This window comes from Kogia breviceps, chromosome 3, assembly GCF_026419965.1.
Source record: "Kogia breviceps isolate mKogBre1 chromosome 3, mKogBre1 haplotype 1, whole genome shotgun sequence".
Lineage (NCBI taxonomy): Eukaryota > Metazoa > Chordata > Mammalia > Artiodactyla > Physeteridae > Kogia > Kogia breviceps.
Window position 1 is genome coordinate 1,552,990 of NC_081312.1, and position 113,709 is coordinate 1,666,698.

The 113,709-nt window shown below is 63.7% G+C and overlaps 1 protein-coding gene across 4 annotated transcripts; it reads right to left on the reverse strand.

Annotated features, from left to right (window-relative positions):
- Nucleotides 1-49,718: 49,718 nt before the first annotated feature.
- On the reverse strand, nucleotides 49,719-92,223 carry KIF26A (kinesin family member 26A). 4 transcript variants are annotated; one of them, XM_067027651.1, is made up of 16 exons: nucleotides 92,082-92,223; nucleotides 89,312-89,557; nucleotides 76,460-76,894; nucleotides 69,723-69,913; nucleotides 63,157-63,346; nucleotides 58,765-58,977; nucleotides 58,108-58,201; nucleotides 57,560-57,822; nucleotides 57,260-57,443; nucleotides 56,962-57,124; nucleotides 56,480-56,642; nucleotides 52,981-55,849; nucleotides 51,814-52,019; nucleotides 51,682-51,702; nucleotides 51,162-51,312; nucleotides 49,719-50,966 (listed from the first exon to the last, which is right to left on the reverse strand). In XM_067027651.1, the coding sequence occupies exons 1-16, from the start codon at nucleotides 92,217-92,219 to the stop codon at nucleotides 50,785-50,787; spliced, it is 5,709 nt and encodes a 1,902-aa protein (XP_066883752.1). In that variant the 5' UTR covers nucleotides 92,220-92,223; the 3' UTR covers nucleotides 49,719-50,784. The 4 variants fall into 4 exon arrangements, with proteins under 4 accessions (XP_066883752.1, XP_066883753.1, XP_066883754.1 ...); XM_067027652.1 differs by lacking the exon at nucleotides 92,082-92,223 and adding an exon at nucleotides 89,876-90,091; XM_067027653.1 differs by lacking the exons at nucleotides 89,312-89,557; nucleotides 92,082-92,223 and adding an exon at nucleotides 78,847-78,932.
- Between the last annotated feature and the right edge of the window lie 21,486 nt (nucleotides 92,224-113,709).

Genomic DNA, 113,709 nt, shown 5'->3' on the forward strand with positions numbered 1-113,709 from the left:
ATCTGATTAGAAGTCAAGAAAACACACAATAGAACCACAATAACAAGATCCACTACCCATCCAGCAAACGCGCAGAAACTGTAAATTCTGATGATACCAAGTACGGCACATCGACGCTGGTCACTTTGAGAAACGGATTGGGTGGAGCACGGCATCTCTGGGCCATGAAAGGAGGCTGGATGATGCTGCAGTGATAGATTTATGACCTTATACATCTGCCCAGACCCACAGAATGTACAACACGGCGTGAATCCTAATGTAAACTGCGGACTTCGTTAGTAACGATGTACCGGTGTTGGTTCATCGTGTGTAACAAGTGCACGTACCAGTGCAGGATGCTGCATGTGGGTGAGGACGCTCTGTACGTTCCGCTCAATTTTTCCGCAAACCTAAAACCACCCAGAAAAAGTCTATTAAGTAAAAGGGAGAAAAAAAAACAGACGGGTGCTCTCTAGAAGGGTTGAAGATGGACTCATCCTATGACCCGGCAGTTCCGCTCCCTAGAAAACCCGGCCCCGGCGGACAAGTGCAAGAATGTTCTTAGCAGTACTGCTCCGGGCAGACAAACTGGAGAGCGACCCAATTTCCCATCAGCAGGGGGATGAACGAGTAGACTGTGATGTGTTCGGGCAAGGAAGCTACACAGAGCCACACACGCTGGCGGATCCCGGCTAGACCGTCGGAGAGCACCCAAGCTGAGCTGGGAGAAGGGATATTGTAAAAACGGGCTGGATGTCACCACAAAACGTCAGGTGAAAGAAACAAAGGGAAAGTCCCGTTTCATTGCATTTACATAAAATTCGCCACGAGGGACAGCTCCACGAGCTCGCGGAGGGCTGCTTACTCAGGTAGGGACCGGAGACGGAGGACGCAGAGTGCCGGCCACGCGGTCGGCAAGGGGTCAGCTCGCAGCGGGGGGGGCGGGGCCGGGGGCGGGGCGAGGAGGCGGAATTACAGGACCCCGTGATGCTCGCACAGACTCACAGTTGCTCATTATGTCGGATGTTTCTGATTGACGCGCTTTTCTGCATGAGTGTTGTATCTGACAGTAAAATAAGAATAAAAAAAACAAGAAGCACGTACTTTGTCCTGTGATTTGGTTTATCCTGCCTCTTGACTCATGGTGCAAATCTCCAGCCGCTGTTGTCGCTCCGGGTCTAGCCTTGGGCACCCTGGGGCGTTTCTGGGCGCAGGGCCCGTGCTGAGGCTCCCACCCCGCAGTGCCAGGCCAGCGTGCCGGGTGCTGTCTGGGGGCAGCTGCAGTGCCTTCCAGGGGACCTGCCATCCCCAGTGCAGAAAAAACCCTGGCGTCGGGCGCCCTCACTGCATGTCTGGGCTTCCCTCCCAAATACACAGACAGAAGGTGACCGATGAGGTGTCGCTGCCCCCCCGGGGGTCCCGCCACGCGGCCGGCGCCCACAATGAGGACCCCGAGTTGGCCGACAGGCAGCGGCGATCAGGCACGTGCCGTGCTGGTCAATAATTAATCTGAACGTTAAAAAGCGTTTTCTTTGTCTGACAGGGAGCTGATTGCTGCCGTTGCCCTGAGAGCCCCGTGTCCTTCTCCAGCCTCCTCCTGGGGGAGGGGAGGCCTCGCCTGCCAGCCTGGGGGGAAGGGAGGTCCTGGCTGCCGTTCCCGCTGGCGCTGAGGGCTGCACCGTGAGCCCCCAGCCTAGTGGAGGCTGCCCCGCCCGTGACCCCATCCGCCCCCGGCCTTCAGGACTGGCTCCGAGGCCCCCTGCACAGGGCCCGCCCCCTCAGGGAACCTGTGGGGCAGCTTCATGCCTCGTGTACCCGGTGCCACGGGCCCCGCTGTCCCCCAAGCCCGGCTCCTGCCCGACCTCCCGCCGGACACATCTCCCCGTGAGGGTGGTGTGGCTGCACCATCTTCAGATGGGCCTCCTGAGGTCAGAATAGCCCAGTGACGGCCTGGCCTCCACGTCTAAGGCTCTTTGAAGGGCACTTACAATGTCCAGTTTGTAGTAAAAAAAATTGATAGGCGAGCAAAGAGAAAAATGACATTAAACACAGGTATTATAACTATGTCCAAGGTTTAAATAAAACTATTATGCAATTTGTTATAGAACCTCAGTGGAAAAACAGAAATGATAAACAAGAACGAGAGAGAAATTCAGAACTGAAAAATATAACGCTGAATTTTTTTAAAAAAAAAATCACTAGAAAAGTTTAACAGCAGGTTGGAGACTGTAGAAGACTCAGGAAGATTAAAAGTGGATCAGTAGGGCTTCCCTGGTGGCGCAGTGGTTGAGAATCCGCCTGCCGATGCGGGGCACACGGGTTCGTGCCCTAGTCCGGGAAGATCCCACATGCCGCGGAGCGGCTGGGCCCGTGAGCCATGGCCGCTGAGCCTGCGTGTCCGGAGCCTGTGCTCCGCAACGGGAGAGGCCACAGCAGTGAGAGGCCCGCGTACCGCAAAAACCAAAAAAAAAAAAAAAAAAAAAAAAAAAAAGTGGATCAGTAGAAATTCTTCAACCGGAAGAGCAAAGAGATGGAAGAATTTTAGAACATGAAGAGTATCTGTGTTAAGCATATGCCTTTTTATTCTGATGCTTTGACGTCTGGGGCCTTGCTGACCCTGGAGTGACCTCCCTTCCCGGGGCAGCCAATTCCAAGAGATTAGTACATGACGCAGGTGCATCTTTCATAGTCCCGAACCCACACCCCAGTCACCTCCTTCAGTGGGTACCCACTCTCTCACCTATTCTTCCCCTGCCCTGGTCCCCCCTGAGGCCGGGGACCAGACAGCAAGGGACAGCCCTGTGCCCGCAGCCCCTGAAACCATTCAAACGAGCCGTCCCGCAGCCTGCTCACCAGGCCTCGCCCTGACCATGGAAAGTCATGGAAAGTTCTCCCCTCTCTCTCTGCTCCTGACTGACCCTGGGGCTTCCCCATGTGGCCCTACACGGTGCAGCTTGACCCCGCCTCCTGGGGTCTGTGAGCAACAAACTCTCTTCGATGGTGCCTCGCGATCTGGTGGCCTCACCATACCTGAATGATAATAAAACCTACATTTTATAACAGTGCCCCAATGGCCTGAGGTGGCCTGAGATGGCCGGAGAGATATGCGTAACTGGAACTAAGAAAGAAAGGAGGGGGGAATTCCCTGGTGGTCCAGTGGTTAGGGCTCCATGCTTCCACTGCAGGGGGCACGGGTTTGATCCCTGGTCGGGGAACTAAGATCCCACAAGCCATGCAGTGCGGCCAAAATAAAATAAAAGATCTCACAAATTTTTTTTAAAAGGGCAGGAAAGATATTTGAAGATAGGATGGCCAAATACCCTGAAAAGTATTACAAAAGTATTGAAGAAAATGTCAATTACAGATTTGAGAATTTCAGCAAACCCCCAGCAGGGTGAACACGCACACACAGACACACGCACCCCCAAGCACATCATAGTGAAACTACTGAAAACCAGTGATAAAGAGACAATCTTGAGAAAAAACAGAGAGGAAAAATGCAGGTGTATTTCTCCTGCAACCAGCACTCTCTCTCCTGCACTATCAATTTCTCCCTCCCTCTCTCCTTGTTCACTCCTTTGACGTAAAGTTATTTCTTAATATTATCCTTCTTCTGTCACGTCTCTTCTGTGTGGCCCTATTTCTCCACCCTCTTTTCCTGAAAGGCGTTATCTTCCAAGATGATGACAACAATGAAGATGATGACTGTGATGACAAAGACGGTGACCACAGCAATGACCACGGTGACGACGGTGATGGTGATGATGGTGGTGATGGTGGTGATGGTGATGGTGGTGATGATAGTGGTGGTGGTGATGGTGGTGGTGGTGGTTATGGTGGTGGTGATGGTGGTGATGGTGGTGGTGATGGTAGTGGTGATGGTGGTGATGGTGATGGTGGTGATAATAGTGGTGGTGGTGATGGTGGTGGTGGTGGTTATGGTGGTGGTGATGGTGGTGATGATAGTGGTGGTGGTGATGGTGGTGGTGGTGGTTATGGTGATGGCGATGGTGGTGATAGTGGTCATGGTGACGACAGTGGTGATGGTGACGGTGACGATGGTGGTGACGATGGTAGTGGTGATGATGGTGATGATGGTGGTAATGATGGTTGTGATGATAGTGGTGGTGGTGTCGGTGGTGATGATAGTGATGGTGGTGATGGTGATGGTGATGGTGGTGGTGATGGTGATGATGGTGGTGAGGGTGATGATGTGGTGGCAGAGGTGGTGGTGATGATGGTGGTAATGGTGACGAGGGTGGTGATGATGGTGATGGTGGTGATGGTGATGGTGGTGGTGGTGGTTATGGTGATGGCAATGGTGGTGATGGTAGTGATGATGGTGGTGATGGCGATGGTGGTGATAGTGGTCATGGTGACGACAGTGGTGATGGTGATGGTGACGGTGACGATGGTGGTGGTGATGATGGTTGTGATGATAGTGGTGGTGGTGTCGGTGGTGATGATAGTGATGGAGGTGATGGTGGTGGTGATGGTGGTGACAGTGGTGGTCACGGTGACGAGGGTGGTGGTGATGGTGGTGGTGATGGTGATGGTGGTGATGGTGATGGTGATGGTGATGGTGGTGATGGTGGTGGTGATGGTGGTGACGATGGTGGTCATGGTGACGATGGTGGTGGTGATGGTGGTGGTGATGGTGTGATAATGATGATGATGGTGAGGATGATGATGTGGTGGCAGAGGTGGTGGCGATGATGGTGGTGATGGTGAAGATGATGTTGACAATGACGATAACGATAGTCGTCTCTTATTAGGCACCAACTTCATGCTAGGTACTTCCGGGCATCAACTCATTTGGTTCTCACAACCATTCAGAAAAGTGCATGGCATTTCTTCCCTCCATGGAGGAACAAACAGACTTCTCAACATGAAATGTTCACCAAAGTGGACAGACGCAGAGCTGGAGCCACTTTGAGACTCAGGCCAGGCCTTGTGGTAGAGGCTGGGGTGTACAGAACACCCGTCCCTGTTCTCTGAATTTTCTCAGCCCATCTGTCATGACTCCCATTTTACAGATGAGGAGAGGGGCGTCAGGGGGGCTAAGTGACCCAACAAAAGTCAGCGCTCCATCAGGGCCTGGCAGGAGTGAGAGGCAGCGTCGTTCTGGGGACGAGAGGCTGGCAGAGGCCCAGCCACTTGACGGTGGGGAGCTTCAGAATTACGGAGTCATCATTACCCATCTCACAGGCGGCAGGGGAGATGCACTGGGCGCCGGGCACCCACTGAGTGCTTGGTCAACCTAGTTGGGTCTGACTCTGGCCCATCAGCACGAGGTTCCTGGCCCAGTGCCCTGCCCTATTTGGCCAGAACTCCAGGACCTTGGACGGGCTCGGGCCATGGCCCAGTCCAGGCAGAGTATCAGCTACAGACCTGCTGCGGGGTACCTGAGGCCGGGCACCCTCCAGCACCCACCTGGGACAGCCCAGCAAGCCGTGAAATGGTTAAGATCCCCCAGCCCCGCAGAATTGGCTCATTATCATTTCTAATACCCATCAATACTCACCAGGCGTCAGACAAAGCAGCAGCTCTCAGCTCCCTTCCCCACCCTCCGCAACATAAAAGACCCTCTAAGCCTCCTCTGGCCCCGCTCGGGCCAACGCCCCTTCCGCAGGCCTCATCTCCATACTGCTGTGCACCAAATCAAGGGGAAAGATGCAAATCGATCGACCATCATTGATCAACTCTTCTCCCCTCCGTCCTACTGACAGTTTGTCACCCCTCCCCCACAGTAGCTGGGCTAATAGGGTCCCTGCCTCCCATGCAGGTGGGGGCCTCTTGAAAGGCCCTGATCGCTCTGAGGCCGTGAGCCTCCGTTGCACTGAGGGGCTGCCAACACAACATACGCTGCCCGCCCGCCAGCTTCGTCTGCAATAATAAAAACAGGGTTTCTCTTCCATTTCGGCCCTGAGTCCCATTCATCAAGCCTGGCACTGATAATCTGCTGCCCGGGGCCGGCCAGGCTCGGGGGATAAATAGAGGCGAGTGAATGCGGAATTACAGTGATCAGATCTCTCCAGGCCAGAACAAAAAGCGCATTAGCTCCTCACAGGCAGCGTCTCCATCAGCGCAGACACACAAAGGGGCAGGAAAGGGAGGCGCGGGCCCCAGAGAGTCAGACCGTGGTCCTCTCACCGGAAGAGACAGAGGAAGGTGCAGCCTGAGTCGCAGGCCAGGCTCCCTTGGGCAGGTCTGCTGCCACCCTGAGCCTCAGCTTCCCACCGGGGACACCAGCCTCGGGCTGCTGGACGCACTCAACGAGAGTCTGTACTCGAGCCTGGTACATAACAGCTGCTCAGTGAGTGTCTGCTGGTGCAGCTGCCTTTAACACTGCAGCTGTCCACGTGAAGCCATCACACATCCTGGCATACTGCACATGTCACATCCACGCAGGGCACTCGCAGCCCAGCCGGCAGGTGTACGCCCCATGGCGGCATCAGCGATGCGGCACCATTTGCCCGTCCAAGGCCACCACACCGAGAGATGCTCCCTGCAAGCCCGGTGCAGGGGTCCTGTGGGGCGGGGGGGGCGAGCTGCCGCGGGAGCAACTCCATGTCGGGAGTTGCCGGGGGCTCCACGGAACTTCTCAACAAACGCTCCCAGACAGGCGAGCTGGAAGTCGATCAAACACCATAAATACCACGCAGCCAAGGCCACGACTACATCACTGCATAGCTAATCAATAACAGCCCCACCAGGACCACGGCGGTCCAGTAATTTATGCCGCCTGCCCCATAAAACTCGGTTAGATCCCCGCTCGGTAATGCTTGGGATTAGCAGGTCGCTTTCGCAGGGAAGCCGGGCTAGTAAGCGGGAATCGCAGCGCGCGGGGGCCGGGGGCCCATGGGGAGGTGGCCTCCCCCCAACAAGGGACAGGATGGACGTCCCCATTTCAGCGGGCGGCGGGGGGGCCCCCCGACAGCCCCTCGGAGTGACAGAGGATGCGCCGCTGGGCACATCGCAATCTAAATGGAGATGTGGGTCCGGCAGGAGCCGCCGTCCACACCTTCTTGAGCAGGAGGCCCAGCAGGGAGGAGGGGGCCCGGGGCCCGGGGCCGGGGCAGCTCCAGCCCAGGGAGGGTGAGGGCGGCCGGGCCCATCCTCGTGGCAGCTGCAGTAGCGGTGTCCGTGGGCAGCGCAGCAGGGCGGCAGCAGGCCAGGCACCTGGGAGGGGCGCCCGCCGCCCTCCGCCCCTGCCTCACAGCCGCTGTACCTGTGGCTGCAGCCCCGCGAAAGAGGCCCTCGCGGTCGCCCCCCCCCACGGCCGACCCTCCGTGGCCACTGCTCCCGGGCTCTCCCTGTGGGCCTCACTTCACGCTCAAACTCCTGGAACAAGAAGCCAGCAGCTTGCCGGCGGCCAGGCATCCGGGACACCCTGATGGGCAGATCTGGGGCCAGCACATGGTCAGAGCACAGGCTCAGGAGGCAGATCTGGTGGAACTGAGTGACTTGCTTGAGGAGCACAGCCCTCTGCCTCCATCTACTCATCTGTAAAGGGACAAACAGCAGCTCCTGCCCAGAGGGCGGGGGGTTCAAGTGAGCTACAGCACCCAGCACCCGCCCACACACAGGAGCGCCAACGGTGGTCACCATTGGCCGGCCAGACCTCTGGTCCTGGCACTGCCAGCAGCCTGAGGAGGGAGAGCCAGGCTTTGGGAGCACGGGGAGTCCCTTGTGGCCACTGGCCTGGGTGGGGGAGGGACTCAGAGATCACTACTCGGGGGGACGATGGCTGCACCAGAGCCCAGGCATGCTGGTATCCCCTCCAGCTAGCATGCCACTGGGGGCAAGGCCCTCCTCCTCTCTGAGCCTCCAGTCACCACCCGCCCGTCGCCACAGTGCCACGAGAAGGATCTGATCTTGTCACCCTGTTAAAGTCCTCCTGTAACTCTCCATCATCTCCAGACTGAAGTCCAAGGCCACTCCATCCAGAGCCCAGCTACTCCCCCAGGCTCTCCACCCTTCCCGCCATCATTGTGGCTCTGGATCCAGGCTCCATCTTGTGGAACAATTTGTTCTTCCTGAGCAAGTCCAGATCTCCATGCCACTCCCTCAGGTGTCTTCACTCTCCAGCTCTGCCTAGTGAACTCTTATTGATACTGCAAAACCCTACCCACATGTCCCCTCCTCTGTGAAACTGCCCATTATTCTTTCTTTTTTTTTAATTTTTTTTTTTTTTGTCTGCATTAGGTCTTCATTGTTGCACATGGGCTTTCTCTAGTTGTAGTGACTGGGGGCTACTCTTATTTGCGGTGTGAGGGTTTCTCATTGCAGTGGCTTCTCTTGTTGCGGAGCACGGGCTCTAGGCACGCGGGCTTCAGTAGTTGCAGCACGCGGGCTCAGTAGTTGCAGCATGTGGGCCCTAAAGCACACAGGCTTCGGTAGTTGCGGTGCGTGGGCTCTAGAGCGCAGGTTCAGTAGTTGTGGCGCACGGGCTTAGTTGCTCCGCAGCATGTGGGATCTTCCCGGACCAGGGATTGAACCCATGTCCCCTGCATTGGCAGGTGGATTCTTAACCACGGCGCCACCAGGGAAGTCCCTCATTATTCTTAGAAGTAAAGCTAAGTCACACCACCCTCTGAGCTTAGTGAAAGTGGAGACCAATGTTACCCTTAGCCCAATACTCTAGGAACTACTCCAAGCTCTCCACACCCACAGCTATTACAAGAGCCGCTGTGTTAGTAGATGTGGCCCTACCACCCTAGCCCCAGCTGATTAATCCTGAGAGAGCCACCTGATTCAAGCTGGGCCAATCAGAGCACTTTGCTGGGATTACTGGAACTGGAACTGGGAAAGAAAAGTCCATCTCTCTGGTAGCCAAATGTGTAAGGTATAAAATTCAAGAGCCTCCAGCCACATGTTTGCCACAATATGGAACAAACCAGGAAGAGACTAGAAGCCCAGCATGGGAAGAAAGAGGCCGAGAGTTTCCTGCAGACCTCTGGGCTCAGGTCTCAGTGGCCCCTGAAGCCCAGCCCCTCCCGCCCTTCTCATTCCAGGGGGTCCAGCCATCCTTGGATTCCATACGATGCCCGGGTCTGGTCCAGGAAAACCCTCAGCCCCACTTACTGTGAGCATTTCTGTTCCTGCCGACCAGAGGCCTCATCCCTGGGAATGGCAAAGGTCCTTCCCCACCTCACAGCCCCTCAAGAAGGCTCAGTGCAGGCCTTTCACTCACACGGGGTCTTGCAAGGCCCAGGAAATCATGTGATATTTTTATTTTTAGGTTTTCTTTCTTAAAGAATACTCCCCCCCGCGACCCCCGAATTGCATAAGCTTCAGGACCCACGGGATCCTCCCCCAGCGCCCAAGGTCCCCCAGGGACTCAGGACTGTGTCTTGTGACCCTCTCTTGGCCTGGTGCCCAGCACACAGAAGACACACAGGCAGCGTGGACATGTCCCTGGGGTCCTGTGGATCATGACTAATTTCGGGCTTCCTGACCAGGCCCCCTTAATAACTCAGGCACGTGAGCGAGTGCAGATGCAGAGCTGGTGGCACCTGCAGGGCTCTTTTACGGCCTTGTCGTAACGGAAGCGTGCCCTTAGCAAGGAGCCGGGGACATGCTCTCACATGGCCAGCCCGTTCCTTATGGCACTGTCGTGCCCGCCCAGGCCCTACAGGTGGCCATCTCGGCAGATCACTGTCCCCGGCGGCCAGGGAGGCCTGCCCGTGCTAGTGCCCCTCCCCTGGTCCTCCCAGGACGCCCGACCCCCGGAGCCCCACATACATGCACGAAAACATGCTCACCGGGGTTCCTGCCAGTAAATCAAACACTAATAAGCTACCCCTAATTTCTCTAAGACAATATTAGCCGCACAAAATGCAACGTAAATGTTAATAAGACACGGCTGTCAGGAGGCCCGGGGCAGGCGGCCTGGGAAGTGGTAATTTATCGTGTGTTTGCCGAGGCAAGTCAGGAGCACACACCAGGGACAAGTTGGTGTCTTTAACTTAACTGGCTTCCTCTTAAAGGCACAGTGGCCTCTCCCCAGAAAGCGGCCTCCTCGGCCGCGATGCGATAGGTGCACCGGGGCCCGTGCAGCTGGAGAGACACAGTCACGCTGGGAGCAAGTGCGTGGGTCAGGGAGCATCCTTGTGGGAGCTCCCTCGTTATTTCCGCAAATAGCTCAGATCCTAGAGGCAGAGGCAGACGGATGCCGCGCCTCACCCAAGGCAAGAGCAGCCGTGAGGCATGCGGAGTTACGCCGTGATCACGTCTGCTCCCATCAGCACCCTGTGTCATGGGTCGTATTAACCCATTCTGCAGCTGAGAAAACTGAGGCTCCAGAGAGTATGAGGGTCAGAGGTAGGACCTGAAGCAAGCCTGCCCGCCGGCCACACCACCCACAGAGCCCTGGTCCCAGGAGGACACATGGCCAGGGTGATGGCGGGCCGACTCCCACCCTTAGTCCTACTTGGTCCGGGAAGGTTGGGAGCCTCGCCCAAGGTCATGCAGCAAGGTCAGACCAACCTTGACCTCAAGCCCAGTGCCCTCTCCTCAACCCCCGGCTGGGGTGGGCGTGGAGGTGGAGGAAGGGTGATTTCAGGCAGGCAGCCCCTCCGCCCTCTGCAGGGCCCTCCAGCGTCCTGGAGCTCCCTTCCGCCGTGTGTCAACAGCTCTACGGGGCTCAGCCCACCCCCGATGTCCCCCCACCGGGGTCCCCAGCTGGTCCCCGTGGCAGAGGGCTGGCCAGGACTGCCGGGCCCAGGGAGCCTACCTGGACCTGCTCCTGCCTCCAGCCTGGCTCGCACCCTCAGCGTCTCCAGGTGAAACCCACACCCGGCAGGGCAGGGCCAGGTCACTCAGTGACCAGGGTGGCCACCACGGAAGCACTTCTGCTGCCCACAGCTCTGGCTTCCCCAGCCCACGGGGACCACAGCGTCCTCTCCAGCCCGGAGTCCACACGCCCCGTTGGTCACAGCTGCCCTGTCTCCTGCCAGGGAAACAGGGCTGAAGCCTCACGGGCAAGGCCATCTGAGGCAGTGGACTGAGCCTGGCATCCCCAGACCCTGGAGAACCTGGGTCAGGTCTGGAGACCCCAGACCCAAGGCCAACTATCACGGTGTGACTGGGTGGGTCTGAGACAGGGCAGCCCTCACCCACGAGACGCGGTTAAGAAGACCGCCTTGCCGGCAGGGAGGACTCAGCTGAGGGTGCGTGCGCCAGTCAAGCGGCCGTGTCCGTGGACAGAACCTGGGCCCAGCCTGGCCATCTGCGGAGCCCCAGCCACGCATCTCCCTCTCCCTGGGTCACCTTGGGCCACGTGCACCGTTAGCCAGTAATGTCTCGCCATCCAAAGCTGACATCCGGTCTCCGGGCTGCAGTCCCCAGCCCAGACCTCCGTCCTCCAAGCTCCAGGACCAAATCAGATCTAACAGCCCCGCCAACCCGAGCTGCCTGCTAAGGGTGAGGGAGGGGCCCGGGAGGGGGAAGCTCCATAAATCTCTTTGGAGACATTCCCCAGACACCAGACCCCAAAGTCTCCCGAGCAGGCTCGTCACGGGAAGGAGATGGAAGATGAGAATTCACAGAAACGGGCTGAGAACCAAAGACGAACAGACAGGACTCATCCACCAGACAACACGCACCCGGTAAGAGTGGCTGCACGGAGGTGGGGGGTTGTGTGTTGTTCTGACTACAGTTCAGCTGCAAAGGGAACACCAGCGAGGGTCCTTTACTCATCTGAGGAGGAGGAAGGGCCACGGGGTGGGGGACAGCGGGCCACGCGGCCTCCCAGGAGGCGAGGGGCAGGTGCGGGGCCGTAGCTGCGGGCCGGCCCCCTGCTCTGCAGCCCGCAGCACAGGTAGCTCCCTCTAGCCAGTGGAAATCCTTCTGGGTTTAGTGGAAACGTTAACCTCAGCTTCACCCGATGTCCCCTCTGTGCTGCCAAGGTCTGAGAACACCGAGGACCGTCCCCGCAGCCCCCAGCCGCGCACAGACACATCCCCGGGCCGGCCAGCCACGGTGCGGCTCCACTGGGGCCGAAACAGGCCCCGCCGACGTCCCCTCCTCCCTCCCCGGTCCCAAGCTCCCTAACACCCAACAGACGCCCCACGCACATGGGTGCTCACCCGGGCGTAGCCCTCAACGCAGGCCACCTCCCAAGGTGGGGCAAGCTGCAGGCCGAGGCCTGAGGGTGGGTCTGTAACCTACGCACCGAGGCCAGCAGGAAGGGCTTTTTCCAATCACCTCAGACACGGGAGTCTGGGTCTCCGTGTCAGAGAACACACATCTCATCATTTTTATCTGCTCTGTCGGGGCCCAGAGCCGGGCGCCCTGGAGGCAGCAGCCTCCCAGGGTCAGGTGGCCGCAGCCTGCGGTGGGTGGTCCGGGTGGAGGGGGTGTAGGCTGGGGTGGGGCCTGCCCACCTCTGGGGAAGGCAGATTCCTAGCAGAGCCGACCCGAGCGTCCAGGTGCAGGGGGCAGAGGGCCTCGCGGGCGCCAGGGCTGCCAAGGCCCCAGACCTTTTGAAACGGTCACTCCTCTGCCTGAGGCCGTCCAGACCGCCCTCCCCACCTGCAGGACGGGGTCCACCTCTTCACCTGGCGTCCAGCCCCGGACATCCCTCGACGCCTACTCGCTCAGCGCCGGCAGCAAAGCTCTTCCATCCTCTGGGTTTGCCCACAAGGTGCCAGCCCCCAGCACTGAGAGCTCCCCTGCACTGAGAACCCCCTGCACTGAGAGCTCCCCTGTACTGAGAGCCCCCAGCACTGAGAGCTCCCCTGTACTGAGAGTCCCCTGCACTGAGAGCTCCCCTGTACTGAGAGCCCCCAGCACTGAGAGCTCCCCTGTACTGAGAGCCCCCAGCACTGAGAGCTCCCCTGTACTGAGAGCCCCCTGCACTGAGAACCGCCCTGCTCTTCCCTCCTGGACACCAATCTCTGACCCTAGGACTTGGCCCAGGCTCCTCTGGTGCCATCTCCTCCCTCCCCGTCCAGGGCTCTCCAGCCCCTGGACCCTCCCAAACCCTGGTCCCCTCGCCTGCTGGGTTGTGAGCTCCCAGAGGACAGACCCGGCTCTGATGTCTTTCAGGAGCCTGGGGCCCAGCCCCGGGCCTGGCACACAGTAGGTGCTCAGGGAACACGAGCTCTGCCGAGCAGAGAAGCAGAGAGAAAGGCTCTTTGGATCCTCGACCGGCCTCCTCCACAGGGCAGCCGCCAATGCCCACCCAGGGGCCCGGGAGCTGCCTGTGTGTAGAGCCGGGAGGGGGAGGGTCCGGGGGCTCTGGGAGCTGCTCGATGTTCCTGACTCTCCCCAAGCACCCTGAGAAGCTGCTACCTTGACCCCCATATACAGATAGGAACACTGAGGCAAGGAGCGCCACGTGGGCACCAAGGCGAGCCCCTGACCTCACTGTCTATCGGCCCTTGGATTTGAACCTGCTTCAAAGTGTGGTAAACCCCCTGACCGACACCCTCTCCTTCCCCCCTCCATCTGGAGGACCCGCCACAGAGATACCCTCCCTCTGCCCTCCCTGGGAAGAGCGTGTGGCCCACAGAGGGGTGGGGAGGGACTGGGAGCCCCAGGCGCCGCCCCGCTGGGCGCAGGCCCCTGCCACAGAACGTCCCACAGGGGTCCCCGCTGGCCTGAGCCGATGAGCGCGAAATGGACTTTGTGTCCTCAGCCCCGGGCAGCATCTCCCGACGCAGACAGCCAGCCCGGAGCAGGCCCCTGGGGGCCTCAGACCCGCCCACCTGCGGGGGGAACGCTCCTTCCCAAGGCCAGGCCTCTCCAACCACTGACCCCAGCGCCAAACACCACGTGCGGCTGAGCCCATAGCGCCCTCCCACCGCCTTCCCAAAGGGCCCTGATCCGTGGCTAGAATAACCCCTGAGCCGGGAGCCTCCGTTATGTCAGAGGAACAGGCTGCCAGCCACGTGGTAGCAGCCTCCTCCTGGCCAGCTCCCGCCCCATACACTGGGCTCCGGGTTCCCCATCTGCAGAGGGGGCCGAGTTATTTACGGACGTGGAAACCAGGCCCAGAGCCTCACGGCAGCCCCAGCTGACTCCCCCTGGATGCGCGCCTTGTCACCCCCCAATCATCCAGGACAAGGTGGGAAGCTGGCACTGGATGCTCAGCTGCAGGCCCCGTGCTGCCTTATTTACCGAGAGCCCGGGGTTTCCGGCCACCGCGAGCTCCTGGTCCGTCGCGGGCACTTCACGGACACAGACGGGACCAGCTTCTCTCTTGGAGGCTAGAATGCAGAAGGGGATGGGAGGGGGCAGTCACCGTGTTATTGTTGCTGAGGGGGTGGTGGCAGCGTGGTCCCCTCTCGGCGACACCTGCAGAGGAACGCTGTGCCTAGCCCTGGTGTGAGCAGGGTTTCTGAGAGCTGCTGAAGCAAATGCAACGCTCCTTCTTGCCGAGTCTGTCCAAGAGACGACGCACCACCATCGCACGCCACGCCCTCACCTGGACCTCCGCACGGGGAGCCGGTCTCCCCCAGCTCACCACCCAGCCCCACGCAGAAAGGAGGCCCAGCCCCGCCTCCCATCTGGAGCCCACCCAGACATCCGCAGGCCCTGACCGCGAGGCCACCGGACACTTTGTTAAAATCCATCACCACGTTCCAGGCCCCCCAACCGCCGGCCACCGCAGTGAGGAGGTGACCTGTGAGCTCGGACACCTGCCAAGACCTCTGTCGCTGTCACATTAGAAGGGGCCGCAGAAGGATGTGCCACCAATCGCATCCCGCGGCTCGTCATTAAATATTGATGAAAGGCGAGAGGGGACAGCTATGCAAATTAGAGATCGATCTTCCCGGGCAGGGCTGAGCTAATGAGGGGACCAAGTAGGGCCGGGGTGCTGGGATGAGACCCCCCCCATGCCAGCCTGCCGTGGACGGGGCCTTGGGCCCAGCAGGCCCTGGGGTCCCTGAACCAAAAGAAGGAGTGGGCGGGGAGGGCCTGGGGCAGGCCGTCCAGCTGCCCAGCCTCTGCTCGTTGGCTAAGAGAAGCCCCTGCTTCCGTGGGCCACCCCGCAGGAGGGGGCCTCAGCCCCAGGTGTGAGATACAGTCCCCCCCACACAGATCTGCATTCTGGCTTTGCTGCCTGCATGGGTTTTGTTTTTTTAAAGAAGGATTTGACTTTTTTATCCTAAAAGAATTTGCATAGTAAATTTCTAAAAATTAGTGACAATTGTACTAGTGACAATTGTATATTCTTGAAAATTCCCTTTGTAAAAAACCTCAAAGAACTGAATTATATATCTGTTTTAAAGAACGGTGATGCTTAAAATTTCAAGAAGAAATAAAAATGTCTTCCATTGTTTGAAAGGGCGGCGGCTCTAGCAGCATTCCCCTCTCCTTCTAAAGGTAAGACTAAAATCATCACAGCGGGCAGGTGAGGAGCTTGGTACGTGAGGATGGAAGCTTCTAAAAGATTCCCCCCCTTTCTAGAAAAAGGACCATTCTCCTGGAACATTCTGACCATCCAGTGGCATTGCCTCGTCTCCTTTAATCCTCAGAGAGCCCTGCATCTGTGCCAGGCCCCACCACCCCCGATTCCCGGATTGTCTGAAACAGGGCCAGTTTGTAAACGCACATCAGCTGGACCCCAGGGGCCCCTAACCGGGCACTGTGCCTTCTGCTTAAGAAATGAGTGGGTCCATCCTTCACTCTAGAGAGATTCTGATGCAAAATGTTCCTTCCCAAAGTGGTTTCTTTAAGAAGTGGCTGTTCAGCTATCCAGAAACCTCTGCTTTCCAGAAACAGACCTCCTGGTGGGGATTTCCTGGCCTAGCGCCATCCCCGTGCTGGTGGTGGTCGTGACGGTGGTGGTGGTGGTCGTGGCGGTGGTGGTGGTGGTGGTGGTCGTGGCGGTGGTGGTTTTGGTAGTGGTGGTGGTGGTGGTAGTGTTCATGGCGGTGGCCATGGTCGTGGCGGTGGTGGCGGTGGTCGTGGTGGTTTTGGTCGTGGTGGTGGTGGTCTTGGTGGTGGTGGTGGTGTTCATGGCGGTGGCCATGGTGGTGGTGGTGGTGGTGTTTGTGGTAGTGGTCGTGGTGGTCCTGGCCAGCCTGGGAGATAAGCCAGGGAAGGCAACTGTCATGTTTCCTCATCCAACCTTTCCCAACACCTCCCCTGCTTTAGTCAGGTCCGCCACCTCTGTTTCCTCTTATTAGTTTTCTGTCCACTGACCCACCTGCTCCTTGGCTGTGCGCCCCACTGGCCCGTGCTGTTTTCGGACCTGAGCCCAATCCCCCCCCCCCCGCAAAAATGCCATCGCCGTGGTCGTGGTCCCCGTGCCTACCCTGTGGCCCCTTAAATTAAGCCTGCCTTCCCCTGTTTGACAAGTGCCATGAAGATTTTCTTTCACAGGGGCGAGAGTCCAGGCCAGCGGACCTCACCGCCAGCTGCGCCCCTGGACCCGTGGAGGCGACGCCCCCCCATCCCACCTCTTCACATCTGGCCTAGCCTCCGTCCCCGCCTTCCTCCCCCCTCCCCATCATTCAATGTCGAAGTCACGAGCTGGGGGGCAGGCCAGCAGCAGACTCAGTTTCCCCTACCCAGGTGCCTGTGCTGGGTTAGCTGGGCAGACCCGCTTCCTTGTGTGTCCCCCTCCCAGCACACATCTGGGCAGAGGCCGAGCGGGCAGCATCCTCCCCCCCACCCCCCATCCATACTTCCAGGACTTTCTCCTGCCTGGAAGAGAGAGAAAAGGATTTTCCTGTCCCCCCACCAAACCTGACAAGGAAGGGCGTTTTGTTGCTGGGAGGACTGAATTGCTGGGGTCTCCCCGGCCCCTCCACACCCGACGGAAGGGGCATCTGGGGCTACGTGTGACCCTCCCGCCTGCCTGGTGCTGCGCACAGTTGGAAACCCAATCGGCGGCCGTCCTGCCCGCAGCAGGGGCTCAGCGCCTCCATGCACCCCGACGGGGCAGGTGCCCCTCAGCAGAGAGCCCTTTGCTCCGAGGCGGGGGCAGCAGCCCCGGGGGAACCAGCACACCGCTTCTCACCCCCTCCTGGCCTGTGGGCGCTGTGACCCCAGCTGACCCAGCAGGTCCTAACACCCAGGCTCAGGCCCTTCCTGCCTCCCTCCGTGTCCCACATTCAGAGGGCTCTGCTCGTGGGGAGGCTTCAGGGGAGGAGCTGGGGGAGCCCGTGCCCACACCCTCCTCCGGGAGGGCGAGCCTGGGGGGCTGTGGGCAGCCCAGCCCCCGTCCCTGAGGGAGGGGTCCGCTGCCCGCTGGCCTCTCCAGCCACTCCTTCCAGTCCATTCCAAGGTGTTAAGAGGCAGCCCAGCAGGACAGGGTGTGAAAGGCTGAGAAGCGGCGTTTCCCATTAACCCTCTCCGCCCCTCCCGTGCTGGAAACCAGACCTCACTCCAAGCCTTTGTCCCGTTCACAGTGACGTTCACTGGAAGGAATAATTAACACAAAATAAAACTGGCACCAGCCAGACTCTCCTGGAAAATGCTGTGCTTGCAGAAATCTTGGCAGAAGTGTGCCCCCCCCCGCTGGGGCTCCCGGGTGAGGAGCCAGGATGGGAAGGCACGAGCGCAGATCAACCGTGCAGTGCAGGATGTGCCCGGAAAACCACGGGCACAGGAGGCTTCAGGGAGATGGAGATGTTTACAGAGACAACTAGAAATGTGAATCCACGCCTCTGCAGAGAACATCGATCGGGGAATTCGATTGTCTTTGAGGCTGAACGTGGCCCCAAAGACAGGAGAGCCCAACCCCAGAACCTGGGAGTGTGACCTAATTTAGTGACAGAGCCTTGGCAAATGTGATTAATCAAGGTGCTTGAGATGGGGAGGTTCCCCTGGATTATCCTGGATTTTCTGGCAGTGGGGGCGGGGCGGGGGCGGCCCGAGTGCATCCTGTGTATTTTATCTGAGGGAGGCAGAGGGCGATTGGATAACACCCAGAGGAGGCCCTGTGAAGGTGGCAGCAGACACTGGAGGGAGGTGGCCGCAAGCCAAGGGATGCGGCAGCCACCAGGAGCTGGAGGAGGCTGGAAGCGTCCTTCCCTAAAGCCTCTGGGGGGAGCTCGGTACGGCCTATACCTCGATTTCAGCCTGGTCATGCTGATTTTGGACTTCTGGCCCCCAGAAGCTTGAGAGGATGCTTTTCTGTTCTAAGCCTCCCAGTCTGTGGTCATTTGTTATGGCAGCCACAGGAAGCTAATAGGAGGCACCTCTCCAGAAAAATACCCCATCGGGTGGTGTGTTAGTTTCTGGTGCTGTGTGACAGATCACCGCAAACTTGGCGCCCTGAGACAACACCCACTGAGGATGCGCAGCGTGGCTGTCAGACGCCCGGGGCGGCGTGGCCTGGTTCTGCGCTCGGGCTGGGCTGAGTTCTCATCTGAAAGCCCTGGGGAAGGCTCCCAGCCAGGCCCCTTGTTTCCACAGAATTCAGTTCCTGGAGGCCGAGGACAGAGGCTCTCGCTCTGGCTCTCGGCCGGGGCTGGGGGATCTCAGCGAAGCAGAGGCCGCCTGTGGTGCGGCCTCCCCACCCTGAGTGGTAGTGGCGTGTGGAACCCTTGTGCTTCCAGAGCCCCTGACCCCGCCTCCGCCACGGGCCAGGGAAAACCTTCTGCACGTAAAGGCCATGTGACTAGGTCAGGCCCATCCAGAGAATCTCCCTGTGTCGAGGTCAGCGGATTCATAAACTTCATTATGAAGTCCCTGGTGTCATGTAACAGAACACAAGGGCGGATCGGGCCATGGGACCATCCCGGAAACCTGCCCACCGCAGGCAGCCTTGTGCTGATGGAGATATTCATAGAAATAAGGTCAAATAGCTCAGGGTCAAATATCTTCAGGTCGGAACCACAGGGTAACGGAACCTGGCTCCAACCTGACCTCCCACTGTCCCCAGTCAGCTCCTCTGGGCCCCACCTGGTCCACCCTGGGCCCAAGCTGACCTTCCTCCAGTCCTTGAAGGGGCCTGGAAGCCGAGGGCCTGGCTTCCTGTCCCAGCTGTGCTGAGGCCCGTGCGGGTTTACGGAGCACCCGCCACGTCAGAGGCTGTGTGCTCAGTACCCCAGGGGTGCAAGTGAGGACCCTGCACGCTCCGGGTCTAGTCAGTCCCTGAGTGTAGACACCGTGGGTGCCCCGGCCACGAGCCCTCGGCCCTCAAGAGCCACCGTCCAGCCACACGTGCCTGTGACCCTCCACCTGAGGGCATCTCCGGCCACGCCCCCAGGATCAGCCCGGCCAGCTCAGGCGGGCCGACTCTGGTAGGTGTTGTATCAGCACCCGAAGCCCCCAGAGGGCCTGCGCTCCGCCCCCCATCGCCAGCCCCCTGTGTTGGCTTTTGCTCCATCCACGTCTTGTCCCCGCTTATCTGCTGGTGACCCCAGCACCCTTCTCCTAGTTCACCACTTGCCCTGAGTCTCAAGGCTCACTTCTGGGGGAACCTCAACCAAACACGGGGAGCTGAGATCCAGAGGCTGCATCCCCTTTCACTGATGAAGAAAAGGAGGCAGAGACATGAAATAACCCGCCCACAGTGGCAAAACTGGTAATTTGCAAGAGTGGGGACCGACCCCATCTGTCCGCAGGGCCACCCTCCTAACCTCCAGTTCTTCTGTGTTGCTGCCAAGGCCTCCTCCTCCCTGGCCCTGCGCCCTCCCCAGTGAGTCAGGGGCCAACCGAATGTCCATTCCCTCAGGAGCAGCCTTGGATGGCTCGGGCCCTGCTGGCCAGCGAGAGCGAGACCCCGGCAGACCCGAGACACAGGGCGCGGGCTCACTGCCCCCCGAGCACCCCAGACGTCATCCACGGGTCCCCACACACCCCAACACCACTCAGTCTGTCGCTGGTGCATCCCTTCCGACAGATGGGCCGGGCTTATCTGCCAGGTGGGAGCCGTAGGATTTATGTACTGAGAAGTCTGTTTCTAAAGCCGACAGTAGCTGAGGAGCCATCTCTCCACCATAAATTCTGCCTTCAGCGTCTGGGGTCTTCCTTCCGCTGATTTGTCACATTCTGAGTTGCTCCCAGGGATCAGAAACCCACCATGTGCCTGAGAGGCAGGTTCCGGCCTGGGGCGGAGGGCGTGGTGGGGGGGATGGGGAAGTGACACACAGGCATGGGGCGGGGGCCGGGGGGTGGGTGGCGAGATGTGCACACCACCTGCTCAGAAGGGACCAGCGCTGTGAACTGCGGGGCTGGAGTCAGTTCCTCGAGTGATGCCCCAGAGGTCCCAGGTCTCTTTCCAGGAAGGAAGGAAAGCCAGCCGAGTTCATAGACCCCTAACTGCTCAAGGCCTCACCCGGCTCCCTGGACCTGGACCTACCAGTGCAGGCTCAGCCTCCTTCCTGGGCACCTGGCTCTGAGCAGGTAACCCAGACCCACCCCGACAGGGACTCCCCAGCCCCTTGGCTCTGGCCTGCTCTGCTGGGCCCTGCCCACCAACCCCTCCTGCCCAGGCTGGCTGGCTCTCTTGATCCGGCCCAGCCCCCATCACTGGCCCCCTGCCCACTGGCCGGTCCCGCTTCCTGGAATTCCGGACTCGCTGCCCTCCGGGCCCAGGGCCCCCATCCCTGCTCCCCGAGCTCCGGATGCCGCTGCCCCTCTGGGCGGGGATGGGCCCTCCCCGGGCACTTCTGAGGCCCTGCTGGATCCGGGCATCAAGCGGCACCAAGGGCGTACTGACTGTTGGAAACAAGAGGCGCTGATTCGGATCATGCACGTGGCAACTGAATCCTCAGTTGGGCGTCTATTTTGGCAGAGCTGTCATTAAAATGCATTCCCGAAGCACTTACTTGTGTCTAATTAGAACTTGTGGGTTTCTACGGAGATCCCTTCCGCTGTAACAGGAGGACCACCACTCCTGCCCTCTCTGGCGGCCGTGGATGGACAGGAGTCTCGGGGACAGAGCTGGCCACCGCTAGCTGCTCTGTTCCCGTTCCCGCCACTGGCCGCCCAGCTAACGGACTCTCGTGCGGGAGACCCAGCTGGGTGCGTTGGCCGAACGGCTCCTGGGGCTGCTGGGTCCCCCGCAGAGGATCCACCTTCACTGCTCCCCAGGCCCCCACCCACCCACAGAGGGGGTGGCCCCGGGCTGCAGAAGGGCTGGACCTCAGAGACCCCCACCCCAGCCTGGCAGGAGCTCCTGGCCTCTTCCGGAATAGTTCAGCTGCCTGCAGCCTCCCGTCCTGCCCCCTGCAGAGTGGCTGGGTCACCGTACGCTGGCCAGCCCCCCGACCCAGACGGACAGGTGGACAGAGGGTGAAAGGCTGTAGAGACAGGACTCTCCAAAGGGAGCAAAGACGGGCCTTTGGGGTCAATGTCGTGCGACAGTTCAGCCCCCCTGTGGTGCCCTGTGGTGGACCCCACGAGGCCGGCCCTCCAGCGTGGCTGTGTGACCCACACACGTGCTTTACAATGCGTTCAAGGGCCACGTGGGGATGCGGGGAGACAAGCAGAGACCGCCAGCGCCAAGAGGGGTCACGTCAGGGGGGTCACCCATTTTGATGAGGAGGAAACTGAGGCAGAACCACTCAGCCCAGAGGAGGGAGGGGCCTCCCTCCTGGATCTCAGGCCGGTTAGTCTCCTGAGCCCCCGCTGTCCCAGGCCCAGCGGGTCTGATGGTCGGGTGGAAGGCAGGAAGGAAGGAAGGCAGTGTCCCCCTGACCTGCGGGGGCTCGGCACTAGGGCGGGTGCAGCCCGGGGGCCCCCAGAACATGCCCAGGGCAGAGCTCCCCCCAGGCCGTGCCCCTCCCCTCCAGGCTGACACCACATCCAAGGCCCCCCACAGAGGGAGGCCCCCACGGCCCAGGAAGCCCTGCCCACCCTGCCCCTGGGCCTGAGCCCGCAGCTCAGCCTCATGAGCTGGGCAGCGAGGGGGTCGCTCCCAGCTCTGAGCTTCTCATCTGTGGAAGGACCCGGGCCCGCCCACCCCCCACTCCCTTTTGGTCTGGGTTGGCCGGCCCAAAGCTGGGCGCGTCAAGTTCAAGTGCGGGGCCCCATCACTGTGCTTGTCATCTTTCGGGAGCTCAGTTGCCTTCGCCTGACACCCACGGGAGCGGGCGTCCTGCAGGCTCTCCTCATAAAGAGCGGTGCGCCCTCACCCTGACAGGCACGCGCTTGCGCGTACACGCTTGCACACACATGCGTGCACACGCGCGGGCACACGAGCGTGCGTGCACACGCGGGCTTGTACGGACGCGCACAGGCACACACGTGCACACACGCACAGCAGGAGCCGGGGGACAGGTCTAACCCCTGAATTTACAGGACACCGCCCCGGTTAGCCTCAGATTGGACCCGCTGCTGCGGAACGACCAGGCAAGTGGCATTCGCCCCTCGGGCTGGGAGGCGTGCTTCCTGGGGAGTGGGCGTGGCTGTAATTGGCACCTCCTCCCTTGCACCTGGGGCCTCTGCCGCTCTGCCTTCCCCTGGGGGCGGGCGGGGCTGCGCTCTCATCATCCCTCCCAGCGCCCCCCCAGCAAGGAAGAGCAGAGCCCTTGCCTTCTCTGCACCCACCTGCGCCTGCCTGGTCTCCGCGGGGCTCGGTCGGCTGAGTGGACACTGTTCGTGGCCCCCGTCACTGATGGCCCTCGCCATGGGACCGGGCCGGGTCTGCCGGGTCACGGCCACTTCCCCCGGGGCCCGGAAGGACACCTGTATTTGCCAAATGAAAGATCACCATTGCTTAGAAGGGGAAACCGAGGCCCAGAGAGAAGAGCCAGCCTCAAAGGCTACGGGCAGCAGGGTCAGCAAGCGGGACGGGCCACGCAGGGACCCCGCTGGGACAAGACAGCACTGGCTTCCAGCCACCCCGGTCCAGCTTTTTGTGGCCCGAGACAGTGTCCCAGCCCAGCCAGGTGTCTGGCCGGACGCCCCCGGGCTCTGCCCCCCGAGAACCGAACTGGCAACTGCACCAGTGTGGCCCTCGCTGCCCCTTCAGTCCAGGACACAGAGCTCGGGTGGTCGCACGCCGGCCCCGGCTCCCCACAGAGCCTCGCTCCACGCCGGGCAGGGCCACGGGGCCCAGCGCCACGGGGCTGGAGCCGAGAAGTGGCCCAGGAACCACCTGGAGAGCCAGGCCTGCCCCCCCGCTGGCCCACCGCCTCTCGTCCCAGCTGCACCGCACCCCACGCCGGGAGCCCTTGACACACGCAGGGCCGGCGCGGGAGGGGGCGGCTGTCTCTCCCCGCCCCCGCCCCAGCCTGGCAGCAGTGCCCCACCAGCCCTAAGTCCTCATCCGCTCCTCCTCCTCCTGTCGGTATGGACAGGGTGCTTATAAAACACCTGCAGGGAGCCGTGCCTGCCTGCCTCGGGCTCCAGCCCTCCTGGACAGCAGCAAGGTGTCCACCATCTGTCCCCTAAAGACGAATATGTGACAGGACTAGAGACAGAGAGAGAGGGACAAGTGGGTAGACCGGGCGGAGGGCACCGGCTTCTGTGAGACCCTCCCTGGAAACGTCCCAGCAGGAGGGGAGGGTCCCCGGGCCCCAGAGGCTGCAGGGACAGGCTTGCTGACATCCACACGGGTCAGAGCCCCTTCAGCTTTCCAGTGACACCCAGCTCAGGACATCAACCGTCGCCCAGCTGGGCCCCAGGGCAGGTTTCAGAGCCGCTGCCACCACCAGGAGGCTGCAAGAGGCATGTGCCCAGAGCCGGCTTCCTCACCCACAGAACGCACAGAATCACCCCATAAAATGGGCTGCGCGGACCACTGAGAAGCTTCACCGCAGAGCGCAGAGCTCCACACACACAGGACCGGAGCGCCCGCCATCCCCTCCCGCTCCGCGAGGATGTGGGTGCCACGGTGAGCCACGGGGCCCGGGACCTTCCAGCCCCACCCCGAGGGGAAGCACACGTGGCCTGCCTTCCCCCCACGAGGGGGACGTCCCAGCTCAGGGACACTCCAGGTTGCCCCACAATGGCCTGTCCTGGTTCACTGCCCCAACACACTGGGTCCAGGCACTACGGTGTCCTCCCAGGAGCCCCGACCGGGCCCTCGGCTGAGCTGGGATCGTCTCTGGGTCGTCCGGCCTCTGGCTTTCCTCTCTTTGGGCCACAGCACCGGACCATAATGGCCAGTGCGACCTCACAGCCCAGGGCCAAACTGGGCACGATTGTGTAGGAAGAGATAATGGTCAGCAGGAAGGATGGGTGAAAGGGATGGGGGAGGGATAGACGGTCGGAGGACCGGTGGATGGGTCAGTGGACACACGGGAGGAAAGGTAGGCTGTGGACGGGTGGACGAGGGCAGGAAGGAAGGATGGAACCAAAGAAGGAAGGATGTCCAGGCGGGAGGGACAGGCGGACACACTAACCCAAGGAGTCCCTCCCAGTGACAGCATGACAGGGAGGCCTCTGCTTCACAGGCGGCTTGCTGCTCCGGCCCCCGGGAGACACGGCTGCAAAGTGACCCCACAATACCCGCCGTCCTAAGCCGTCCTCTGAGGCCAGCTTCAGGGTCCCTCTCCTCCTGTCCACGGCCCCGTGGGCTGGAGCAAACGGCACCAGGGGGAACTGCACCGCCCCCCCAGTGTACCATGTCCCGGGGCCATCGCCCTGACCCACTGTGGGCAGTGCAGGCCCAGGGGACCCCAGAACAGCGGAGCCGCCTGCAGCCTCAGCTCCTCTGATTCGCTTTGGCCTGAGCGTAAATGGGAAACGCTCAGCGGGCTGAACGAGCACGGTGGACAGACACGGGGGCCTGGCGAGCTGGAGCCAGGGCGTGAGGCGTGGGGAGCCCCCCACGGGATAGAGAAGCCCGCAGCCTCCACCGGGAGGCCAGTGAGGGAACCGAGGGCGGGGAGACTAGGCACGCGGCCGCCTCCGGCACCTTCCCTGATTCGCCTAGCTGAGAGTAGCCGCTCCCTCCTCTTTCTAGAACTTTCTCTGACCCCTTGATCATGCCTCACTCTCCCCCTCTGCCAGCATCCTCTGTGCCTGCATCTTGTACCCCTGGAGCCGAAGCACCCCGGCTTCCTTGCCTCACAACCACCCCGGGGTCCAGCCGTAGGACATCTTGCCCATCGCCTGTCTGCAGGGGGGACAGTGCCAGTGTGTCCCGACCTGGGAGGTGTCCCTGTGCACCGTCGGAGCATCACCTGCCCGTCTGTGCTTTCACTCAGCGCACGTGCACACTCCAGGCACAAATGCACCCTCATCCGGGTATTAGCCAGACTCGAAGCTACCTCCTAAAGACTCCAACAGGCTGGTCTGACGGACCCAGGAGCAGCCGAGACCCTGGCGGTCTGCCTCCTTGGGGCGGGGGGGGGGCACCAGGCGTCCCCAGATGGCCATCAGGAAGGGCCAGGCCGGCCCTGGGCTGGAGGCAAACGAGGCCCCCTCGGTCGGGCGGGGCCCCCCAGCTGCCGTCGGTCACCTGGCTCACTAGCAGCGGCCGGCGGGGGCCCAGCAGGAGGGGCCCCCCCATAAGTCCCGCAGCTGCCCAGCTGCTGTGGCCGCCGCACCTGCCGCCCTCCCGGAAGGAGCTGTGCCAACGAGGCGGCGGGCGGGCGGGGCAGGCACACGTCTCAGCCTCAGGGGTCCTGCGGAGGCCGCCACGTGACGGTCCACGCAGGCCGTCTCCTGCCAGCCCGCTGGCCGCTCAGAGCTCCCAGAGAACATTCTGCATCAGCGGGCAGCCACCGGCGGGGGCTGCAGCGGAGGAAGCCGGCTTCGAGGACAAAGCCCAGCCACCGCTGGCTTATGGCTCTTCCTGGCGAAGCAGGCAGGGGTGACTCAGGCACCTTCAGGGCGGAGGGGGCTGGAGGCCGAGGCGGCCGGGGCCAGCGGTGAGGCCGGGCATGTGCTCCAGTGGGGACCTGTGTCCGCCGAGGAGGCCACCAACACCGGCGAGCAGCGCCGGGCCCGCTCCCCCTCGCTTTGTCCCTCCACAGCGCACCCCCCGCCTTCCTCAGCATTCCCGTCCGGGGGGCCCACAGCGCCCAGCCGCCCAGGTGAAGGGGCTCAGGCCGCCACCGGCTTCTCTGAGCGTGGCCCCTCTCCAGAGGGTCAGTGTTTCCAGGCCCTCCCAGAAACACCGTGCGTTTGGGGTGCAGCGGCTGAGGCACAGGGAGGGGGCTCCTGAGACGTATCTCCGTGGCTCATGGGCAGCGGGGTGCAGGGTCCCATGGCCAGAGGGGCGCCCTCCCGCCACACCCGCCCAGCTTCCCAGCCCTCGGTGCCCGTCTGCGTAGCACAGGTTGGCGGCGGGGACGGGCCCGGACCCACCTCTGGGGTCCGCAGGGGAGGGGCCGGGCCAGGACTCGGAGGGCCCCTCCTGCCTTTAGCACCTATAGCCGCAGCCTCGGCAGCCCCCCGCTGGACCAGTCAGGTTCCCAAACGTCGTGGGAGAAACCGCAGCACTGGCACATCCCGTTGGAGTCCGTGGTCCCTCGAGTACCCAGCTCAGCAGAGGTGCCAGCCCGGCTTCTGCGCAGGCCTCCTGGCACCTCAGGGACCCCTGGCCACCAGGACAGGCCCCAAGCCCTGGCCACGCCTACGCTGCACGGTGGTGGTTTTGTGGCTGCCCAGGGCGGGGCTTGGGCTCAGGCTCCGGCCGGAGGCGTAGCCAAGGAGCTTGGGGGACTCTTCCGAGGGCAAAGGCCCAGGAACCCCACACAGCCCGCTGCAGCCTTCCCGAGGGGGGCTGTAATTGGAGGCTCCAGGGACAGACAGGCCCTGCTGCCGGGACACGAAGCAGCCACCGGCTGATCCCCCGGCAAAGGACAGGCTGGGCCTGGGCCCCCTAATCCTCGTCCCTGTCCCCGGGGGGGGCCCAGCTGCCCGGGCCAGGCCAGGCCCCCGCTAAGAGGCTCTAATTGGTAGGCCCAGCCCGGGGCCCGTCTTCAGGGACGCTCACACGGGCGCAGGTGGACGGGGGAGTGGGAGTCAGGGACCGGGGCTCCCCGACCCCTGCTCTGGAGCGGGAGCGTCGGCCGTGGGCCCCGGGCTAGGGGAGCTCGGGGCCCTGCGAGTCCACCTGTGCGTTCAGACCCGACGGCCTCATCCACGGTTCCAGAGTGGGGGCCAGTCAGCAACCCATGGGCCCCATGGGGGGTTCATGAGTCTCCTGTCTCCCCGGGGCAGGTGTGGGTGTCGGCGGCTCAGCAGACGTCCTGAGCACTGAGCATCCATCCAGCGTCCCACCACCTGTGGGGAGCCCGAGGCCCCCTCCTGACCTGTGGCACATCAGACGCTGACACCTGCCGCGGGGTTGCTGCACAGACAGCAGAAGGGTCTTTGTCCCAGACTCCATTGGGGGGAACCAGGAGAGGACGAGGCACCCAAAAAGAGGGGCCCCAGCCCAGGCTCCAAGGAGCCCCTGCCCCCTGCTCCTCCCGCCCCAGTCTCCCCAAGGGGCACCCGGCCCTCAGTTTCCCAGGCAGAAGCCCAGGACGCCCAGAGGCCCTCTTCCCACGGGGCCCAGCCATCTTGATAAGGGTCCCCGGCCTGTCCCTCAGCCTTATGCTCCGTCTAGGGCCCCGGCCATGCGTCCCTGCTGCCTCCACGCACACTGTGACCCCCAAGCCCTTTCTCCTAGAGCCTGTAGTTCATATTCTTTTGTGTGTGTGGGTGTGTGCGGTACGCGGGCCTCTCACTGCTGTGGCCTCTCCCGTTGCGGAGCACAGGCTCTGGACACGCAGGCTCAGCGGCCACGGCTCACGGGCCCAGCCGCCCCGCGGCACGTGGGATCCTCCCGGACCAGGGCACGAACCCGCGTCCCCTGCATCGGCAGGCGGACTCTCAACCACCGCGCCACCAGGGAAGCCCTGTAGTTCATATTCTTGAAGGTGATCTGAGCCGTTCCCCGAATCTCCATCCTCACCACGGCCCCGTTCGGTTCTCCCACTTGGATCCACTGCTGCCGCACTGGAGCCGCCGGCCTCCTCCTCTGTCCCGGGGGACACCCCACACCCCCTCACGGCATCAGCACCAGCGGCCACGCTGCGGGCCCCAGCAGGGCCACCCAGCCAGCTCAACAGCGGGCAGAGCCTCTCGTGGCACACGTGGCTGCACCCCCGGCTCAGGTAGCCTGCTTGCCAGGGTACACCAGGGCCAGAGCCCTGGATGGACGCTCAGGGCCGGCCCTGACCCCAGCCCTTGGTGTGGCCCGCACGAGTCCCTCACTCGAGGGTCTCAACACGGGACGGGGGCTGATGGCTAAGCCCCCCCACGCGCCCACGGGCTCCTCCCGGTACGGCGTCCCCAGAGGTAATTGATGAGCCTGGCGCAGACGGAGGGGGCCGGGCAGAGCGTGAGATAGTTCGCCATTCATCACGCCCCTCGCTAACCCCAGACAGCCCCCGACTCGGCCAGACAAAGGCGACACGTTCCCCTCCACACGCGTAATTTATCCTCCATTAATGCTCGCGACAACCTGACAAATTAAATCTCTTTTAAATGTAATCTGTCTCTAATAGTTAGCAGAAGGGGGAAAGCGCTACCTGGTTTTGAATATTTAAACCTCCATATAAAACTTTTAAACCCCAGGAGCGCGAGTGCATCGAGGAACCTAATATTATCTTCAGGGAGGAGGGCGGCCCGCCCCACACACTCCGCGATGCAAATGTCCCATTTTTATCTGTGGCTTACAGGCATGTCACACATAGGATTAGAAAACCATTTTGTGAAATGGAAGCGAACGGGCTTTAATGGAAAAACCAAAAGATGGTCCAAGACCCATTTTTCCTTAATGTTATTTCTGGCCAGGAGATTGCCCTAAATCACCTCCCAGGTTGCACCCCCAGGACACCCAGTAGAACAAAAGTCAGACAGAGCTAAAGGAGCCCGTAAGAGGGGGCTCGGAGAGAAGAAAGGGCAGGCCGCCAGGCAGCCCGGAAGCCATCACAGGAGGGATCCCCCAGCAAAATTCACTCACCGGCTTCGCTGCGGCTTGATTGCCTTAAACGAGTTAATCCTCGCCCTGGAAGCCCATCCTGGGGTCGTCTGGGGACCGTCCTCCGAGCCCCAGGCCCAGAGATGACCCAGCTGGGCATATGCTGACCTGCAGGCTGGCCACACGCCCAGCGGGGCTTCTGGCACGGGGGCCGCCCTGTCTGCCCGGCCCTCGCCGGTCACACCCGACAGATGGTGCGGTCGGCCCGCTGGTCCCTCGGCCCCTTCCTCCTAAAGGAGACAGGAGTTCCGGAGTCTCTGCTGTGGCTTCACGGGAAGCCACGGCCTGGCTCGCCCAGGCCCACGACCCCAGGCCCACGCCCCTCGCCCACCCTCGTTCCGACCCCCAGACCCTTGCTGCACAGGCCTGCTGCCTGGGGCCGTCCACCGCCCCAAAGGGTGAAGGCGGAGCTGGGAAGGAAGGGGCTAGAGCATAAGACGGGTAGGGTGGGGCTGTGTCACACGCTTCCAGGGGCTGCTTCACCCAATCTGGCCGGATCCAAGCCTTGCGGGCTGAACCATGTCCCCCAGGATCTGCACGTTGAAGGTCTAACCCCAGCCCCCCAGAATGGCTCAGGCTGAGACGAGGCGTGCCTTCCGTTTAAGCCCCGCAGGCCGTGGTACCGTGTGCCACGTAGCAGCCAAGCAAAGTCCACGGTCGGGGAAGGAGGCGGAATGATGGGAGACTAGGCTGGGTGGCAGAAGCGGTGGGGAGCTTTGGAAGCTGTGCGAGCAGGGCAGGGCCACGATCAGAGCCGTGCCTGTGGGAGCTCACTGTGAAGGAGCAAAGCAGACAGAGAGCTGGGGGGGCCAGCCCCTGCTCTGCCTGCCCCCCGCATACCCGGCGCGCCAGCCCGCGGGCGTTCAGCTTCTGCTGATGGCCCAAGGCCATGCCCCGGGAGCAAGCGGCCACTCCCCAGCATGTCCCCCGCCCCCCCACCCACAGCCAAAGGGGCGGGGCCAGCTGAGCCCCTCTGGGCGGCCTGGGAGGCAGGATGCTTCCGAGCCCGGGGGGCCTTTGCACACCTAACATGAACTCTTCCTCAAGTACCAGTGTTTGCCGCCCACCCAACAACGGACGGAGGCAGAGGGTGGGACCCTTGGAGGGTTCCGCCCTCCCCGATCCCAGACCATCGCTAGGCAGCCTGAGCCCTGTCCCCCTGCCACCTCCCTTCATGGGGGGAGACAGGACATTCTTGCCCTTAGGACAAGGCAGGCGCATGCTGAACCCCAACCCACGTGGGCTGTTGTCCGCTGAGTGATTGAATTAGCGGAGGAAAGCTGGAGATGTGGAGAACACACCCTCCTCCCCTCCCTCTGGCAACCTCGCACAGATGCTCTCCAAATGCAAATGTTCCGGTTAGGTGCCAGGGCTTAGCTGTAAGGTTTCAAGTCTCTTGGTTGGAAATAAGGACTCTGTGTGCCCACCGTTCAGCTTAAACACAGCGAGGGACACACCTTTTGTGCAATGTCCTTGCAGTGACCTTGAGCATTCCGGGGGGGGCCTGGGATACCCTGATGAGCGGATGTGCCGGGCTCCTGCCAGCTGGCCCCCCCAACCCGGTCACCACACCTGACCCTAGCAGCGCCGCTGCCATGCACCGTGTGCCCACCTGCTGCATCAGGGCGTTGTCGGAACTGGGTTTAAACTACGGGTCTGAGGGCTGCGCGGGTCGGGCTTCTCTGCTCAGGCCTGGGATAAGTGAAAATGTTACTGGCATATGAGAAAGGAAACCTTAGTCTTCAAATCAGACGTTTAGGTGCAATTCCTTAACTTTCTTACATGTTTTTCATCTGTTTCCAAACAGCTCAAGGTGATCGTAGAAAATCCAAACCACACAGAAAAGGCCAGATGCACTGTCCCGGGATGAATCTGCAGGTCTATCGCCCAGTGTCACCACGTCCAGCCAGCCCCCGCGGCCTTTGCTCCCCTGGGACTCAGAGTTTGGGGCACTCAGAGCCCCCTCTCCTGGCACCTTCTGTCACTGTTCTGCCCATGAACAGCTCCTAAAGGGTACTTGCCAGGGCACCTTAAACGCGGACGGGACACGAGTTCCCTACAGCGGCTGTGCGGGCCGGAGGGCTGGGCCCGGCTCTGTCCCGGGCTGACTCCGCGGGGTGCCCCTGCCCTGGGTCCGCACACCGCCAGCCCCGAAGCCGGAGGCCACAGAGATCGCTCGCCCGGCGTGGAGGCTGGCGACACAGAGGGCAGTGGGGGACCCCCCTGTGTCCCCACCACACCAGGCCACCAGGCCAGGGCCTCACCCGGGGGGGGTGGGGGCTGAGGCAGAGGTGGAGGAAGGCCACGCACACGCCCCGTCGCAGCACATCCCCACAGCCCCCCGCACACCTCCCCTCGGTCGGCGCCACCGGTGGCCAGCGTGTCCCCACCCAGAGCTGACTCTGCCCGGGAATGAAGCTGGTCTGAGCTCCCCGCATCTGCCGTGGTGCGCAGACAGCCAGGAGACCACACTCCCCCCGCCAACCACGGGGCTCCACTCCAGCCCCCGCCCCGCAGTTGCTCATCTGGAAAAGCGTGGCTCCAGCGGGCCCAATGTTTATATACTTAGCGCTTCACACACAGTTCTCAGCCTGGGCAGCTTATGGCGCTCACGGGACCCCCAGGACGCCCCCCCGCCCCCCGGACCCCCGGACCCACAGAGGCCCGAGCTCCCCGCGCACCCTGCAGGAGGAGTGGCCCCTTCCTCCACATCCAGCAGCTTCCGCAGCCCGAGTATCCCAGACCCCTGGCCTCCACCGTGAGTTCAGGGTCTGGCGTTGGCGCTGGCCCTGCCCTTGACGTGAGTTCCGGGCAAAACGCAGGGACTGGAGAAGTGTGGGCCCTTCCTCTGCCCCAGGGCTCCGCGGACCTTCCCCACAGCTCAGGCCACGTCACTCGCTCGCTCACCCATCCACTCACGCACCCCACGGCAGCAACCGGGAGCCCCTCCCGAGGATGCTCCTCCCCACGAGGGCTCTGGGGGGCAGGGTGAGCCCAAGCCTCCCCCCGGCCCCCCCCACCGAGGGCCTGCTCGTCAGGCTCTCTCCAGCGAGGGCCCCCGCCTGTGCGGGAGGGTGCAGGCGAGGGCTCCCCAGGAAAGCCCGCAGCCTAAGCGCCCTGCCAACTGAAGCTCATTATCGATTTGATGAGTGCTAACAGCTTTCCCGGGCAGCCTCTGCAGGGCCGGTTCCAGGAGCAATTAACTGTAATTATCCCCGGTCCCCGCGCCCCCAGCCCCCCCCCACGCCCGTGAAGGAGAAGTCGAGGCTGGGCTGCATGAGGTCCCCCAGGTGGCAGCAGGGGCCTGGTCCGCAGCCTGGCTCCTGCAGGTCCCTGCCCTCTGGCGCCCCGGACAGCCTGTCTGTGGGGGGGGAAAGGGGTGGGGGAGCTGGGTTCCAGAAGGTTCAGGCTAGATCCCCCCCCCCTGCCCTTCGCACACCCCCCAGCCGGCTCCACCCAGCACTCCCCCCACGGACCACATGCGGTGCCAGGTCCTGCCCCACGCCCACCAGTGCCTTCTGTGTCTCAGGGCCCTTCCACGCCCTCCCTGACCTTGCACTCCCTGGAGGGAGGGGACCTGTTCCCATCTCAAGGAGAATCTGAGGTTGAGGGGCAGCTCCAGGGTGAGATGGAGCTGGGGAGCCAAGCCCTGGCCAAGGGGGCATCACCCGAGCCAGGGCCGACCTAGAGGTGGGTCTCGGGCTCCCACCCTGCCCCGACCCAAAGTGAGAGCTTCCGCCACCCTGGCACCACTCGGGGGCCATGGGGGTGGAGGGGTGTCAAGAAGCGAGGCGCCCGGTGACCCCGGCTTCCCGGCCTGGAGCACGGGAAAACGGTGACCACTCCGCTTGCACCAGGATCCCAGGCGAAGGGTGGGGCGGGCCGGGGGGAGCAGTGGTCCTCTGGGTTGTGTCGAAGCAGAGGGGTGTCCAGGGGACACAGGCAAAGGGCAGCTGGACACCTGATCTGGAGTTTAAACAGCAGGACCAGCTGGAGGTGGAGGTGTGGACGGAGGGCACGGGTGAGGCTGTCCCGGCCACGGCGGGCCACGGAGCTGTGTGGGGCCGCACAGGTGGGCGAGGGCAGCAGGAGGGACAGCCGAGGGGACAGTCCGGGGCTGGCCTCACGGGGCTGCGGAAGCTGCTTCCCAGGAAGCCCGGGGCCCGCCCACCTGTGCTGTCGGCAGAGTGCCCAGCGGTGTGGGGAGACGCCCCCACGTGTCCTGCTTCCCCTCAGACCGCGGGCCCAGGGCAGGGACGCAGGAGACACTGGGGTGGGGCACAGGCTGAGTGAGTGGTGGGGTGGGCAGCCAGGCCCCTGGGGACGGGGTGGCACCCTCCCCTCGGTCTCCTCTGCAGAAGCAGCTGAGGAGGCTGGGGGCTGGGAGAAGCCAGCTGGACCCAGACACCAAGGCCGGTCAGAGGACCAAGCTGGCCCAAGGATACCGACCTGAGCTGAACTGTGACCCCCAAGTTCCCATGTCAAAGCTGGACCCCCGGCACCTCAGAATGTGACTGCATTTGGAGACGGGGCCTTGAAAGGGGGATTAGGTGACAATGAGGCCCTTAGGGCAGGTCCTAAACTAGTCTGACTGGTTATAAGAGGAGATTTGGACGCACAGGGAAACACCAGGGGTTCGAAGGCACACGGCAAAGCCACGTGAGGACAAAGGAGGAAGACAGCCACCTGCCAGCCACGGAGAGAGGCCTCGGGAGAAACCAGCCCTGCCGACACCCTGATCTCAGACTTCCAGCCTCCAGGACCGCGAGACGATAAATGTCTGGATAAAGGTCTGTTATCTGAGTCGCCCAGGCTGGGTACTTGGTTCCGGCGGCCCTGAGAAGGCGAACACAGACGTTTTATAATGAGAAACAAAGCCAAGGCCAAGGCGGGGCAGAGGGCAGACAGGTGACAGCTCTCAGCCCCTATCCAGGGCTGCCGGGACCGCAGCCCCAGGCCCTGAGCCTGAACTGCCCCCTCCCTTCCCTCACCTCCTGAAAGCCACGCAGGTCCAGCCCTCCTCCTCAGAGCCTCCCCAAGGACCTCACTGTCACTGCTCTGTGTTCCACCCACCCCACAGCCCAAGAGCCCCTTGGGGAGGAGAATGTAACCCCTGGAGCCCCCAGCCCAGAGCGGCCTCCACAAGCCGGGAACAAAATCCCCTCCGTCCCCTGACCCACCCCAAACCAGACTTTTGCCAAACACAGCCAATAAATTATTCAGTTTGCAAAATGCCATTATGTGTGAGTTTACTTAATTGAATAGAATAATTTATGGTAAAACCTGGGGAAAGAAAGATCGATGAGGAATGGCCCAGAAGAATGATTGAGTTTCAGTGAAGGCAATTTGATTTTTATCCCTCATTATAATAATGTTAAGGGGAAAACATCAACTTGGGTCAGAATCAATATTTGCCCGTGGCCGGACCATGAATTTTAACTGGAGGTGGCGCGGAGGTGGGCTGGGGCGTCAATAATTAATGCCTCCTCATCTGCCGCCACAAACAACGGCGGGCTTTGGGTCCAGACGCCCGCTGCCCGCAGATTCGCCGGCGATCATAAAAGACAATTTAGGAACCAGTCTGTTCGCGATACGTGTGTAACAGCCGCCGACATGATTCGGGACGCAGCTCCTCGCCGGCTTCACGGCAAATCACCCGGAGACGGACGGCGCGAAGTTTCAGCGCTTTTTCCTCGGTGCCCCGCCCTGGTCGTCACGATGTCCTCAGCCAGGGCCAGGCCGGTCTCCGCCTGCATCTGGGCCACGACCGCCCGACCGCCCTGCAGCCCTGGACTAGGCCAGCCCGTCCTGGAGGGCAGCTCAGGGGGACGCTCGTGCCGGCCACGAGAGGCACAGGCCAGAGGCTCTGCCACCTGCCACCTGCGGGGACCCCAAGCGCATCACCTCCACTAGGAACCTCAGTGCCCTCTCCTGGAAAGCAGAAACGGGGATCCCCAGGTCTGCACAGATGATTGTTGCTGACGCTGCTTTCCCCCGCACCGAAAAGAGGTTCCTGATCTGACGTATTCAACCCAGACACCTGCCCCATCCCTGTCCACGGGCGCATGTGTCGACGCACCCACGGCCCACACCCTCTGCAGGAGACCTCCGGCTTCAGTCCTGCAGGTCCAGGGAGCAGCAGAGTTGCGAGGCCCACGGGAGGGGTTCCCTGAGCCACAGACCCCAGGGCTTCCTGCCTCTTGGCTCTGGAGCCCCCCGAGCCCCCAGTGGCCCTTCTGTGTCGCCGCAACCACACACACCCATGCGGTCAGCTCCAGGGAGCCCGGGCCCGTGCGCGCAGAGGTCCTGGGTTGCTGTTCCCAGTTTATAGAGGAGAAAACTGAAGCTCAGGGAGGTCGAGGGACTTGCCAGGGGCCACACACCCGGGTGGCAGAGCGTCTGACCACTTCTAGGGGCTGGCCTCGCGCAAGACTGTGCAGTGGGGACAGGGTAAGACAGACCCGGCGCCTCGGCCCAGCATAACGACATATCTGCTTCACAAATGGCTCACGAAAGCCCTGAAAACTTAGCAGCTCTTGCTGGCCAAGAGGAGCCGGCTCCCAGCATGGTCCTTGCCTCCATAATTGCCTGACATGAATGAATGAATGACTGAATGAACGGACGAATTCTGTGTCTCAGCCCAAAGTTTCCTTCTGGAGCTGCCTGTGGCTCTCCTGGACTGTCTAAAGCATTTCAGACTAAACAGATTCCCAAAGCAATGTTGGCAATCCTGTAGTCCCGGGGATCCCACCTCACCAGCCTCCTAAACCCGAAGGGCTGTGGGTGAGGCTGTGGCCAGAGGCCCAGCACGCCAAACGCCAGCAGTGTGCTGGGTCCAGCTCCCCACCCACTGGTGGAGGGTCTATGGAGAGACCTGGAGCTGCAGGGCAGGGATGCTGCGAAGGCTGAACGAGGTCTCGGGTGCTCAGTGGACCACAAGGGAGGTGGCCAGCACTCTGCTTTCCCCCCCGAGCCCCCATCTCAGCCTGACCACCCCAGATGGGCCTCCCCTGCCCCAGCAGCCAAGACAGCAGTGGAACTGAACTGCCCTCCTCGCCATGCACATTCTCTGCAATTACACCTAGCATCCTTTCTGCCAGGAGGACACTCACCCCTGCCTGTCTAGTCCTCTCTACCTTCCAGGATCTCACTAAGTGTCTCCTCTTCCAGGAAGCCTTCCCTGACTACCCCTGCCCCAGGACCTCCCTTCCTCCGAGCCCCCCCACATACGTTCTCTGACTTCTCTGCTGGCCTAGATCACCTCCCAGACTGCAGGTCACTTGCTGGACCGTATGTCCTGCTTCTGGGACCTACGGGAGCTCAGCCCGAGCAGCGGTGGGGCAGGCTCCTCTCCCCGAAGGCACAGCATCACTCCCGTGTTGATTGGGTTTGTGGGGTGGAAGCTGGGTCTCTGTGGAAGGCGCCCCCACCACCCTAGCCTTAGCCCAAACTTGACCGCTCACCATACAGGGTATGGCGTCCCCCTCGGCCACAGAGCTCCCTGGGGCTGAGCTGAGCAACAGAGGATTCCATGCAAATATTTGTTTCAAGAACGAGCAGGAGACCCTCAGGTGCGTCCATGAGGAATGCATCAGACGGACCGCAAATCCACTGCGGGGTCGCTCGGCTCGAACATGTCGGGAAGCAACTCCGCAAACAAAGCAATGACCACAAGCAGACTAAAAAGAGCAGACCAGACCTCACGGGAAATACGTGTTGTCTTTTTGAGTGAAATGCTGAGTTGTGAGTACAGAGTACCTTCCGGCCTGTCACTGAGAGACGCCCCCCCCCCCACTTCCTCCCTCCCCAGGATGGAGACACCTGGGTCTCTTCCGGTCGTGCCTGAGAGCCGAGGGTCAGGACTGGTGTGGCCATGGCCATGGGGTTGGGTTGGAGGCCTCAGGGGGCAGTGGGGAGCCCAGGTCACCCCAGGTTCTGGGAGGAGGATGGAGTTCCCACAGTGGGGCAGAGGGCAGGGTGAGGGGTGGGTTTGAGGGAAGAGAAAGCACTGGTTTTGATCCTGCGGGTCTGGGGAGCCCAAGGGACACAGGGCAGAGGCCAGCAGTTGGGGGTAGGGGTGACAGAATCACAGATCTGGGGACATGAAGTCACGGGGCGGGGCAAGGTGGTCCTGGGGGAGAGGAGAGAGGGAGGAGGGCCACCCAAAGGACAGAGCAAGGACACCCGCGGGGGGGAGTGGCTGAGGAGCATCCAGGGAGGAGGCGCAGCACGGAGGGGAGGGGCCCGGATGCCAGGAGGGGTGGCACCGCGTGGCACCTTCCTCTGCAGCCTGTCTGTGACCTCGGTGTGGGGGAGGGGAGGCTGGCCGGCCCTGAGCACGGGCCCCCAACCCCTCCTCAGTCTCCCCCGCCTGCCTTGAACTGGGGTGACGTCTGCTAGCAGGGCTGGGTCTCACCCTAGGCCCCACTCCTGGGCTGTGGGTCCATTTGCAAGTGTAACTGCCCTGCTCCCTCTCTGCCTTTCATACTCCATATATTGGCACCGGCTGGAGCCAAGATGCCAGCCTGGGTTAGCTGTGTCTATAAGCTCACAAGTGTGGGGGCCCCCTCCTCACCCGACTTACAGCACAGGAGCCAGGAGGGAGAGCCCCCAGGGGGCAGGCAGGAAGATGTGGGCAGAGGGCCTAGGCCAGGCTGGGGCCCGGGGGCCTTCCTGGAGGAGGGGGCTGGGAACACGCAAGGACAGGGCTCTCTCCCCACTCTACTCCCCCACCTCCCGCAGCTCACACTGGGACCACCCTCCACCCTGCCACCCCCCTGCCCCATCACGGCGCCCCCACGGGCTCCTTCCTGCAGCACCGGCTGGGGAGCAGGGAGAAGAGTCAGAACGGAGGGACTGGGGTTCGGGCAGGGAGCGGGGAGCAGGTGGGGCCTCACTCCCCCAGGGCTGGGAATTGAGAACTTCAAGGTGGCCACAGCTGAGCATGAGTGCAGTGGGGACCCCGAGAGTGGCTCTGGGACTGCACAGGTCTCAGCCCTGCCCCCTCCCCTCCATCCCACCCGCTCCACGCTGACTCCAGCCCTAGAAGCTTCCCTGCCCCTCCCTCGCTGCCCCCTCCTGAGCCCCACACCTGCTGCCTCCATGGGGACCACTGGCCCACCGCCTTTGGGGACGCCCTTGGGGTCTGGGTCAGTCTGCCCAGGACTCTAGACTGGGAGGCCCACCTGCCCCTTGCATGGCCAGCTGGGGCCAACAGAAGCTTCGAACAGAAAATCCTTGCACCGAACTCCAGCTTCCTTCAAGGGAAACTCCAAAGCAGCCCACAGACCTGAGCTAGAGCCTCAGATCGATTCCTAAAACCTCTCACCCTCAAATCACGGACCCTGAGACACCTAGAGCCTCATTGCCGCAGAGCCCCAGACCCTGAGGCCCCCAGGCCCCCAGGACCCATACCTGTGGGCCCTGAGACCCCCAGACCCTTAGACCACAGACTCCAGACCCTCAGGCCCCCAGGCCCCCATACCTATGGGCCCTGAGATCCTCAGACCCTCAAGCCCCCAGACCCCCAGACCCTCAGGCCCCCAGGCCCACATACCTGCAGGCCCTGAGACCCCAGACCCCAGACCCCCAGACTCTCAGGCCCCCAGGCCCCCAGGCCCCCAATCTCCCATACCTGCGGGCCCTGAGACCCCCAGACCCTCAGACCGAAGACCTCAGACCCTCAGGCCCCCAGGCCCCCATACCTATGGGCCCTGAGATCCTCAGATCCTCAAGCCCCCAGGCCCCCAGACCCTCAGGCCCCCAGGCCCCCAGGCCCCCAATCTCCCATACCTGCGGGCCCTGAGATCTCCAGACCCTCAGACCACAGAGCACAGACCCTCAGACCCCCAGACACTCAGAACCCCAGACCTCCAGACCCCCAGGCCCCCAGACCCTCAGACCCCCAGACCCTCAGACCCCAGACATCCTGACCCTCAGGCCCCCAGGCCCCCAGGCCCCCATACCTGCGGGCCCTGAGACCCTCAGACCCCAGACCCCAGACCACCACAGGCACAGAGCGCCCCCACGCCCAGAAGCAGGAAGGGCTCACTACCCCAGGCGCCACCGAGGGGCAGCTGGTAGGGGAGTCGGCGGTTTGAGCAGAGCTCACGGTGAAGGCCTGGAGTAGATGAAAAACTTCAGGAAGTTGCCATCAGCCACCCAGAGGAACGGCCGCCTCACCTGTGCCTCACTCAGACCTCACCTACACCTTCCTCCCTGCAAGGCGGGCTGTCCCGACCCCAGCACTGGGCGAGGGGACACAGGGCGCCCGCCAGTTGGGGGACAGGAGACACTGCCCTGCTGCCCGAGGCCCCGTTGCAGGAGGGGTGCTGATGGGGGCCGAGGGGGAGGCGTGGAAGCCAGAGCCTCTCCGAGAGTATGGCAGGCGGAGGCTGGCTCTGGGTGGGGGAGGGAGGCAGCCTGAGCCAGAGCAGCCCCCCGACCCCTTCCCTTCCTCCCCCGCCCCATTCCTGGTGCCTGGGGACAGAAAGGGGGCCTCCTGGGAGAAACCACCTTGTGATCTAAGTGCCAGGACCAGGCCTGGAAGCCAGACGCATGGGTCCTGGCTCACGGCACCCAGGGAGGGCCGGCCAGGGAGGACTGGGGCCGGTGACCATGGCTTGTGAGGACACTAAACGGGCCGGGGACAGAGCCCATCGTGAGGGACAAAGAGAGAGGTCAAGGGGAAGCAGACAAGGGCAGGGGGACAGACAGGACCGGAAAGGGAGGTGATGGAGACCTTCGGACCCCGGCCCAGTCCTGACCCCTCTCACTGCCTGGGAGACCTGGGCACGACCGCGCGCCCCTTGCCTCGGTTGCCCTCCCCTTGCTGAATGAGGCTGTGCAGACTCTGCCGCTCGGAGCTGACAGCTGGCCCCCGCCTCCACCAGACCCCGGGAAAGGGGTCGGAGCTACGGGAACTGCGGGCAGCCCTCTCTGGGGCCGGGCCCCTCCCTGCCATGGGGCCGCAGGGGCTCCGGAGAGGAACATTTCTGGAGAAACAAACCCAGAGAAAGGGTGAGGAAAGAATCATTTCTTACAGGTGCGTGGCCCACAAACAGCATCCACCCAGCCCGCCAGACGGCTGCCCTCACCCTGGACGGTCCTGGGGCCCGAGCACCACCGCCCACACCCATCTCCTGCAGCGCCCTTGACCCCTGCTCCTCCCAGCCCCGGGCCCCCAGCCCCTGGGGGGCTCCAAAAAGGAGGGGTTTCCCTGCAGAGCTTCATCACCTCAGCTTTGACTGTCAGGCGCCTGGACCCCCGCCTGCCCCCACGGGAGACGGAAGGAGAGCTTCTCATCCCACCTGGCCCAGGACCAGCTCAGCTGCTGTCAGCCAGTGTGGCTAACTGGGGGGGATTCTTAAATTACACTTAAAGACCCCTATGCAAGCCAGCGGGGAGGCTGCTGAGGGGGCAGCTGGTCCGCTGGCCTCCACAGACCAAGGTGCCCACTGGGCCCTGCTCTCTCGACGCCAGCGTCAGCCAAGGGCACCCGCCCAGCCCGGCTGCAGCACAGAGCCCCACCCTCTCCCCGGCAGCAGCTCCGGGGCCCTCCTGCTGCCCTGCTGGTCCAGAGTCGGGACGCTTCATTCTGACAGCCCCAGGCATCCAGCCGTGCCAAGTTTGGGACACCCCGCCCGCCCATCCTCTGCTCCGGTGTCACATGCTCCCTGCTTGGAAGGTCACCACCCCTGCCACGGAGCCCCTGAGCCGGCCGGCCGGCTGTCCCTCCAGGACCAGGCAAGGTGGGGAAAGAGGCCGAGAGCAGGGCTCCTGGTGGGAAACACTCACCCGACACGGGATTCCAAGCACTTTCACACGACAAGCAGAGCGTCGGGGCCAAAGCCCCACGCGTGTGCGCGCACCTGCATGTGTGCCCGTGCACGCCAGGTAATGAATCTGTCCTTCTGGGGGAGGCGTGCTTCCCACCAAGCTCATTATCTTCCTCAGCTTATTAACAGATCGCATGGCCTGACACGCGTTTCCCCGGGACTAAATCTCCCCATGCGATCAGCATAATGTGAAATGAGTAGACACTGCGGTGCTCCAGCCGCGCTCGGCCAGCGGCCACCTCCCCGCCTGCCACCCACCCTCCCCAGCCCTGGGCCCTGCCCGGGACCGGCTGAGTCTGGACCTTCCCCCGAGGACTCAGAGCCGTGCCAGATTCCCAGCCCTCGCGGCCTGTCATGGCCCGTGGAGGGGCCTAGGGTCCCCGGGACTGGCCCCAGGACCTCCTGGTTCCCCTCACACACCTGCCAGCCCTGGGAAGCTGCCCCCACCCGACCCCTGCGTGGAGCTAACTGGGGGTCTTCAGGGCAGGGCCTCGGGGTCACCGTGGTGTTTACAGGGAAACAGTGAACTGTGGGTAGAGGGGCCCACCCTCGGCTCACGTGGGGCTGAAACATGAGGCCAGCCTTGCCCCCCCCGGCCAGGCAGGGGCAGCAGCCCCCTTGTCCCACTGCCACTGCTCCCCAGATCCCCGATTCCCTTCTGGCTGATGGAGGAGAAGACGCTGTTCTCTCCAAGGACAGAGAAAAGAGCACAGCAGGGGGGCCAGCAGGGAGATGGGACCGGGAGATGCACCCCCCGCCCCGGTTCCTGGGTCTTGGAGGAGGGGTCACCTACCGGGCCGCCCAGCACACAGCCATCTGCTTTGCTGCTCTGAGACAACCCCACCCCAGTCCTGGGGACCAGGAGGTGTGATTTCGGGGCCTCCCTCAGGCTGGGGTTTCCAGGCCCAAAGGGCTCGAGAACGGGAGTCCCCAGCTGGAGCTCACCAGGCCCTGGGGGCACCTCAGCCTCCCCCCAGCACGACACAGCCCAGAACAATCCATCCTTGGGAGATCCCAGGCCTCCCACTGTCCGGTGCACCCCTCTGAGTAGACCAGTGCAGGGTCCAGAGGCTTGAGAGACACATGAACATCTAGGCTCACGTCCCTGAAAGGGTCGGTCCCACCCGGCCTCCAGAAAAGCCGGGAAACCCCCAGAAGGCCCCAGAAACCCGAGCCCAGAAGCGGATGCAGGGAGCAGAGATGCCAGCCCACAGCTGCCTGAGTGTGGCCCTGAAGCCCAGGCAGGCAGGGCCAGGAGGTGCCTGACCCCCAAGGATAGGCTCTGGGTCACTGAGTGCTCCCTCAATCCCCCTCACCGCCACCCTGAGGGACGGCCTGCTTATCCTCTTCACTTTCCCAGTGAGGGGACTGAGGCTCAGAGAGGTGAGGTCACACCCTCGCCCAGCATCACACAACAGGAAGTGCAGGAACTAGGCCACAGGCCTGGCTCTGTCCTGCTCCAGAAACGGAATTGGGGCAACGCCGTGCTTCCTGGCTGTGGGAGGGACGCCCGCCGGCATGTGCATGAGACCAGCCTTTTGTGACAGGCGCAGCCGCTGAGTGTGTTGGCTGAGCCTGGATCCCCCCCGAGGAAGGTCTCAGGCTCAGCCAGCAAGAGCCACCGGCAGACTGTCACTAAGAGAGGCGAGAGCAGGGTCCCCCGTCTGCAGGGCGGTTTAGGGATCAGGACCGCAGAAATGGACCACACGTGTAGGCGGCGGGTGGTCCTGAAGTCAGGAGCGGCCAGCAGGCCTTGGCGCACAGCGGGCCCCGGTCAGCTCTCTTCCCTGCGGCCCATCCAGGCAACGGCCACCCAGGTACCCAAAGGGGCTGAGGTTCTTGTCGGGGTTGGAGGCCGGGGGCTTGATGGGAGCTCAAGGAGGGGTTGGTGAGACAGGCATGGAGGCTCAGCGGATTCCAAATGTGTCCTGCCAGGACAGTCACCGATGCGAGGTGACCAGCAGGGACCGGCAGGTGACATCACAGCTAAGCGGGCCCCCAGGCAGGTCAGCTTCCCAGCCCACGGCTGCCACTGAGCACCCCCTCGGGAGACCTGCAGGGCCCTCGTCAGAGGCCGACCCTTACGCTGGACCCAGCACCCTGCTTCGAGCGCGGCCCCGCCCCCCCCTCCATGGGCCGCCCCTCCCCCTTGGCTCCGCTCATCCCTGCAGGAGCCCCGGAGCTCGGCACGTCGTTAGCACTGTGTCCACTTCTGGGCAAATCCAATCACCCAAAGATGAGCAGCGAGAAATGGAGCCGGGCCCTCTGCTCCTGGGGAGGAGACAGCAGGCCCCCCGGGGGCTGGAGCGACAGGGAAAGGCCCCGGGGGGAGCCTGGCTTTCGGGGTGTGCCGCGCACCCTAGGTGGGTGGGGCCGAGACCGTGAGTCAGCCCCGCCCCGACGTTAGAACAACAGAGGCGGGCGCTTGCCGACACAGGTGAAGAATTGTGCGCTCGGAGCCCCTGTCACCCTCGCTATGGCCTTCTTGCCCTGTTTTGGAGGTGGTGCAACCCCAGGTGCAGAGCTGGGCTTCGCACCCAGGCTTGGTGCCAGAGCCCACCTGTAACCCTGACGCTCTGCGGGGAGCTTTGGGAAGCACAGCACAGGACGCCCTCCTCACATCTCCAGGCTCCAGGCCACACCCACGGATCCCTCCTGCCCCCGCGCCCAGAAAGCCCCGGCTCCCTGCTGCAGGACCTGCGTCTCCATCTTCTGTCCCCCTTGGCTCAACCCAGCCCGGGCTGGGCACACAGGGCTTGGGAAGCCCCCACCACTGACTGTGTCCCACGAGAATTCCTTCCTGAAGCCAAACCGCAAGGACGTGGAGGAAGCACCAGCCTCTGCTCGACCTCAGTCTGGGGCCCAGATGGCGGCCGATCCGGGCCCGGCTCAGGGGACACACTGTGGCTGGTGGGTGGGCGGGCGGGGCCGGCTCAGGCTGTAGACAATCCCCGTCCAGTCCCGAGTTCCCGGCCGAGGCTCATCCTGCCGCGTAAAGATGCCCTCCAGCCCTGGGACGGCACAGGCAGGCCCACAAAACAGCACCAGGCACAGCATTTAGAGCATCACGCCTCCGCCACGCGGATCAGCCTCCCCAGGCCACCGAGGCTGCAAGAAATACGGCCCCACGTCTCAGCTGCTGGAGAAACCGGAGAGATTTATTCCAGACCAAAGAGGTCTGTGTCCGCTGTCTGGGCGTCTCAGACGCAGCCCCGCAGTGGCTCCTTCCGCTGGAGGGGAGATCAAGGCACAGGAGGGGGACCTGCCCGGGACCCACAGTGTCGCTTCTGCCTCAGGCCCCATACCCAGGGGTCCGTTCTGGGGGTGCTCGGGTCACCAGTTGCTCCCAGGTTGGGAGTTTTCTCTCGGCGGAGCACCTAGGCCGTCTTCAGAGGACATTTGAAACCATTTATTAACCTGGACCGCGTTTTCCCAAATAGCCGAGAAAAGCAGGAGCCAGTGCGGGGAGAGGCTGCCTTCCTCCTGATTGGGGGTGTGGGCAAATGGCGGTCCCTGGAGACGGCTGGAGGCGGTGGGCAGGCCCGATGACCGATAGGAGGAGGCCTGGCCGCCCAGGGGGTGGGCGGCTTGTCCCAGCTGACCTCACAGTCCCCAAGTGATGAGAGCGTGAAGGCGGGTACGGGGTGACCTCGCTCTGGAGCCGCCCTATGGGTTCTCAGGGGGCGTCGCTACCCCTTCTCCAGCCCCGGGGCCGGGCCGGGTGGCGAGGTCACACCAGCTACTAGACCTGCATTGTCGGCACTGAGGCTGCAGCCCCAAGCCCTCCAGCCAGCAGGCCGCCTCCTGGGTCAGCCACTGAGTCCACTGGGAGGCCCAGAGCCCGGCACCCGGCCTTGGAGGAGACGGACCCAGCCTCGGGCAACCCCCAAGGACGCCATGACCACTCCCAGATCTCCAGGGCTGCTCAGAGGTGGGGCCTGGGTGCCTCCCCGGCACAGTCCCTGTCCCCCGGAGCGCCCCTCCACTCAGGGAGCCCCAGGAGGGGACCTAGGCTGACTGCTCCCCCCACCTGGGCACTCAGAGACTGCAGCGCCCCCAGGGCCTCAGCCCTCACAGCTGTCATTTCAGGGGCTCAGGGCCTCCCAGGGCTGCAGACCCAGGCCCACGGGCACAGGACGTCCAGTGGGAGGCTGCTGAGGACGCTGTGGCCACCGACACAGAGTCAGCAGAAAGTCCAGGCCAGGCGGGCCGGGGCGGGGCGGGGGCCCCAAATCTGCCACCGGATGGCTGGTGGGCCGCCCATTCCAGACCGGGCCACCTGGGGAGGGCACAAGGGCCTCCATGCAACCGTCGAGGACTTTAAAAATGACTCCGGCCAAATGCAAGGGCTGCCAGTGGCCAAAGCTGGAGGGATTTTAGTAACAAAATTAAGTAGTATTGGATTATAACCCGAAGTATAAAACAAATATCCGCAAGTCCATACCAGTAGATGTAAGTGATGGTATAATTAACAGCTCACTTGTGTAGGATAATTACAAATCATTTACGTAAGTGCCACCACCCTTTCACGGTGTTGCCCTGGGTGGGACCCTGGACCAGAAAAAGGACATTAGGGAAAATCTGAACAAAGAATGGACTTCAGTTAATAATAATTATCATTATAACAAATGTACAACACCACACTAGTGTAGGATGTTAATATCAGAGGAACCTGGGTATGAGGTATATGGGAAATCTCTGTACTATCTTCTGAATTTTTCTATAAATCTAAGATAAAGTTTATTTTCGAAAGGTGATTCTGAAACAAATACAGGATAGCAGGAGGCTAAGGTTTAGTGCAGCTGGGTGGTGGGTACATAATGAAACTCTGTGCTTGTCTCTGTGGGGGTTGTTTCTCTAGGTAAAGAGGGGGAGGGGGAGGGGAAGGGAGGGGAGGGGGAGAGGAGAGGAGGGGAGGGGGAGGGGAGGGGGAGGGAAGGGGAGGGGAGGGGAGGGGAGAGCAGAGCAGGGGGAGGGGAGGGGAGGGGAGGGGGAGGGGAGGGAGGAAGACATACATTCATGAAGGCCTCCAGGCCTGGCTACCAGGCCCGCCTTTGTTTGGAAGGCTGAGCAGAGCATTGGTGGTTTTTAATCTGGGATGACGTAACCTGGTCAGAAGGAAGTTTGAGGAGTACACCCTCTGGCTGCCCAAGGCTGGAATGGGGCGCGGAGGCGGGTGGCCCCCCGGGCAGGGCAACAGGCGCAAAGGGAGGGCCCCCAGGGCAGGCTCCAGGTACAGCACCTGCGGAGGCCCCACCCCGGCTCCCACCCCCTCCCAGAAGAGCCCTCCCCAAGACCTCCAACGTCCCCGTGCGCCCACCTGCCCCTGTGCCAGGCCACACTGGACTCCAGGTAGAGGGAGACGCAATGCCCCTTGGCCCTTCGCCCATCTGGTAGGGAGATAGTCCCTGGGCCTGGGGGCTGGGGGGCACAGGCCTTCCAGGGTCCCCAGCCCTGAGTTCCAAGTGGGGAGGGGCCTCCCTGAGCTCTTGGCTGCTCCAGCCCCACCCCCACGCCCTCACTCTACAGCTGACCCACAGGAAGCCGAGCTTCTTGGCCAGCCCAGGGAATTCCTTCCCGGCCCCCTCCCAGCCTCCTGGGTTTCCTGTGTGGAAACGGGCCCTGGATCCCGCCTCAGTAAACACAATATCTGGAGGGAGAAGTCACCCTTCGAGCTTCCTGTTTGCTGGGAGCAGACTCCAGGGCCAAGGCCCGGCCCCGGGGGCTCCGGCCACCCTGTTGGAGCAAGTAGTGGGGTCTCCACCCGTGAGACAAACCCTCCCCCACCCAGGGCTGCAGGGACATCCCACTGGGGGCCTCGAACTCCCCTGGGACCAGGAGGCCAGGGATCCCAGGCGAGTGTCATGCACCCCAAGACAGGTCCTGCACGCACCCCTGGATGGCACCGTGCACCAGGAGGCCGGCCAGGGGGTTTGGCACTGGGGGGAGACCCAGGGGCGGGACAGACGCCCGGCCACGAGCACACAGACGGTGGCATAAACAGGCGGGAACCGAGGCCGCTGCTCTCCGCTGCCCCTGCCCCAGACCTCAGGAGAGCACCAGGTGCCCCCGGGGGGCGGGGGGCGGTGGGCGGTGGGTCACTGCTGTTTATTTAGGAGCCGTCGCTCCACCCCGTCAGGCTACAGGGCTCAGGCCGAGTGGGAGCCCCACAGGGGCAGCTGACGTGACCTCACCCCCATTTCCCAGGGAGGACACGGGTCAGGAGGGAACAAGGCCCCACCGCTGGCATCACTGGGGCCAGAGCCCAGGAGGCAGGTGGCCCCGCGGGCAGAGAAGGGCCCAATGCAGGCAAGAAGCGTGTTGCAGCCCGGGCTCCAGAAGGCGGTGGGCGCTCGGCCAGGCTCCCACACCTCCGCTGACGCTGCTCGCTCCCTCCCGCCACCATGCCCACTGCTGCCACCCCCCCCGGGGCCACGGCTTGGGTGACCACAGGAGGAGGCTCAGAGGACCGAACGCTCACTCTCCAAGATCCAGACTCTTCTCCTGGCGCCTGAGCACTGGGCGGGGGTCAGCAGGCCCCTGGGTCCAGATGAGGCCCAGGAAGGAGTGGGCAAGTCTCCCCCGGGGGCCGCGGGCCAGGTTCTCAGTCCCGCCCCCCCAGCCCGCCCCTCCTCCCTGGCTCAGGCCTGTTCCCAGCCTGGTAAGGCCCCCGCCCCTGGTCACCCAGCCCAGTCCGACGCCCCCCCCCCGAGCCCCGCCTCCCCACGTGGCCTCCTGGTGCCCAGGGCTGGGGCGGGGGGCCGGCGGAGCAGGCCTGAACTCACAGTGAGTCAGGCGGGCGCCTTGGAGGCTGCAAGAGACCTCGCCTGGGTGGGCTCATGCCCCTGTCCCGAGCGGCCCAGGCAGCCCCCACCCCTTGCTTCCACCCCAGACTCCACCGGGAACGCTCCTCTTCCTCCCCTCCCGGGAGGAGGGACCCGCCCCTCTGGGCGTCGGCTTCTGCAGATGTTGAATGAGAAGGATGCCCACAGACCCCCGCCCGTAGCATGACAGGGGCCTTGCTCAAGGAGCTGGGTCCCGCGCCGCTGCAGCTTTCCCATCTGTAAAATGGGCATTCTCGTCCTCACAGCTGCTCCCCCGCTGGGCTCCCAGCCCGTAATGACAGGGCTGAGGGCTTTGATGGTCTGGACGGAAGACCACCCAGGCTCCCAGGCTGGCCCCAGGACAGGGGGTCCCCGTCCAGAAGAGCAGGCGCTGCCCTCCCGAGCCTCCCCTGGACTCTGCGAAGAGGGCTCCGCTGGCCCCAAAGCTCAACTGCCCCAGCCAGGGCCTGCCCCACAGAGACCCCCACCCAGGACAGGTGCTGGGCGGGGCTCCAGGAGGATGGAGGGCAGGAGGGGCCCCCTCGGTGAGAAGCAGGCTCTGGGCCCCTCAGTGACTGGGGTCGGGTAGGGGAGCAGGGGTCTCTACGCAGAAGAGAGGGACCCGCCCAGCATGCCCCACGCACCATCCCATCCCCCACACAGCCCAGGTGAGACGGTGCAGGGCACGGCCCTCGGAGCGGATCCCGGGCCCGCAGGCCAGCCCTGGTCCCTGGGCCTGGAGCCCTGGCCCCTCAGGGTGGAAGCGCCACCCAGCCAGGCCAGCACCTCCACCCCGCAGGGTCCGACCCTGGATCGCCAGATCCACGGACCAGGGGGGCTTCTCAGCCCCTCCCTTCAGATAACAGGTCCTGAAAGGATCTGTCTCCCCATCCCACCCCAAGTCCCCCCACACCTGTCCCAACCCCCCAGAACCCCCCAAATTCAGTGACAGAGAAGAAGGCTTGGGAGGCATCCGGCTGGCCTCGGAACAGAGAGGGAGGGCCTGCAGGGTGGGGAGGGGGGTCCAGGGTCCTGGTGCCTCTCGCCCGACATGCAACCCCGATCCCAGGGGCCCCAAATGCCGTCGACAGCAGAGAGCAAGGAGGCAGCCCAGGGCGGGGGGCTCGGTGTGGGTGGCTCTGGGGCTGGACCACGGGGGCCAGACGGCCACACAAAGGACCGGGCCTGTTTGAGGACAGGGAGGGTCCCGGGAAGCATCTTGAGAACGGTTAAGTGCTCTCGGTCTTGGACCTGCTTCTGTCCCGGAGGGACGCTCCTTGAGGCGAGGCCTTGTTCACTTGTTCGCTCGTTCATTCATCCAGCATGCGCCCCCGGGGCCCCCCCGGGGTCCAGCCCTGTGCCCGATGAGGGGGTGCGACCAGGACTCAGACCCCACCATGCCCCCCGAGAGGCCCCATCGAGGCCGGGAAACAGGCTGAGACCAAACAGGGTGTGACGCGCCGGGTGGATGCAGCCCCGGGCAACCAGGCCACCAAGGAGGGGCCCCGAGACTCGCCGCCCGGAGGGGAAGTCCCAGGCATGCGTAGGGGCTGCGAGAGGCCCGGCTGGCTGGGAGGGGCCTCGAGGTGCCCGCGTGGGTGCCTGCGGCGGGGACACCCACATGGGGTGGGGGCGGCAGCCAGGGAGCGTCCAGGGCCATCAGGTAGGGCGCCCTGAGCACAGCAGAGAGGGGCGGAGTGGGGAGGGTGGCTGTGCTGGGTGGGGACCCCCTCCAGCTCAGGGCTCTTGCACCTTGACGTGCCCGTGGAGTGTCTGCTCGTCTACCCCCTGGCAAGGCAGGTGGGGGTCTCCCGAGGGGTCACCATGGCCGCTGCCAGGATTTCCCCAGCTAACATAACCTCTGGGAAGGGGGCCAGGAGCCCACCAGAAAACGCTGCTTCCCATCAGCCCAGCCCCTGCCCCTGGCTCCCTGCCTCAGGACCCCAAGAGCCAGGCGACTCAAGACCGAGTGGCCGGGGAGGGGGACAGAGTGGAGATGGGGGCTTGAATCCCAGGCCGCGGGAGGACCTCCTCCCGGTCAGCGCCTCCTCGCCTACACAGCTGGTCCCTGCAGGGGCTGCTGTAGGGTTTGTGAGCAGAGGGAGAGCAGCAGGGTCCCCCCCGGGAGGCTGCCCCCGACCCTCTGATCCCGTGGACGCGTTCCCTCCAACGTTCTGCAGCCCCCGGGCCCCAGGACCCTCAGAAGGCTGCACGCCCAGTGAACTCAGGGGCCTCCTGAACAATGGATGCATCTTTTATTCACAAATAAAAGCTGTAGCAAGATGTTATCTACACATTTGTACAGAGGCTTGGACAGCCCTAGAAAATACATGACGATCAGAAAACAGAACCCGTAGTGACGGGAATGTCCCGCTCGTCAGCAGGCCCACCCCTGGTCTACATTTGGCAAGACGTGCCTCCCCAGGACCCTCGCCCTGCTTGGGGACCCCCCAGAAAGAGTCCGGCCGGAGTGACACCTTCCATAGAAAACCATAAAAACATAGATTATTTGTCTTCAAATTCCGACTGCAAATACCTCATTTATAGGCAAAACGATATAAAAATACAAAACCTAACAGAACCTTTACAAAACCCTCACCCCCCCACCCCCCCAATTTTTGTGTGTGTTGGTTTGTTTTTTGCTTGTGGTTTTGGTAAGAATTCCTGCCGTGGAAGAAGGCGCCAGGTGCCTTCAGCTCAGCCCTTGGGCGCCGCCCTCCCGGTGACCTCAGAACAGCGCAGGTCCTGGGGAGAGGAGGGTCGGCCATCCCCGCCTGGAAGACCCCACCGGTTCAATCTGTGCAGAGAACACATGCAGGCCGAGGGTCTGCAGACCACCAAGGCGGGCTCTGCTGAGAGGGAACAGCTATGAAAGAAGAGCAACCCTGAATCCTAAACCAGAGCCCGGAGAGCCCGGGGCTGTCTTGCTACATGGAACTGCCTGGCTGTCAAGAAGGCGCGTTCAGATCAAACAGTCGGGCCGGCGGCCCCAGCGCACCGTCTGCTGGTGTCTTGAGTCCTTAGCACCAAACGCGAAAAGGAGAGAAATCCAGTCCCAGGTTAAAGGCACTTGCGTTGCTGTCCGGGGGCGACAGTCTCCCCGTGTCCTGCTCACTCGCTCCTCCGTCCACGTGCTCGGCCGGCCCCTCCCCTGCCTCACGCGCCATCGCCTCCCAGACCCGCGGGTCCCCGCTGGACCCTCCGCTTCCTCGTCCCGCCACCCCTGCCACATCCTCGCTCCATCCCGTCCCGTCCTCGCGCCCACGACACCCCCGTGCCCTCCCCCGTGTCCCAGTGCCCGGCCTCAGACGTCCACCTCCCGCGGCCCCGGGGCAGCAGCGGCGGCGGCGACGCTGATGTCAAAGCAGGTGACCATCATGACGCGGGCCTTGCACAGATTCACGCACTGCTCCAGGGCGGCCGTGGCGCGCTCCAGGGCCGCCAGGTACTCGGCCGACTCGGGCTCCAGCTCCGGGTCCACCTCGACTGGGGACGGACGGCAGACCGCTGGTCAGGCCGCGGTCCCCGCAGGGCCCAGGAAGTGCTTCTCTCCCTCCCAGCCCCTGGGTCCCCACCTGGGGCAGGGTGAAGTGGCGGGACTGGGGCGCAGGTGGGGGCGCGGAGCCTGGGGTCCTGCACCTGCGCCTCCCGGGTGTTGGGGGGATGAGCGGGGAGACTCACAGTGCTCCAGCCAGCGGCCGGGCTCCACCATCAGCCGGCCCTGGGTCTCAGCCAGCTCCTCGCGGAGCGCCTCTCGCTTGGCCCACACCTCCTGCAGCCGCTGCAGCCGACGCTCGGCCAGCCGCAACTTCGCACTGACGCACGCCGGGCCCTGGGCGGCGGGGACGGCGGCGGGTGGGCTCAGGCACGGCGGGCGGCCTGCTCAGCCCAGGGGCTCTGTGAGCCTCGCTCCACCCCCTGGGCCCGGGCAGGCGCGCAGCGGGGCCTCAGAGGCGGGCAGGGGCAGGACCTGGGCCCCTCCTGCCCGAGGGGGCTCACGCCACGTGCTCCCAAAGCAACCCGTCCCTGTCTGGAACCCGGGCCCAGGACGAGTGGGCACGGCGGAGGGAAGGACGCCCACACCCTGGCCTAACTCCAGGGCACAAGAGCGGTGGCCTCAGGACCCCTCCAGCCCCCCACTCGGCCCACAGGGGCCATCAGGAGATGCCAGGGGTTCAGGGCCGAGCGGGGCCTTTCCTACCTTCTCTGCATTCTGGGAGGGCTGTGGACAAGAGGGCAAGGTGAGGTCAGTGGGCGGTGCTGCCACACCCCAGGGGCCCGCCCTGCCCTCCCAGGACCGCCCCCCCACCCCCCAGACTGCCCCAGCCCCGACCTCGGCCGGGTCCTCCCTCGGGGGCAGGCAGTGCCGCTGCAGGCGCTCCACGTCATCAATCTCGTACACCTTGATCTCGAAGGGTTCCTTCAGCGAGCCAGCCAGGGGCAGCGGCAGATCCACCCACTGGCCGGGGAGGCTGGGCTTGCGGCCCAGGGCAGCGGCATCAGGCAGCGGGGCGGGAACCAGCCGTCGCCGCTGCAGACCTGCGACAGAAAGCCGGGCGCTGGGGGAGCAGAGGCCAGGCCCCAGCCCCCAGCCCCGGACTGAGGGGGGGCGCTGGGCTGCGGTTCTGACAGGCAGAGCCCACGGGGGCCCTCCCAATCCTGAAACGCTCAGCCTAGTGCCGGCCGGAAACCCGGCCACCCCGTCTGCCCAGTGGAACAGATGGGCTCCTGTCCCCCAGCCCCTCCCCCAGCCGCCTCCAGCCTGGACGGCCACACCCTCCCTACTGGACAGCAGCCTCAAGGTCACACCCGCCAGCCCCGGAGGCAGTCCTCCGACACCCTAAGGGGCCACGCCGCTTCCTAATCGCCATCGCCTCTACCGCCACCGCCCCCGGACAGACTCCTAAGCCAGGCCCGCGCTTGTGGCACCACCCACATCTCCCAGCACACCCCTCCCTGCTCCCCACGAAGGCCTCCTGCTTTCCCAGCCCACCTTCGGCCAGGGCGTGCCTCCCCCGCCCCCCGGGAGGACATCAGCCAGTGGCCGAATCCCCCCAGCCTCGCACAGCACGAGAACCAGGCCCACCCTACCCGGGTCCCCAGAGACGGAAGGTCCAGGGGGTGGAGGCAGGAACAGCACAGCAGGGGGCTCCCAGGCGGCTGGGCACCAGCCCGGCGGGTGGGGGAGCACCGGGCTTGGAGCCCCAGACCCGAGTCTTCTCCCAGCTCCCCACGCCTCAGCAGGGCGCCCCGTGTGGGCCCACCCCCGTCAGCCCGCTCTGGGGGCATGGGGGCCAGCCTCAGAGGCAGCGTGGGATCAGAGGAGGGCACACGCTGGGTGCGTCTTCGGACGGTAGGGGCTGCACACACCTACAGCCTGAACAGCCCCAGGCACGTCTGTGAAACCGCCGAGGGCCGCCTGCACTGGGATCCGCGACGGTGGCGCCCAGCCGTCAAGTGCGGCCGGGCCGGGGCCCTGCAGGGGCTGGGCCACACCCACCTGTGGCCCTCTTCTTGGGGGACTTGAGGCTGCGGGAGCGGGCGCCCGGGGACGCGGCCCCACCGTCGCTCATGGAGTCGGGGGCCGAGGAGGCGCTGCCGGTGGCCTCGCTGTCCCGCAGCATGCTCTCGTAGCCGCTGCTGCCGCCGCTGTGGTAGAAGAGGGCCGTGCGGCCCATGGCGGGCGGGAGCTCCCCGCTCAGCACACTGCTGTTGTCGCTGCCGTGGCCGCTGCTGTAGCGCTGCGGCCGCCGCGGGGCCGTCACCTTGCTGTACGGAGAGGGCAGCACCGGGCCCGCGGGCGGCCGCTCCTCCGCCACGTTCACGCCGCTGTCGTTGCCGCTGTCCGAGTCGGCCGAGCCCCACGAGGGGCCACTTCGGCCGTGGCCTCCGCCGGCCGCCAGCTCGTTGACACGGCTGTGGGCGGCCCGGAGCGCCTGCTTGGTCCCCATGATGGTGCCCCGGCTGGCCTTGGCCGCAACGCAAGGCACCGCTCGCGGGGTGACCCTGGGGCCTGTCACCGGGCCCCCGGGGCTCCTGCCCGCCGCAGGGGCCAGCGGCTTCACTGAAGCACCCAGAGCCCTGGACCCGCCTGCCGCCGGGCTGCGGCCCTTGCATCCACTGGTGGGGGGCTTCGGGGCCCCCACGCCCTTGGCCGGGCTGCTCCTGCAGGCAGGAGCGGACCCAGGCGTGGGGCTGGCGGGAGGCACGCCCAACCTGGGCACGGCCCGGGCTGGCCTCGCGGGGCCTTCCCTAGCCTTGCTGCTGCCATGCGCCAGGCCCTCCTCGCAGCGCTCCAGAGACCCGTGAGCGGCGGGACGGCACCCTGCCTCTGCCTTGCCAGCCCGGGCCTTCAGGCTGGACGTGGCCCTGGGGATGGAGTGGTCGGCCCGGCCGCCGGGCCTGGCCTCCCCCTCCCCTCGGAGGAAGGCAGCAGCCCCGGCCCAAGCCAAGCTCCCGGCCTGGGGAGGGGCCGGCGCTGGGCCGTTCTTGTGATCCAGGCTGGACCTGCGCACCGGCGGGGCTGGGGGGGCCGCGCCCCCGCCGGGCCGCGGGCAGAGGTCCCCTTTGGAGGCCACACTCTTCTTGCTGCTGGAGGCGGCCTTTGGGCTGCCCAGGCAGGCCGCTGCCTCGGCGTCCCCGAAGGACGTGGAGGGCGTGGTCACGCCCAGCGTGGTGGCCCCCCTCCGCAGCGGTGGGATCTGAGCCACGGCCTCTGGCCTGTGGGCTGCCCTGCCCACCTCACAGCCATCCGCCACCCTCCGGGCACAAGACAGCATCGGGGCCAGGCTGGGGGCCCTGCCGGCAGAGGCCAGGGGCAGCGGGCCACATTCGTCCGCCCGGAGCAGCCAAGGGTCCTCGAAGAGGCCTCCAGGGCCAGGCGGGCCCGGGCCCGGGCGGGGGCAGCCCACGCGCCTGGCCGCTGAGGTAGTCCTCGGTCTGCGGGGAAGGCTGGAGTGGATAGTCGGTGCCGGGGCGGCCCCCCGTGCAGACGTGGCGCGGGGCTCCCGGCCACTTCGGCTGGCAGCTGCCGTGGCCTCCTCCGTGGGACAAGGACTCTGGGCGGGGCCGGGACTGTCGGGCCTGTCGTGCTCTGAGAACCGAAAGCTGCTGTCCTCCAAGGAGCCGTCCAGGATCGGGGAGCCCAGAGGGTCAGGCCCCGCCGGCGAGCCGGGGCCGAAGGGTTCGGGGCTGGGCCGCGAGGGAGGCCGCGGGGCGGGGCCGAGGCTGTCGGCCGTGCACACGCTGACCTCGCTGAGCCACGAGCTGATGGAGGAGCCGTGGCTGCCGCCAGCCCCGGCTGCCCCGTCCAGGGCCCCACCGGGGGCCTGCGAGGTGTACGCGTCGAACTCGTCATTAATGCTGCTGATGATGCTGACCGGCCTCGAACCCGAGGCCAGGGCCTGCAGGGAGCAGTCGCTGCCGAGGCTGGCCAGGCTGGAGGGGCGCCCAGGGCCGGCCAGCCCCCCCAGGGACAGCTCCTCCACCAGCGTGAACACCAGCTCGTCCTCGCCGTTGAGCTCCACGGGCTGCTGCAAGGTCACCGTGGTGGTCAGCAGGCCCCGCTCCAGACGATGGCCGCGTGCGGATGGGCGGGGGCAGCCCTCCTGCCCACTCATGCCCACGGGGGGTGTCCGTACCACACCCACGCCGTCGGCTCCCCCAGGCTCCTCTGGGGCCCCGCCGGCTTCCGGCTGCCGAGGCCGTGGGGGGGCCGTGCTGGGCAGCGGCCTCCTGTCTCTGGCCCCCGTGGCCTTATCCGGCACCGGAGGCTCAGGCCCGGCACTGCCGTCCTCTCTCTGGTCACCACCAGCCTTGGAGGGCTCCGGGGCCCCCCGGTGGGTGTTTGGGCCGGGGCTGCCGCGAGGCGTGCTGGCGGCCAGCGGGGAGCCCACGGCTTTCCTGGGGGTCACAGCCTCGGGCAGCGAGGGCTTCCTGCCCCCACGGGCCGGGCCGGCCTGGGCTCCGCTGGTGCCGCCCAGGTCTCCCGGGGGGCCCTCGCTGCCGTGGATGCACTCCAGCCGCTCCTGCAGCTCCGCAAAGGTGCTGCAGCGGAAGTGGTCAGCGTCGCGCGGGCCCTGGGAAGGGTGGCGGCGGCTCAGCGCGGGGATGATGGGCACGAAGTCGGGGGGGCCCTCGCTGTCCGTGAGCTCGCGGTCCGACAGCGCTGCCCCCCCCGGCCCCACGTAGATGACGGTGTCACAGGACTGCTCGCTGCTGGATGAGTAGTCGGGGTCGCCGGGCGAGCGGGGGGCCGGGCGGCCGGGGTCCGGGGCTGCGGAGCGCGGGTGGAAGGGTCGCAGGTGCGGGGGGCGGCGGGCACGGCCTTCCTCGCAGGAGCTGTCCCCACCCGAGGAGCTGGACGCGTACTGGGGACGGAGCAGGCCCACCTGAGCGGCCTCCCCGCCTGCCCCCTCTTCCCCCACACCCCAGCCACACACACCACGCTCCGGTGAAGGAAGCGACAGCGCAGCCACCAACCGTGTCCTACCAAGCGCTGGACCGACCGGCACAAAAGGTCTCGGGCCCCGAACGTAACCGGACCTCCTCAGCAACTTCCAAGGAAGTGTTAAGCCGAGTCACAGGGGGCAGAAAGCACGTGCCCTCAGCACGTGGCGAGTAAGTGCAAACCCAGGACTCAGACCCAGAGCACCCCGGGGTGCCCCTAACTCCACCCTCTGGCCCGACAGAGGGCTGCCTGGGGCATGCCCTGCTGGGCCAGGCCTGGGAGAGGTGCAGGCCGCGGGCACCCTCCCAGGCTGCCCTGAGAACACACCTACCCCTGGGCCGGGCAGAGAGAGGCCGGACAACCACGGCCCCCAGCGCGATCAGGTCCCGTTCTGCTTGGGGCGACCTCGACCGCGGGCCCCGCCGCCTCTGGGCAAGGCCATGTGGGCACAGCCCCCCCGTGACCCCAGGGCACGCGGGGCCCCGGCACCCCCACCGTGCAGGCGGGGGCCCTCGGGGAGAGGGAGGGGCAGGCGGGAGGCGGAGCCAACCTTGACCTTCTTCCTACGCAGGCGGTGGAGGTGGGCGGCCAGCTGCACGGTGCTGAGCGTCTCGGCGTGGCGGGCAGGCGCGTCGGAGACGTGGGCGATCATGGTGGTGCGGCAGTTGGCGGCGGCCAGGGTCTCCCGCAGCAGCATCGTGAGCCTGTGCTCCCTGTGGGGACCGGGGAGGGGCGGGGGTCAGGGCCTGAGGGCCCAGGGGGGATGCCGGGTGGGAGGCTGGGTTCGTGGGCTGCCGCAGGGCTGGAGGGAGGGGCCAGGCCCGGAGCCTCGGGGTCGGGGCTGACCCCCACCTCTGTTCCCCACGCCCTGGGCGCCAGGACCCCCTCCCACCCCAGCCCTCGGGCAGCAAGGCCCGTCAGGTGATGGAGGAGCAAAGAACTGAGGGGCTCAGGGAGCACAGACAACGCTGGACACGCCTGACGGGGGCTGGGCTGGGTCCCCAGGGACCCGGTCAGGAGCCCACCACTCACCTGTAGGGCACATGCTTGGCTCCGCTGACCACTGCCAAGATGACGCTGCCCAAGGCTGACAAGGACAGATACGGCGGGCCCCCAGGGGCCTCCCCACCCCTGCCGGGCGCCCCCTCACAGCTGCCCAGGTCAATGAGGTGCAGGCGGCTGCGGCCTCCAGACACTGCAAGCACAGGGCCGGAGGGTCAAGGCTCGGCCACGGGGCACCCAGACCCCGCCCCGCGGCCCACGCCCGCGACACTCCTGCTGAGAGGGAGGGCGGCGGGACCCACACCACGCAGGCGCCACGGCCACCTACTTCCGCCCCTGCCGCACTTCTCCACGCGGTACTGGTACACGTGCAGCGTGAAGAGCATGTGCGAGCTGCCCAGGGCGTCCTCGCCGCCCCCGGCCCGGCCGGTGCTGCGCGCGGCCAGTGCCGCGTCCAGGTAGAAGGCTGCCTTCTCGGCCGTGGGCGCCCGCAGCTCGCTCTGGCTCTGCAGCTGCAGACAGATGGACAGCGGGGACGGCGCCTGAGTGGCTCAGGGCCGAGCCGCCGCCCCACGCGGCCCCCCGAGCCCACCGCCCCGCCCCCCCCCCCACGGCGGCCTCGGCGTACCTGCGCCCCGCAGACAGGGTCCTCCCGCAGGTACACCCCCGGGGACTGGGCGTCCTGCAGGCTGCTGGAGGCCACCTCGGCCAGCAGGTCCCGCAGGCTCTGGCCCCGGCCGCACACCTCCACGGCCGAGACGCGGACGGAGAAGCGGGCGCCCACCCTCTCCTTGCGCTCATCAATGAGCCTGAAGAGCCAGGAGATGGCGCAGGGCACGACGCCCAGGCTCTGGGGCGAGCTGTCCTTCCCGATCATGGTGTAGGACTTGCCTGGGGGCCAGCGTGACAAGCCCTCAGAGCCCAGCCGGACCCGGCAGCTGCTTCCCTGGCCCTGCCCGGGGCCCTCGGGGCCGACCTGGGGCCACTGAGACCCCAGGGGCCTCTTCTGACCCACTCCATGGCTCTACCTTCCAGGCCTACAGGGTTTCGGCTTCCTCTCCACAAGACCCCACCCCAGGTGCCCACCTGCTGCCCATACGGGATATGCCCACCCCCCCACCCCACCCAGAAATGGCGCCCAGCAACTGCAGAGAGGGGATGGTAAGGGGCATTTACCAAGGCTCGTGTGGCCGAAGGAAAAAATGCAGCCATCGGCCCCACTGACCACCGACTGGAGCACGTCGGCCACCGTCCCCGAGCAGACCTCGGCCTGGGGAGGGGCACAGAGTCAGGCGGCCGCCCGGCCTCCCGCCACTTCTGTCTCATCACGTGCAGACAGTGAGTCCACGAGGTGGCCGAGAGGGCACCCAAGACCAAGGACACAAAAATCTCCATGTGGACACACGACACACATGGACCGGACACGGACACACACACACTCACAGCAAGAACCAGCCAGACACAGCTGGCAGGCACACTCAGTGTACACGCACACACACGGAAGTCACAGTGCCCTAGCAGCCGCGTGGGGCACAGACCACGCTGCACGCATGCACGGCACACGGGACGCACGGAGGAGCATCTCTGGGAAACGAACCACCACTCGGAAAGCTTCCATGGGGCATAGGCTCTGAAAAACTTGGCCTGAGAACCAGGCCAGGAGCTGGGCGGAGACACCACGAGGGCCGGGGAGGCCAGCAAGGAAGGGGAAACACAGCCGGCCTCCTCTCAGCGCCTCCTACCCGCCCCGCCCCCCAGAGCTGGCTCTGCACGAGAAGGCCCCGCCCCCGCCCCCGCCCCCGCCCCCGCCGAGGCCGCCATTGTCACCCTCACCTGCTCCGAGTCCTGGGGGAACACAGCATCGAAGGCAAACATCTTGGGAACGGCAGCTGTGGTGGTGTGTCGGGGGCCCGCGTCGCCTGGGGGCCCCGTGGCCGGGTCGCAGAGGGTCACCTGCTTCTTCCTCGGGTCCACCTTCAGGAAGGACGTGGACTCGGCCAAGCGCTGGGCCCCCTGCGCAGGCCAGATCCTCAGCATGACCTTCACCTGGGGAGGCGGGCAGGGCGGGCGTCGGAGCGGCCGCTAAGTACAGGGCAGGAGGAGCTCCGCGCGAGTCAGGACGGCGGGCCGGGCCCCGGCATGGGGTCCCCGCCGCAGGAACGCAGCGCCGGCACCCCAGCTCCAGGCCGGAGCGCCTCCCGTGTGAGGTCAGCCAGGCAGGGAGAAAACGAGGGCCGGCGAGAGGAGAGGCTGGCCCGGCACAGAGCGCGTCGGCACAGACCGGGGAGCGTGGGGGAGGGGGGCACAGGACGGAGGGAGGAGACTCCAGCCGCCCCAGTGAGCAGAGAGACAGAAGGACGAGGACGGTACCCAGAGCGCACCCCACCTCGATTCGGGGCTCCTCCACACCCTCTCGCTGACTCAGGCAGAGCCAGCACCAAGGGAGCCGAACCCAAAGACACAGGCCTCTGAGAGCAGGGCCACCCCACACAGGCACACCCCAGGCCCGCCAGCTCCCCGCTGGACAAGCCGTCACGGCGACCCACCCCCCAGGCCCGCACAGGCTTCAGAAGCAGGGAGGAAACGCGCTCAGAGAGGTCGACTGTCTCACCCGTGGCACACGGCCTGCCAGTGGGTCTCCTGAAATCCCAAACCCCAAATCCGAGGGTGGAGAGAGAGGGCAGCAAGACCCGGCCCGACCAGACAGGAAGGCACAGGCCCCGGCCCCTTCCGCAGGGTCCCCTCAGGGCCCCACGCACGCTCCTCTGAAGGTGTGTCCTCCAGCCCTGATGCGGAGGACAGGGGCTGCCTCAGAGCTGGGGCCTCCCCACACCCCGCAACTCCCGACCTCGGGCTCCACGCACAGCAAGGTGCAGCCCCAAGGAAAGACAGCCGTGCCCCGCCGAGGGCCACGCAGGCCGCATGAGCAGCTGACTCCCTGCTGAGGGGAGGGACGGGTGCCCCACACCCCGGCCCCCACGGGTCTGTCGAGCCTCACCTCGTCCAGGGAGCCCCTCCTCCCAGCTCCCAGCCCCAAGCCAGAGGCCGTCAGGGCCCTGGGCACATCCTCCCGCGTCTGCACCTCAGGCGGGGGGGCGGGCAGGAGTTGCGGAGTGAGGGAAGGACACGCACACGGAGGGGGATGGGCCTGACGCCTGCGGTGGCCTCGGGAGAAACGGGATCTGGTGCTTCTGACCCCAGAGCCGCTCGGAACCCCAAGGACACCTGGGGAGACTCAAACCCCTTGGACGCCTGTGCAGGGCTCCGGGTCAGCAGGACGCCAGAGGCAATCCCATCGGCACAGAACCCGGGAGGAAGAGGGCAGGATGATCCCAGAGGAGACGGGAATTCTGGATCCCCGGGCCAGGGGACATGGTGGAGAGACAGAGGGTGGGGTGGGGCGGGGGCCCGGGGTGGGAACAGAGCAGGGCTTGTCAGGGCTCGGCTGAGCTCAGGGCCCGACAGGCCACCAGGCGGCCTCTGCCACTGTGAGTCCCCCAAACACACAAAGACAGATGCAAGGCTCGCCCCGCCCACGTCATGCCAGCTCCTGGGGCTGGACCGCCAGCCCCAAGGCCCTCAAGGGAACGGAAGGCTCAGAGGGGAGAGGGGCCAGGAACCAAGATGGAAGAGCCCAGAACAAGCTACACTGCAAGCACTTCAAAACCCGCATGGAGAACACCCTGGTCCACGCGTCTTGTGTGTGGCCCAGGGGGGCCGAGTGCTGACAGGGCAAGCCACCCTGGGGGAGGGCCCCTCCCGGGAGAAGGCACCAGACTCCGGTTTCCGCTGGAGGACACCGCCCTCCGCTCTCCGGTGAAATCTCCGATTTCTCCAGTACAGTGTAAATCAAATTACCAGCCTCATCTCAGAGCCAATATTTTTCACGGGTTTAATTGTAAGTGACAGATACATAACTCCGGCGAAATTGGTTTACCGTGGGTCGTTCGCACGAGGCACCATCTACGTCCCTTCAGCATGTGGCAAATTGACATGCAAAATCGCGCCGCGGAAGGAGAGGGGGGTCCTCCGGGGAGATGCGGAAAGACATACTTTTCTATTGAGCTCCTCCAAACCTGGGCTCCATTAGGCGAGGAGAATCGATTCTCTTATTCCCCGACGACATGAACAAAACTATTTCATTTCCAAACGCCACCGCCAAGCAGACGAAAATGTGCACTTCCCAGTAATTTTGGGCAACGTTTTTTCAGCGTGAACTCCTGGCCGCTTCAGGAGCCAAATGGGTTCTGTGGATGGAAGCGCGTTCCCGGCGGGGAGGGGACATAGCGTGCGCCAGCCCCACGCCACGCTCCACCGTCCCAGCTAAATGCCCGGGTCACTGTCTGCGAGAATCCTTTCATTACCGCAGGGAAATGACAGGGACTTCACGCCACACAAGCACGTCTCCCCCCTAAATGTTCAGATATTGCAAAGCCCCGCTGAATAGCTGCCAGGTAGGGAAAAAATACATTTTGCATAAAAAGGGGCTTCCACTCCTAAGAGAGGGCCCAGGCAGCCCTGGGGGGAGGGGCCGTCTTCTTTAATACCACAAGATGATGAATTATCTTAAGTGGCACATTAATGTCAGCAATCGAGTGTAATCTAACTTTCTTTCCTCTGACAATATTAAATGCCTTTCAGGAGGCGTTTCTAACTATGTGCTATTCGTGCAAATAACATCCAGGGAGCCGGGGAGGGGGCTCTGGGGGGCACGGTGAGAGGACCAGGACGGGTGGCCACGGGCTCCCTGCCTCAGGGGACCAGGGCACAGCAGTAGTCTGCCGGAGAGAAGGGAGGAGCCCCCGCCCTGGAATACTTGGGTGCGGGGCCTGGGCCCAGGGGGACGGGGAGGCCTGCTGGAGCCCCAAGTAACACAGAGGCAGTAAGAAAGCAGGGTCTGCGCCACGAGGCTCCTCAACCCTCCAGCCACCCAGCCCCTACCCGGCCGGGCCCAGTGACCAGGCACAGAGTTGCTTCGAGCCCCTCCCCCACGGCCAGCTCGCGGTGTCCTGCCTCTGGCCCCAGCACTCCCACCGCCCAAGCAGGGCCCAGACTCCCCACTTCAGCAAGCGCCCTGGGGGGACACGTCTACCGCGGTCTCAGGGCATGGTGGTGATGGGGTGAGGGAAGGCTTCTTGGACGTCCGGACACAGGGACTGACCTCCGGGAGGTGCAGTACAGAGGCTACAGCAGGAGGGCCAGGGGGAGGCGGGGTGGGGGCCTGGGGAGCCCCCTGCAGATGCATCAGACCCCTCTGCAGACCCGTCACTAGGAGCAGGAGCCCCCGGGGGCGCGTCCTAGGCGGCAAGACAGACTGAGTCCAGGGGTGCGTGGAGCCCGCCCCCCCCCACCACCAGCTCTGCAGGGCTTGGGCCTCTGGGCGCTGGCAAGGCCGGACCCAGTGCCCGGGGGGGCGGCCGCCACCCTCAGGGAGGGCCAGAGCGGGGCAGAAGGCCGGGGAAACGCGATGGGGCGCACGCTCGGGGCGGGGGGGTCCAGTCGTCACCCCAGAGCCGCGTGGCCCCGGTGACGGGCCCAACCCCGCTGCGCCTCGGTCTCGCACCCTCCAGAGGCACAGAATCCCGCCACTAATGCACTCACACAGAGCCGCGCACGCAGGCCCCGACCCAGACTCGGGGGGCCGTCACAGGCAACCCAGATGGGACCAGGACAGAACCCGCTCTCGGCCGAAGGCCACAGGAGCCAGGAGGCAGCCGGCCTGGGACGGGGCAAGGCCCTTCTCCGCGCTGCGCCCGCTCCCCACCTGAACCCCGGCAGCGCCCTGACTCAGCTGCTCCCCGGCTTCTCACGTCCGGCTGCAGCCGGGCTTTGCCAGGACTCTGGATAGCTGAGGGATCCCAGACCCCCTGAGGGCAGCATACCAACAGAGACGAGGCAAGGGGGCTCCTGGGGCCAGACCCCACCTGAGTCCCAGGAAGCCCTGGCCATCTCGCCCCACACCGAGACCAGCCCGTGCCCCTGAGACCCTCCCACCCGCTCCCTGTAGGCCCGCCACAGTCTCCCAGGCTCCCCGCCTCCAGCTGGAGCCGTCAAGGTGGGCCTGGGCCTCCATCACCCCATCTGTACACTCTCCGGCCTGGTCCAGCCCGGGAGAAGGACGCACGAGGGGATGCTGCATCTCCCGCTCCCCCCCACCGCACCTGCCCAGACACCCCAGCCTTGCACCGCCCCCCGGGGTCACCCCCAAGTCAGGGCAGGGCCTACCTTTCCGACACCGCTGGGGTTGTCCTTGGCCTTGGAGGCAGCCCTGAGCAGGCAGGGGGGCACAGGGGGCGGCCACAGCTGCAGGACCCCACTGAAGTCTGTGGGGTAGGTGGAGGCTCCGCGGGCGGCGGGGGCCGGCGGCGGGTGGGGCTTCTTGCGCTTGGAGGCCAGGCTGAGCTTCTGGGCAGCCCTGGGGAGGGGAGGGGCGGAGAGGGCAGGGGGGGGGCGGGGGGAGGGGAGGGAAGGGGCGGAGAGGGCAGTGCGGGCGCTCAGAGCTGTCCCGCCACCTGCCCCGCCCTAAATGCGGCTACACGGCCGCAGGTCATTCCCCCCCAGCCAAGCAGGGGCCCCCGGGGCTGGGGCCGCCATGTCCAGCCCCTGGCAGCTCTGCCAGTACAGGCCAGGTGACAGGGGCCCCCGGCAGACACGGGACCCCGGTCCCTCTCCACCCCCCGCGCTGAGGGCATCCTTTCCCCCACCCTCTGCCACCCCAAGTCCCCAACTCAGCGGCTGGGGCAGGAAGGCACATGCTGGGGTCACAGCCACTCACAGGCTGCGTGACCCACATGTGGTGACTTAGCCTCTCTGTGCCTCGGTTTCCCCATCTCTAACACGGGATGACATGACCACCAGAGGCCCTCGTGTGTAGCCCTGAGGAGTGAATGCATTCAAGGCACCCAGCACAGGAGACACAGGCGGGCCGGGGTCCAGATGGCCCGGGCCTCCGTCCACCCCCCACCCGGCCCGCCTCCCCGGAGAAAGGGGCTGGAGGCCAGAGTAAGGCCAGCTCAGGGCCGAGAGAACCTGCCCACCAGGCCCGCAGGCAGCCCCCCACCGCCCCGCCCAGCTGCCCCTCTCCCGGTCCTGCTGCGCCCGCCCTCCTTCTCCCAAAGCCGCCAGGCCCCTGAGTCTAACCCGGGCCCCCCAGAGGGTCCCGACAGGAGGGCCTGCACCCTCCGGGCACACAGCCCCTCAGCCCACCTCCAACTCGGAGGGGCTGCCGGCGTTTTGCTTAACTCCTCTCATCTTTCATAGCAGTTGTCTTTTAAGAGACTCCAGGGACGGCTTTCCTCCTAGCGAGGTGTCATCGGGGAAAATAAAAGTAATCTATGGTGTGGGACGGACCCCTCCTAATGCAGTGGGGCGGCTGGTGCAGGCCTGGCGGGGGCCCGTGAGCGGAACCCACGAGCTGACCGGACCACTCGGGCCGGGGCCCTCAGCCGGAGGCGCGGCCCCGACTCCTGCCTGAGCCCACGTGCCCTAAACCCAAGACCGCCTGAACGGAAGTCCTGCGTCCCGGCCCCCATCCCCATGGCGCCCAAGGATCGCACACGGGGCGGAACGGGCGCTGACACCGTCCCCAGGCACAGGGTGAGGGGCCAGGGGCAGAGGAACGCAGAAGGGAAGGCCAGGGGAGGCGGCTAGAGCGGGCAGGATGGGGACCGGGCGCCAGCTCAGCTCCTGGGGCTCCTCCCGCCCCGCCCACCCCCAGCCCGCCAGCTGCCCTGGACCCCGGCCATCCTGGGTTAGGCCACAGCTTGCCGCCAACCACTCCCACGGGAAGAAGCTGCAGCCCGACTTGGAGGACCTGGAGGATGTCAGGGTCCAGCAGGCAGCCCCATCCCCGGGCGCTGCCCCAGGGCAGGGACACCCAGGGCAGGTGGGCTGGCCCTCAGCCTACCCGGGCGGGGCGGGCTGGGGAAGCGGGGACACGGACCGGTGCCGGTAAAGGTGGAGAAGGCCCGGTGCACTGGGCTCCCCAGTTCCACGTGTGCTCAGCAGTGCCGTCCCCGGGACATGGGGGGAGGGTAGCACAGGGACTGCCCAGCACCAGCCTGTCCTGGGAGGCGACGGCTGGGCCCCCAGGGAGACTGGATAGGTCAGCAGACCACCACGGCCGAGCTGTGTCCCCCGCTCCCGTCACAGCTGGCTCCCTGCTCCTCCCTAGGTCGGGCAGGGCCACCCAGGGTCCCCGAGGCTGCGGCGGGGGCACCCTAAAATCCCAAGGCTCAAGGGGACGTGACGGCCAGGAGGACGGGTAAGGCGCCGGGGGAGACAGGACAACATCCGGCTGCACGGCCGGAAGGCAGTGCCTTGCCTGGTGCTCAAGGCCACAGACGGCTCTGCACCCTCTGTGACCCTGTCAGGAACCAGGGTGTCCGGCACAGACCTCAGCCCCCCCTCCGTCACCCTCAGGTCCCAGCAGCAGAGCACGGGGAGGTGTCCCTCCCCGCCGGACACGCCCAGGTCTTGCCTGGACAGAGGCTGGGCCCGGAGCCATCTGGGGTCCCGCCAGCCCCACGAGGCTGGAATGGTACCGGCCGGGCATCTCTGCCCCGTGGTCTGACCTAACTCGGGGCACCCCCTCCTCCCTCCCTGGCCCTGGGTCAGCCCCCCGCGGGGCTGGGAGCTGAGAAGCTGTGCCCAGCCTGCCCAGCCCTCCAGGTCTCTGCTCTTACAGGCTTGCCTCGCCGGGCGTGACTCAGAGGTCTCGGGACAGCACTGTCTCTTGTGACGACATCCAGCTCCCTTCAAAGGTGGGACAAGCCCGGCAGCCACTGAGCAACTGCACCTCAGCTCACGTGGTCTGGGGGTGGTCTCGGGAGGGTCCCAGCCTTCTGGGTGCACAGACCTGGCTTCCAGGCAGTGGGGGTGGGGGAGGAAGGGATGCCAGGCTTCACAGAGGCTAAGAGAACACACAGGCGCCACACTCAGGACCCCGAACACCCACCGCATTGTTGGGGAGGAGGGTTGGGGTACAGGGTACTCAAGGCAGAACCCGCAGGGGGCGTGTGGGCACGTCTGAGTGGTCTGGCTCTAAAGAGGAGACTTGGAAAAGCAGGAACTTCACCTGCACGCGCAGCTCTCCTCATCCTCAGAGGACACCTCCCCCGGGAGGCCTGCCCTGATGCCCCCACCCTGGGCTTCCCCAAACCCTGTGCCTTCTGCTACCACAGGAGCCATTCCACGCCCTGAGCCACAGGTTTACACGGCTGTGTCCCATCAGGTGGGGGCTCTGGAGGGCAGGGGTTTGCCAAGCCCAGGCCTAGAACACAAGGAAGCTCGGGATTGGGCCGTGAGGGAGGGAAGGAGGGAGGGAGTGAACTAATGAATGAGTGAGGGACCGAGCTCCTCCAACCTCCCTCTGAGCCCCCAGCCCTCTCACCTAATCCCAGAGGCCTTTCCCCAGGCCCGCTGGCCCGGGCCATTAATTCACATAAAGAGAAAGGAAAATATTTGCCTTTTTACAAAGAAAAACTGCCTCTTCCAAACAAGAAGGTAATTTCACAGGCACTTGGCCTTGATGGTGAGGCCCTTAATCACCCTGAGGGACACACGGGCCTCTTTGGATGTGTGTGGGGGTCAGTCACGGCCAACCCAGGGCTTCCTGCTCGGGCCGCCTGGAGGCCGGCGGAGCAGGCCACGTGCCACGTGCCACGCCCCACGCCTGCATCCCCCCTCGGAGCTGCCTGCTAAGGGGACCTACGCCTCCGAGGCCGAGGCCCAAGGCGCTAGCAGCCCTGACCTGGACCCCTGCTCCCTGCCGTGGCCCGCTTGCATTTTCCACGTCCCCTGGGAACTTCATGCTGAGGCTACGAAGCTGCCTCGCACACCCTGCAGGTGAGGGACGCCTCTCCGCGGGGCCCTGCTGCCCGTGCGCCTCTGGGCGGCACCCGCTCTGGCTCTGGGCCTCTGCCAGGTGCCACACCTGGCGTTCCGTGGCCTGGGCACCCGGGCTGACATTCCGTGGCCTGGGCACCCGGGCTGACGTGGGGAAGGGGGCTCCGCTGAGGCTGCAATGGGGTGGCAGGGGTGCCTATGAGTGCAGGGGGCTCCTGCGGCCGAAGGAACCCACCACTCCCCCTGCCCTGCACCTGCCCAGAAGACCCCCCAGCAGTTCTTCCCCCGCCATCGAGATCCAGGGGTCTAGGAGGTGAGCCCAGGAAAGGCCCAGAAGCGCGGGTAGGAGAGAGCGCTGATGGACGCACCTCGGGGGAGGAGGGGCTGCAGAGGCAGAAAGGACGGGGACATCGCACGGCGGGGAGTGAGAGAACTCGGGAAGGGGGAGTCAAGGTCACCAGAGCCTCCGGAGAAAATGCAATTACTGGCGGCCCGGCCTTTTCAGGACCCTGGTGGGGGCTGGCACGCTGAGCTCTCGGTCACAGCTGTGGCTGCAATGCCCAAGCGACCCACCCAGCCCAGCAGAGGGGCGCAGGGCGCCGGGCCTCACCCCTGGGCCCTATGCCCTGTAACAAGACCCCGGGCGCCAAGCCACCCACAGAATCACCCCCACCTTGGCTTGCCCACAGCGGGGCGAGGGGCTCGGAGGTGGTCGGGAAGGCCCACGGCTAGCGTGCCCACAGGGAGTGCTCGGGGCCAGTGGAGAGCCCAGCTCCTGACCCCACCCTATCCCGCCTCCACCTGGCAAACACTGGACTCCTACTCAACCCTCAAAGCCTGTGTCCTGCGACACTGCTCGGCCCCTTCGAAGGTTCCGTGCTGCCGTCAGAGGCTGACAGACCCCACCCCGACCCCCGACTACCAGGAACATCCAAGGGGCAGGGCGTGGGCTGGGTGTCAGCTTCGCCCCCAAGATGCCCAGTGAGGGATGCAGGTGGAAGCACGGAACACGCGCTCAGCTCATGCCCGAGGTCCCCCCAGGGTCCAGCAGCTCCTGGTCTTTGGGGACTCTGGACAAGCTCCTTCCCCCTCGGAGCCACAGCCCCACAAAACAAAGAAGGGCACGTACAGCTGAGAGCACCCCACCTCACCCCAAGAGTGAAGGGTGCCACAGCCCCAAAGAGCAGAGGGTTTGGGGCCCAAATCAGGCACGAGCTGGAGACGGTGTTCCCATCAGGAACACCCACCCCACGACGTGGCCCACGACGTGGCCCACGACCCTCCGGAAGCCGCTGTGACTGGGGGGATCCAACAGGCTGGAAGTAATGGCGGCCGGCAGCGCCCCCCCCCCCCACCGCCGCCCCACGCCTTGTAGACCAGCACCCGGCCCCCAAGCCTGAGCGCTTGTTTCTATGGTAACTTCCCAAGGTCAGCGGAGGCAGCCTAGCTCGGCTGGAGACAAAAGGCGCGCCCGTCCTGAGGGCCCTGGGTCGCTAATGGGCCAGTGTGGCCCCCAGACCCCTGGAGCTGGTCCTCCTCCTCAGAGGGTCTCAGGCTTGAAATCCCCCAGCAAGCACAGCCTGATGGAGCGCGGCCGCTGCCCGAAGCCCAGCGGCAGAGACTAGCCGGGCCAGGACACCTCCGGAGGCCCCCTTTGCCCCTCTCGTCCCCTCCACAGGGCTCCCGGGCCCTCCGGGCAGGCCCCACCCGCCCGCAGCCAGAGTCCCAGCCGGGCTCTCGGCACCTACCTGGGGCGGTGAGCCCGCACAGGGCCACGGTGCCGTGCTCACCAGCCCGGCGCCCCCCAACGCCCCACCGCGTGCCCACCGCTGGGCCTAGCTGACGCGGCGCGGGCTCCCGGGGTCCGGGGACCGGCTCCTCAGCGCCCGCGGGGGCTGCTGATGGGACAGCGACCCGTGCCGGGCCAGCCATCACCACTCATGACCACCGTCACCTCCCGCGTTCCCCACACCGCAGGGGGAAGCTCGGAACCCAAGGGCATCGCCGGGGGGGGGCGCGCAGGTGGGAGAAGGGACCCCCCGCTCCCGCGCGCCACTCCCCACCACCCCGCGCACACAGCGCCCCGGCCTGCCGGGCCTCGCCCACGCCAGCCGACGGCCCAGGACCTGGTGTCTGCGGGGCCACGCAAGGCAGGCATCCCGGGGACGCGGATGGAGCAAACGCTGGGCTCGGGTCGGCCCCACGCACCGGAGCTCAGGCCTGGGACGGGGACCCGCTCGGCTCCTGCTGACGGTGGAGCCAGATCTGACAGCAGAGCCGTGAGGGGATGGATGTGCCAGCAGCTCCCCAGGAGGGGGAGCCCGGTGGGGTGGGGGGGCGGGTACAGCCGGCCCCCAGGACCGCCTCCCAGCTCACCCCAACCTCCTCGGTCGTCCGGGGAGGCTCCCCCGGGCCCGTTCCACTCCTGTGCTCCCCGACTGCAGGGACAGCTGCCCTGAGAGCTGCCTCTCCTGCCTCCCATGGCCCCCACCTCCCTCCCGCCGGCCCCGGCTCAGGGCCGCCCGAGGACATCCACCGTCCACAGCTGAGCGTCCCCCCGCTGGGCCAGCGTCCTCTCAGGGCCTCACAGACATCAGCTCGCTGCCCCTCTGAGGAAACTGAGGCACAGAGAGGTTACGTGACTTGCCCAGGGTCACACAGCTCGGAGGGGCAGAGTTCGAACCCCGTCCTCGGCTGTACCCCACCGCCAGGGCGAGAGGCCTCCACTCACACTGCGGTCGACGTGGCGCCCTGAGAGGCCAGCGGCCGGAAGGACGGCTGCGAGCTCCCGTTCTGCTCGACTGCCAGCAGCGCGAGGCCACCCATCTCCCCGGGAAGGCCCGCAGGCCGCCAGGCCAGGGGCTGAGGTCCCCAGGCCCCCCTCACACCGTCCGCGTCCAAGCTGCCCCCAAGCCAGGCCCCGGCCCTGCCCCAGGAGGACGTACCTGAGGAAGAAGGAGGCTGCGGCTGACGGGCCCGTGGAGGCCCCCGCTGGGGTGCCCGGGGCTGCGGTGACCAGGGCCGTTGCGCAGGCCCCACCGCGGCTCCATGTCTTCGACGCGCCATCAGGGCCCACGGAAGGGGCGCCGTCCCGGACCGTGTCTGCCACCGCCACCGCGGCCACCGCTGCTTCAGCCTGGAGGGAAGCAGGGAGCCCGCGTGAGGGACAGGCACCCGTCCCTCACCGGGGAGTCGGGGGGAAGCAGGCCCGCGCGCCCCGGAGCCCAGCAAGCTCCCCGGGCCCTGCGTGCACGGGACCAGCCGGCTCGGGGAGTGGCTGGAGCAGAGGTGGGCACAGACGCCCGCCCAGCGACTGGACTCTCCAGCCCCTGCCCCTTCCAGTTCCAGGAACACAGGCACCACAGTGGTCAGGAGCGATGGACAGACCACCCCTCGCCCCTGGGCCATCTGTCTGGGAGCGCCAGAGGCACCACTGAGAAGAAGCCACAGTAAATATTTGTCACAAGCACTAATTGCCCCGTGTATGATAATACGTCGTCTTCCCGTCACCTGAAATACTACTCTGGCATTTCCAACTAATTAGCTAAAATAAATTCTGGAAAGGCAGACAGCCTCGTAACGAAGCACAAAGGTAATTAAACGCTCCCCGGGACGGCGCTGGCAAACTTGAGATACGGCCACCGTATATTACATTTACGCGCACGTGTCGGGCCCTGGACCCCCAGGCCAGACCTGGCCCCGGAGGGGGGTGGACGCCGGCCCCCCCAGCCCCATGCCCTTCTCCAAGTGCCCCAGCCTCCAAGGCGCCCCAGGCACCACAGCCCGGTCCCTGGGGCTTCTGGCTTCACTTGGCCCTGTCCGGGGCATCCTCTGTACCTGGATGAAAGGACAGGGGCCTGTCTGTGAGGAACCCAGGGAGCAACCACACTCTAGAGGGCCTAGCGTCCTTGGGGTCTCCCAAGTGACACGGCCACAAGCCAGGGTGGCACTTCAGCAGAATAAGCCACCATGGGCCCCAGGAGGAATGTTCCGGCAGGAGGTCCCACCACCCCCACAGCAGCATCCCTCCTCACCATGGCAGGGGGTCTCACCCCACCCGGCCCGTGGTCAGCACCAGCTCCCAAAACCCCCCTAGGGACACAGCAAAACCATGTCTGCAAAGGAAGTTCAAAGGGAGCTCCAAACCTTAGGCTGGACGGACGCCGAGCACCCCCACCTGGCCCCCCTGCAGCACCAGCAGCACCCCCAAGGCTGCAGGGACAGGTCAGTGGCAGAGAAGGGCCAACCTGGAATAGTCCAGGCCCTCGCCAGGCACTGTGCTAGCGCGCCACACCCTGCCACCTGCCTTGCATCTGCCTATAGGGCAGGAACTCCTATGCATCCCTCAGAACCCAGTCCGGCCAGCCCTATCCTTCTCCAGGCCACTCCCTGTGCCTGCCCTGGCCTCTCCCAGCCCTCAGACCTCCCCCAGATTCCCCCAGTCACCCTAGTGCCGCCCACTCACAGAGAAACAAGGCCAGGCTCAACTACCCAGCACCAGATTCTCCCATCCCCCAAGCTTGCATGAGCACCTAACGCATGCCAGGAATCAGGAGGCCCCGGAGGGAGCCTCTACACCTGCCCGGTCTCGTCCACATCCATGGCACCTTGCCTGGCACATAGTAGGTGTTCAATAAATCTGTCCTCCAGGAGCACACGGCATGGCAGGGACACACGGAGCTCGGCCAGGAGGTGGGCCCTGTGCCCCAGGGCAAGGGGGGGCGGCTGCAGGAGCAGAGGGGCACCCGCTCACGGGGAACATTCCACAAGGTGGGGGGTGGTCAGCCAGGCCTAGACCTGGGCGACGGGAACCGCACGCTGCTTCTCCTCCAGGCAGCCATGCAGCTCAAGGCAAACGTGAGTGACGCAGGGCAGCCAAGGGCCCCGACAGCCTGTACGCTGCCTGCTTCCCCTGCGGCCTTACACGCACGTGACGAGCGATGCTCCCTCACCTCAAACGTCAGTCGCCTTTCCGTCACTTAACATACGTGCTCCCCATGAGAGATCGACACTCCTTTTTCGCGCGGAGCGGTGGAGGACAGGACTGATGTTAAAAGCTGCGTCACCCACAGGGCCTGGCCTGGGTCTGGCTGAGCACCCCCCTGTGAGCAGCGCATGGCCGGGGGCCCCCGGGGGCCGGAGCAGAGCTCACCCCCGCAACACCCCGGGTACCCACTGCTCCAACTGGCCCGAGGCGGGGCCCACGTCCAGCGGCCCAGGCTGGCCCGGCCACGCTGGCCAGCGAGGCCGCCTGGACGGCAGGGGCAGGGCTGTGAGGTCACGGCCCCACACGGCCCTCCACCCACTCCCGCGGGGCCCGAGCATCCCACCTCCCATGCCGGCATCTCTGCCTTCAGCCAGAACGTCCGGCCCCACCAGCAATGGTGCAGACCACCCAGCCTGCCTACAGCCGGCCGAGCCCCACACTGACCTGTCGGGGGTCCCGCACGCGCCTCGGCTCCGCCAGCCCACGAGCTGCCAAGAGCCGGCTCCGGCCACCGGGAGGCCGCCGCCGATTCCTGCCGGAAGCAGAGCCCAGACGCGCCAAAAGAAGCCGAGGGGGTGGGGGAGGGCGGCGGGAGGGCAGACCACGACACGACACAGCAGGGGGACAGCAGACGGGAGTGGGGGGGGGTGGCGAGGGCCGGTGGGGGGGGCAGGCGGCCAACAGAAAATGTGATGGAGGCGCCAGAGCAGCGAGGAAAGAAAAGCATGAAGAGAGGAGAGCGTAAGGAGGGCCCACCGTCCCGGGAGGCCCCTGCAGGAGGCTCCAGATCTCTCTACAGGGTGCCCACGACAGGGCGCCAGGGTGTCAGGGAGCACGATTTGGGAAACACCAAGCTAACCCATTCCTTAGGAGCCCTCCGGGCCTGAATTCCGTGTCTGCAAGATTGTGGCCCGCGAAGGACTGCATTCCCCAGCTCCTCAGGATAACGCCTCTCCGGGAGCTATTTCGTGCCCAGGGGAAAGGTGGGGAGGCAGAGGAGGCGGCGGCTAAGGGGCGGCCAGAGCTGCATCTCGCCCTGCAGGGGGCACGGGTGGCATCGTCCACTGGGCATGTGCCGGGCCCCCTCAAAGCTCTGCCCGGTCACCCAGAGGGCCCCGGGCTGGGACGATCCTAGCCTCTGCAGGTGCCTTGTCCCACCCCCATGTCACAGAAGCGCCTCCTCTGGAAGTGGGGGGCCACCTGTCCAACTCGCACCCCACGGGTGGGTAAACTGAGGCCCAGAGGGGGTCCCAGTAGCAGGTTAGTCAGGTCAGAGAGACAAAGCTCCCTCCATCCCACACTGCGTCAGCCTGTCCCCAAGGACAGATGAGCACCCACCAGGGACCCCCGCCCGTGTTCACGGGAAGTGGGGGGAGGCAAGCAGGCTGGCACAGAGGCAGCAGGAGCGAGGTCCCCAAGCTGGGGCCACCCAGCCTCCATGGACAGAGGGAAATCCTGGCTCCACCCAAAATGACCTCACCTCCCACTCAAAGCAGCGTGCAGCACCTCCTCCGGGAAGCCCTCCATCCTCCCTGTCCAGGCCGAGCCTCCGCTGCCCCAGCCTCTGCAGCAGGCTAGGAACCTTCTGCTCCAGGTCCTCCTCCCCGAACTTTGGGACCCTGGGTAGGGCCCGGCCCACGTCTACAAGACTAGGGAAGCTTCGCACAGGCTCTGCTAGCCTGGACCCAAGGCAGCTGCACCCTTCACCCAGTTTCTCAGTCCCGCCCTCGGCCGCCCCAGGCAGTGCTACCTCTAGCCTACCATGGGGTCAGGAGGCCAAAGCCTCAATCTCTTGGCATCTGGCTGTAAAATGAGTGCAGATGTCCTGTGAACATCTGATGGGGCCCTGCCAACATGGAGGAGACACCAGGGTTCACAGCTGTGTCCCCGTGGAGCAGGCCAGGGCAGAGCACCTGGGGTGGCCCACGGGCACCTCCATCCCCCACGGTGGCAGAAACGCCTCTGCCTGACACGGCCTGGAAAGCAACTGCCCGACTGTCCCGCTGGGCGGTTCCCACTGCCAGGAATCATCACTGGACGCTCGGGAGGTGAATGACCCGGAAAGGGCCGAGCTCTGCGCTCTGGACGAGGAAATGGGCCGCAGTCTCGACAACAGCGTGGCTGGCTGAGGGCTGCTCCACCCGGACGCTAGAGAACCCGGAGCACAGGATGACCCCCGGCAGCCCGCGGGGCAGGCTGCCAGCCACAGCGCCTAGAACATACCCGGCCCCCTCCGCCCACCTCGCCCGCCCAGCTCCAAGTCTGCCTAGAGGCCGCGGCACCCAGGGCCACTGATGGGCTGTGGTGGAGATTCACGGCACGTCTCTCCAGAAGTATTTAATTCTAGAGCCTAACATGCAGTATTTTAACATTCCAGGGCCACCTCTAACGATCAATGCCCCGGTTCAGGGGGAAATTACCTCATCTGAGTCCAAAAGTTCTATTTATGGTTCTAATAATCTCTCTATTGATCGCCAGGACTGTGGTCTAATTATAAATCCACTCCCACCCACCCTGAACGCAATCAATGCACACGTAAAACCAACAGGGAGCCTTAAATGCTCACGTTTTACGGTGTGCAGGCCGCCGGCGGGGCTGCCCAGCTAGAGGCCAGTGACCCCACCAAAGTGCAGGGAGGCCGCACCACGGCGCTGCGCCGTCCCGCCCTCCCCCACCTCCGCTCACCCCACTCCTCCACCTCCTGGAGCCCTCAGAGCCGCGGCCAGCACCTCTCTCCACCTGCAAGACTGCGCTCAGCTCCCTCCCAGGTAAGGAGCCCCTTGGCTATTCCCAGCAGCCTCCTCTGCCCCCATACACTTCCCTCCAGGCCCAGCTCAATGCCACCTCCTCCAGGAAGCCGCCCAGCTCTCTCGAGCCCCTCGGCACATTCCTCCCGGGGAGCCCAGCTCTCGGGCCAGGAGGCACCATGGGACTGGCACGGCAGAAGCTGGCCTCCCTCTTCTTGGCCTCACGCAGGACTAAACAAATGCAGGAGTCGGAAGCAGCGAGGCCACACCCAGGGCGCCTTGTCACACCAACCGGAGGCTAGTTCAGACCCAGAAGTTCTTCCCGGGAGCCCCTTGTGCACCCCAGGCTACTGAGGGCCAGGGAGTCCCCAAGGACAGGGCAGCCTCGGGCGGACCAGCTCCAGCAGCGAGTCACAGGGGGCCAGCTCCCAGCAAGGGCAGGGTCTCGCCAAGGGCCACCCTGGAGGCGGCAACGTCCAGCCAGCACATCTCAGTGCCTCCAGAGGGGCCGGCAAGCCCAGAGGCAGGGGGCGGGGTGGGGGTCAGTCCCTCCCGGGGGCTGTACGGACTTTGCCCCAAGAGCTGGGGGCCCTCCTCGTGCCTCCATGTCCCACAGCCCCACGGGGCACGGAGACCCCAGGAGACGTCTGCCTTGCGCTCTATTTCAGAGACACTTGCTGGGCGAGTTGGTGCGGCTGGCGCTGTGGCGACTGGAAAGGCTTTCACAGCCACCTACCCGTCTCCCTGCCCCTGGGGCTCCACGGGGGGCGGACGATACAGCCACAAACACTTGTGCCGCACCGCTACCTGCTCCCGCCGGCTGCGACTCCACCCCCAGTTCTGTCTCCCAGTAAGGCCTCCCCACCTCCATGCACACAGACCAGTCCCTCCGCTTACAGGGTCCCTTCTACTTTGTTGCCTGGTGAGCCCCTATTCCGGGCACGGCTGGGCCCCCAGGAGAAGGCACCCCCCACCCATGTCGTGCAGGGCTCGGGCCTCCTGGGGAAAGGCCCTCCCGGCACCCATGACACCTAGTCCCATGTACCACCAAACCCAAAGCAACTCCCTCCAGCGTCCCAGGAAACCCCCGATCCAATAACCCACCCTCTCCCGACACCCCTACCCTGGTACGCCTTCTCTTAGAAGGAAGACTGGGGGGGGCACAGAGGACACTTGGGGGGAACTCCAACCAGCGAAGCCCTGTGGCCAAGGCAGGGCCAGGCCCCCAGCTCCGCCCTCCGGAGCTGGGGTCATCTCAGGCTGCGGGGCCCTCCCTGAGAACACCCAGCCCAGGTCCGGGGCTCCCCCGGCACCCCCGGTGCCCAGAGCTGGTTCCACGGAGGCTATGCCACTGCTGTGGGTGACAATCTGCTGGGCCTGAGGAGGGGAGCCCCGGAGAGGGGAGGGGGTATCCCACAGTCACCCAAAAAGGGGCGGCTCCTGAGAGGCCAGGCCCCATGTAAGCCGGAACGGGGTCCGCACCACCTGCAGGCCTCCCGCTACCCTCCAGGCCTCTGTCATCTGTCCACGGGGCAGGGCTGTGTCACCCAGGGCTGCTGCGCTCCAGGCAGGAGAGCCCGGACGGGGAGGCACCAGGAGGAGGTGTTGGATGACGGTCTGATCTTGTCCCAGCAGCCCACAGGGCCCTTCCGTCAGCCCACGGCGCCACGTGTGCTCTCAGAGTGGCCAAACCGTCCCCAACCACGTGCCTGGTGGAAGGGATGCTCCAGGGGACACAAGAGGACCCTGCCCCCCAGTGACCTTGTAGGCTGACTTGACGAGGGCCTTGGGAATGTCTGGGGCCTCCTCCAAAAGGCACAGCGCCGCTGCTCTAGGGGGAGCGTGCTGCAGGGCACCCACTGAGCTGGGCGCTCAGCCCCTGACCGGCTGCACGCGTCCTGCTTGGTGTCCCAGGGGGCCCAGAGCCCACCGCACCCCAGGCACTCACCAGGCACGTCGGTGGCAGGAAGCTGTTGACCCTCGAGACGCTCCACATGCCCTCTAGGCACTGCTGGGCCTGGATGGTGACCGTGCTCAGTGCCCCGCCCAGGCCGGCGGGTGCCACCGACACCTGGACGCTGGGCCCGGACGGCCAAGCCAGCCCCTTCCTCCTGTCTGGCCCTGCTCGGCCCGGCTGCTGCCCCACCGGGCCCACCAGCGCCGGTCCATCCCTCGGGCTGGTGGCAGCGCCAGGGCTGGGGGGCGTGAGTCCCGGGCCTCCATGGGGGGCGTCAGGGTCCTCGCGGCTGGAGGGCGCCTGCAGCAGCCGCAGAGCCTCCCGTGTGAGCTGGGTCAGGTGCGTGGTACAGACGTCACAGCGGCGCTCAGCCTCCGGGCGACACGCAGGCAGCTCGTCGAGAAGCAGAGCGGAGAGGCACGGGTCCTGGGGGAACAGGAGACAAAGGGTCAGAGGGATCAGTGCCCGGGTGCCGGGGCTCACCGCCTGGTCCTCACGTCCACGGCGCCAGGCCAGCGTGCGTGTCGGCCGCTGCACCATCCATAGCTGACGAATGAGCCCCGAACGGTGTCGTCGGCACACACGCAGCGGGAAATAATCATCAGGGCCTGAGAGTGAGGCTCGTGGTGCCCTTGACAACTGCCCAGCTCCTCCTGCCGCCATCACCACGCTCGCTCACGGCTAACGAGGCATTTGCACGCTCGCCGACGTGCGGCCAGCAGCCGAGGCCAAGGCCGCCCAGCCAAGGCGCAGCCAGGGGGCCAGCAGAACGAGGTATCCACGGCGGGCTGGGGGTGGCCAGCACCAGGGCCCCGGCTGGAAGCAACGTCTACTCCAGAGCCAGTGGAGGTGGGGCTGGGGCGCTGGAGACCCTCCCCCTGCTTTTGCGGCATCTCCGGCCCTGCTCCACAGGGCCGAGCTGGCGATTCCAGGTCCACAGGAAGACAGAGGCCGAACGCAGCCAGCAGAGACAGGAGGCAAGGCTCGATGGCCTCCACGATCCATCCCGGGCATGGACTTGGTCCCTGCAGCCCTCCCCCTGCCCTGCACTGAGGGGGACACGCGGGTCTAACTGTGAGCCTGGCGACCAGAGAGGGCTAAGAACAGGAGCCAGGGGAGCCCAGAGGAGGCCCTCGCCTAGCCTGGAGGTCAGGGAGGGCTTCCTGGAGGAGGTGACATCTCTGGAAGAAAGAAGAGGACGAGGGAGCCAATCCTCAGAAGGAAACTCACTGGAGGGAAAAGCTATCAAGCGTCCCATTCCCGGGGCCCAGCCCCTGCACCTCGACCCCCGCACCAGGCTCTGCCTCAGCCCCTCCCCAGGGCAGCCCCGCAGGGCTCCGGGTCTGTGCTGGGACCAGCCCCTCAGCATCCTTGCCCCTTCCCCGGGGGGGCAATCCCCAACCACAGGTGCCTGGCTGGGACATCCCCTCAGCAGAGCATGAGCCCAGCGCGGCTGTGGCTGTGACCACCCAGGACTTTCCCAGTGCCACCTGACAGAGCAAACCCCAAATGCGGGCCTGGGTCTCCAATTTGGCCAGCTGGTGGACTCGGTCGGCCCCATCCCTCCCCGTCACCGCAGCCCGGACCCGCTGCAGGTCTGCAGAGCCGGGGCCTTCCCCCCTCCCTGGCCACACTTCTCCCAAAAGGTTCTAGGCAAGGCCTGGCTCCAGTCCAGCGGCCCTCTTGGCCAAAAAAGGACACCGACCTCCCCAAACCCTGAGATGCGGAAGCCGTAAGCACCATGCAGAAGGGGGTGCCTCATCCATCCCAGCAGGCTTCCCCGAGCCTGGCCTGTGGCCAGCCTGACCAGTGTCCACAGACGCCCGGGAGGGCTCCAGGGGGGGACAGCTGAGACAGAGTGGCCTTGCCACGAAAGTACACTCTGCCGGTCCGGCATCCGCAGGCCACCGCTCTGCTTCTGTGTCCCCAGGACAGGTAGACCTCGGAGGGATTTCAGCTTCGGTCCAGATCACCGCAATAAAGGGGGTATTGAAATAAAGCGAGTCACATGAGTTTTTTGGTTTCCCAATTATAAGCACCACGTTTACGCCACACTGTAATCTGCTCGGCATGCAGTAGCATCGTGTCTGAGAAAAACCATTTAACGTTAAAAAACAGCACGGATTAAAAAATGGCGCTGCCAGAAAAACAGCACTGACAGACTCGCCGGATGCAGGGCTGTCCCAAGGCCTCGGCTCGCAGAAAACGCCGCACCTGTGAAGCGCAGGAAAGCGAAGCACGTGCAACCGGGTGCGCCTGCGCCGCCCCACGCTTCCGGGGGGCTCGGCCGCAGAGCTGCCCCCTCACCCGCCCGCCCCCCGGGGCGGGCCAGGTCGAATGACAGCGTGACCCCAGCCAGGCCGGGCCTCGCCAGCTACCTGATTTACGGGCCACTCCGGAAGGCCTGGCTTTTCTCTGGCCGGGGCTGGCGGGCCCCGGAGCCTCGGAAGCGCCCGGCACATCTGGTCCCAATCAGCGACACCACCCCCGCCTGCTGCTCCCCCGTGGGGCCCCGGGGAGGCCCAGAAACGCCGCGGGGACCCCACTCGTGTTGCCCGTGGGCCACAGATGGAATCCAGACGGCGGCCCAGCCACGCCTGGCTCACGTGCGCTGGCTGTCACTCCATCCCCCTCCCCCAACCCTGCCAGTTTTCCAGGCCCGGCCCTCGTGACTCTGGTTTTTCCGCTCAGCGGGAGGCAGCTAACGGTGGGCGGGTGAGAGGGCAAGGGAGGGCGGCCCGCTAGAGCCATTAGCCGACTTGAAAGGCGGCCCAGGCACCCCCACCCCCCGCCCACGCCCAGCTGCCCGTTGTTCTAGGGCCTTTGCTTCCGGGGAGCCCTGGCACACCCTCCACGGCCCGCACGGGAGGAGGCGGAAGGAAAGTGGGGAGCACAGGGCATGGGGGGCTGCTAACGGCCCTGGGCCCACACCAGACCCCCCACCACGCGGCCACGGAAGGCCCCCCGCCTGAGTCCCGCCCCCAGCCGGTCCCCAGGAATTCAGGTGGGGCGCCAGGGAGGCCCCAGCAGCCCCAGGCCTCAGTCTCTGAGCATCAAAGCCCCAGGTGGGAACCACAGGGGTCCGCTCTGGGGGGGAGAGAGCCCCCAAGCTCAAGCACCCCCCGCACAGGGAGACAAGCCCAGGGCCGCCCGGTCACCTGCTCGGTGAGCCAACTGCAAGGTGTTTCCGTGCTCACGGACCCCCCCCAGGCCACGGTCTCCCGAGTCCTGCTTCACAAGTTCCCAGGAAGGCCAGGCCCAGCACGCCCGGGCCCACCCCATGGCCAAAGCCCCCTCGAGGGGCCAAGCACCCCCCTGCAGCACTGGGAGCCGAGCCAGCCCACCCCTTGGGGGACCCTCACATCATCACTGCCGAAGGCCTGGCTGATCTCCCGGGCCTTGAGGGGCTCCCGGCGTGGGGCAGGGCTGGCCCGTCTCTCCGACCTCTGTCTCCTGTCACACACGTGAGATGGCAAAGGCCAACAAGGAGGAGGGAGCCACCTGGGGTGACCACACGGAGAGCCCAGCGCACCCTGAGCCCCTCAGACAGGCCAGGCAGCACCGGCTGGGCCACCGAGCGGCCTGGGACAGTCACTGCACGCTGGTCACTCAGGACCACGGCCCACACTGGAGGGACCAGCGTGGGGACCGCAAGCTCTGGGCAGGACAGGCCTAGAGCCAGGATCCCCGCCCCCAGCACCCTGGCCCAGCGCTCGGGGCTCCAGGGAGGAGGCTACTCCTGGGAGCTGGCGTGGGTCACTCCCAGAATGGGCACCCCGGGACCCCAGAAGGTGAGGGGTGACGGCACCTTCCACACCACCTGCCGACCCCTGGGCAGCCCTCAGGGAGACAAAGGCCCCTCCCCATTCCTCAGCCACCGCTTCCCCACCGCCCCCCCCCCCACCCCGTACAGCCAACAATCCTCAGACCCCAGCACAGGGCAGGGAGCTGGGGGAGGCCTGCCCGGAGCAGCCCTCCCTTCCCCAGGCCTGGTCTCCTCTCCCAGCCCCGGGGAAGCTCCTGGCAGCTCCAGGGTCCACAGGCCCAAGCCCCCAAGGGGTCACAGCCCCAGGCTCCAGAATTTTAAGCCCTGAAAGCCCCGGCCACCGTGCAGCCCGGCACCCACCCCTCCCCTCCGGAGCCCAGCACCTTCAAAGAGACAGTAGTGTTCCTGCTGCAAAATATTACTTTTGGTTTCCTCTTTGTGATCTAATTAAACAGATATTTTACTTGCATTTGGAAAGTGTTTTTCTTAATTCGATTCAATTTAGCATTGCGTACCACCTACCCTCCATGCTGCCTGGCTTTCGGGGAGCCTCCCCGCTCTTAAAAATGATGACTTCTCGTTCTTCGCTGTGTCTCTGGGTCTCCAAGTTGCTTTAAGTAATCCTTCCATTTGCTCTGTGAGGGAGTCCTGGAGGGGGCCGCGCTGCCCCACCATCACCACCAGGAGAGGCTTCCCCAGCCCGGCCGGCCAGGCCCCCCGCGCAGGGCAGGAGGGGAGCTGACCAGAAGCCCCCCACCCCACCGCCACGGATGCCCCCCTGGGAGGGGGTGGGAAGGGGCTCTATCCCCAATTCAGAAAAGCCCCCAGTCCGCAGGGCTATGAGGTGACCCTCTCTGAGCCCCCATCACCCCGTCTTTTAAAAGGGGGCCCTGGCACCCACGGGCAGGGCAGCTAGGAGAGCACGCGGGCCCAGAGGCCAGCCACACGGCCAGGCTCGACAGGCAGGCGCTGAGCAAGGCCCCAGCAGCCACAGCTCCCTCCACCCCATCCTCCCTTCTCTCCACAAACAAAGCAGCTGGGCCGTGACCCCGCGCGGCCCCCTTTTCCGGAGTTGACAACAGGTCCAGGAAGGGACCCCTGGCTGCCGGGCCGGGCGCTGCCCTCCCAGGCTCTGCTGTCGAGGACATTCCCAGGTCGCGTGGAGCGGGCTCGCTTTCCAGCCACACCGCAGCCATCCCAGGCCCTCCCTCCCTCCCAGCCAGAGCCTCACCAGGGGCCCGGCCCCCAGCCCCAGGCCCCACCACCGGCTGGGTCCAGTGGGACGCCTGCAGACCCAAACCCGACCCTCCCTCCGCCAGCGAGGCCGCCAGAGACCACCCCGGCCTGCAGGCTGCAGCTCTGGGGCCCCAAGCTGACACGGGGGAAGGGGCGGGGGGCCGCAGCCTGGCCCACCCAGCGCTGCCCGGCACCCATCCCCAAGGCCCTGTGCCAGGAACCGGCCAGCTGGGCAGCTCGGGGCACACACTAGCTCATTGACACCTCCTCCCCTCAATGGCCTCCCTATCCTCCGCACGAGGCCACACAAGGGTGGCAGGGGCCCGGGGGGCTAAAGGCCAGACAGGCAGGGCAGCCTCAGCGGGTGAGGGTGGTGGAGAAGCAGCTCCATCAGGACACCCGCCGCGGGGTGGGAGGGGGCGCCTGGAGCCCAGCCAGACACGACCTTCAGCCCGCCTGTCCGCCTCTGGACGTGAGCACAGCCTGTGGACCTCAGTTTCCTCATCTGGACGACGGGCCGTGGCAGACCGCACCCCGCAAGCCAGGCCACGGCCAGGGCCCCCAACGCCACTTGGGGGGCTCTGAGCCCCGGCAAAAGGGGCAGGTGCAGAAGCCGAATGGGGCCCCTGCTCCCAGGTGGCCCCAGGTACCAAGTTCTCCTGCACACAGGGCCACCCCCACCCGCCAGCCCCTCCGACAAGGCTGCCAGAAGAGCCCGGAACTACGGCTCTTTATCAGAGGGCTTCCCAGGACACCCCAGGCCCCACTTCTACTCCAGGGCTGGGGCGCAACTGCACTCCACCCCACCTCCCGACCTTCGACCTCATCCGGCTTTCCCCTTGTCACCCTACAGGGCACCCAAGACACAGTCTCCACATGTGCTCCAGGCATCCCCATCCTCGAGCTCTTGAGGCTCCACTCCTGGAGACCCTCACCCCACCTCTGGGCTAATTCCAGCCCAGGTCAAATACCATCTCCTCCAGGACGTCCTCCTGGGTGCCCCCTTTCCAGAGCCCTCCCTCCCAGGGCACTTTGGTTAAGAGCACAGACTTCGGAGGCAGAGAAGCCAGGGTGCGTGGCCTCGGGCAAGTCAATCACACCCGTGTGTCCGCTATTTCCTGCCCTGGCGCATGCGGTGGTGGAGCTAAGCACAGAATTCCCAGAGGCCTGCTCACTGGTGACGGGTTTTGAACAGGCCAAGTATGTGGGGCTGGCGGGGATTCCAGGAAGCAAAACTGGCCTGTGGCCTTGCACCGAGGCTGTGTGGGGGAGGATGGGGACGGGGAGCCTAGGACGGGACAATTAGGAAGGAGCCGACGCTGCAGCCCACACCCCCGAGCAGGGCACGGGGCAGGGCCAGCGCCCGGCACGCTCCACCCGGAAAGAGGCAGTTGTGCAGGCCAGCATCCATCACACGGGATCAGAGGTGAACGCACACGGCGGTGTAAGGACATCCACCCAAAGTGGACACAGCAGCCTGTCACTGGGCTGTGTCGGACCGTAAATCCGCCAGCCCCAGGCGCCTAGCTGAGCCCGCCCACCCCTGCCCCAGCCCAGAGCCCACAGCCGAAGCCTGGGACGCTGCCCGGGGCGGGCAGGGACCAGACCAGATGAGTCCGGGGGGCCCTCCCAGGAGCCCTGCCGTCCACGTGGGTCCCTCAGCCACAAAACGTAGCACCAGAAGCGAAAGCGCCCCTTTACCCGGAAGGGGCCAGAGTGGTTACTCAGCCCAAGGACGCTGTTCCCACACAGGGCAGCTGAGGCCCTGCCAAGAAGCGACCACACCACAGGAGCTGGGGCCACGGGAGCTGGGGGAGAGAGGCTTATCTGCCACGCGTCCACCCAGCGGGAAGGGAGATCATGGGGCTCAGAGGTCAGGGGTCAGGGGCGGACGACCGGAGAGCGGCTCCCAGAGGCTCCCAGCCAGCCCAGACCAGCTGCTTCCAGAAACCTGACAGGGGACAGCCTGGCCCTGAATGCCACCCCCCAGCGCACGGGCTCCCCGTCCCCAGGAAGCAGACGAGTGGACGGAGGCCAGACGCACTGAGGGACACTCGATCCACTTCTATCCTGTTTATTTATTCATACCCCACACCTTCTTGCACAAAAACTGCGGTGGCTTCCAGGAACTACTCGGCATAAATTGGAAGTAAAACCATGTGGTTAGAGACAGTCATGCTAGAGTAGCTAGGAATGATTAGTTCCCACAGAGGTGTGAGAAAGGGTCCACGCAGTTGGCGGAAGTAAAGACTGCATTTGCGGTGAGCTTCCTGGCAGGCAAAGGAAAAAGGAAACTAGACTTTCCTTGCCATTCAAGGCAACAACCAACTCTTCCAGCTCCCAAGTAAAAGATCCCTTCAGGACACTCGAGGGAGCCTTGAGAAGGCCCCAGACCCTCTCCTTTAAGCCATGCCAGACCAAGACAAGCCCCCGGCAAGGCACTGAGCAGCCCGAGATACAGGGGTGACACCCTGACCCTCCCCCTTTCAGCAGAGAGGCAGTGAGGAAAGTCACCACAACTCACTCCCCTGCTCAGCCCCCGTGCTGACTGCAACTGGACTCCCCCCGAGAAGCTCCCTCCTGCAAGACACAGAGCTCCCTACCCCAGGCCCCGGCCGGCCCCCAAAGGCCCATCTCCGCTTCTGGCTGACGTTCAGAGGGCAGGTGCTCAGGACTCAAAGCTCAGTCCCGCCCCCCATCCCAGCCCACCCTCACTCCCTGAAACCCCAGACCAGCAAGGACCCAAGACGGGCACACGGATAGCACCAAAGGAAGTTCTCAGGGACGGCAGGGGACACCAGCTAGACCACCGCCCGCCTAGGGAGGAGGGGCCCAGGGCAGGGTGTGAAGGGGCCGGCCGAGGTCTCGCAGAGGCCAAGTGGCAAGGCCAGGCCTGACCGGCCTCTTCCCTCCCCCTGCCCGGGCTTGGTCCCCACGCCCTGACCCCTCCCCGGCCGAGTCATCAGCCCCCTACCAGCTGGGAGAGTGCCCAGCAGCCAGCCCCGGGGAGCACCGGCCCCTCTCACACCTCCCGACTGCCTCTGGAGCCTGCCAACACCTGGCTCAGCTGGAGAATGCTGCTGACGCCAGGTGCCCCGCCCCGGGGAGCCCCCCCCCCACAAGCTGGTGGAGCTCAGGCCAGGCTCCAAACAGGATGGGGGACAGGGGCCCGGGAAGTGTGACCCCAGGTGGCAAATGTCCAGCACCAGCTGGGCCAAGCCCCTGCCTCCCCGGGACCCCACCATAGCACGCCAGTGCAGTCAGAGCTGGGGGCGGTGGGGACAGACCACGCAGGCTTCCTGGGGGTGGTGACAGAGGCCCACCACCCCTGAGCCAGGCCCCAGAGAGAGATGGGAGGGTCTCCAGGCCTCTAGCCTTAGGAGCCTGGTCACGTCACACCGAGCTGTGCCCGGGGTGAGCCCACGACCTCCCGGCAGCCTCCAGAATCGCTGTCCAGCTTGGCGAAAAACACGAACCAGCGCTGGGGCTGCATGGGCGGGCGGTGGTTCTGGAATTCGCAGGGAGGCGGAGGACGAGACCCCCCCTGCCCGGGTGAGCGAGAGATTGGCCAGATCGAAAGGAGAACTGATCACTTTCCCCATCTGAGCACTAATCAGTTCAGCGCCGTATCGACACGTGGAAGTCACGGGCTCCAGAAGAGTCACCACCTCCACGCGGTGCATCTGGGCCGCAGCCGAAGATCGCCAGGCAGGACCCCTGCCCCCCAAGGCTGCAAGGGGCTGGGGACCGCCATCCTCCACAGGGCCTCATGTGGGGCGGGGGGAGAGCCAAGATCCAGTCCAGCAGCCCTCGGGGTGAACACAGCAGGGTGTGGGAGGCAAGGTCTGGTCACTCAGTCGTTCAACAAACGTTTCCGGGTGACCCAGACTCCATGCCTGCCCTGACAGAGCTCCTGGCCTGGGGGTAGCACACTGGCCACAGAGACCACACAGTGGTCGTGCAGTGTGGGAAGGGCTGAGAAAAGGTGGGCCCAGGTGGCAGCAGGGGTGGCCTCGGGGAGGACAGTGGAGATGTGGGGGAGGGAAAGCTCGGGGGAGGGGGGGGGAGGGGAGGTTCGCTGCACACGGAGGGCTGCCAGGCTCTGTGCCAGGAGTTCAAAGTGAGGCCACTCGGTGCGGTCTGAGTCCCCCACGACCGTCAGCTGCCCAGGCGGGGCTCAGGGCAACTCAGGCTGTACGGTTCCATCAAATGAGTACGGGGCGGGGGCGGGGGCGGGGGGGGGAGTCTGCCAAAGGGGTGCTGTGGCAGACCACATGCAATGAAGAAGGGGCCCCGTAGCCAGGGGCTGTGCCTTTCGGGGGGCCTCGGTCTGGCCTCAGTCTGGCAGGGCCCAGCTGGACAGCAGGACCCCAGACTGGCCAGGGACCCTCCTGAGGGCTCCACGGTTCAGAGTCCCCTCTGGCTGCCCCGAGGGTGGGCAGCTGTGGGTGGGCTGGGCCGGGGGACAATGACAGGGGCCTGCAGGAACTTGGTGACCAGTTTGCCAGGGAAGGCTGGGGCCTCGGGTTCTGACTCAGGGGACAGAGCGGCCAGTGCTAAGCTGGAGGGCGCTCAGTCGCGGAGGAGAGGAAGGCCTGGTTTGGTTCCCTGGGTGGGGTGCTGGGAGCCCCCAGCGGAGGCCTCTCGGAGGCAGGGGCAGGCAGGGCAGAGCAGGGAACCAGCAGGACCACCCGGGAGGTTGGGGCGGGGGGTGGGGGTCTGGGGAGAAGCAGGGCATCTGCAGCAGGGCCACGGGAGGAGTGGCCCACGGAGGCCACAGAACAGTCCGGAGGGCATGCTCCAGGCCACGCAGGGGTCCCAAGGGGTCACTCAGAGACAAGGCCCGGGACCCTGGTGAGAGCAAAGGTGGCTCCGTGGAGGCCCAGAGGCCCCAGCCTGGCATCCTCTCCACAACCAGGCCCACCGCCCCTCTCAGTGCAGGCGGGACGGTCTCTGGGCTCCAAGCTGGGCCGGCAGAGAGTGTTCCCTCGCCCACGGCCCCCAGGGACATTGGGGCTCAAAAGCAGGGGGCACAGTCCTATCTGCTGCACATGGATGAGGTCCCTGGGCGGGAACCACGGTCCTCCTCACTGCCCAGGTGGGAAAACTGAGGCAGGCGCAGGGAGAAGGGAGCAGAGGCAGCAAGGGGGAGGCGGGCCCTCCACCCAGGCCGCCCGCCCACCTCCCATGGGCACCAAAGACCTGGGCACAGCATGACCCCCGAGCCCGCATCCCAGCAAAAGCAACAAGGGCTGAGGCACACGGGCCAGCCTGTGCCAGACGCGGCCCAACACACCTGTGAACGGGGTGCGAAGGTGGTCCCAGGTACAGAGAGGGAGGGAAACCGAGGCCACGAGCTCTCAGCGAACCTGCCCAAGGCCCCACAGCCCAGAGCTGTCAGCTGGCAGGAGGGTGGGCAAGAAACCAGGGGGGAGTCGAGCCCCGGCAGGGATGCCTCAGGCAGAGGATGGGTGGCCGAGAGAGATCACGTCCCTCGACCCTCCCAAGCCTCCCTCCCACCTGAGACCAGGCAGGGACCCCAGGGGCAAGGGCCTCTCAGCCAGGCTGGGGTCCCAGCTCCACCCTCACCCCAGGCCATGGGAGCCCAGCAAGCCACCTCCGGTCTGGGGCCTCCCCAGATGCCCCAAGCATGGGACTAGGTGAGATGACAGCCAGCAAAGTCCTCTGTAAACTGTGAAGTACCGTTCTCACAAAGCTCATCTCCTCAAGATGAGAAACAAGAAAGGGCCCCCTGGGGGAAAACTCTAGACCACAAACTCTACATTCCAGTGCCTTGTCAGCCTCAGAGCAGAGCCCAGTGCCCCTGGACCACCGGGCCGGACTCCTTGAAGGACCCCCTGGGGCTCACCCAGAGCCGGGCACACACAGGTCCCCCTGGCTGCCCCAGCCTCCCTCCCAAACTAAAAGCAGAAGCAGCTGCACAAGCCCATCCCGGGCACCATCTCCCAAGCCTGCCCTGCAGGAAGCTCTGGGGCAGGCCGGGTGAGGCTGCAGGCTATGCGCGAATCAGCCTGGATCACACAGAACAACGACACCCCCGCCGAGGCCCCAGCCACCTTGTACCACGTCCCACGGCCCGGGTGGCTCAGCCCGAGGGCCTTAAGCCCCCTTGGGCCCATTCCCACCTTCTCTGGAGAAACCGTGGATGACGGGGCCCTCCCTTCCTCAGGCACAGCACCCTACAGGTCGGACAGCCCCCCAGAAGGGCCCCTGGAGGCCACCCCCATCTGACAAAGGAGGAAATGCAGCGGGGGAAGGGGCTAAAGGGATCAACAAAGCCAGAGACCCTGGTCCGCTGCGTGAATGGGCCACTGGACGCCAGGGACAGCTGGGGAAGGGGGTGAGCCCTCACCTGGCACTGAGGGGTACCCGGTGTCAAACGCCAAACTCGAGGAGGCCAGGGGAGGTGGGCGGTGAGCATTCTGGGGGGTCCAGGGCCTTCCCTGATGAGCTGTCTGCAGGAAAAGACCACTGAGACCTCCCAGATGAGGGACCCCGAATCCACCAGCGACTGGTGTGAGCTGCAGCTCTCTCCACCAGGATCCCCTGCACACCTGCGACCCGCCGGCCACGTGCCCGGCACCACCAGGCAAAGCCCAGCTCAGTCACTAAAGCCTCTCCTCTCTCTGGCCTCAATTTCCCCTAACGGGGTGGTAAGATGGCCCTGTGGCCCTGTCAGGCCACCGGGAGTCTAGCCCAGAACACCCTCTCCTGGGGCCATGAAGGTCTCCTCGTGTCTTTTCAACCAGATTCAGTTCATCTGGGGCACAGAGTGTGGCGAGGCTGCACCTTGCTCAGGGCAGCAGATGCGGCGGGAGCGTCCAGCCCCACCCCAGGACGGGCCACAGGTCCCCTCCCCTGACCGCAGAGCGAGGGTGCCCAGGACACAAACCAGACTCGCAGCCCCACTCCCAATGCCATGGGGAACACCGCTGGACCCCAGGAGGCCAGGGTCTCACCCAGACCGCAGGGCCTCCTCGGAGAACTATATTTAGATTCAATGGGGATTATGCAGCCTTACTTCCAGGACAGCTTGCAGAAAGGCTGCAGGTCAGGCGGGAAGGGCTTCCTCTGGAGACCCCCCCACACCCCAGCCCCCAGCTTCCCAGGCTGTGCAAACTTCCAGAGCGCATTGTTCCTGGAACAATGGTCCCCGCTCCTTCCAAGACCAGGGCAAGCCCATTGGCTGCAGAATTCAGCAGAGCCCCCGCCCCTGGCCAACACCTTGGCAGCTGGGGCTGGAGCCTGGGGAACCAGATGGGTGGCCACTGCCTAAAGTGGCAGAGCCACAGGCTGTGGGCCGTATGCAACTCTTATCCATGGCCCTGGGAGGGAACAGGGAGGGAACAGGGAGGGAACAGGGAGGGAACAGGGAGGGGGCCCACCCTCTGGCCCTCCAAGCCCTTCTGCCCCAGGTGTGCAGTTTCCAGACACTTGGCTGGGGGCCCAGGTGCCCCAAGGGCGACAACGCACAAAATAACCTCTTGCTGCTGGGAAGGCAGGAGCTGTCCCGCCCAGGGTGGAGGCCCTGCCATCTCCCCCTCTCCTCCCTCTCCCAAACACACACTAGGCTTCCAGCTGTGGGACATCTGCAGCATAAACGCCTGCCCAACCCCCTCCGATCAGACAGTGGGACCCTCTTAGGATGAAATGCCCCAACTCACACGCAAGGTGTTAACAGACGGGAAACCGAGGCCCAGAGAAGGGAAGGGATTGGCCAAAAATCCACGGTGGAACCTCGCCTCCCTCCGGGCCCCGAAGACTCCCAAGTTCCAGCGTGGGACCCGTCCCAGGGGCCGGCCTGAGGAAGGGTCACTTACCCGGAGGGGTGTCCCGGGCCCGCCGACCAGCTTCCACGCCTGTCGCTTGAGCTCGGCGAGCTTCGTGTGGCAGTGGCGGCACCAGCCGCCTCCACCGGCCGAGTGGCCCAGCTCCGCGCACGCCCCGGCGCCCTCGGGCGCAGGGCGGCTGCCACATGGATCCTGCTCGGGCCCGGCGGTCAGCCTCTTGCGGGGGGGCACCTCCAGCAGCTGCAGCGGCTCGCGGGCCGGGCCGCCCTCTGCCACCTGGTGGGGGTGGGGGCAGAAGGGGACAGTGAGCCTGGGCCAGACTCCAGACCTCAGAGCGACCCAGCCCGAGTGACGCACTCGACAAAGTTACGAGCGCTGGGCGCGAACCTGCAGCGCACCGTGTTCTTCCATCCCGGAGGTCTTCACTGCCCGCCTCCCCCCAGCAGGAGGCCCGTCGCCACCGCGCTCCGCTCCAGGCCCGGCCCCCAGGGGGCGCCGCGCACCCTGCCAGTGTCCTCCGCGTCCCGGGCTCGGTCCCGGGCCGTCCGCCGGCCCCCCGTCGCCCGCCTCCCTCTCGTGCCCCGCTGCGCGTACCGCGGGTTGCGCCGCACACAGCGGGGCGCCGCGGCTGCCCATGGCCGGGACTCAGGAAAGGCTGGGCCGTCGCTTGGGGGCCACGAGGGCTCTCCGGGGGCGCCGCGGCTACGTGATCCGGCCTGGGGACGCCCCCATGGCCCGGCCGGCCGCTCCGAAGTTCGCGGCGCAGGCAAGTGGCGGAGAGCGCGGTGGCTGGGGCGGCAGAGCGCGCTCGGAAACGAGGGCGGGGCCGGGGACTCCGGGGGCGGGGCGGGGCGGGGCTCCGGGAGAGCTGTCCCGCCCCGCCCAAGCCCTCGCTCTGCAGTGTGTGGGGGAGGGGGTCCCGCAGCGCCGCGCGGCCGCACCCTCTCCGAGGCCCCCAACCTGTTAGGCGAGTCCCAGTCCGAGGGAGGGGCGCTGGGGGCCGCGGTGAGAGACCCCGTACACGCGCGCGTATGCGCCTTCCTGCTCCTCTCCTGGGACACTGGGGTCTCCTGGGAGGCCCCAACCCACTCGTCACTTTACAGGCGAGAAAACTGAGGCCGCGGAGGGGAAGGTCTTGCCCAAGGTCACACAGCGAAGTGGAAGGGAACCCCGGCCCCCAGGCTCCCGATCGCTCTTTCCTGAAAATCCAGCGCACTCCGCGTGTCGGTGGCCACACTTTGGGTCTAACTGTCACGCGTGGGTGAGTATCGCCGGGCTCTGCGTCTCGGAACGTGCAGCGCCTATGCCAGTGTATCTGTGCCTAGGCGTGTCTGCAAACGGCACGCGAGTCTTTGCAGCCGCGCGTGTGCAAGAAGGCCGGTGTGCGCGCCGTGCGCCCGGGAAGAGGGAGGAGGTGGTCCTGGGGGTGTGCGCGGGACCTGTTGTCAGCCGGCCGGGCAGATGGGAACTTAGCTCCGGAATTAATTGCCTGTTAGCCTCCGGCTGGGAGGTCGCCCCCCTTCTCCGGCGACCAGTTGCTCCCGCTCCAGCTCAGCCCTAAGTGTCGCCGCTATCCGAGGCGGCAGGCGGCTCCGGGTCCGGCTCTGGGTCAGCCAGAAATCCAGGGTCGGGCTCCGCGGGCGCGGCCACCCGGTTTCTCGCGACGCGAGCGCCCCCTGCTGGCCGCTGCGCCCCCGCCGCCGCGAGGCTCGGAAGGGGCCCCGCGCCACACGTCCGGGGCGAAGAGGCGCGCCGGGAGGGCGGCTAGAAGGAGCGGAGCCAGAGCAGAGGGCGGCTGGAAAACCGCGGCCCAGGCGGAGACCCCAACCGCAGCTCCCCGGCACGCAGTGAGACCCTCACACAGATTCGAGCCGCTCCCCGCCTCTCCTGAGCCCCTCAAAGCTACTCCTTCTTTATGTTTTGCCCACCCTCCCTTTCACTTGAAAGGTCCTCTCCACCTACGCACACACACTCCCCAGAAGAGAGTGGAGCGGGGTGATCTGCCCCTCCTGGCTCTCCCAGTTGTTCTTGGCCTGCAAAGCGGCGAGGGGAGCATAAAGTGGGCAGAGGGTCCCCGCTCTCACTCCACGGTCCCACGTTGTCCAGCCCCTTTCCACTCGGCCTGGAGGCCGAAGCTCTTCCCCTTTCCTAGCTCCTCGAAGCCTCCCGAAGGAAAGGGGCGTCACCCCCGTCCGGATCTGGGTACCGCGGGACATCGCAGCCCCCGCCCCTCAACTGCTCTGGGACACAGACACGCACATACGCAGGCCCGGGAAGCGCGACTCTATAGCACGCCGACGCACACACTCCTCACCTGCACCTCCAGAAACACATCGGCCCCAGAAGCCCTTGTCCTATGCCCGGGGCCGGCCACACCCGCAACTTCGTTCGTCCGCACGGCTGCGGCGCTTCCGGAAGCACACGCCCACACCCTACACCCGGGTTCCCGGGGACGGCCAGACACAGCCCCGCGGAACCTGGACCGCCTCGGGACTCAGGATCAGCCGCGAGACCCCCGGCCCCCCGCCTCGCCCTCCCCAGCAAGGCGCGCGGCGCGACTCGGAGTCCCTGCGCTGCGCTCTCCTCCCTCGCCGACAGTCCCCCGCTCGGGACGCCGCGCTGAGGGGAGGGAGAGAGATGGGGCAGCACTAAGGGGGGAAAAGTGCGGCCCGGCCTGCGCGACGCTGCTCGGGACCTGCCGCCTCTTTCCCGGCGCCGCACCCTGAGCCGCGGGAGCCGCGACGCAAAGTCGCGGGACGGCGCCTCTGCCGCCAGCCGGGTCCCGCCGCCCGGCCCTCACCTTGGCTCGGCGCCGCAGGAGGTGGCTGGTGAACCCCAGGATGATCTCCGAGTCCAGGCAGAGCGCCCCCATCTCCAGCAGGCTGGGCGCCTTGCGGGGCGCGCCGCGGGGCGGCTCGGGCGGCCCCGGCAGCGCCATGGAGGAGCGGAGCGCGGGGAGCGCCTCCGCCGCCGCCGCCGCCGCCGCCGCCGCCTCCCCTCCCGCCCGCGCGCTCACTGGCCGCGCGCCCGCCTCCGCCGCGCCCCGCACCGCGCAGGGCAGCCCGCCAGGCCCCCAGTCCTCCGCGGCCCGCGGCGGCGGCCCCTGCGCTAGCTCCGCGCCGCGCGCCCCCGCGCTCCGGCCCCGCCCGCCCGCGCCGACAGCGCCCCCTCCGCCCGAGCGGCGAGCCAGACTCCCGGACACGCACACCCGAGGAGGAGGGGCGGGGGCCGAGTACCCCGCGGGCCCTGGGGCGGAGGACGGGGCCAGCACCCGGCCTGGCTCCGCACCCCCTTGCTTCGCGCGCCTCCTACCGGGTGCTCCGGCCGGGAAGCACGGGTCCGGGCGGCAGCGCCTAGCGGGATTCCGCGACACCTCGGCGGACAGGGGACGTGTCGCGGCCCCTCCCACTCCAATCCGCCCCGGGGCCTCCGCCTCTGGGGGTCCCAGTCCCTAGACAGGTGCAGGGAGCCGCCCAGTGACCTTGCGCTCCCGCTCTGCCCATGCTCCACAGCGCTCCTGTCTGGGGCCCCTCCTCGGAAGCCCCCCATCCCACACCCCAGCCTCGGTCAACGGACTCCTAGGGCCCGTCCCGCCAGGAGCCCAGAGCACCTCCACTCCAGGACCCCGATTCCGCAGCCACCTGCAGCCTTCTCTGCCCTTGACCTGAACCCCTCCGGCCGTTCCTGGAACTCCCGCGGGCTGGAGGATCCCTGCTCTTCGCCAGGAGCGACCAAATTTCGGAGTCCGTGGCGGGACGCTCGGGGAGCAGGGGGTGGGTTCTACAGGGGTACAAACTCAGGCCCGAATCCCGCGCTCCTTCGGTGCGCAGCCCCCCAGCCTCGCAAGCTGACGGGCGCCCTCTGTGGGCGCAGGCCAGGCTGCGGGACGCCTGCCTGGGGAGGGTGGAGCCCTGGGACAGGGTCTCCTAAATAACCTAGGCCCACGGGAAGGTCTTTGGGAGTTAGAGGGGGTGGGTATTAGGCAACACTGCGGGGGGAGATGGACCTGAACAGGATCCGGAAGGTAAGCAGGCATGGAGAGAAGACCAGAGAAGCGAGGGCCTGGAGGTCACAGCACTGGGCCCTTGCAGAGGCACAGGTGCGCAGATGGCCTGACATGACAGCTGGGCTGGGCCAGCCCCGCAGCCCCCCCTGTCCCCTGGAGAGGACCGTGGACTCTCCCTACTCACGCCTCTTCCACCGCCGGGAGACCCTCCTGCTCCACGTGGTTCCTCCCCTGACACTCCAGTGGCAACTGGAGGACATTGTCTCCACCTGACTGCACCCGATGGGCTCATCATAAACACCTTATCTGCCTGGCACAGGGCTGGCCATTACCACTGCTCTGCCTCACCCGGGCCTCGCATCAGGAGAGGCACCCCAGGAGGAGCTGCCCGCCTCCCCGTCCCCATGGCCACTCCTGGCCTGGGGCAGAGATCAGGGCAAGCCATAAGGAGGTCCGGAGTCCCCCCCTCCCCCTCCTCAGCCCCTCCTGTTGGCCACTGGAGGCCACCCTGGGCACCCCCCACCCTCCTCCCTCCCCACCTCTCCAAGACCCTGATCCTGGGGGGCTTCCACCAGTGGACCCCGCTCTTCTGGGAGGGGGCTGCCACCATCTCAGTGGATTGATTAAAGCCATCGTGGGGATTTTTTTTAACATTTAATTTACCAAGCACAGCGCGGCCAGTCAGAGCTGTCCCCGGGGAAATCTAGGCCAAGGGAGCAAAGGAGAAAAACCCCTGCAGTTGAGTGGAGCTCTGACAGGATTAATTGCTGGACTCGGCTTCCAATCAGACCCCACATGGCCGTCTTTCAGGAAAGCGGGAGGACACCAGGCTGCAGTCATCAGAGTCCTGCACCGGGCATGGAGAGCCTGAGCCGTACCACCACCTCACCACGACCTGCTGGGGACGTCGGGAAAACCCCCCAGCTCCACATGCAACCCAAGTTCCCATGGGTGGTCTCCAGCCCACCCTCAGCCAGCCTTTCTAAGAGGGGCCAAGCCCTTCCAGCCGGCAATTTGGGAGCTGGGCCGGCATCCTGACGCGCGTCCACGTTGCACTTTGGAAGATGAATGCCTGGCAGCAGCCTCTTTGATGTCTGGAAAGGGGGCCAGTGGGGAAACGGACAAGAGATCCTAACACTCGATCCTCGCTGACCGGAGACACGGGTCAAAAACCAGGGGAGCGGGCTTCCCTGGCGGCGCAGTGGTTGCGAGTCCGCCTGCCGATGTAGGGGACGCGGGTTCGAGCCCCGGTCTGGGAAGATCCCATATGCCGCGGAGCGGCTGGGCCCGTGAGCCACAACTACTGAGCCTGCACGTCTGGAGCCTGTGCTCCGCAATGGGAGAGGCCGCGACAGTGAGAGGCCCGTGCACCGCGATGAAGCGTGGCCCCCGCTCGCCGCAAGTAGAGAAAGCCCTCGCACAGAAACGAAGACCCAACACAGCCTAAATAAATAAAAATTTTTTAAAAAGCAAAATAGGGGATCCTGGAACGATGCCCAGACACAGTGTGCAGCAGGGTCAGATTTGCGTTTCTAGAGAACATTTATGCCCATAAAGGCCTGGACCTTTCCTGGGAGAGACGCAAGTGACAGGTAGGAGTTGTTGCTTCTGCGGAGAGGAGAGGGTGGGCCAGGGAGAGGCTTCTCTCCACTTTCTCCGCCCCCCCCCTCCCCGCTCCGTGCGGTTTTAACTCTTGCAGGGCATTTACACCATGAGTGTGGGTGTTTAATAAAGAGTTCCAGAAGGATTGCCGTGCCTAAGCTGCCAGAGAGAAGATGATCTGAGGTCCTCCAACTAGGACCCCACTCAGCATGGAGCAGCCCCTCCCTTCCCTCCATGGGCAGGGTGGGGGAGGGAAAGAAACCTTCCCCCCTCATCTCAAGGGGGGCTTGGGACCCTCCCAACTTCCCCAAGTCTGCTCAGCTGGCCTCAGCACCCCTCCAGGAGGCTGGGCTCATGTCTGGGGTGGGGGAGGGGCGCCTCAGGAGGGCGGCCCGTGATGACAACCTCACCGTGCCCACAAGGGAAGCCCACCTCGGCTCCGGGCGGGGTCTCCCGGCCAGGTCACCTCCCCCCTCCTCCTCAGCTCTGGGGGGGGGGCAGGCTTCAGGTCCGGAGAAGATCAGCCATGTGGCCAGTTCCCCTTCAGGGGCGGCTGAGTGCTGGGGGCCACTCATTTAATTTTCACAACAACTCTAGCAGGGGGTGTTATTGCGATCCCCAGCACACAGACGAGGAAACAGGCAGAGTGGTGAAGCAAGCTGCCAGAATGCATCCCAGGCCGTCTGGATCCAGCGTCTGTGCAGGTAGCCCCTTCACCCCCAGGGCCTGGCCTCAGTAGCGCAGCTGTGGAGGACAGGACACGGCCTTGACCTGGGGGCTCTCAGCTGGGGGTCAGAAGCAGGAGGAGAGGATGATCACAACCCCCCCATCCCCACCCCCACCCCCGCCGCAGTGGGCTGCAGGATAAGGATGTGTCAAGTAGAGAGAGAGAGAGAGACCAGCAGAGTCAGGCCGGCTCCCTGTAGAACAGGGACCCTCACTGGTTACTGGGCCAGCCCCTCCTGCCCTCTGCCCCGCACCCCTGCCCAGCACCCCTCGCCAGGAGGAGCCCCAGGCCCAGAGAGATGGGACCACCTCCAGCACAGTGGTTTCAGCACCTCGGCCAGCGCCGGCAGAGGTACTACTGTGGCGCAAGGGCCCGCCCCTTGGCCCTTTCTTCAAGTCACGTGGGGATGGGCTCCGATAAGGGCAGTGGAGGAGGGGGGCTCCTGGGTGTTGGGTTTTCCATCATTCGCTTGCTCATTCATTCACTCAGTTCAATCACCCTGGAGTCATCCTTGCCTCCTGCTGGCTCTCAGCGCCCTTGGGTCCTATCCATCGGGATTTCCTGTTCCCGCTCCCTTGACAGAATGTCCAGAGTCAGATTGCTTTTCACAGCCTGCGCTGCCCCTGCCCTGTCTCGGCCACCATCATGTTTACTGCAGTGGCCCTTAACTGGAGGCTCTGGGACCACTGCCACCTCCTTGGGTCTGCTCTCCACGCAGCAGCCAGGGGGGCCTTCGAGCAGGGGGGTGATATCACACCACCTCTCTGCTCAGAACTTTTGCTTCCCTTCTCACGCCCTGGGAGCCCCAGCGTGCCGCAGCCTCACAGACTCCTTGCTGTTGCTGAGCACGGCCCCCCCAGGGGCTCACTCCTGTTCCCTCTGCAGGGGACGCTCTTCCCCAGACACCCACTCTGCCCTCTCTCTCTTTTCTGGAAGGTCACCTTCCTGGCAAAGCCCTCCTTACCCACCTTACCTAAAACCCCAAACCCTCCCAATATTCTCCATCACTCTAATGCTTTAGTTTTCCTCCTCAGCACCCACCATGCGTTACTATGAATGTTTCTTGTTTGTCTTGATGACTGTCCTTCATCCGCATTAGAAAATCAGCTGTTTCTCTCGTACCTGACACAGAGTAGATACCCACTGACAGCTGTTGAAGAAATAAAGGCATGAGTGATTCCCAGGCATGCTCTTTGTTGCTAATTCCTGTGTGAAGTCCCGTTGCAGAGGGGCCCCTGCTCTCCATCCCCTTCCTGGGTGCAGCCCTTCTGGCCCCCCACCTGGGTGTCTGCTCTGGCCTCGTCACACTGGCCCTCCTTCCCACCCGATCCAGAGCGAGGCTGCAGAGTCAGACCCCAACCCTGGAATGACTTGACCAGACCCGCCCAGCCCAGCCCTAGGTCAGCGGGTTAGACCAGCCTGAGGACACTTCCTGGCCCAGCTGGAAGCATTCCTGATCTGTCTGTGTCTCCCCAGATCCTCAGAGGAAATGTACGTGGCACTGAGTGGTCCCCAAACCCTGTAATCGGTGGCTGCACAATGACAGGAGCCCTCTGGCCCTCCAGCCCAGCCTGCAAGCCTCCCAGCCCCAGTAGAAACTCTGAGCCCTTCTGCGGTGCCCCACAGAAAGTGGCGGTCCCTCCCTCAGCCAGCCCGCAAGGCACCCAGCCTGGACCTCCTCCTCTTTGGACTCCGCTCCTTCAACTTCTTTTGTCCTCTTTGCCTGGACTTCCCCCTCACAGCTGACCAACTCCAACTTCAGGGTGCACTCAGATGCCACCTCTTCCAGGAAGGCTTACAGCCCTAGGCAGAACTAGTCCCCCAGTCCTGGGACTCCTGCCGCCCCTGGCATGTTCCGGTGCCCCTCCAGGGCACAGGTGTCACTGATTCCCAGGTGCCACTGAATGTTTAAGGAAGACAGGAAACCAGTCAGGAAGGTCACCAAGTAGCAGGAGCAGACCCCTCCTCCCCGACTCCCTGGTTGATGGGGTCAGAGGGCAGGAACCAGGAGTCTGGGAAGTCAGTCCCCTGTGTTCACACAGCCACAGCTGCAATGGGGACACTGCCACTTGTGGCCGGCAGATGGCGCCCCTTGGCCACAGTCGCTGGTGAAAAGGAATGCATCACTATTCAAGAGAGAAACCATCTAGTTTCCCTCTTCTGCAGATAGGAAAACTGAGGCCCTGAGCGGGGCAGGGGCTTGCTTAGACCGTGAGAGTGAGAGGTGCCAGCCCTGAGACCTCTTCAGCATCCCCTCCACGTGCCTCCCTGTGTCGCCCCCACCCCCACAGGGCTCAGCCCACCCCTGACTCCTCCTCCCTCACCCCCGTTCTTGCTCTCTCTCCCCCTAACCCTCAGAGACCTGGGCTCAACCTCTAGCTCGAGGACAGGCAATGACCAGGGTAGAGGGACACATGGGGGCAGGGGGTGCAGGCTGGAAAGCTCTGGGAAACCCCTAGTGCAGCTGCATCACTGCCCTGCCAACGTGCCAGAAATGGCCTTGCTGCTTCCTGAGGAGCCCGTCTGGGTGACTGTCCCATACAAACAGCTCCCTACATCTCTTCAGGGCAGGGACAGAGTCCAGCTCAGCTCTGGATATGCAGGAACCAGGGCTGGACATGAAGCTGCCCTTTTGAACACAGGTTTTGTGTGTGTGTGTGTGTGTGTGTGTGTGTGTGTGTGTGTGTGTGTGTGTAATACAGGTTACACAAGAGTGTACAGCATGATGGACCACACACACTGAGAATGCAAACAGCATGAGCTGGTATGCTGGATGAATAAAATGGGGGTGCTGAGGGAGCCACACCCTCCAGACCCCAGGGTCCAGGCACACCACTGACCATGCTGAGGACAGCTGTATGCCTCATCAACCACCATCCCTCACTCATCCTGGGCATGGCCATGGGGGTTCCTCAAAGAAAGAAGAGAAGATGTTGAGTTCCATGAACTTAAGTACAGATGCAATTCAGAGAACAATAAGAGAAGCACTTGGAAAATCAAACTGTGATAACAGAAATAAAATTCAAAAGGATGAAAGATAAAGTCAAGGAAATAACCAGAAAGTAGAAGACAAAGAAAGAGAAAAATAAGGGGAGGAGGAGAAGAAAAAAAATTACAGGATTAGAGTTAGAAGTTCAATATCTGAATAATAGCAGTTGCAGGAAAAAAGAACAGAAAAAATATGGGTAAGGAAATAATGAAAAAAAAATTCACAGAACTAAGGACTGAGGATTTAATGGCTACAATCAAAAAAAAAAGAAACAAACAAACAAAGACCAACATCTTTGTGAAATCTCAAAACAACACCAGGAACAAACAGAAGATACTAATAGCTTGCGATGGGGGGAGGAATCCACATGTCAAGCAAGAAGCAGATTGGCCTCCAACTTCTCAACAGTAGCAATGGAAACTAGAAGAGAATAGAGCAGTTTCCAAAACCCTGAGGAAAAATTATTCCCTATCTAGAATTCTATACCCAGCCAAACTATCAACTCAGTAGAAAAGTAGAATAAAGACAAAAACTTGGCCTTTGACCTTTCCCTTTCTCCAAGTTCCTGGCAGATGGGCTCCTCCCAAATAAAGAACTAAACCAAGGAAAAAGAGGACATGGGATTGAGGAAATGGGACTCCAACCCAGGAAAGAGATAAAGGGCATTTCCAGGGTGGTGAACAGAGGTTTACAGGTGTCAGCTGAGTCCTAAGGGTCCAGATTGGAGCAGGCATTCAGAGCACTGTACAGGGAGGCCTTAGAAAGAAGGAAGGAAAGAAGGAAGGAAGGAAGGAAGGAAGAGAGGGAGGGAGGAAGGGAGGGAGGAAAGGAGGGAAGGCGGGAGGGAGGGAAGGAAGGATACAGATTACATAATGTGTTTGAACGCATTTAGAGGGGATATAAACTTCCATCATAATTATGCAAATTAAAAAATGAGGCAATTATTTTTTTTAATTAAAAAGCTGTACCAGAAAGGAATTGTGACATAGCATGCTAACTTGGGGCAGGAATATATAGGGCAGGAAGCTCCTGTTTTTCTTAACAAGTTTTATAATTATTATTTGACTTTTTAAATTATATAAATGCTTAAAGTTCACTTTTGAAAGAAATTATTTGTTTAATTTAGAAATGTAGATGAAAGTGAAAACATACTTCTGAATAACTCTAGAGAAAAATCCCAATGGAAATTACAAAGAAAGCAATTGAGTGCTTTATACCACCACCCACGGTCTGAGACCAAAGTGACTCCAAAGGAAAATTAAACTGAATGTTTTTTTTAACAGCTTTATTGGAGTATAATTGCTTTACAATGGTGTGTTAGTTTCTGCTTTACAACAAAGTGAATCAATTATACATATACATATGTTCCCATATCTCCTCCCTCTTGCGTCTCCCTCCCACCCTCCCTATCCCACCCCTCTAGGTGGTCACAAACCACCCAGCTGATCTCCCTGTGCCATGCGGCTGCTTCCCACTAGCGATCCACCCTACGTTTGGTAGTGTATATATGTCCATGCCACTCTCTCATTTCGTTACAGCTTACCCTTCCCCCTCCCCATATCCTCAAGTCCATGCTTGAATGTTTTTTAAAACGAGGAGCAAAGACTAAAGAAGCCAGACTTCACAAAATGTATGGCCAAGTGTCGCCTTGCCCATGGCGTGTCGCCTTGGCCTGTGTGCTGGGGTATCTTCCCAAGACACTCTTCAGGCACGCTGGGGTCTTGGGCAAGAGATGAAGGAAGGCTGAGTCTTGGAGGGAGGAGGACAAGCTACCTGGAGGGTCCCCTCTGCCGGGGATGAGCTGGCTCTGCCACTTAGACACCCCCCAGGAACCACTCCTGGAGGTGGCCACCTCCACCCACTTCTGCTGGGGCCAGGCCCTCAGGGAAGTTGTGCGTGCGTGTGACGGGCTACACGTGGATGTAGGTTGGCTCTGACGGAGCCTCCATGCCCCAGCACTGAGCCAGCGGGACATCTGAGTCCCCAGGAGAATCCAGCATCAGGGGTCGTAAGCATGAGGAGTCCAGGAGAGGTCTAACTCCAGAGAAGAGCAGGAAGGAGATCCCCCTGTGTGTCTGTAACGACACTGTCGTCCCTTGGGGACAGCCAGAAACTTTTCTGGGAAAGGATCACGGCAGAGAATCAGCTAGTATTCTTGGGGTAATGGGGCAGGGGGGCTTTTTAAGCCACGATAGAGCAGCAGGGGCCAGATTCACACTCCCACCAGAAATATTCAAAAAGGGACAAACTAGATGAAACAACCGTTCACAGACACTGGCTCTCAGGCAGGACAGGACAGGGACCCCTGAGAGAGGGCAGCAGGTGAGGCAGGGCCTGCGCTGGCCCCGCCCACTGGCCCAGGAGAGCTGACGGGCCCCAGCACATGGAGGGGGTGCCAGGAGGAGCTCTCAGGCATCCCCGGACAGAGGGCACACCGTCGGGGCTCTGGGGAGGCCAAGGCTGCGCGAGTCCGCAAGGCAGAGCCTCAGAGAGAAGAGCTGCCAGACCCACCACAGCTCTGGAGACGGGCAAAGGGGCCCCTTGCGTCTCTAGCCCACTGCCTGTCAGCACGTGAAGGAAAGGGCGTTCCCCAAGGCCAGAGAAGCAGCCACCGGCAGGGAACGGAAGGAAAGCACCTGCGTTTCAACCACGTGGGAACCGAAACAGACGCGCACACGCCATGCCCACGGCAGCATCGCTCACAGCAGCCCAAAGGTGGAGCCGACTCACGTGTCCATTGACAGAGGAATAGGTCAGCAAGCCGTGGTCCCTCCACACAGTGGGACACCACTCTCTGCCGTGAAAAGGCAGGAAATCCTGACACCTGCCGCCAGATGGATGAGCCTTGAGGACATTTGCTCAGTGAAGTAAGCCGGTCACGGAAGATGGAAATACAGTACGACTCTGCTCATCTGAGGTAACTGTCTTAGCTCTTAAAGACAGAAAGTAGAGGGACTTCCCTGGTGGTCCAGTGGTTAAGGCTCCGTGCTCCCAATGCAGAGGGCCCAGGTTCGATCCCTGGTCAGGGAACTAGATCCCGCATGTGTGCCGCAATTAAAGATCCCTTGTGCCACAACAAAGGTGCCGCATGCTACAATGAAGACCCAGTGCAGCCAAATAAATTGATAATTTTTTTTTTTAAGACAGAAAGTAGAACGGTGGTTCCAAGGGCTGGGAGGAGGAGAACGGGGAACTATAATTTAATGGAGACAGAGTTTCAGTTTCACAAGATGAGGAAAAGTTCTGGAGGTGGATGGTGGCAACGGTTGCACGGCAGTGTAAGTGTACTTCATGCCACGGAACTGTGCATTTAAAAATGGTTAAAAGAATAAATTTTATGTATTGTATACTTTCCCATAATTAAAAAACATTTGTAAACATGCTGGGAATGGTGTGTGTTCCCACTGACCAGAAGGAATTGCCTCATTGTTTGCAAGGTGTGGGGTAGAGGACTTGAGGGCCGCCTCATTGTTGGGGCAACAGAATAAAACAGAATAAATGTTGAACAGCTCCTGCTTAACAAAGCTAAAAGCAATCCTCAAAAGGATCAAACTCTCTGCAGGTAGCTCAACCACATCCCAGGACAAGGCTCACAATGTTTGTAAGATACAAAATTATCCAGCACCCAACAGTGTTTAAAGCCACAATGCTTGGCAGCCAGTCAAAAATTACCAGACACCCAAAGAAACAGAAAACCACAAAATGAGGAGAAAAATCAGTCAATAGAAACAGGCCCAGAGAACCCTCCCACACTGTTGGTGGGAATGTAAATTGGTGCAGCCACTATGGAGAACAGTATGGAGGTTCTTTTAAAAACTACAAATAGAATTACCATATGATAGAGCAATCCCACTCCTGGGCATATACCCAGAAAAGATGAAAACTCTAATTTGAAAAAATGCAGGCCCCCCAATGTTCATAGCAGCACTATTCACAATAGGAAAGACATGGGAGCAAACTAAGTGTCTATCAGCAGATGAACGGATAAAGAAAATGTGAGATATATCTGTCTGTGTGTGTGTATATATACATATATATATATATATATGAATACTACTCAGACATAAAAAAGAATGAAACAGTGTTGTCTGCAGTAACATGGATGGACTTAGAGATTATCATACTAAGTGAGGTAAGTCAGATGGAAATAGCATTTGATATCACTTAAATGTGGGATCTAAAAAAATAATACAAATGAACTTGTTTACAAAACAGAAACAGACTCACAGACATAGAAAACAAACTTACAGTTATCAAATGGAAAAGGGGGATAAATTAGGAGTTTGGGATCAACAGATGCACACTACTATGTATAGAATAGCTAAACAACAAGGATTTACTGTCTAGCACAGGTAACTATATTCAATATCTTGGGGTTTTTTAATTCTGATTTTTTTTTTTTTTTTTTGGCTGCATCAGGTCTTTGCTGCGGCATGTGGGATCTTCGCTGAGGTATGCGGGATCTTCGTTGAGACACGCGTGATCTTTGGTTCCAGCACACAGGCTTCTCTCTAGTTGTGGCGTGTGGGTTTTCTCTAGTTGTGGCGTGTGGGTTTTCTCTAGTTGTGGCGTGTGGGTTTTCTCTTCTCTAGTTGTGGAGTGAGGGTTCCAGAGCACGTGGGCTCTGTAGTTTGCAGCACGCGGGCTCTCTCTTTGAGGCACGCAAGCTCAGGAGTTGTGGTGTGTGGGCTTAGTTGCCCTGTGGCATGTGGGATCTCAGGTCCTCGACCAGGGATCAAACCCGCATCCCCTGCATTAGAAGGTAGACTCTTTACCACTGGACCACCAGGGAAGTCCCTCAATATCAATATCCCTATAAAGCAAAAGAATCTGAAAAAGAATATATATATAGACAGATAGATAGTTAGATAGATAGATAGATAGGTGTATGTACACACACACACACACACACACGCATAACTGAATCCCTTTGCTGTACACCTGAAATGAACACAATACTGTAAATGAACTATACTTCAATAAATAAATTAATAAATCACACACACACACACACACACACACACACACACACACACAAAGAAACAGACCCAGAAATGATGCAGATGATAAAATCAATTCACAAGAACATTAAAAACTATTTTTGTAACTATTTCAGTATGTTCAAGAAGATCTAGGAATGCTTAAATACATTAAGCAGAGATGACACTATTAAACAGACCCAATCGAGCTTCCATAGATGGAAAATATAATGTCCAGGATGACAATTACACTGATGTAATTAATACCAATTAGACACTGCAGAAGAAGCAATTATTTAGCTAGAAATAGAAGCTATCCAAAGTGAAACACAGAGAAAACAAAACTGTAAACAATGAACAGAGGGACTCCCCTGGCGGTCCAGTGGCTAAGACTCCGCGCTCCCAATGCAGGGGGCCCGGGTTCCATCCCTGGTCAGGGAACTAGATCCCATGTGCCGCAACTGAAGATCGCTAGTGCAGCAACGAAGATCCCACGTGCCGCAACTAAGACCTGGCACAGCCAAATCAATCAATCAATCAATCAATATTAAAAAAAAAAAATGAACAGAGCTTCAGCGAGCTTTGGGTCAACCTCAAATGGCCTAACAGGCACCATCTTAAGAAGCTAGAAAAGCAGAACAAACAAAACCTAAAGTAAATAGAAGAAGGGAAATAACAGAGATAAAAGAGTGAAAATCATTTAAATAGAAAACAGAAAAAGAATAGAGAACATTAATCAAATTCAAAGTGGGTTCTTTCAGATGATCAATAAAAATGATAAACCTCTAGCCAGGCTGAGAAAATACAAAATCATCAATATTAAAGATGGTGGGAGGGACTTCCCTGGTGGTCCAGTGGTAAAGAATCCGCCTTACAATGCAGGGGACACGTGTTCAATCCCTGGTCGGGGAACTAAGATCCCACATGCCGTGGGGCAACTAAGTCCGTGCGCCACAACTACTGAGCTCGTGCGCCTCAAAGATAGAGCCAAAATGCCACAAACTACAGAGCCCACGTGCCCTGGAAACGGCACGGCACAACTAGAGAGAAGCCTGTGTGCCACAAGAAAAGATCCCTCATGCCTCAGTGAAGATCCTGGTGCTGCAACTAAGACCTGATCCAGCCAAAAATAAATAAAATAAATAATAAATTTTAAAATCTTAAAAAAAAAAATCCTCCCTGAAAACCATCAGGGAGTTTGGGGTTTTTTTATTAAAAAAAAGAAGGGGAGGGGACTTCCCTGGCGATCCAGTAGTTAAGACTCGGAGTTTCCACTGCAGGGGGCCACGGGTTCAATCCCTGGTTGGGGAACTAAGATCCCGTATGCTGGGCAGATAAATAAATAAATAAAATTTTGAAAAAATAAAAGAATGTGAGATGGGACATTGTACAGATTCTACAGATGCCAAACAAATAATAATGGAATATCATGAATAACTTTATACCAATAAATCTGACAACTTAGATTAAATAAACAAATTCCTTGAAAGATACAAACTGATAAAACTCCCCTGAGAAGAAATAGATAAACCAAATAGTCCTATATCCATTAAAGATATTGAATTTGCATTTGAAAACCTTCCAAGAAAGAAAACTTCCTGTCAGTGGGCGGGGGGCGCTGTTGGGGAAGGGAGGAAGTAATCGCAAAGGGCCACGTTAACCCCGTTGGGTGATGGATCTGCCCCTTACCTTGATAATGGAGATGGTTTCATGGATGTATGCATATGGCAAAAGTCATCAGATTGTACGCTTTAAATATACATTGTAGATTTTACTATATGTTAATTACACCTCTAGACACTGAAAAAATAAAGACAAGGGTGATCCCCATATACAATGGAATATTACTCAGCCATAAAAAGCAACAAAATTGAGTTATTTGTAGTGAGGTGGATGGACCTAGAGTCTGTCATACAGCGTGAAGTTAAGTCAGAAAAACAAATGCCGTATGCTAACACATACATATGGAATCTAAAAAAAAAATGGTTCTGATGAACCTAGGGGCAGGACAGGAATAAAGATGCAGATGTAGAGAATGGACTTGAGGACACGGGGAGGGGGAAGGGTAAGCTGGGACGAAGTGAGAGAGTGGCGTGGACATATATGCACTAACAAAGGTAAAATAGATAGCGAGTGGGAAGCAGTCGCATGGCACAGGGAGATAAGCTGGGTGCTTTGTGACCACCTAGAGGGGTGGGATAGGGAGGGTGGGAGGGAGATGCAAGAGGGAGGAGATATGGGGACGTATGTATATGTATAGCTGATTCACTTTGTTATAAAGCAGAAACTAACACACCATTGTAAAGCAATTATACTCCGATAAAGGTGTTAAAAAAAAAACAAAGAATACCTGATTAAAGCCATCAACTATGTGTATTCAATAGTATCCATTGCAATTTCAGAGCTATGTTTTTAGATGAGGTATGATTAAAAAATAAAATAAAATAAGACTTCCAAAAAAAAAAAAAAGAGTGATCCCCAACGACTGGAGGGCTTGAGGAAAGCTCTCGTGGACATGTCCCCTCCCATCTGTGTGCCCTGCAGTCTTTAAGAACCACAGCAGATGCTCAGAGAGCCAGGCACAGTGGACACTCACCAAGTCACCGAGGGTGTGGAGAAAGTAGGGAACCGTCATCTGTCCCTCCTCCTCTTTGAAGATTCTCAACCTCAGGGGCACTTGGAGGTAGACTCACTGTAGCCTGGGGCGGCGGAGGGGGGGGGGACCAGCAGGTTGCGCACGCAGCAGGGACTCAGGCGGGGATGCTGGGAGCAGAGGGACGGACAGGCAGTGTCAGTTCTGGGCTCTTGGTCCCCTGGGGATTAGAGGCTCGGGGCATCTCCAAAAGCCACGGGTTCCGGGGTCTGTCTACCCTCAGTCCTCCAGTTCTTTTCTCTTGCTGAGACCTACTACTTAAGACAGTGGTTCCCAGCCTCGGGCCTCGATCAGAATCACCCGGGAACCTGGCCAAGGCGCAGGCTCCCTGCCTACCCTGCCCCACTGAGCCTGGGCCTGATGACCTTTGCCAGCCCTCCCGGTGACAGCCACATGGCAGAGCTGGGGACCACTCGCTCAGAAGACTGGCTTAGCTACTTCAATAGAGACCAAAATAACAGCGGCTTTAAAAAGATAGAGGGCTTCCCTGGTGGCGCAGTGGTTGAGAATCCGCCTGCCGATGCAGGGGACACGGGTTCGTGCCCCGGTCCGGGAAGATCCCACATGCCGCGGAGCGGCTGGGCCCGTGAGCCATGGCCGCTGAGCCTGCGCGTCCGGAGCCTGTGCTCCGCAACGGGAGAGGCCACAACAGTGAGGCCCGCATACCACAAAAAAATAAATAAATAAATAAATAAATAAAAAGATAGAAGGTTAATTTCTCTCGTGGAAAAGACGAGCTGGTAAGTGGTCCAAGGTACCAGGGTGGCGGATCCCCCGAATTAGTCCAGGGTGGGGTGAGCAGCTGTCCCAGTTTGCCCTGGACAAAGAGGGCGCCCAGAACACGAGACTTCCAGTGTTAAAACCTGAAAGTCCCGGGCAAACCTTGACGAGTCGGTCAGCCTCACCCAGGGAGGCTCTGCCACGGCCCAGGGTGGCCCTCTGTCTGCAAGGCCGGGGAGGGCTTAGCACCACCGTGGCCTGGCTCCAGCCGGGAAGGGGAAAGAGGAAGTAGAGGCAGGCCAGAGCCCCACACTAGCAGCCCGGGGGGCCAAGTGCCCAGGGGACACTAGGGGCTTCCATTGCTAAAGAGAATGGGTACTGGGGACCCTCAGCATCATCTGCCAGAGAGAGAAGAGGTGTCGGGGGGCAGGGGGCAATGTATGTCAGGAGAGACAGGGCTTGTCACAGAAAGCCCCAGGGACCGAGGGGGCGAGCCCCCACCCCATTGCTACCTGGGGTCTTCCCATCAGCCCTCCCCCACAAGGTATTACCGTCCCTGCGATAAGCTCTAGCTGGGCCCCCATCAGCGCTCTGGGAGCGTCCCTGCAGCGGGCCCCGCGAGATGGGCATTACCAGCCCCGCTGCCAGAAGCAGCGATGGGATCTCTGCGAGGAGGGAAGTGCCACGGTCACTTGCTTATGGGCGGCAAGGGTGTAACCACGACTGACTCGCAGTCTGTGCCAGGATGGGGGAGGGGGGTGGGTACGGCCGAGGAGGGTCCTCCATCACTTCAGCCCCTAAGCCCTCCAACCTTGCCCCTCCCAGTGACCAGAGCCCAGCCAGGCTGGGCACGGCAGCAGCCAGCCGGGCGCCAGTATGGGGCGAGGCTGGAAGCAGGTGAGCCACCTGAAATTGGGGCCCCGGGACCAAGCCCTCTCCCCAGCCCAGCTCCTCAAAGCGGCAGCTCAAACCAGAAGCAGGGGGAGGGGCCCAGGGGCCTGGGTCAGGGAGGTGCGAGAAGGTTTCGGGAGGTGTCCCTTCCCCACCTGAGAGAAAGCTGGTGGCAGGGGCTAGGGGCTTGCTGGGAGATCACGGGGCCAGAGGCGAGGCAGAGGCTGGCAGCCAGGCCAGGTGAGGACCTGGCCACCCCCCTACACAACTGTCCTCATTTCTCTTCCTCTGGGGCTGGAAGGAAGAAGAAGAGACCATGACGAGGCCTGGGGGAGAAAGGACAGACAGCCCCAGGACACGGTGATGCTTTAGAACATATGTTTATTTCCAGCAGTCTGTAATGTATATATTCACATCGTACAAAATGATTCCAGACCACAGACTAGGTAACACCCCATGACCCCTCACCTGGACCCCAGCAGTGGAGCCCCTGCCTCTGGGCTGCTGGGGGCACAGCAGGCGGCGCAGCAAGAACACTGTCGAATGAAGCTGCCACGGCGGTCGGGAGACAGCGTCAGCATCCTTGCTGCGACCCTCTGGGCCCTTCAGAGCACCGCCGACCCGGCCTGGCCCTGCTGCGCTCCCGAGACGCGGCTGCAGTGGAGTTTACTGACTGAGCAAAAGGGGAAAGTGCTGGCCGGAAGGTGGACCCCCATGCCGGGTACACTACCCCTCCCCCAGGCAGCCAGAGGGCCCACAGCCTGGGCTGGGGCCACGTCCTTCGGAGGCCAGCTCTCTCCCTCCACACCACGTCTCCTGTCCTCACGTCCACCCTGTAAGGGCCTGGCATCCGCCCTCCCAGCCCCGAACCACCACCGCCACCACCACCACCACACTCACGAGCTGGGGACCGGCCCAAAGTCATCCAGTGGTCCGCGCGCCTCCGGCGGGCCTCAAACCCAGGTCCGCCATCCAGGCTGCCCTTCGGCTCCCCTACACCCGGGGCCAAGGACGCAGGGACCTTCCCTCCCCAGAGGGTGGCGCCAGACCCGCGGGCCAGGCAGGGCAGGTCAGTCTCATCCTCCGGGAGGGACGCCTCGCCCTGGCGGGAGGTGGGAATGGGGTGACACTTTGCTGAGCCCCTCCCGGGCCAGCCCCTCCCAGAGATACGCGGGCTCCCGCGGCTCCTACGGGACCAATCGGGCGCGTGCTCCCAGGACGCACAGCAGAGGGGACGCCCTGGCCAAGGCGGTCCGGCCCACCGAGTCCGCGGGCCTGTTCCCCTACCTGGGGCGTGGTCTCCCAACTTCCTCCCCCCACCACGTTTCTGTCCCGGGGGGTCCTTCATTCATTCCACACGCTCCCACTGGGCCCCTGCAATCGCCCCGCACGGGCCCTCTGCAAAGCGAAGGCTCCAGCTCTCCCCCAGCGAGCCCACGACCCACTCCCGCCCCGGAGGGCGCGGCCGCCGCGTCACCAGGACCGGGAGGCCGAGGGCTAGGAGAGCTCCTTCACCCCGCGCGGCCACCGCCAGGGCCCGGCTGGGAAGCCGACGGAGTTTCAAGTGGCGGGGGGGTGGGGGGGCGCTCGGGCTACGGGAGGACAGCAGTGGCGTCTCCGCGCAGACAGCGCGCCAGGAGCCTGGGCCCGGGGCGCCCAAACCCCAGCCCTTCCCAGGGCTTCCCAGCGCTTCCCAGCCCTTCCCAGGGCTTCCCAGCGCTTCCCAGCCTTTCCCAGTCCTTGCCAGAGCTTCCCAGCGCTTCCCAGCCCTTCCCAGGGCTTCCCAGCGCTTCCCAGCCTTTCCCAGTCCTTCCCAGAGCTTCCCAGCGCTCGGCGCCATCACGCCCCGCTGCCTCCCGCTGCGCTCGGCCCCAGGCCCGGCCTCGGGGTCTGCCGGGCGAGGTGCGCAGGGCCCGGGCCGGCCCGGGGTGCGCGGCGCCGGCTCCGAGGGCTCCTTCCAGGCGGCCCCAACCCCTGGCCCTGCTCCCGGGCCGCGCGTGGGCCTTTCCATTGCTGTCGCTGCGTGCCGGCCCGCCGGGTCTAGTGGTCCTAAACATTTCACAATTGAGCTACAGAACTGTTGAACTGTTAAGAACCACTGAACCCAGCGCGCGATCCGCGTCCGCCGCGCTCTGGAGAGAAGAGCCCCGCCGCCCGGGACCCCGGCCGCGCGCCCCGACGCCGGGACACTCAGGGGGAGCGCGGCCGCCGGACCCGGGCCCGCCCGCCCGACCGCGCCCGACGAGCCCTCGCGAGCCCAGCCGTCCCGGCGGCGCGTCCCCTCCGCCCACGGCCCCGCGATGCCCGGCGGTGCGTCCGTCCGGCGGCGGCCAGCGCCGCGGCGCCTTTTAAGCGGGTGGCCGCCCTCCCCCGCCACCGGAATGCGCCCGCGCCGCGCCGGCCCGACCGGTTTTTCCGGGCGGGGCGGCTCCCGGGCCGGCAGGTCGCGCGGCCGGTCGTCCGCGGCCCGGGCACCTGCTCGGCGCGCCCACGCGGGGGTAGCCCTGACTCACCGGCCTCCCGGCCCCGCCCGGCCCGCCGCCCCCGGCGCCCCTGGGGTCCACGCTCCGGGCCCGGGGACCATACCCGCACCGGCCTGCCGGGGACCCGGAGCGCCCGGGCTCACTGCGAGGAGGTGGGGTCGGAGGCCGAGTTGGTGCCCAAGTGAGGACCGGAGCCGGCAGGAGCCCGGGACACGGGTACCGTCCATGGGTGGCGGGAAGGCCGGCTGGACACGCCCACCCGTGTCCCTTCTCACTTCAAAGGGAACTTCGTGGGAGGGGGGAGGAGGGGCACAAATGGAAAGTGAAACTAGAGGGAGGGCGAGGACGAGCCGGCAGGTTTCTGGTTCTCAGACCCTGTCTCGTCCCAGAGGTAAGGAGGGCAGCCCGGGCCCCTCCTCAGAGCCCACGCTGGAAGCCCCACCCTGGGTGGCAGGGGGGCCAGGGCACAACATTCCTGTCCCCGTCCCCTCCACGCCCGGCAGGAGCCCCGGGCCGGCACCCCGCAGCCCCACGCACCCTGGCCTGCCCGCCCTGGCCACCGGGACGTGCCGGGGCGGCAGAGCTGCCCACTGGGGGCTGGTGGCGGAGCCCAAGCTTTAGGAAAGAGAAAATTTGGAGGGAGGTGACCCCTGAAGTCCTCGGCCCAGGGGTGGGTGGGCAGCAGGCAGTGGCCAGCAGCGTCTGGCTAAGTCCGGGGCGGCCTCACTAGGCCGTGCCACCAGCTGCACCCCCGTGTCCTCTGGGCTCAGGAGCCCAGGCTGGTCCCAGGCCGGGATGCAGCCACCGGGTCGTGACAGACCCTCTAGACCTTGTCACATATGCTGTGTGGGGTTTACCTGCGCCACCACCCGGTAAAGTGAGTAGCAAAGGTTTCATCGTTTCCATTTGCAGTTGGGGAAACTGAGGCTCAGAGAGAGGCAGTGACTTGTCAGAGGTCACACGGCGCTCCGTGGTGGAGTTGGGACTCCACAGCCCGCGTCTCTGCTGAGTCCACAGGCCTGAGTAGCAGTGTGTGTGGGGGCAGGAACCGGGGGGAGGGGGCACAGAGGTGTGTGAGCAAAACAACGAGCTTGGGAGCTCCTGCCTCCCCCCCCCGCCGCCCCCATCACCGCATGGGCGGAAAGACCCCAACTCTCCTGTCCCCTGTTCTCGCAGCCGTGGTGCAGCCCCGTCGGGGCAGACCCCTCCCTCCACACTGCCACTGTCGCCCGCGCCACAGGGGACTGGTGAGAGTGGAGAGGAAGAGGTGACCAGGGCCAGCGCCTGGGGCCCCCGCTCGCAGCAGGAGGTATTGAGGTGTGACCTGTAGCTGGGGTGCGGGCGGCCCGGACAGAAATCTGATCTTCGGATGGAAGGCACTGGGTAAACGTGGATAACGGCCTAAATGAGAGATGCTTCCCAGCAATAACCCTGGGATCCCAGCGACAGGAGATGGGCCCTTGGGAGCCGGAGCACCACCCCGAGTGAAATCACCGGGTGCGAGCCACACAGCTCCGGCCCCTCCGAGACCCTGAGGGGCTCCGGGCGCCTTGCACGTGTACCCTGCCCTCGCCGAGCCTCGCCTCACTCCCGCGTCTCCCACCAGCCCGGCGACCTCTCTCCCGGTGGCACCACCTTCAAGAGGTGAGGGGGCGCCGGTGCAGCGCCGGGCGGGCTGGTGGCCCGGCTCTGCCACGTGCCTGCCTGGGGCCCTGAGCACAGGCCTGGGCCTTAGTTTCTTCAGCTGTCAAGTGGGAAGGAAGGTGGGCGCGTGCCCATCCGGGGGCGTCGCGGGGTGGAAGCCAGCGCCCTGCAGGTGACCCTTCAACTTCGTTATCCGCGGGGCTACCCCCCTTCGAGGAGGGCAGCCCTTTACTCCCCTGCTGCGACTTGGCCATTCTCTGAGGAATGGCCCTGGGGAACTTTGCAGACAGATGCCTGAGACTTTCCAGAGCTTTCTGGGACACCTGCCCAGTCCAGGATCCGCTCATTGTAGGGCTGCTCTGCATCCCCCAAGTGTGCGGAGGGGCCTGAGAACAGGGGGCCTGGAGGGGAGCTCCCCGCATCTGCCCCGCTGGCAGAAGCCTCTCCCCTGCCCTCAATGACCCACTTGGGGAAAAGCCAGCGCAGCGAGTGCCCCCCCCCCCGCCCGGGATACCGGGCTCCAGCGGGCACTTCTCCCCTGGCAGGCTTTCTGGGAGGGAGGGCCCACGCGGGGTAACTTGGGGCACCGCAGCTCTCACAATCTGGGCTCCGCGGGGCCTGCGAGACGCGCCGAATGTGGCGTGGCCATGAGCACAGGCTCTGCCCCACCCTGTCCCCCGTCCCTCGGAAGCAGAGTCAAAGGGGGTGGCTGCGTCTGGTGAGCTGCTGTGTGCCGGCGCCACAGAGGACGTGGGGGTGGGTGCCGGCCGTGGGATGCGGCAGGTTTTCTCCAATTGTCCAGGTGTTGTCCAATGGTCCTGCCGCCCCCTGGCCTTCTGAGGGTCCCAGCCCACCGGCAACTGCAGGGGCTCCCGGCTCTGGAGCCCCAGGGCCCCTCTTCTCCGCAGGCCCCCGCTCACTGGGCTGTCGTCCGCGTATGGGGCCCCACCACGCTCATGTGGTATCACCTGCTTGTGCAAGGCTCAGGCACACCCGTGTCTGGGCAAAATCTGGAAGGCTGCCAGCCCGGGCCTGGGAACCGGGCTGAGAAGCCTAGGGGTGCGGGTGGAGCCGCCCCCGGCCCAGCGCCTCTGGGAGAGGCTGCATGGTGAGCGCACGGGAGAGCTCTTTGGGGTCACCCTTGCCCTCAGGCTGGGCCCAGCGGCTTCCTGAGCCCCCAGCTCAGGGGCCAGGACAGGTTGAAGGCAGTCCTTATGGGGGCAGTTAGAGAGGGGCCGAGGTGGTGGGGGACCTGGAGCGGAGAGGGTCATGCCCAGCAGGGCGGGGGGCGCGGTGGGGCGGGGGCTGGGGAGGGAGGCCTCAGGCCAGCCCAGGCCCAAGGGCATGCCCTTGTGGACTGCTTCTGGTGCTTCCGGTTCAGGCCATGGGCCCAAACAGCTGATTTCAGCCCCACCGGGGCCTCCGGTAAGGCACTGACACTGGCCTCAGAGCGCCACAGCCACCAGGCCTGGGCCTGCCCTGCCCATCCCACACCTGCTTACAGCAGCGCGCTCCCACCCACCCGGGCTCCCAGGATGCGCCCGGCTCATGAGAGGTAGCAGGTCCGGCGCTACCAGCAGATCAGGGGCTGCAATGAATGGGGCCGAGAGGCCAGCACACTGCAGAGGCCCTGTGAAGACCGGGCGAGGGGGGGACCAGGAGGACGACAGAGACGGTCTCCGCGAGGGAGGAGAGTCACGCAGACGCAGATGTGGGTGGGGGCTGCCTGGAGGA

What these genes read in the sequence shown, in the direction of transcription:
- KIF26A (XM_067027651.1), bottom strand. Translation starts at nt 92,219, where the DNA reads ATGGCGCTGCCGGGGCCGCCCGAGCCGCCCCGCGGCGCGCCCCGCAAG. An exon ending in ACCCTGTCTGCGGGGCGCAG is followed by an intron (nt 57,444 to 57,559) that starts GTACGCCGAGGC and finishes ATCTGTCTGCAG; the next exon opens with CTGCAGAGCCAGAGCGAGCT. An exon ending in CCCCAAGAAGAGGGCCACAG is followed by an intron (nt 52,020 to 52,980) that starts GTGGGTGTGGCC and finishes TTTCTGTCGCAG; the next exon opens with GTCTGCAGCGGCGACGGCTG.